This window comes from Pelodiscus sinensis, chromosome 8 (genome assembly GCF_049634645.1).
Source record: "Pelodiscus sinensis isolate JC-2024 chromosome 8, ASM4963464v1, whole genome shotgun sequence".
Taxonomy (NCBI): Eukaryota; Metazoa; Chordata; order Testudines; family Trionychidae; genus Pelodiscus; species Pelodiscus sinensis.
The window spans coordinates 39,627,974-39,749,970 of record NC_134718.1 but is presented as its reverse complement, the minus strand read 5'-3'; the positions used below and the strand labels follow the sequence as shown (position 1 = coordinate 39,749,970).

At 45.4% G+C, this 121,997-nt stretch overlaps 2 protein-coding genes across 13 annotated transcripts; one reads left to right on the top strand and one right to left on the bottom strand.

Moving 5' to 3' along the window:
* Positions 1-20,526: 20,526 nt before the first annotated feature.
* SLC16A12 (solute carrier family 16 member 12) lies at positions 20,527-88,681 on the top strand. Of its 12 annotated transcripts, none has more exons than XM_075935111.1 (8): positions 20,527-21,255; positions 43,945-44,049; positions 61,967-61,989; positions 68,820-68,923; positions 70,314-70,457; positions 75,077-75,668; positions 76,854-77,113; positions 83,285-88,681. In XM_075935111.1, exons 2-8 carry the CDS (start codon positions 43,999-44,001, stop codon positions 83,545-83,547), a joined length of 1,437 nt encoding a protein of 478 aa, XP_075791226.1. In that variant the 5' UTR covers positions 20,527-21,255; positions 43,945-43,998; the 3' UTR covers positions 83,548-88,681. The 12 variants fall into 12 exon arrangements, with proteins under 12 accessions (XP_075791226.1, XP_075791222.1, XP_075791228.1 ...); XM_075935107.1 differs by having other exon boundaries at positions 20,528-21,255; positions 61,967-62,188; XM_075935115.1 differs by having other exon boundaries at positions 20,529-21,255; positions 61,967-67,296.
* A 15,083-nt stretch (positions 88,682-103,764) lies between these two features.
* Positions 103,765-110,495, bottom strand: LOC102455962 (interferon-induced protein with tetratricopeptide repeats 5). The gene is made up of 2 exons (XM_025183839.2): positions 110,280-110,495; positions 103,765-106,427 (listed from the first exon to the last, which is right to left on the bottom strand). The coding sequence occupies exons 1-2, from the start codon at positions 110,282-110,284 to the stop codon at positions 104,993-104,995; spliced, it is 1,440 nt and encodes a 479-aa protein (XP_025039624.2). The 5' UTR covers positions 110,285-110,495; the 3' UTR covers positions 103,765-104,992.
* Between the last annotated feature and the right edge of the window lie 11,502 nt (positions 110,496-121,997).

Here is a 121,997-nt window from a genome sequence, read left to right as displayed (position 1 = left end):
CATGCCATATGCAATTTTGGCATAGATATCAGTGTTTCTTTTGCTGCTTTGGAGCTCTTCCTGCAGAGTCTCTCCCCAACAGGAATCAGATCCACTTTCTCCTGAATGCTCAGGCTGGAGACTTGTGACACAGGCGTGCATGCTCAGCTTTGCTGGTGAGCTTTCCATGTTGCTCCAATAGGAAATGAACATTCAAAAGTTCCTGGGGCTTTTCATGCTCTGCTGGCTGAAGAGTGCTAGAGTTCAAAGTGCTCACCAGAGCATTCACAACAGAGCACTCTTATAATGCACAGTGTGTACACTGCCCTTTAATTTGAGGCATGAATGTTGCCTCAGGCTTTATTCCATTCACGTGGAGTTCAAGGTTCGATTTTTTTTTTTTTAAAAGGGTAGTGTAAATAACTCATTATAAATTTGGCCTAAAGCTGAATACATTGACCTAAGTTTGTAGTATAAATCAGCCCAAAGTTGTTGAGGAAAATTGCAGAATCTTAGCTGTTGTGGGTATGTCTACACTTCAAGAGCTACTATAACACAGCTGCAGCTTTCACTCAGCACTGTAGTATAGACACTTATACATCAATGGAAGGTGTTTTTCCATCACTGTCGCAATTCCACCCCTTAAAGAATTCCATTGACCAACTGTGTCTATAGGTGGGTTAGATTGACCTAACTACATTGCTCAGTATGTGGAATTTTTCATAGCCCTCAGCAACGTAGCTTCATTGATTAGGTCTTTAGATTGGCTATTGCAAACATTGCATGCTTCCTGAGTTTTAAAAGGGAAGCAATTTGAATGGACATATAAGTTTACTTAACATGTTGCAGTGCAAAGAATGTTCATAGGATAAATTGGCACATGCAAAATCACACGTGCAGTTCTTTTGGTATTTCAACAAATATCAGAAAATGTTGGGAGCTGTGGACATGTAAGCTGTGCTCAGGAGGGTACAATTGGTACAATTACTTCTTTCTGAGTCACTTTTGCCTTAAAGGATGGAGCCAACACAATGTGCTTGGACTTCTAACCTTCTATGGAGAAACCAGACAAGGAGAAGAAATGAGGAGAGAACTCAGAGTTCAGGTGAGCAACCAGTCCCCAACATGTCATCCAAACTGTTGGTTCAATTTGGTAGCAGCATCCAGCAGTAAAATAGACTCTTCTAGCTGGGGAAGTGAGATCACTTCTCCGGATCTGGAACATTCACTCACTGTCCTATGAGTTCTCCAGATGATTTAAGTGCTATCCACCTGCTCCTGTTCTTCTACATCCAACTTTCTCTGGCCATCCTGTATCCTGTGCACTCTTCTTGCATAGAACCTGTTGGTTGAGCTGCATTTCTTTCTGGGTTCCTGCATATCTTAAACTGGTGAGCAGAAGGAACAGGTTTGTAGGAACAAGGGGTTTGTAGCTATTACTTAAATTCTGTGGGGACGAGGACCAAAGAGGTATTTCTAGGCTTGCTGATGCATATAATACTATAGCCCGTTAGAATTAATATTGACCTTGACTTTAATGTCAGAAATCACTTGTCAGCTATTTTTAATTAGCTCTGTTTAATTAGCTCAGTAATTTATCAGCACTTATAAATGACATGCAGCATTCTAGTGTATTTTAGTTGTCTTCCTTCTCAAATTGTCATACAGAAACATTGCAAACTGTATCTTTCAACATAGTACAGACTAAGTCGGCTACCCTCTGAAGCTTCTGAGCTCAAATATGTTAGGACTTTGCAATTGCTATAGTAAACAGTAGAGAGATGCATGCTATTAGCAATGCAAATTCTCATAGTCTCTGGCTGTGCTTTGCTTACCAAAGGCATTACACGTTTTGTTTAGATTGTTGCAGACAAAAACCTGATCTGTCCTCTTTTCTCTGCCTTTTCCTACTGGGTGACTGTCACATGAGACCATCAATAACTTTGCTTAATGTGAACTTTACTTACTATATTGTATTTTCATGTTTCTCATAATTGGGTGCAAGTAGAATACAAATTTAAAAAAAATGTAAATTTGAAAATGTATAAAAAAGGAAAAATAACTGCCTGGTTCACAAATAAAACAAGGAAAGAGAATGCATGCTTCAATAGACCATGCAACATGCCAGGAAAGTCAACAAATTCAGGTTGTGTTAGTGCAAGAAGGGAAGCAAACTTCAGAGCTGGAGATCCTCTCTGAAAATAGCCCAATCCCAGCCATTATATAGAATCTATCTGTCTTCTAGGTGTAGGTTTTTCTGCTGGTATCAACTGTTTGGCTACATCTAGACTGCAAGCTTCTTTCAGAATAAGCTTTTCTGAAAGAGATCTTCTGGAAAAGTTTATTTCGAAATAGTACATCTACACACAAAGCACAGTGAAATAGCGATGTGCTATTTCGAAAGAGAGCATCCATGTTGATTGGACAATCTCACATTTAAGGCCACCCGGAACCAATCCAGGCAGGGCATTAGGCCAGTTGCTTCTGGGTGCTGTTGCCTAAGGCTATCTGCAGCACGTGCTTAAAGGGATCCCACCTGGACAGTCATTTCTCAGCTTCTGCTGCTTGCTTGCCTACCTCTCCCAAGTACAGCAAAGCATTTGCAGTGCGTGCTCTGGTTGCCCAGCTTTTGGACACGACAGCACATCCCTAGCCATGGAGTCAGAGCTGCCTCTGAGAATGCAATGGCCCCACACTGCCATGCTGCAGTTTCCACAGCACTTTGCGCAGGCTGCCTTCATGGCCCTGCAGGAGCTCGCCTCAAAACTCATCATTGAGCTCCTCTGCCTGTGTGCGGGAGCAATGCCCTTGCAACTGCACCACATGGTAAACAGAAGTTTCTGGAGGCTGGACACCAGTTCCGACTAGTGGGACTGGCTGGTGATGGAGCGGTCGGACGACAAGCAGTGGTGCCACAACTTCCAAATGAGGAAGGCAACCTTCATGGAGTTGTGTGCCTGGCTCGCCCTTGCCCTCCAGCGATGGGACACCTGGACGTGACCTGCCATCCCCCTGGAGAAGTGGGTTGCCGTCGCCGTCTAGAAACTCGCCACTTCAGACAGTTACCAGGCTGTGGGCAACCAGTTTGGCATGGGAAAGTCCACCATTGGGGCACTCCATGGAGGTAAGGCCCTCTCAGGCTGCAGTCCCTGAAGGGGGTGGGAGTACTGGAAAGGGGAACCCTGGGAAAAGAGGGAGGTTGAAGGTTGCAGGGGGTTGGCTCGCAGTGGGGGGGAAGCCTCGTCCTCTGGGGGTTCTGCAGTCCTGTCCACCCACAGCCCTGTGGGGGGGGGAGGAGGAGCAGGTTGGCCTCAAAGGGTATGGCTCCTGGGATGTTTTTGCGGGGTGGAAGGAGGGAGCTCAGGGACCTCCCAAGGGCTCAGGCACCCCCTTTGATTCTCTGTTTTGTGTCTGTCTCCTGCAGGTGGTGAGGGCCATAAACTCAGTCCTCCTCTGCAGGGTCATCCGCCTGGGAGACCTGGACCCCATCGTGGCCAGATTTGCTGCTCTGGGCTTCCCCAACTGCAGGAGGCCCATAGATGGAACCCACATCTCCATCCAGGCCCCAGAACATCGAGCCACCCAGTACATCAACAGGAAGGGATATTTCTCGATGGTCCTGCAGGCTGGCCTTGGTCGACTACCGTGGCCAGTTCACAGACGTTTTCGTTGGGTAGCTGGGGAGGGCACACGACACCTGTGCATTCCGATACTCCAGCCTCTACCAGAAACTGGAGGTTGGCACATTCTTCTCCCAGTGTGACTTCAAGGTTGGGGATGTGGAGCTGCCACTGTGCATCAAAGGGGACACTGTCTTATTCTGATTTTTAATGTCTTAACAAAGTATAATTAATCCTCTGGCCCACAGATTGCAATATTTCATGGGAAAATATTTAGCTATTGTGTTATTGTAGCCCTGTTGGTCCTTGGATTTTAGAGAAACAAAGGGCGGGTAACATAATATCTTTTATTGGACCAACTTCGGCTGGTGAGAGAATAGAAGTTGGTCCAATGAAAAATATTCTTGCCTACCTTTTCTCTCCAAAACATTTATGCGGTGTTCACTAGTAGGAGAGCATCACCAACAGATCTGGATCTCTTAAAAGAAACCTATGTATGTAATTTAAGTTTTCCCACCTATGCTCTAAAGTCATAATTCATAGGTAAAATGAACAACACGGGCAAGTCCTTAGTTTTACACCAGTATTTTGTTTCTTCTAATCCCACCCTCACTTTCCCTGCTCTAGAGAAATACCAAGCAATGTGAGCCCCACTTTATAATGGCTACTTTTATTAAAAAAAAAAAAGTGAGGGGTGGGATGTTTGCTGTTTCTCTTCTGATTAATGGCCATTTTAAGGAAGGTCAAGTCCATGCCTCATTACTTCCTAGGGTGAGCGATAATCCTAAGTGCAGTTTTAATAATAACCATAAAGAGTCTGGTGGCGCTTTAAAGACTAACAAATGTATTAGAGCATAAGCTTTCGTGAGAAACACCTCACTTTCTCATATGCTGAAGAGAAAAAGAGAGAGGGGAAAAAAAGGATAGAGAGATGGGAATGTGACATCAGTGCTAATCAGAATGGATGTGAGTCATCTCCAACAGTGATGAGATGAGAATATCTGAATGGGAAATTACCTTTTGTGCGAGAACCACTCCATGGCTATGCCTAGACTTGCAGCTTCTTGTACGAGTAATATGCAAATGAGGCTAAGCGTGGAATATTGCCAAGCCTCATTTGCATACCTAATGAGCCACCATTTTTTTCAGAAGAGGCTCTTGCTCAAGAAGGAGTGTCTACACTGCCTCTTCTTGCGCAAGAAAAATCCTCTTGCGCAATGCCATTACACCTATTACTTTTCAGGAAGAGCAAATGTGGTTGTGTCTTAGGACTTGTCTGTAGACAGTGGATCATAGGATGTGTTCTGGACGAAAGCTTGAGGCATGTAAGTATAGTGGTCAGTAGGTTTCCAATACAGAGTGGTACTTGTGTGACCACCAGTTATTTGTACTGTAGTGTTCAGGAAGTGGATTATCTGTATGGACTGGTGATTTGGAGATGATTTATACCTTCAAATCAGAGGCACTGCCATGGGTGCCCAGATGGCTCCACAGTACACCAACATTTTTATGGCTGACTTAGAACAACACTTCCTCAGCTCCCATCCACAAGTGCCTCTCCTCTACTTTTGCTTCCTCACAACATCTTCATTATCTGAACTGATGGGAAAAAGTTCCCTGAAGAATTCCTCCAGGATTTCAACAGGTTTCACCCCACCATCAATCTCAACCTGGACCTCACCTTCTCACCATTGTTGGAGATGAGTCACATCCATTCTGATTTAATTATCACTATTGAAACACTCCCATCTCTGTACCCTTTTTTTCTTTTTGTCTTTTCGGCTTCAGCGTCTGAGGAAGTGTAGCTCACAAAAGCTTATGCCCTAATATCCTAATAAATGTGTTGGTCTTTAAAGTGCCAATAGACTCCTTGTTGTTTTTGCTGAAACAGACTAACATGGCTATCCCTCTGAAACCTAGTTTCAATAATAAAGAGCTCTGATTACAATATTGGATAGAAGTTATTATTGACTTCAAAGAATGGCAAGGGAAAGGAGAAGTACTAAGCCTAAGTCTTAACTGCTTCTTATGAGAAGGATATATAGGGTTCCATTCTAATGGCAGTACATGTCTATGATTTCTTGTAGGACAGTAATACGTGTTTGATGCTTCAGTTTTGGTAAGGCTGCCCCAGCTGTTCTTAGCATTCATGTTCCTTTGAGATGATCATTGGGATAGTCTCAAGTGATTTTTGGCAGGTCATAGTTGCATTTTAGGAGAGGAAAACCATATAGAGTTGAGCTGGTGACAGAATAAACAGCTATTTCCCTACTTCAGATTTGTTAGTCCCTCATTGAGGGGCTGTCATTTAAATATGCAAAGAGCCTTTATATCCAGAGGAAAAACAAGGTAATATGAACTGTAGAAACTGTGTACCCGACACTTTCTCCTGCCTCCATAGTACTAGATGAGAGCTAGAGAAGCCATATATTTAAAGATGTCACATGTCATCAACTAATTTCTACTATTAGCTGGTTGGAACAAGCTGGGGGTGCATGAGAGAGGTGCCCTGGCACTGGGTGCTGTAAGCAGAGCCTGTGATCGGGAAATTTCTGTTAGTTGTCTGAAGAAAGCCTCGTCTTCCTGTCTGGTGGTCTATAGCAGATGCCCACTGTCACACCACTCTTGTTCTCATCTTAACCCAAAGACTCTGAACAGACTTTTCTCCAGTTTTGAACTGGAGCATTGGGCAATCACACTCCTCTCTCTCATACAGTGCAGCTCCTCTACCTGTTCTCCCCCAACTGTCCTTCCTGAACAGTTAACACCTTTCCATGACAGAGCAGCCCCTTTCATAGGATGTTTGGAGTAGCTGCCTTGGTCCCTGTGCTTTGAGAGGGCCCTGCAGTGGCCATCCCAACCATCCTATGGATGGGATGGTGCCCCACAATGATGGGAGCCTGTGGAGCCCAAGATGGCCTGGATGTGGGCAGCAGCAGGGATTGACCTCCCCTCTGCACTCACTGCAGTGGCAGGTGCTTGGGAAGCAGAGTGATGTATAGAGTTGAACCGGTGACAGAATAAACAGCGATGTTCCTACTTCAGATTTCAGACGCAACAGTCCACGCCACTCCTGCCCTCTACCAGCTGGGTTGCTCCACTTCACCGGAGTGGCGGGAAGTAGAGCACCCCAGCCCGCTGCACTCTGCTTCCCCGAGCGATGCAGGGCTCGGGAGAGTACAGCAGGCTGGGGCCAGGCCGCAGCACTCCGCTTCCCACTGCTGCGGTGAAGAGGAGCGCAGCGGACTGGAAAATGGGCAGTGCAGGCGTGGAGGAGGGGAGAGTAGAACAGCTCCTGGGTCACTCCAGCTCCTGCTGCTGTGGTGAGTGCCCCTGCTGTTGCCCCACACCAGGCCACCGAGGTAATGCCCCAGCTCATGTTGCTTTCTGGAGGGGGCTTCTGGAGGAAGGGCGGTTGAGCAGGAGCTGGCAGAGGTGGGGGTGGAGCCAGGGCAGAGGTTAGGAGAAGGGTTAGAGTAGAGGTAGGGTGTGGGGGAGAAGTGGGGCAGGAAGAGGAATGACCTGGGAAAAGGGGGTTGCCCTGGGTCCCACACCTGGCATGAGGAGAGGTGATTGCCCTGGCACTGCACCCCCCTAGGGACAGCCCTGCTGACAGTGCTCCAGTCATGTGAGTTACCCTACCAAGTCTCTGTTGTTCCAGTTTTATCAGAGTTCCTTGACTGCATCATGACTTCCAAATCTTCCTGTTTGTTTCCCAGGTTTCTTGTGTTTGTGTACAAGCACCTGACAGGTGCTCATTTTCATCCCTCATTTTCAGATAGGCAAGGGCTGCTGGCCCTCTGTAGTTTCCTGTGGTGTTCTACCATGATTTTCCTCCATTGTCAGAGCTGGAACTATGAAAAGTTGCCATTTTTCTAAGGAATGGATCCTTGTGGGTGACTTGGACTTAGGTCTGAATGAAGAAGCAAAAGTGTAAGTTGACTTTCTTTCAGGGAGCCTTAATCAGCTTTCTCCAGGCAGAGTTTTGGAATCTCAAATGCTATTTATTTAACACCTCTCTCTATTACTAGGTGCATAGGCACAAGAAGTAGGAATGCAATGGCATGCAGCATGACCCCACACTCCGGGGCATTGCTGCCATCCGGGGTCCTGGTGGCTGGCACCTTGCCTGGGGTTCCAACTGCTGGCCTTAGGGTCCAGAACGCCCACCCCACTGCCACTGCCTGGGAGCCCAGCCACTGGCCCCAGGGGCTCTGCCACAGCCTTAGGCTCTTGGCCACCAGTCATTTGGTTCCATTCCTGGCCTACGACCGGAGCTTGGCAACCACCCCCAGCTGTGGCCCCACTTGGTGCAGTGAGGGCATGGACAGCTGTAATGGGGGGTGCAGCTTAACACCCCCATCCTAAAAATTGTTACAGCCCCACTGACTAGGTGGCTGAGAAGAAATCTTTCTAACAAAAGTTTGTGACAAAGCAAATAACTGAAGACATTGTAGTTTCCTGGAGAAATCTAAACAGTAATATCAATTAAACCTCAGTGTTGGTGACATTTTTAAGATGTTTATTCTATTTACACCCCACATGCCTTTTCCCTGCAGTCTAGCAAGCTCACATCTGTAATTATTCGATCCTTTACTAAGTTGGGGCAAGAAGGATGCCTCCTGACATCAGTGTATGTGGTGATAGGGGAATAATTGAGTGAGAACGTTGTATAATGAGCAGCTTCATAAGTTGTGAAGTTAGTAAACACTGGGTCTTTTCCTCTTGGAAAAGAAATGACCAAGGTTATGATAGAGATCTGTAACATTGTGATCGGTGTGAAGAAAGTGAAGAAGGAATTATTTTTTACCTCTTCTTTACAACAAGAACCAGGAGTCACCCAATGAAATTAATAGGCAGAAGGTTTAAAACAAGCATATATATGGAAGAGCTTCTTTAGACAACACACAACTTGTGGAGCTGAATGCCAAGCAATGTTGTGAAAGCCAAAACTATGATGGGGTTCAAAAAGAATTAGATCAGTTCATGGAGGACACTTCCATTAGTCAGGATAGCCAGGAGTGGAGCGTGGAGTACCAGAAGCTTGGGAAAGACTGGGGATAGATCACTTGACAATTGCTTATTCCTGGAAGCGGCCGCTGGTGGGAGACAGAATAGTGGTCTAGAAGGTCTGACAAGTATGATAGTTTTTATGTTATTGTTGGAGACAGATCCAGAGGCTGAAACCCCTTTATCCATAAAACAACTAGGGAGGAGCAACCTCCCCCCTCACTACCTGTTTGCTTTAGCCTGCCTTTTGGAGGAAAGAGAATAGTTTAGTTTCTGTTACTATTCCAACCTTGACTTTTCCGTTTTGCTTGCCATGAAGATTGCCAGGTGTGGTAGTTTAGTGACATGGATAATTGCCCCTAGGAAATGGACTGGGGTCTACTCACTTTTTTTTTTATAAAGAACAGTAAACAACCACCCCAGTGAAGTGCTCCTCAGTCCATAACAGCCTATTCAGGCTTGATTTACCTATCAAGGGAAGGAAAATTTCAGATCCATCCACTCCCTGCATGCAGTGTGAGCTTACGGCATCTAGAGGCTATATAGTTCACGTACCAGCAAGAGATAGGATGGGATACCAAAGAGATATGGTTTAGTGTTACAACTATGAATATTTTTCAGCAAGGGAAGGCTTTAGGTTTCAGGTGTATAATGGTGACTGGTATATGTCACCCAAGTATTGTGTAAAATGCCTTGCTCATTCCCAGGTGGGAGCAATGCAAATCCTCTTTCACCAAGTGCTCAGAGAAGGGAGGGATCCTCTTCAGCATAAAATTAACATCTCATGCAAAATTGCAAAGGTGGGTCTGTGTACAGCAGGGAAAAGATGGAATCTTTCTCTGATGTGATTGTGTAGTGGAAAAACTGGGTGAAAAGTTGTTGCTACAAATGGAAACACTGATTCATGCTCACTGCCAGCTCTCGGGTCTTGTATCATTTTTTCTGTGGATGGAACTATGACACCTAAACCCTCTTCTTTCTCCTCCTCCTCACATAAATACCATGGTGATATGGCTGTTCAGCTATGTCAGTCTTCCACTTTTACCAGTAGATGGCACCAGCACTCCGGGTTTTAGTTCTTCATGCTGGTTAAATGCTGAGACCAGAGAAGGGTGAATCTGACATGCGCTTCCCCATCCCTCTCTGCTCTCCCAGAGCAGAGTGAAAGGTTGTTTAGGGACCAGCATGACATTTCTTTTGCCAGTGCATTTTGTATGATGTGATGTATTTCAGTCACTTGAAATGCTAATCTTTTAGTAATGAGTGGCAGTCTGGTAGCTAGTCCCAGAATATTCATTGCAAGATTGTCTTTCAGGCACACTTCCTCCCTTACGGATGTATCCTTTGTATGCACATGTATCCATTTGTATCCTTGATTCCCTACGTATGCTATCTCTCCTCAGTATCCTTGTATCCCTATGTGTACTATGTGTCCCATTCATCCTGTCTATCCTATCCATCCTTTGTATCCCCAGGTATGCTATGTATCCAATCTGTCCTATTGATCCCTATGTAAACTGTCTATCCCTGTGTATCCCAATAGATCCTATTTATACCTCTTTATCCTGTCTACCCCAATGTATCCCAATACAGCCGCTCCCCGAGTTGCGAACAGCTGAGTTATGACCGTTCACACTTATGACCAAAGCTCCCATGGAGCGGTTCTAAAGGCGGTCCTCGAGTTACAAACGCGACCCGCGCTTATGAACAGCGCGGTCGCGTGTAACTCAATGAGGTCCGAGTTATGAACGGATCAAGTTACGGCCAAGTGTTTGGTCCGTAACTCGTTCATAACTCGGAGAGAGACTGCATATGCCTATCTCTATGAACCCTGTCATCCCCTAGCTATGTAGCTAGCTATCTGTATGTATAGCTATATATCCCTGTGTATCTATCCATACCTATGTAGCCTAATTATCCCTTTGTGTTCTTTTGTATCCTTGTGTCCCAATTTATTCCTAGGAATCCCTATGTGACTGTTTCCCTGTGTACCCCTATGTCAGGCCTGCTAATGGGGAGGTGCAATTGCCCCAGGGTCTGGAGATATAAAAGGGCCCAGAGCTCCTGGCTGTTGCTAGTGCAGCAGCAGTGGCACCTGGAGCCCCAGGTCCTTGAATTGCTGCTGGGGCACCACACAGAGTGCTCTGGGCAGCACGGAGGGCTGTCTAGGGCAGGTGTGGTGCTCTCCGTGGATGTAGATACCAGCTGATATAAAGGGGATGTCTGCAAATTTGTGAAGTTCTAGATACAAACTTTGTACCCATATCTGTATCTGCAAAACTGAGCCGTGGATCTCCATGGGTTTGCAGGGTTCTACCTATGTATCCTCTCCATCCTCTGTGTCCTTATGTATCCCTTTGTACAGCGTGGTAGCTTTGCCCTGTGCAGAGGCAGAGGGCCAGTTGATGGGTACTTCTCAGAGGAAGGTTGCTAATTAGCATTATCAACATTTTACAGACCGAAAACCAGAGACCTAGGAAGAATCTCTGTTTATCCATCTATGAACTAAGATTAACATTGAACTTTACTATGGCACCAACTGTGTAAACTGGTGTGGAGCATGGAGAGGGCCATGGCTGCACCTCCATCTCCCCTCCCATTGCGTACTGCACACCCACTAGGGAACAGGGAAGGAGTAGGTCTTTCTTTGTCCTCAGCAGTGGAACTATGATTTTGCCTCATGTTTATAAAGTCCAGGTGAAGGGAGAGAGGTCCTTGCTGCTGTCAGTCAGATGTTCCCAATGGATTCCTGACAGGTCTTCTGTTCTGTTGATGATAAACTTTCAGCTGCGTGTGTGTGTGTGTGTGTGTGTGTGTGTGTTCCTCTGTCTACATGTTAACCATGCACAATTAGTCAGCACGACAGACTCTGACAGAGCTCCCAGAGAGCACAAATCAGGTAAGGAATGAAAGCACCCAGACAGGTTTATTGCCAAGTGAAGTACCGTAATAGTTCTCAGTGAACAGTCTCACTGTTAAGTCACTATGCATATGTACCCATGACAACAGACTAGCTTAGTCAATATTATGGATTCGGCATTGTTCCCTTGGCTAGACAAAGATAACTCTTTGGGGAATGCTTTTATATGTGGGTACAAACGAGTTACACATCACTCTTGAACCTGGGTCAGTATGTTCTTGTTATATGTATACATGTGGGGGTGTTGGTACCGAGATGTTTCTTAACAAGGTGTTCCATTATGACCCCTCTGGAATGTACTTCCAGCCTGTGCCTAGTGCCTCTTACGTATGGTGTTTCTGTAATATCAGTCCTGTTCTTGTCAATTTCTGTGAGCAGGGCCTACCTCTTGCTCACAGTTTGACTGTGCTTTATATTAGCAAAGTCTTGACCATTGCTGTCTAGGCCTCAGGCTTCATACCCAGCCTGTGATACGTGGGCTTATGTTTCAGGCCTTCATCTTTATATACCTATATTCTGTAACAACCAAGCAAAATCTTGCCTTTGTACCTGTAGTGTCATGTTATTTCTTATGCAGGGTAAAGGGGTGGGTGGGTGGGTGGGTGGGTGTGTGTGTGTGTGTGTGTGCGCGCGTGCCCCCCCAAGGACGAGCAAAAGGCAGCGGCAGTGCCCTTGCTGCCAACCTTAAATAGTACAAAGCAGGGATGTGAGTATTTAACTGGAGCACCCGCCTCCCATTAGTTAACTGGTTAAACATATTATTTAACCAATTAAAATGATTTTACACCCCTAGTACAAAGTAAAACCTAGCTAGCCTTTAATCTGGAGTTAACTGATTGGAAACCCATGGCCTGGGATTGTTCTTTACGGGGCAGTCTTGAAATGTGATGAGCAGCTCTTGATCCTACATCCTGGGAGGTGCTCAGTACCTGATATGATAAGGTCCTAACCAAGGAATGAGCAACAGTATCATTAGGGGGAACATAGTTCTCCTCAAATCTGTGTTTTGTGATTTGGAACTGATGCCTACTTGTCCTTTTTGACATGAGGAATGCTGCATCTAACTTGGGAAAACTTTTCATGTTAGAAAATGTTTTAGCTGATGTGTTATACATTGAAGGTTGTTAATGGTGACTTAGCCCCCCAGGCAGACATGAACAAATCATATTTACAGACATGTTAATCAGGCCATCAATGCAGGGGGAGAGAAAAGGGGGCAACTACCCTGGAGCCTGGTGATTTAAAAGGGCCTAGGGCTCCTAGCTCCTGCTTTGGGTGGCTCTGAGGGCTGGCTACTTCCAACTCTGTCCTGTCTGCCTGCAGCCCCATCCCCTCTGGGAATAAGGAGAAGCACCACCTCTCACACACCTTGTCCAAGGGCTGGGCAGGTCTGTGGGTCCCCTGTAGATAGTCATGTGATCATGGTTAATTTTAGGGGAGGAGTTCATTCAGGGGATTTTAGTGGGAGAGCACAGTGTGGACCCAGCATTGACAACAAACATCTAACTCATGTCTAAGCATGATTGTCCTTGTCCACAATAAGGGCAAACATCATGTTAGTGAACAGTTTTTAACAAGACGCATTTTCCTAGTGCAGACAATACCTTAAAGGGTTTCCCTTTCAGGATTTTTGGTATTCATGCTAATACAGAGTAAGTAAGAGATCACTTCTGTACTTTCTCATGTGTGATTTTAAAGTGTGGAAGCTGGTACCAATTACTGAAAGAAAACAGATCTTTTTGTTAAACTAATATTAAAAATGGATCTAGCTATATAATGGATCTAAAAGGCTCTAATACTTAACTCTTTCAGCGGTGCAGGAAAGTGGTGCTGAGATGTATATAAAATACACCTCTAACCCTGAAGAGAGATGCAGTGATTTCTAATCCCTCATCATGGGAAGGTACATATTAAATTTTGTTAATTTCTCATATTTTTTCCCTTTAATCAAGATTTCAGCTACCACAAATTGTCATCTTAATTCTATACTAGGGACATCTCTCCCCTAAACTTTATTTTTCCAAGTTTTGCATACAAAACAAACATTTTATCTAAATGTAGCTAATGGAGCTGGAGATGTAACTTATGCATGAATGTATTTTTGAGGAGCCAGCATGTTCTGGTGTTGGATTTACACTATCATCTGATCTCCTACAACGTCCCATGAATAGCTGAGCGAAACTACAGAATTTGGTCATAAGAACTTTTCCTTATTGGTCTTAAATTTAATTCATAGCTCCTTACATGTTCCAAGGAGCATGGGTTTTACATGCAGCGGGAACTTTGTTTATGGATGTCTAGCCTGAGACTTTGGCCCTAACTTTCAGAGATGTTGTGGACCCTCAACTACGGTTGTAATTGTGTAGTTGATTAACTGATTAACCAATAAACAAAAGCGTATAGGTTAATGCTATAGACTACATGCATTTCCCTTTTTCCCCCCACCCCCCAGCCAGTAAATTTTTCTGCAGGCTAGCCAGCAGCCTGGCTCAGTCCTGCCTTGCAATGGGTCTGGGACTGACCCCTGCTGCGGCTCTGCATTTAAAGTGTATTAGGAGCCAGGCGGGTAGGCAGCTTGATTCAGTTTCAGCTCATGCTGGGTCCAGGAGCTCAGCCCGCCCCCCCAGACATGGGCTGCTGCAACCCTGAGCTAATGCTTCGTTATCAGAGGCAGCAACACAAGGTAATAGGCAGCCATTCCATGAAGGGAGCTGGCTCCCCTTGTGGACCAGCTCCCACCTGGCACCTTGTGCTGCTGCCTCTGCTGCAGAGGCAACAGCGGGGAGTGACAGAGGGCTCCTTGGGAGTGGGGCTGGAGCACACTGGCTGCTGGCCCTATCCCCAGGGACTATAGAATAGTTGAGTCATCAATAAGAATTCATGAGGTTACTCGACTATTCAAGTAACTGATATTTAACATCACTACCCACAACACCCATTGACTTCAAATGGAATTGTGGTGCTCAGCATCTGTGAAAACTAGTCTCAAAGCTGGGCATCCGAAAATGGAGGTACCTGAAATCAGTGGCCACTTATTAAAATGCTGGCCTAAATGCACCATTAAAATAGCTCCCTTAATCCTGGCCTGATTTTATGAGATTTTTGCGGCTAGAAGAGAGTGATGATGCTGCACTACTTTGAGTTTACCAAAAATTAATTGTTGTAGGTGAAACATTAGCATTCACTGTATGAGACAGCTAGTAATATTACATACTACAACAAGGAGGGGCAAATACCAGCTTGTGGGCTGGATCTGGTTCCCCAGAGTTAGCTCCTGGTGGGTTGCCACTATTATATTTGTTTGTGCCTCTGCAGGTACAGGTGCTTGCACCTCCCATTGAGCACTGATTGCCATTCCTGACCCATGGAGCTGTGGGAAGCGGTGTCCTGGGCCACACTGCTTCCTGCTACTCCCATTAGCTGAGCACAGTGATTTGCGGTCAAGGGTTGCTGCAAGCACCCATACCTGCAGAGACCCACCAGGGGTTAATCCTGGTGAACAGCTCCCATTTTACTGTCCACTAAAAATGGTGTGAAATCATTCACGTCCTGCATCTGGCAATTTCTAGTATCATGACTTCTGTTCATTAGGTGTTGCATCATGCTGCTTTAAACGTGAAAGTTTCATGGTCTATCTATCACCTGTGGACACAAACCTAAACAAGAGCCAAAAAATGACATGCCAGGAAATGCATTTAGTCTTCACAGCCAAGTAGTCTAGGTAAAGGAATGTTTCTTTGACAGAAAAAAATATTAAAAGTTAATTAGATCACACAAAGAGCCCTGGAGCAGCGAAGGGATCCAAGTGAATTACATTTCCGTTTTTGCATGTCAGACTGCTTCATAACATCCCAATCCACCACTTCTCGCATATAGCAACAAGCAAAATGCACAGGCACAAAATGACCATGTATAACAAAGGGAAGCCTGTCCGACATGAATGTGGGACAAGACCCTTCAACATTTTTATTAGCACAGAGAATTCTTCCAGTTCCAAATGACTCAATGAAGTCATTTATATTAGTATAGCCAATCATAACTCAGCCCTTACTATTACTGGCCACTATATATACACAAAAATTAAGCATGATGTTAACAAGTTACATGATTTGTTAAATAGTCATGTTCCAGTACAGCAGAATGTAGCTGCATTACAAAATGTCTGTATTCCCAATCCCTGCAGTGTTGTTTTATTTATTCAGTTATGAATATATTTATGTACTAGAAGATTTTCTGGGTGCTGCTCAGATCTTTAACTCAAATTTTGTTTTTCTTCATTGAAATAATTGTTCTGGGGTGGGGCTAGAGATAAAGGGTTTAGTATGCAGGCTACTCTGGGGAGAGAGGACAACCCCAGCCTTCCCTCACTGCAGCAGCTTGGGGCCAGGTGAGAAGTGCCTATCCATGGCCATTGCAGCTCTCACTTGGGAGACAGATATAAAGAGACAAACTCTCTGAAATGTGTAGTGAATAGCTGTCCCTTTCTCCACCCCTGCCGGCCCAATGTGGTTATAGCTGTCTTGGGTCACAGGCTTGGCCCCTTACTGCCCCCTGTGGTCATTCTGCAGTATAGCTCCCTCCTGCCAGATCCCTCCCTTTTCATTTGATGAGAAACAATCAAATTCCAGGCACATCCTATTATCTTGGCACAACTAAACTCTTACCTTGATTTAAGTTTTGATAAGAGGAAGATGCATACCAAATTTGCTGGTTCTAGCTCTTACTGTTTAGGAGGAATTCTTGAACAAACGGACTCACAGACAGACATGCACATTTCTAAAATATATAGTAAGATACGTTTTTCTATGGCACTTACCACTTCATATCTAACAGTAATCTTACAACACGCTGGAGAGGTACGAAAACATTATTATCCCTGTTGTATGAGGTTGAGGACTGTGTCTTGTATACACAAATAAAATGCCAGCTGCTGTTCTGCATCACCACCATTGCTGTTGCCATAAAGCAGTGTTTCTTGAAGTAGTCTGTGAAACCACTTTGAGAAACCAGCTAACTGGCCATACCGGTGTGTTTACTTACCAGCGCTGTGGCCACAGAGCCTCATGGCTCCCATTGGCTCTGGTTTGCCGTTTGAAGCCAAGGGGAGCCGCAGGAAGTGGTGGCCCAGCTCATGCCACTTCCCACGGCTCCCCTTGGTTGCAAATGGCAAATTGGAGCCAATGGGAGCCCCGAGGCTCTGTGGCCATGGCACTGACAAGTAAACACGGGGGCGACCAGTTAGCAGGGCGACCAGAAACACTGCCCCAGAGGACAAAGGGCTGTTAAGGCACTGTCTAAATGATTTCCTGAAAGAAACAAAGGAAGCTGTAGTAAAACGGGGATAGAATTCCTAACTCTTGAGCTGCAGACCAATCTAAGAAGAGCATCTCCAACTGTAATCAAGCATTCCTCACGTTCCAGTATTAAAAAGCTGGAAACCCGCTAGAAGAGTGCTCTCACATTATATTAGCTCTGCTACTAAATTGTGATTTCCTTATGTGGAAAGTCCTTTTATCACTAAGAAAACATTACCAGGTTTTTGCTTAAGATCAGTAACCAGAATAATCTGAACGTCACCAAGAATGTAACCGTTGTATTTACACGTTTTTAAAATTACTCCCTATCAGCTCTGTGCTTGAGACAAATCTAGCCTCAGCCTGGCACTTCATGGCAGCAGAATTGGGGTGATTCCTCAGTTCAAGGGAAGAGGTAGGCAGGCAGCACCTCCTCACCTGCCGTGCAATGCAGAGCCCCACTCCAGAGGAGTACCCTGTATGTCCTGACATAGAGTTCACTGTTAGGTGAAGGCAGGACATATTGTTAAGGCTGGAAGACAAATAAGCTGCCCTCCTCTTCAGAGTAGATCTATGATTTGGGGAGAAGAATCTTTCCTGCTACACTCCTGCCCAGCACCTACCACAGTTACTTGGGCTGGATATAGGGATCTGGATTTGGCCTTTACTCTGAAGAAGCAGTGTAATTAATACATAACATCACTCAATTCCTAAGTCCTGCTTCTGCACCACTGAAGTCAATGGGAGATTTGCACTTGCTTTTTGCAAACTACATACAGCACTGCCGGCAGGGGGGCCAGGTGCGGGATGAAAGACAGATATCCCACAGCACTCAGCACACAGAGCAGCATCCTAGGAAGGAAAGTTAGTTCTACTTTGCCCTATTCCAACAGTAAGGGCCATGGGATTTTTAATGCCTATGTAGGGCAGAGAGGGCCCAAATTATGTTTGAAAAATCTGTATGCAGGATTCAGCTTGCAGCTGTTTATCTTCTTTAGAACAACAAAAAGGCTGCTTGCATTTGAACATGTTGTTCCAAGTGCTTGAATCTTGGGCCCATCACATTGACGGGAGTCTTTCCATTGGGTTTAGTGGTTTCAGAGCGGGGGAGTGGAGAGGTTGGGAGGACTGTCCCCTCTAAGAGTTTCCTTCCATGAGCACAATACATTTTGTGTTGTGCACCAGTACTGAGTTCATGCTGCTTGTTTGGATGTGCCACTATGGCACCCAAGTTATTAATACGTATCTTATAAACCTCTACCCTTTCCCTCTGCTGCCATGTCTCCTCCCCTTGCTCCATCAGCTCCCCTGGTGCCTGCTGCACCCCAACCACTCACCCTCCTCTGCTGTCCTCAGCCTTCCTGAGGCCTGCCCCCCCTCCACCAGCCCTTCTCTCCCCCCCTGTGCCCACTCCTCCAGTAGCTCCACTCTGATCATGTGAGCTACCCCTCCTCATCTCCTCTCCTAACACCTCCCACTACACACCTGCCCTGCCTCTCTCCTCTGGTGCTGGTCCCTCCCTTGCAGGTGTCTACCCTTCTGCTTCACCCCCAGAATCCCCTGGCACCTGCACCTTCCCTTACCCCTGCACCCTCCTGGTGCCTTCCCCTTCCATCACTGCCATTGCCCCCTTTGCCCTCTTTTTCCCTGATGCCTACTCCCTCATCACCTTCTGCCCCCATTCTCCTCATTCCCCTTTGCCCTCACACATGCCTTGCTCCATCCCTGCCTTCCTCATGCCCACCCCTTCTTTCAAGTCTTCTCCCGGCACCTCCCCTTCTCCCCTCTAGCCTCCCAAAGCCCTTCCCCTCTCCTCTCCTAGCATCATCCTGTCCCCCCTCTCACTGACACTTTCCCTCCTGCCCTTTTCCTCATTGTCTGCACTTGGCCCCCTGGCATTTGTCTCTCTCCTCCTCTCTGTCCCTTGGTGCCTTCTCCTTTCTTCTCCTGACCTGCCACCCTCCTCTCGGTACAAGCCCCTTCCTCTCTGACCCTTTCTCCCTATTTTTCCCTCCTCCTCCAGCAGCCGCCAGCTGGTCTGTAACAGAGTTCTAGGGTCACCCTGCCTGTCACCCTTCTGGTGCTCCCCCTACTCTGTCTATTAGGTTTCTCAGCCCCCTTTTGGGCCACAAACCCCCACACCACAGTCTCTGGTTCCCAAAGTTCCAGCAGACTTCCCATCACTTGGTACCTGCACCAGGTCCGACTCGTAGGGTTGCCATGTGTCCGGTTTTCTACCAGACAGTCCTGTTTTTGGGCCCTCTGTCCGGTAAAAAAAAAATCCAGAAAATATATGCAATGTCTGGTATTTCCTGGTTTTCTGGCTGGGTGCCAGACTGAAGCCTGGTGGTGGCGGCGGGAATAACTGGAAGGTGGGGTGCAATCCGCACTGGGAGCCTCTAGTGGGTGGGGTGGGGGCTGGCCAGGAAGAAGGAAGGGCGGGAAGCAGAGCTGGCGGGGGAGTCAGGGGTCACAGGGCTGGCCGGGAGGAAGGAGGTGCAGGAAGCAGAGCTGGGGGAGGGAGGGGGTTGAGGAACATGGGGTTGGCAGGGAGAAAGAGGGGGCTGGGAGGCAGCTCTGGGGGGGCAGGGGCCAGCCGTGCTGTCCCCAACCCCCCCTTCTCAGACCAGGTGCTCTGCCCCCTCCCCTACCTTCCCCAGGCCAGCCTCATTGCCCTGGGCTAGCCGCCCTGCCCCCGACCCCGAGCCCAGCTGCCCTGCCCCCAACCCCAGGCCCCTCCACCCTGAGCCCCTCCGCCCTGAGCCCAACCACGCTGCCCCTGACCCCAGGCCCCCTCACCCTGACTCCCGCCGCGCTGCTCCCCCCACCCAGCAGTGCTGATCCCGAGCCAACCCCCGGTCTAGCCTCACTGCTTCCCTCCCCTGCCCAGGGGTAGGCACACCACCTGCCTTCCCGCCCAGAGTTTAAATTGACCTCTCTTGATCCTGCTCCCTGCCGCCTGTTTCCGTGGGGTCCTAAGATCCGCCGGTTTTAGCCACGCATGCGTAGCAAACCCTGCACAGCGTCTGTTCCCCAGTGCACCTGGGCAACCCTTTGAAACATTAGGGTGTGCCTGGGCACACCAGGCACACCCCGTGCACACGCCTATGATTTTATCATGTGTTATCCAGTGTACAGGAATCCCTGCCCTTTGCACACTTCTTTTTCTTAGTGTGGATGTATCTTTTACAGTATTTAGAGCTGGTTGGTAGGCTTCAGTGTGACCAGTTCAAATGACGCTGTCTGCATAGGTGTTATCAAGTCACGGCTTAATCATGGCTTAATCAAGTCAAGCTAGCTCAGATGAGGAAATAGGATCGAAAAACACTTTTTTGCCTCCAGAAGATAGGATTTCATTGTGCTGAATACAGGCCTTGTTTAGACTAGATTCAACATACGATGTTGGCATGTACAATACATTTTTTGAAGTTTATTGTAATCAAAGCACCCTGCTTTAACTGGCACTAAAATGGCTTCAGATAAAAGGGTTAACATCACACCATAAATCTTAGTCCAGACACGGCCTGAACAGCCCAGGCATAATTCACTTCCCTGTATTAATCCCAACTACCTGTTTGCTTTCACTCCCACCTGTCTCTAGCACTTCCCCTTCACTGGCCAACAGGTCATGTCAGGACAATGGCTTGGAATAATTCTGAGTGAAGTTCAGTTTTGGGGGTTCATTCTACAGTTTCCAATGTGGCAGAGATTTACCTGTAGAATTCCCAGAATTCTTTGTCAGACGTTAAATTCTAGTAATCAGCACCTTGCATTTCAGCTCTTCCCTGAATTAGTGAAGCTGACCTGACAGATGTTGTAAAGTGACAATCACTGTTGTGACTACAGATATGTGTAGACGAACCAGCTCATCTGGACAGATTCTGGATGTTAAAATCCACAGGAATTTCTCTGATACTTTACAAGCTTCCTAAAGTGGCACCCAAGGTACAGGAAGGACGCCCGTTTTCCCAACATTTGCTGGCTTTGTAGGTTAATTCTTCAAGATCCGAGTATTTAATTGAATCGAGGAGAAGCATTACTTGAATCCTGCCGGAAGCACAAACTAACACACTAGCCTCTCATTCCAGAAAGCTCCTTTACCCTGGGAGACAATCCAGATCAGATTTAGCTCTTTTCAGCCCAGCTTGTGTTTAAGGTGTCCAAAAGCAAGCAGAGGGCAGGGAGTTTGTGTAATCCGATTCCAGAGATCTAGGGGCCAGGATTTCGCTGTAACTTTGCCGCGGGTGCTGCGGCTTCCCTTGCACACCACGGAGCTGCACCAGCAGAAGCTGAACGCCTCGGGCAGCCCCGATCCGGAGGCTGCATGTGCCCGTGACCCGCTCTTCCCCGGAGCCAGGGCGTCTCGGATCAGGCGGGGCTGTTCAGCGCTGCGGCAGCCCAGTCGCCCTGCGGCGGCGGCAGTCCCCGCGAGGTAAGTGCCCCTCCCCGGTGCCCGGTGGGCTAGGGGCTCGCAGCGCTGGGCGGGCGGCGAGCGAGCGAAGGGCCAGGTGAGTGCGCGCGCCTGCCGGGGCGCAGTGGAGGAGCAAGGGGCGCGGGGCTTTGGGGCGCATGGGGCTGCGATAGGAGATGAGAAGGGACCTGGGAGGCGGGGAGGAGACGGGTATGGAGGGTGGGGGGCTGGCATGATGTGTGCTGCAGCGCCCACCAGCCCTGCTGGCGACCGGGCTGTGTTGCTGAGGGGTGTGATGGGGGAAAAGGTGTGTGTGTGTGTGTGTGTGTGTTGGAGGTCTGCAGGCTAGCGGGGTGTGTGTTGAGGGGTGTGATGGGGGAAAAGGGGTGTGTGTGTGTGTGTGTGTTGGAGGTCTGCAGGCTAGCGGGGTGTGTGTTGAGGGGTGTGATGGGAGAAAAGGGGTGTGTGGGGGGGTCAGGTCTAGCGGGGTGTGTGTTGAGGGGTGTGATGGAAAAAAGGGGTGTGTGTGTTGGGGGTCGGGTCTAGAGGGGTGTGTGCTGAGGGGTGTTATGAGAGAAAAGGTGTGTATGTGTGTGGGGGGGTTGGGGATCTGGGGGCTAGCGGGGTGTGATGGGAGAAAAGGGGTGTGTGTGTGTTGGGGATCTAGCGGGGTGTGTGCTGAGGGGTGCGATGTGGGAAAAGAGGTTCTGTTGGTGAGGGATGGAAGAAGAACAGGAAAGGAATTTAATTGAGTTGTTGCTTGTATAATGGCAAGAGAAAAAACAACAAGGAATCCAGTGACACCTTAAAAACAAACACATGTTAGCGCATAAGCTTTGGGGAGACAGTTGGCTTCCTCGGATGATTGAACTTATGTCCTAATAACTGTGTTGGCCTTTAAGGAGCTGCCGAACTCCTTGTTGTTTTTGCTGACACCGACTAGACTCCCTCTGTGAAAAATGACAAGCGAGTTTTTCTCTTGTCTTTCCGCCCTGGTCATGTTGTTAGGCGGCCAGTCCCTTAGCCGGAGGAGACATCCAAGGTGCAAAGGCGGTTTCCAAATGCCGCGCTTTAGATTAGCTAGGAAACTTCCAGGGAAAGTGGTTTTTTCTTGGTTGTAAGTAACAGTCTCGGGAAGAAGGACGGGTTGTTACCTGGGCGAGGCGGACCGGAGCCCCCAGAGGGGGCTGTTAGAGCAAAGGGCAGGAATCAAAGCAACCCAGTGAGCATTACTGTGAGGCAAAGGGATGGCAGCAAGTAGAGCTAGGAATTTAAACTTTACCTGCTAAGAAGAGTTTCAAGTGGCTGGGAAAGGGTTTGCAAAACTGCTACAGTGGGACTCCAGCTTTCTCCCCTGGCAGTCAAAGGCAAAACACCCGGTGAATTTAGTGGGAACAGGGCTGCTGCTTTAGGGTCAGGCTGTGTTACTCATCCCAAGTAGAGTTGTCCTCCACAGGAGCACAAACTCCCTACGAGAGTAACAAAGGCCCTACAAGTTGGCATCCTTTGCCTGTCTGTCAGACATCACCTAATAAACCATCTTGTTAAGTCTTTAAAGTGCTACATAGTTCTAAAACAAAATACAGGACTATGTAGCACTTTAAAGACTAACAAGATGGTTTATTAGATGATGAGCTTTCGTGGGCCAGACCCACTTTCTCAGATCAAATAGTGGAAGAAAATAGTCACAACCATATATACCAAATGATACAATTTTTAAAAAAGTGAACACATATGAAAAGGACAAATCACATTTCAGAACAGAAGTGGGATGGGGGGGGATATGGCTGTGACTATTTTCTTCCACTATTTGATCTGAGGAAGTGGGTCTGGCCCAGGAAAGCTCATCATCTAATAAACCATCTTGTTAGTCTTTAAAGTGCTACATAGTCCTGTATTTTGTTTTAGCTACACCAGACTAACACGGCTGCATCTCTATCACTATCCTTCTATAACGAATGGTATGGCTGAGACTTTAGAGACAGTGTGTTGTGAGAGACCTGCATCTATGGAAATAGTTTGATGCAGTGTGGTATAGAATTATAAACGTGATTATTTTAGAGATGGTTAAAATCTTTGGAACTGTGGAAAAATGTTATACTAAAATTGGCATATTTCGTAAAAATGGTGTGAAAATCATTCCATTTTCTAGTGCACTCTCAAGCTTGTAGGAACATTTCAAAACTCAAACCATTTCAACCGAAAAAGTGCAATGAAACTTTCACACACAAAAATTGAGTCCATTTTTTTGTCCAGCTCGACCATGTTTACATTTTTGTTGCTGACTAAAACATAGTAAGACAAACTTACAGAAAAGTTGTCATGTGGTCCAGTATTTGTATCACACAAGTATCTTAACCAAGTGAATTATCTTCATATTCCCTCTACTTTGCCAACCACAAAAGCTATGACTGATCCGATTTCAAAAACATATTTTTTTTTCAGTTTTTTACTTTATACTGCATCAGTATGATTAACTATGAGTGACAATCAAAAAATGATTAAACTGTCCAAATTCCCAGATGGCATCACAGAATGTAATTTTCTGATTCCTTGTGATTCCTGTGTGAAAATATTCTTCTGAATTTTTTTGGAAATAATTTTTTCAAATATAAAAATAAACATTAGAGCATTTGCAGCATGAGTTATGCCTGTGTACTGTGTGCAGAGGATTAATTGTCTTTCTGTCCGTCCACTACCTAAAGACTTGATCATGCAAAACCTTAGTGATGCACTTGGTCTTTATTAATGGAAGTAATTGTGTGATGATGATTGCTAGATGTGACCCATAATCCTTGATAGAGAATGGAGTCTCTAGCCTCTGTTTCTCTGGAGGTGGGTGATAGTGGAGGGATCATGTGAGGATTACCTGTTGTGTCTCCTCCCTCTAGGACATCTGGTATTGCCCACTGTCGGTAGACAGGATATTGGGTGGTTGGACCATTGCTCTGACCCAGTCTGGTGATTCTTATGTTCTTATATTAAAAACATAAAAATAAAAATAGTGACTTGGGGCCCAGTCCTGTTGTGAGGTCTTCAGTGCTATGGGTGGTTAAGCATCATACAGGACTGAGCAAATGCAGAAGTATGAAGCAATATACATGTGCAAATATTTTCAAATGTACCTACACTATAAAATAAAGTAGAAGCCTGCATGGATGAAAAATTGGTATCTGCATCTACATCAACAATAAATGGCTCTTACACTAAAGCTTTTAAATAATTATTTACTTGTATTTATATATCAATAATACACTTGCTAATTCAACTAAAAACAAACAAGTAAAATAAGAATACCTATAATGAGTGTTGGCTGAACTAGTATTTTTTATTAATTTGCCATTAGTTTACTTTAAACTTGTTTGATTTCCAGAATATAGACTCTTAATGAAACATTTGTTATGAATTCAAGTATGTTTGCATGATAACTTTGACTGCATTGATTTTATCAAATTAACAAGCTAGTTGGAGCAACCACTTTGTATTTGTTGTTGTATAATAGGTGTGTGCAGCATATTTCATTAGGGTGTGCACCCAAAGATTTTTTTTAAATGTACTTTGACCCCCATTAGCCACACCCCTGACCCCTGTTAACCACGCTCCTGATCCCCATTGGCCACTCCTCCTAACTCCCATTGGCCACACCTCTGGAGGTAACATTCTGGGGGCAAGATGGGCACATAATCAGAAGTAAAAGGTGTCATGTGACACCCTCTAAGGACTTTTCCCACCATCCTCCTACCAACAGAGATTAATTTGGCCCCCACAAACTCCCCCATGCAACTATCCTGCAACTGCATTAACCCAATGTGTGTGACATTAACTTGGGGGTGGAGAGGCTGGGGGAAGTGTTCCTTCAGTTTCTTCCCATGAGCAGAATGAATTTTGTGTTGTGCATCAGTACTGAGTTCATGTGGCTTGTTTGGATGTGCCACTGTGGCACCCGAGTTATTAATAAATATCTCATAAACCTTTACCTTTTCCCTCTGCTGCCATTTCTCCTCCCCTTGCTCCATCAGCTCCCCTGGTGCCTGCTGCCCCCCAGCCCCTCATCCTCCTCTGCTGTCCTGACTCCTGCCCTTCTCACTGCCCTCAGCCTTCCTGAGACCTGCCCCCCCCTCCACCAGCCCTTCTCTACCCCCCTGTGCCCACTCCTCCAGTAGCCCCACTCTGATCATGTGAGCTACCCCTCTTCATCCCCTCTCCTAACATCTCCCTCGCCTCTCTCCTCTGGTGCTGGTTCCTCCTCTGCAGTTGTCTGCCCTTCTGCTTCACCCTCTGAATACCCTGGCACCTGCACCTTCCCTTAGCTCTGCAATCTCCTGGTGCTTCCCCTTTCCCTCACTGCCCCTGCCCCCTTTTTCCCTGGTGCCCACCCCCTCACCACCCTCTGCCCCCATTCCCCTCATGCCCGTGCCCTCACACATGCCTTGTTCCATCCCCACCTTCCTCATGCCCACCCCTTCTTTCAAGCCTTCTCCCAGCACCTCTCCCTTCCCCCTCTAACTCCGAATGCCTTTACCCTCTCCTCTCCCAGCATCACCCTGTCCCCCCTCCTACTGATACCTCCCCTCCTGCCCTTTTCCTCATTGTCTGCACTTGGCACCCCAGCATCTGTCTCTCCTGCATCCCTGTCCCTTGGTGCCTTCCCCTTTCTTCTCCTGACCTGCCCCCTCCCCTCAACACAAGCCCCTTCCTCTGCCACTCCTTCCTCTTTTTTCCCCCTTCCCCTCCCATCCCCTCCCTTACCTTACCTTCGGCTTCTGCCTTCCTATTTGCGGGGCTGGAGTCAGAGCCAATCCAAGCTACAGGCCAGCCGGGCCCTAGCCTGGGGCACCTCAGGGGCACTGCGCAGTGCTGCCGGGCTGGGTGGAGGTGCTCCCGGGTGCCTCAGGGTCACCGCACCATACTGCCAGGCCAGGCGGGGGCACTCCCGGGCACCTCAAGGGCACTGCACCGTGCTGCCGGGCCAGATGGGGGCTCCCCCAGATGCCTCAGGGGTGCTGCATGGGGCTGCCATGCTGGGCAGGGGTGCTCCCGGGAGCCTCAAGGGCACCATGCCGTGCTGCCGTGCTGGGCAGGGGTGCTCCCGGGCACCTCAGGAGCACTGCGCCGTGCTGCCGTGCTGGGTGGGGGCATTCCCGGATGCCTCAGGGCTGCTGCGCTGTGCTGCCAGGCCGCGTGGTGCTGCCGGGCCGGGTGGAGCCCAGGGCTAAAAAATGGCTCAGGCTAGCCGGCCCGAGACATTACGGTGTGCCTGGGCAAACCCAAGACACCCTGTGTGCACACCTATGTATTGTATGTCTGTTCCTGGAAAGTCAGTGAAATAACATTTCCTTTAATGCTTAATGAATTGTAGCAGGATTACATTTTGCTCCCAATAGGTCTGTTATGCCTTCATTGTAAGTCATTTTGTTGGTATTAATGTAACATAATCATTACAATGCTACTTTTCACAAAAATAGTGTGTAATGTTATCAATTCATTACCTTTTCTTCACTATTTTATTTCAGACATTACTGTTCCTTTATATTATCTACTATATATTTGAGAGAGTGTGTCTGTCTGCCTGTTCAAGTATTCCTAAACAGTAAGAGCTAGGACCACCAAATTCGGTATGTAGCTTCCTTTATCATAATTGAAAGTAAGGTGAGGCTTTTGTTGTGCCAGGAAAATGGGATGTACTTGGAATGGGATTGCTCATCATAAAATAGTGAATGCCAGTGGAAATGGGGTAAGGTTTAGAAGTTAAAATAAAAAAAAAAAGTTAAAAATGACTTAGAAAAGTTAGATGTCTTCAAGTCCCAAGGCCTAATGACATGCAACCTAGAATACTCAAGGAGCTCATAGAGGAGATATGTGAGCCTTTAACTATCATCTTTGAAAAGTCATGGAAGTTGGGAGAGATTCCAGAAGACTGGAAAAGGGCAAATATAGTGCCCATCTATGAAAAGGGAAATAAGAACAACCCAGGAAACTACAGACCAGTCAGTTTAACTTCTGTGCCAGGGAACAGGGGCGGATATAGGGCAGGGTGAACGGGGCAGCCGCCCCGGGCCCCGCGCTTCAAAAAGTCCTGCGCATGCGCCGTGGTGCCACGGCGCATGCGCATGGCGTCACTGAGCATGCGCCATGGCAAACGGGGGGTGCTGGTTGCTGGTTGCCCTTTGGTCACTTAGGAAGGAACAATCAGTTTCACACATACAGAATGGGAAGTGACTGTCTAGGAAGTAGTACTGTAGAAAGGGGTCATAGTGGACCACAAGCTAAATATGAGTCAACACTGTGATGCTGTTGCAAAAAAAGCAAACATCATTCTGGGATGCATTAACAGGAGTGTAGTGAGCAAGACACAAGAAGTCATTCTTATCATAGAATCATTGAATCATAGAATAATAGCCCTGGTTCCCATGGAGGACTTTAATCACCCTGACATCTGATATGAGACCAATACAACAATACACAGGCAATCCAGGAAGTTTTTGGAGAATGTTGGGGATAACTACCTGGTACAAGTGTTGAAGGAACCAACCAAGGGCCGATTTTTCTCCCTCCTCCTTGTAACACCCTTATAGATACTTGAATGTGGTCCCAAATGTGCTGGTGGGAGCAAGGGACAGAGTGAAAGTGGGTGCTGGGGCTGAGGAGGAGGAGAGGGTGCTGCTGGGTGAAGGATGCTGGCTCGGGTGGCAGGGTGCTGGGGCAGGCACGTGGCGGGGTGCTGGGGTCAGGGACATGGTCCTGCTGGTCACTAGGGTGACTGGCAGGGTGCTGGGACAAGGAACAGGGTGCTGCTGGGTGCTAGCGTGGATGGCAGGGTGCTGGGGCCGGGGCCGGGGCCAGGGTCAGGGTCAGGGTCAGGGCCAGGGTGGTGCTGAGTCCTGGGGTGTGAGGCAGGGTGTCGGGGCCAGGGACAGGGTGGTGCTAGGTGCTAGGGTGGATGGCAGGGCTGCCAAGGAGCAGGATAGGGATGGGGTGCAGGATCTGAGAGGGAGGTGGGGGGGCGGAAGGAGGCAAGGTCTGGGTGGGAGGTAGGGTGCAGAAGCAGTCTGGATGTAGGGCAGTGGTCCCCAACGTTTTGGGGCTGCCGGGCGCATGGGGGTGGGGCCGCTCACGCGCTGGGCATAAGGAGGCAGGGCCAAGAATGCGCTGCACACCCGGGGCCGGCACCAGCATGTGCTGCGACCCCGGGCAGGGGCTGCATGCCCGGGGCCGGCACCAGCATGTGCGGTGCACCCAGGGCCAGAGCCCGCACCACGCACCCGGGGCTGGCACCGGCCTGTGTGGCGCGCCCGGGGCAGGCACCTGCCGCACGCCCGGGGCGGGGCTAGCCCAGATTGCTCCGCAGGCGCACATAAATGGCCCGGTGGGCGCCATGGCGCCCGTGGGCACTGTGTTGGGGACCACTGATGTAGGGTGTCTGGCCAGGGGGAGGGAACAGGAGCAGATTGGGGTAGGGTGTCTGGCTACGACGGAGGGTGCAAGGAGGGGACTTGGGTAGGAGTTGGATCTCTTCGAACTGGTACCCTCTGGACCTGACTGGTCCCAGATGAGGGATTTTTGGACCAGGGGAGGTCATTTCAGGGCTCCTGGTTTCTGCCCCCCCTCCTCCCCACTAGGCTTCTTACACCTCTATTCCCCTGCAACCCAAATGAGCTGCCCACCCCTGCTGGTTCCCTGCACCTCCCCCAAAACCATCCCCCACAATCCAAAGGAGCACAGCACCAGTTCCTTGCAGCCCCCACAGCCCAGCTGAGCTGCCCATCTGTTCCATATGCCCTTCCCCATCCACCTCAGCCCAGCTGAGCCCTGCACTGGTTCCCTGCATGCCTCCCCCACAGGACTGCTGAGCCCCGTTTCCCTGCACCTCCCCCAAGCCCTGCAAAACTGCTGAACCAAGAGCCGATTCCCTGCCCCTCCCTCCCCGTGAGTCTAGCTCCGGTTCCCGGCACCTCCCTCCTCCTGCAGCGAAACTGAGCTCTGAGCTCCACACACACGCACACACCCGTCAGCCCAGCCCAGCTCCCCGGACCTCCCCACTCTGCAACCCAGCTGAGCTCAATTTCCCTGCACCTTCCCCCAAACCATGCAGACATGCTGAGCCAGCGCTGATTCCCTGCCCCTGCCTCCCTCCCTCCCTCCCTGCCCTTGGCGGTGTCTACACTGGCATGATCTTGCGCCAAAGCTGCCGCTCTTGCGCAAAAACTTGCTTCCTGTCTACACTGGCCGTGTGTTCTTGCGCAAGTACACTGACGTTCTCATGTATGAAATAAGGGCTTCTTGCTCAAGAACTATGATGCTCCTGCTCAGGAATAAGCTCTTTTGTGCAACTGTTCTTGCCTAAGTGGCCAGTGTAGACAGGCAACATGAATTTCTTGCACAAGAAAGCCCTATGGCTAAAATGGCCATCGGCACGTTCTCAGGCAAGAGAGCATCCACATTGCCATAGATGCTCTTGTGCAAAAGCACAGCTCACACATGGCAGTGTGGACGTGTTCTTGCACAAGAAACCACCAGTGTAGACATAGCCTAAGAGTTTCCTCACATGAGCAAAATGAATTTTGTGTTGTGCACCAGTACTGAGTTCATGTGGCTTGTTTGGATGTGCCACTGTGGCACCCAAGTTATTAATAAATATTTTTAAACCTTTACCTTTTCTGTCCGCTGCCATGTCTCCTCCCCTTGTTCCATCAGCTCCCCTGGTGCCTGCTGCCTCCCAACTCCTCACCCTCCTCTGCTGTCCTGACTCCTGCCCTTCTCACTGTCCTCAGCCCTCCTGCAACCTGCCTCCCTCCACCAGCCCTTCTCTCCTCCCTGTGCCCACTCCTCCAGTAGCCCCACTCTGATCATGTGAGCCACCCCTCCTCATTCCCTCTTCTAACACCTCCTCTGCCTCTCTCCTCTGATGGTGGTCCCTCCCTGCAGGTGTCTGACCTTCTGCTTCACCCCCAGACTCTCCTGGCACTTGCACCTTCTCTTACTCCTGCACCCTCCTGTTGCCTCCCCCTTCCCTCACTGCTCCTACCTCCTTTCCCCTCTTTCCCTGATGCTCAACCCCTCACCACTCTCTTCCCCCATTCCCCTCATGCCCCTCATGCCCTCTGTACCCTCACACATGACTTGCTCCATCCCTGCCTTCCTCATGCCCACCCCTTCTTTCAAGCCTTCTCCCAGCACCTCTCCATCCCCCCTCTAGTCCCCAATGCCCTTACCCTCTCCCCTCCCAGCATCACCCTGTCCCCCCTCCCACTGACACCTCCCCTCCTGCCTTTTTCCTCATTGTCTGCACTTGGCCCCTTGGCATTTGTCTCTCTTCTACCCTGTCCCTTTGGTGCCTTCCCCTCTCTTCCCCCTCTCCCTTCCCCCTCCGCACAAACCCCTTCCTCTCCCAGCCCTTCCCCTTCCCCTACCTTCTGCCTTCCACTTTGTGGGGCTGGATTCTGCACTCCATCCCTGGACTCTGAACCCGCAACTCAGCCATACGGTGCAACGCAACACCCAGCAGTTTTAAAATCCTGGGCAGTGACGTTACATCACACCCGGGCATCTCTCCGTCTACTGGTTTTAGCGCGCCGTGCAGGGCAGCAGCAGCCAGCAAGGGGGAGCTCAGTGTAGGTTGCGCACGGCGGGGATGGGGACAGGGGAGAGACAGTCTGGGACCAGGGTGGGAGATGCATGGGGAGACCGGGGCCCGCTCCAGTTCCAAATATTGGTGGAGCATGGGTACCATGAGCCCATACAACTTGCTGCCCATGCCTCTGCTGGTTAGCTATCTCCCTCTCTTTCAGCGGAGGTGGGGGAGTGCCGGCTCCTCGCGGAACCCCTAGTTTTGCGTTGCGGAACCCCAGGGTTCCCCAGAGCACCAGTTGGGAAACACTGCTCTAAGCATAGTTAAAAGCAGGCTCAGTTACCTTGCGACAATATGTATCGCTAACATATGTGAATGTTATGCTGTGTGCCCTGAGTGGTCTGTGGACACGCTGTTTAATTTTTACATACTCGTTATGCAACTAGCCAGGTTTTAATTTAGCAGCCTGCTCTGTTTATATAAGGGAGATTGAAAAGTTAGTGAGACACAGCAGCTTACAGTTTCCAGCTGGAATAAAAGTGTGTTGCTTTTAAGTCAGTATTTTAAAATCCCTATTCCCACCCTGGCCTGATACATATATTGTTTCTGCATAATAATCCTACTGTAGCATCTTACAAAACAGTAACATCAGAGGTGGTTTCTGTGGTGTTCTGAGTGGGTATCAATGAAAAACACCGCTTACATTTCATTGTTCTCAAGATTGGGAGTTATACTGTATTTAGGGGCAATTTACAGGGATTGTAGAACTGTGGCACTTCTTACTATTTCATTTAAGTTCAAGAGACATCTTGTCATCCCTGCTGTACTTTTCTAACAGGTAGTGAATTTGATACTTAGGAGGGAGATTATAATTATAGTTATTTGATATAATAAAATATTACAGTGTTAGGGTTATTCTTCCTTTTGGAGTAACAAGACACATCCACACTTTTTGTTTCACTAAGAAGGGGTCGATACTATATAGAACAAATGGTGCGCACATTTACTTCCCATACTAGTCCGTAACTTTAAAAACGAGTGGTCCCGTGGCACCTTAGAGACTAACCAAAATATATAGAATCATGAGCTTTTGTGGGCAAAACCTGCTTTATCAGATGAATTGGACTAGATAGGTATCTAGATAACTGTGAATGATACCTGAGATCAGATAACTCAGGCTGCATGTTACAGTGCCCTGCAAAATCCAAATATACCAAAGAAGTATCTTTAATACTCTCTCCTTCAATAGTCGAAGCCAAATCCCTCACTCATTACCTGTAGACTTAGGAGTTGTGCAAACTTCAGAGGCAGTAAATCTTAGCTCAGCAGCAAGATAACTTAGCCAAAATAAATGCCTGCTGTTGGAGTCTCAAAAGCCTCTGCTACCTGCCAGACCTGTGCTGCAGCTGAGAGTTGTAGAACTGCTTTGGAAAATGAAATCACAAGGTGTGTATGATTTTATTAAAATCAGTTTGCTTATCCCCCTTAAACCTGATTAGTTGCCTGTCATGCAGTAAATGATGCCATTTAAGAGTTTATTTCAGCTGCAAAGCCTGTGCACTGAACTGTCTTGCTTGCAAGGTTCTCTCTAAAGTGGTGTACTCTGCTCTTCTGCTCCATAGCACTTGAAACAAACCAAACAATGCTTTCATTTCTCTCCTTTTATGTGTCATGATTATTTACCTGTGCCTCCCTTCTTTAGATTCACACATCAAACTGTTTGATGCTGTTAGAAGGTGGAATAATGTATGTGGAGGATGGTAGCTGAAGAGTTTGTTAGTGTCTTTTTGAGGCAATGATGTTACCTGCCTTTTACTATTGGGCTGCATCTAGACTGGCATGATTTTGTGCAAAAGCAACTGCTTTTGCACAAAATCTTGCTGCCTGTCTACACTAGCCGTGAGTATTTGTGCAAGAACACTGACTTTGTAATGTACAAAATCAGTGGTTCTTGTGCAAATACTCCGACGCTCCCGCTCAGGGATAAGCCCTCTTGCACAAGTATTCTTGCACAAGTATTCTTGCACAAGAGGGCCAGTGTAGACAACCACGTTAATTTCTTGCCCAAGAAAGCCCGATGGCTAAAATGGCCATCGGAGCTTTCTTGCGCAAGAGAGCATCTACACTGGCACGGATGCTTTTGCGCCAAAGCAAATCTTGTCTGCAAAGGCACATGCCAGTATAGATGCTTTTTTGCGCAAATACTTTTAACGGAAAAACTTTTCCATTAAAAGTATTTGCACAAAATCATGCCAGTCTAGACGCAGCCTTGTAGTATGCCCCTTTTCTTTTCTACTTTTTCTTTTGTTTTATTATAAGGTAGTTTTTATTGATTTTTATTATGAACTCCATCTTATTAAGTTATAGAAATGAAAGAAAGAAACAGAAATGTACATAAGAAACTGTGTTTTACTTTTTCTTATTAATCTCTCCATGGGGAAACAAATTTAGTATATTTAGATGAATTAAGAGACTGAAAGAAGTTATATTTTTATGGGGGAAAATAGGTGAATATTTTCACCTATGATAAAACTGTATGATAAAACTGTTTTTCAGGTTGATGGAAAGTGTAGTTTTGGAGCCCAATTCTACTTGAACTTGTATTGGTATAAACAAGAAAGTCAAGGAGAGTAAAATGGTGTAAACCCACCATCACTGAAAGATCTCAAATAGCCCTAAGGTATTTTAAATTTGGTTTCTGCTGTGCTAATAAGCATTGGAGTTTGCAGAGGCATGTGCTATACTGCCTCTAGATTTTTAATACAGATTTTTAATTTTTAATGTATAATTAAGTGCTACGGAAAGATCATCCTGAGAAAATGCAGAAATACTGTGAAAGTGCAACTTAGAGTATTTTCCATAATTTAAATCTTGTTGTTCCAAGTCAGCCTGTATCCATCTTGGGGAAGGGGAAGCTGGGCCAGGTCTGATGCATGAAGTCATGATGTTGGAAGGGTGGCCAGTCCATGCCTGCATGTATAGCATTGCAACTTGGCATACAAGGTCGCAACACCACTCCATTTTGGCTGAGCCACACCTCTGTCCTGATGGGACAAAAGCCAAATTTGCCAGGCCAAGTTTCCAGCTCTGGTCAGGGGACCAAGTAGTGGTCAGGGCTGGCTTTAGGAAGTGCGGGGCCCAATTTGAACTGTTTTGGCGGGGCTCCCTCCCCAGGATTTTTTGTTGAGCAAAACACACACACACACACACACACACACACACAACAAACCACAACCACACACAAATATTACATCAGAAGTAGATCTGATCAAAATGTATATCAATATAGTTGAACATTTTCAAAAAAAATGCCATCCTTTATTATGCAAAATTTTACACAAAATTAAATCGGTTGCCTTAAGTGTAGGTCAAATATTTTCAATTGCAAACTATCCAATTTTTTCAATAAAGTTTAAAGTTTGATTTTTAAAAAGTTACCGGAGAGCGTTGCAGTTTTCTGTTACATTGATTTACTTTTTAAATAGCAAAAACGGAGTCTTTGTTAAGGAAGTGTCAGTTCTGTGGTCAAATTCCAGTCCTTAGTGATTTCAGCACCAATGATTTCACTAGGTAATATGGTACCTCACCATCATTGCCTCCTTTGCACTCTCCTTCAACACATTGCCTGCATGTTGAGTCCAAGGTTAGTCTATACAAGATTTTATCAATGATTTTTGCTCAAGCGATCACTGAGAAGACAAGGACTCTCAATTGATTCTAGTCAGCTCTGCCTTTAAACACTGGGGCTGTGTCTACATTGGCACCCTTTTCCGGAAAAGGGATGCTAATGAGACACTTCGGAATTGCAAATGCAGCGGGGGATTTAAATATCCTCCGCGGCATTTGCATGAACATGGCTGCCAACACTCCAGCTCAGCCTGATTGACAGGTTGGACAGGCCAGTGAGGACAGTGAGAGGCCAGGCCCCGTCCTCCCTGTGAGCAGGGGTTGTTCTGGGTCTCTCTGAACAAGGAGAGAGCTGGGAGAGCAGTGCAAGCTGTGTGCAGAAGAAGTCCTGTAAAAGGAACAGAGAGCTGAGAGACTGCTAAGAGGAGTGCAAGCTGTGCTGAGGGGCAGTTTTTACAGCAGCAGAGCCAGGCATACACAGCTCAAGGAATGCAGACCCTGTGTTGAGCAGCAGACTGGCAGCGCTCAGAGAGCCAAAAGGAACAGAGAAGCAGCACAAGGAGCTGGAACTGGCCAAGCAGCACAGCCTGCAGCTGGATGTGGTGAGCACCTGGGACCAGCAAAGTGTGGGGAAAGGCTCTGGACTGGGAGAGGGGTCTGGCCACATTGAGCTTGAGACTGTGTGGTCACTACCAGAGCTAGCGTGTCCAGCCTGTAGCCCCCCTGCAGCATATCCAGGGCCTCTAAGAAAGAGACTGTGGACTGTCCTTACACTCTGCAGACTGCTGTTTTGATGTCCCTGTGCTACAGAGCAGGGCTGTGTTCTCATTTAACCATTCTCATTTTTTCTTATTCTTTTCTCTTTAATCAGTTGTTGTTTAATAAATTATATTTGCTTTGAACCTTATGAAGTGATCACTGGGCCAAGAAGGCCTGCAGTGTAAAGAGAGCACCTCAGAGTGGGGACACCCTAACTCCTGCCCCTAGTGACTACAAGGTCAGGGATTAAGCCCCAGGAAACCTGGGCCCAGCCTTGTTGGGGTTTCAAGGGCTCTGTTACTCAGGAGAGTGGAGGGGGAGCCCTCAGGAACAGGGAGCCGTGGGGTAAAGGAAGTGGGAGCGGGGACTCAGATCCTTTCGCTGGTTCATTTCACCGGGGTGGTATAGAAGCCAGGAAAGTTCCCCACAATAGCGGGATCATTCCCCTGCTTACATAGAGAACATGAGACATGAGGCAAGGCTGAATAAATTGGCCTTGTTTACCTTGGAAAAGAGAAGACCAAAAAGGGACATGAGAGCAGCTTTCAAGTATCTAAAAGAGTATCATAAGGAGGAGGAAGAAAAATTGTTCTGCTTGGCCTCTGAGGTTAGGATGAGAAGCAATGGGCTTAAATTGCAGATATTTAAAACCAGGTTAGACAGACACCTGTCAGGGATGAGCTAGGGCGACTCAACTTTGAAAGCCCCAGGGGCCACACTGATACTTACAGAACATGCTGAGGGCCTCAACTTAAGTGTGGTTGCATGTGCAAGCAAATATATACAAATAGCTTCTCTCACACTGACAGGCATGAATACAAAGATTAAGACAAAACTACACAACACACAGGCCCCATTTAAGTCAGTTCTGCTGATATTTTGATAAAATGCAATATTTACCCAATTTCTACCCATGTGACAGCATTTTTCATGAGCAATGACAGTCCAAGAATTTAACTACTAAAACGCATATCAACAGAAGATCATTACACTGACTACTTTTTTGTTTTGGCTCTCACTCGCCAGCCACGTGTTGATCCCCACATAAACCCAAACTGCACCGCAGGGCGCAAACAAACTGGCCGTGGGCAGCATACCAAGTTATTAATACATATTTTATGAACCTTTCCCTTTTCTCTCTGCTGCCATGTCTCCTCTCCTTGCTCCATCATCTCCCCTGGTGCCTGCTGCCCCCAAACTCCTTACCATCCTCTGCTGTCCTGACTCCTGCCCTTCTCACTGCCCTCAGGTCTTCTACGACCTGCTCCCCTCCACCAGTCCTTCTCTCCCCCCTGTGCCCACTCTTCCAGTAGCCCCACTCTGATCACGTGAGCTACCCCTCTTCTAACACCTCCCTCTATACACCTGCCCTGCCTCTCTCCTCTGGTGCTGGTCCCTTCTCTGCAGGTGTCTGCCCTTCTGCTTCACCCCCAGAATCCCCTGGCACCTTCCCTTAGCCCTGCACCCTCCTGGTGCCTCCCTTCCCTCACTGACCCTGCCTCCTTTTTCCCTGATGCCCATCCCCTCACCACTCTCTGCTCCCGTTCCCCTCATGACCCTGTGCCCTCACACATGCCTTGCTCCATCCCCACCTTCCTCATGCCCACCTCTCCTTTCAAGCCTTCTCCCAGCACCTCCCCCTCCATCCTCCAAAGCCCTTCCCCTGTCCTCTCCTCTCCTCTCTCAGCATCACCCTGTCCCCCCTTGCACTGACACCTCCCCTCCTGCCCTTTCCCTCATTGTCTGTACTTGGCCCCCTGGCATTTGTCTCTCCTCCAGCCTGTCCCTTGGTGCCTTCCCCTTTCTTCCCCCTCCCCCCAAGCCTCTTCCTCTCCCACACCTCCTCCTAGTTTCCCCCTCCCCTACCATCTGCCTTCTGCGGGGCCGGACTCTAAACCGCGTGCGCTGCTGCTTTTTCATTACTGGCAGCATGCGCAGGTAAGGGCGGGGAACCCAGCTGGCCGAGCTGAGGGAGCTGACCTCCGGGTGCAGAGTGCAGGGCCCCCTTAGGTGCGGGGCCTGAATCAGCTGAAGCGGCTTAAGGCTGGCCCTGGTAATGGTTGCTCCCCACTCTCTTGGCCTGCAACTGTCCGAACACCTCCTGGCTATGTCTACACTAGCAGGTTCTTGTGGAAGAACATCTTGTGCAAGGGTTCTTGTGCAAGAACTCTTGCGCAAGAACATGTCCACACTGCCATGTGCTTTTGCACAAGAGCATCCATGGCAATGTGGACGCTCTCTTGAGCAAGAAAGCTCTGATGGCCATTTTAGCCAAAGGACTTTCTTGCGCAAGAAACTCCTGCCACATGTCCACATTGCCTTCTTGTGCAAGAGCTCCTGCGCAAGAGAGCTTATACTTGTTAGAAAAGAGCGTAGCTCTTGCGCAAGAAGCCCTCTCTTACGATGCTTTACTGTAAATCTTCTTGCGCAAGAGTGGACGGGCAGTGTGGACGCTCTGCGGAAGAATAGCCATTCTTGTGCAAGAACCCGCCAGTGTAGACATAGCCCCTGTGTGCTGCACTGGCATTCCCTGGAATGCTCTTCCCCCAGCATACATTGGAACTCTGGGTGCTTTGTGCTTGTGTATCTCCTTGAAGTCTCTCATTCAACATGCTTCTTCCTATAGGCCTGTGCCTTAGCCTGCCCCTCAAGGAATCAGTAACCAAGCAGGTGAAAGGAAACTTTAATTACTAAGAACATTAGAAAAAAATCCCAACACTAAAATGTCACTACCCAATCAGTTACTGGCTATTGATCACTTCCCTCACATGATTGACCAGCAACCTTTCCAGGCCAGGACCGTATATTGCGTCTTGTCTCTGAAAGGCCTAGTGCACTGTGGGTACTAAATAAATGATTACAAGTTTGTGAAAGGCATTAACAATGCTGAGTTTAATGAGGCCAAAGGGCTACTTTTCAGTCACCAGGAATAACTTTTCATTTTGCAGTGTGATGGCTTTTATTAAAGCTCAGGGAACAGATTCCCAACTGTGCTGATTTTTCTGTTTCTCTTCACTAATTGCTCTCATTTGTGGAGACCAGAGCTGTTTGTATTAGCACATTCGGTTTTTCCAGAAGACAGGATATTTTCATTTTTCACAAAGCCAGTCTTTCTACTTTCATCATTGTGTCATCTTCCATCCTGCATCAAATGCCTGGAGAACTTCTTCGATTAGCTGGCCAACTTGCCCTCATAGAAACCATTTCTTAAAATAGCTTTCTTCCATAAACCCTTTAAAGTGAATCCACCAAAGAAAGGTAGAACTGCCTGTTCTACTCAGTCAATCCAGTGTGCTCTTTGGAGAAAAGCTTGTCTTTACTTTAATCTTCCAGACACTCTCCCCTCTGCGTCAGCCAACAGAGTTCCTCATTTCAGTGCAGGCCATGTTTTGTCATTTTGTGATGCTTTTGTTTAATTAGAATAGCGGTCTCTTTTAGCTAAGAAGCCTGGGGTGCACCATGTTCAGCTATGGCACAATGCAAATAAAAACAAATCACATCAGTACATTGACAGATGACAGACAAGAGTACATCTATGTTTTTAACTGGCAATAGAGGTTTAAAATAATTCCTCTAGGAAGACACATGAAATGAAAACCAGCTGAGGAAGTGTCTAATTCCACTCTGCAAGGGCCTGATTCATACTAAATTAAGCAACTTCTGCACATCAGAGACTGATACGAGGTTCCCAGAAGCCCCACTTGTTTGGTGTAAAAGAAGAGATTACTGTTGAACTGGGGCTTAAATTTGCTAATTCCTCTGTCTACCATTTCAGTCGCTTTCCATCTGTTTCTTTATGCCTGGGTCACATTCATATCTGAAAGCAGCAGGGGAACCAGAGACTCTCTAGGATTTGATGAGAGTAAGGAATCTGCCCAAGTGAAGAGTGTACTGTTTGCAGCATTGCAGCATGGAAAAAAAAGCACCTTTAAAGAGCAAAAATGTGCCTGGTGTGTCATTGCACTACATAGACACTGTCTTCTACCTTAAAAATGTGAAAATGCTCAGCATTCAAAACAGGATGTAATTGGAGAACAATTACATTGTCTCAGTTTGGTTTTGGTTTTTGCATGGCTCAGATATAAATTGGCAGGGCAACACTGCATAACAGAGACATGACTGTGCACACCAACAAGAGCCTATTTCCTGTAGAAACAAGCACGGTGCCCTTGGATGACATTCTTTCATCCAGTAGTGCACAATTCAAACTCCTAGGTTTGAAATATTGTATCCACATTTCAGGTTGGATAAGGATCCAGATGTGGAAACTCTACAGTGACTGTTTGATGCAGGGGCAAGAGAGAATCTCAAATGCAGTGTTATTGTTGGTTGCTGGTCCACCACTACCCCACTCTCTCTGCTATTTGGAGTCACTCTCTGTCAAGAGTGGCCTGAGGGGGTCTGTGGCAGCTGGCACCCCAGGCGGAACGTGCAATCGATGCCCCCACCTGCACAGCCGTCAATGGAGTGACATCATCATCGGACACCTCGGGCGCCCCGTGACACCATCGGGCACCCCGGGCGCCCCGTGATACCATCGGGCACCCCGGGTGCCCTGTTGAAGGTGGCACCTTAGGCGATGGTCGAGTCGGCCTATGGTCATGGGCCACCCCTGCTCTCTCTCCTTTTACCTGTGGTTGGATTTTATCCTGTTTGTTTTAATTTCAGTTATCCTGCTGCAGTAGCAAGTTAAAATGAACTAACGGAGTTATACAACACAGCTTGTTGGGTGATGGAGAAATTAACGAATGGATAGTCATTGAGAGTTGATATAAAACCACATCGCTTTTGTTTGTGCTGCACTTTGGGCAGAGATAGCAGGTTTGCAGACATTTTGGTGGTGAGGGGCCCACAATCCCCAGAGTCCACATCCCGCCCCTACTCAAACTCCCTTCCTCAGCCTTGCCTAAGGCTCTGAGAGGGAGTTTGGGTGCAGGGTCTGAACTGAGGTGGAGGATTGGGGTGCAGGGTGCAAGCTCTGGAAGGGAACTTGGGAGCAGGAAGAGTGAGGGATCGGGCTCTGGGCTGGAGGCTGGGTGTAGGCACTGGCCGGAGCAGGGGATGGGGTACAGGAGGGAGTGAAGGGTGCAGGCTCTGGGCGGGAGTTTGGGAGCTGGTGGGAGACTGGGGTGCATTTTAAATTGCCTGTGGGGTGACACTGGGGGAGTGTATGACAGTGGCAAGCAGGGCTGGGAAAGAGATCCTGCCCTGAACTTTGATGGAGCAGGGTCCACAGGCCAGGAATATTCCTTGTGCCTGGGCACAACTTACTGATTACTGCTTTGTTGAGAGAGTAAATCCCAGGAAGCACTTCAGATAACCTGGAATATAGGGTTGCCATTTAGTTAGCCAGCTGAAGGAGTAATCCCTTTTGCAATGATTTATAGAATACAGTGAGTATATGAAGCACTTTACCAATACATCAAAGAGTGGTTCCTTGAAATCTGTTCTAAGACATTATTTAAAACCGAAGTATATATGGGTATGTCTACACTACCCCGCTAGTTCGAACTAGCAGGGTAATGTAGGCATACCGCACTTGCAAATGAAGCCCGGGATTTGAATTTCCCGGGCTTCATTTGCATAAGCGGGGAGCCGCCATTTTTAAAACCCCGCTGGTTCGAACCCCGTGCAGTGCGGCTACACGGGGCTCGAACTAGGTAGTTCGGACTAGGATTCCTATTCCGAACTACCGGTACACCTCGTTCCACCGGTAGTTCGGAATAGGAATCCTAGTCCGAACTACCTAGTTTGAGCCCTGTGTAGCCGCGCTGCACGGGGTTCGAACCAGCGGGGTTTTAAAAATGGCGGCTCCCCGCTTATGCAAATGAAGCCTGGGAAATTCAAATCCCGGGCTTCATTTGCAAGTGCGGTATGCCTACATTACCCCGCTAGTTCGAACTAGCGAGGTAGTGTAGACATACCCTCAGGGTGCAGACATTCTGTCAAGGAGAATAACATCAGAAGGCTTTGTGAGATAGTGTCAAACATCAGGAGTGTATTTGAAGGATTGATTGTAAGGATGAAAAAGGGAGGCTACTTGCTTCAGAAGCAGAGGAAGGCAGTTCCTTTACAGATCAATGTGGCAGTTTACATCTAGTGAAGGATATAAGTTTAAATCTCACAAAACATGCAGTCCTTGCCTCAAGGAGCTGGCTGTCCAAAGACACACATACATACTGTATGTAGCATACTTACACAAGACAAGGAGCATTGATAGCTGTCTAGTTCTCATGGCATTCTATATATTACCACATTTGGGTCAAAAGTCTAAGACGCCCTGAAGCATAGCCTCTTGGGAATGACTCTTCAATTTGTAATTAAACTGTTCAGAAATAATCCATATCTCCACAAACAGCATGCAGGTAGGTAGGTGGAGGTCATAGTTCATGCATAAATAAGAGCAGAAAATCGCCCACTGGCTTTTAAAACATGCCTAAATTGTGATGCATAATTCATTTGCTGGTGAACTTTTTAATAATAAATCAGTTAAGGCTTTCAACCTAATAAGAACTCGGTTCAAAGAGAATGTTCATAGCTAGAGATGTCTACAATATTTTCCCACATTGCAAACAAGAAAGGCAGTTAGAAATTGTTGGGACTTATGGGGAAAGGGAGAAAGAAACTGAAGCTGCACTTAATTGGACAAGAAATAAGATCAGAGCTGGATGAGGTATTTATTGTAAACAATATATTTATTGGCTCTGTGTTTGTTTTATGTTCACGAATTGTCCATAAACAGATTGGGATTTGTATTAACTTGTTTGTTCATAATATTTTTCCAAACAGTGTTCATGAACATACAATATATGTGCCCCTGGTTTATATGAAAACTGTCTTAAGTTTTTTCAGATATTCAGTATTGAGAATTTAGTCATGCGATTGCTCATATAAATTACATAGTACTACAGGTAGTTCTCTTCTCTGATGGGATGAATTTAGTTGTATGAACAGGAGTGTTTCCTGAAGCAGTCACTGGGGTATTGTGTATTCAGGGGAAGAATTTAACTGAATTGGACACAATCAATTTTTAGGAATATTATCTTTTATGTTTTTTCCAGCTAAACTTTTTTCTGCTAGAATCTCTGTCTTCTGCATCATTCATGTCTTATGTATTAAAATAGTTCAGATTAAAGAGATTAACTTAATAATGGTTATTGGTAATGGAAACTAGCTAACTAGACTGAGTAGAATAATAGGATAAGGGATTGAGTCCCTTAGGAGTTTGATGCTTCTTATTCTCTATTGTTTCTGTGCTCCTGAGTTCACAGGCTGACAAATGACGAGGCTAACCATCCGGTTAACATTAGCTGTAGGAGTCTCATAGACTTGAAAGCCAGAAGGAACATCATGATCATCTTGTGTGACCTCCAGCAGATTGCAGGCAACAGAACCCACTCCTAACCTCTGGCTGAGTTACTGACATCCTCAAGTCATTATTTAAAGAATTCAAATTATTAGAGAACCCACCATTTGCTCTAGTTCAAAACAGCAAGTGACATTCCTAAAAATCAATTTGGCAAAATATTATGAACAAACAAGTTAATACAAATCCCAATCTGTTTGTGGACAATTCATGAACAGAAAACAAGGACAGAGCCAATAAATATATTGTTCACAATGAACAATTCATCCGGCTCTGCTCCTATTTCTTGTCCAATTAAGTGCAGCTTCAGATTCTTTCTTTCTCTCCCTTTAATCCCCAACAATTTCTAATTGCCTACATTGTTCTGAAGGTGAAAGCTGCCCAGAGATCCTGCCACTGTGACTTAGGAGGAAATTCCTTCCCAATCCCAAGTATAGTGATTGGTTAGACCCTGATCATGTGGGTGAGACCCTGACACCAGATAGACACCAAGAAAGAATTCTCTGCAATAACTCAGAGCCCTTCCCATCTACTGTCCCATCTCTAGCTATTAGAGATCTTTGCTACTAGCAGTTGTGGATGAGCCATATAATGCTCATTCTGTGGGGGAGGGCTAATTCAGTGGTTTGGGCCTGCTAAACCCAGGGTTGTGAGGCCAATTCTTGAGGCGGCCAAAGCCCTGGCTGGGTTGATTTAGTTGGGATTGGCCCGGCCTAGAGCAGGGGGCTGGACTTGATGACCTCCTGAGGTCTCTTCCAGCTCTATGGTTCTATGATTCATTTAGGGATCTGGGGCAAATGGGTCAGGGATGGTACTTGGTCTTGTCGTGAGGGCAGGGGACTAGACTCAATGATCTCTCAAGATACCTTCCAGTTCTATGAGATAGGTATATCTCCATATATATTATGTTCTACAATCCTCCATACATTTATCAAGTTTAGTCTTGAAATAAGTTATATTTGTTGTATATAAGTCATTTTTTGAGGAGTAATGTTAGTTCGAACCAAGGGCTTTGGTTTGCACTAATGCATCCTGGTGCGCACTTCCTGGTTTGAATCAGCTGTGATTCAAACTAGCGCGCTGGCGAGATCATGCTACTGGAGCGCGGGATATTTAAATCCTGGCTTCATTAGCTACTTTGCTCATTTGCATTTGCATCCCTAGTCCGAACTAGGGAGCAAATGTAGACGTATCCATAGATAGTTGCTGTCTCTTTCTCCCTTTGTCTTTTCACACCTTTTAAATTTGACAATTCACAGGCACTGTTATATCATTACTCCCTTATCTTCTTAAAAGATGAATCTCTAATCTCTAAGACTTTGTCTACACTATGTGGTGGATTGAAGCTACTATGATCAATCTACTAGCCATCTATTTATTGCATGTTTAGATACAATAAATTGATCTCCAAGCACACGCTCATCGATGCTGGTACTCCACCAAGATGAGAAGAGTAGTCAACAGGAGAGCAGTTCACCACATGCAAGACGCCACAGTGAGTATGTTGATTTCAGCTGTGCTATTTGTGTAGCTGAAGTAGTAGATCGATCATGTTGGTAAGTGTAGACAAGGTCTAAGACTGCTGCCTCATAGTTTATTGACTCACTATCTCTTCTTTGTCTCGCTCAGCTGTGCTTGTATGGCTCTCTTTCCTGTTTCAGTGTAGCTTATAATGCTAAATAAAAAACGTGATGCAATCTTTCTCTCTGTTTCTGGTCTCCTGAGTGCTGACGTAATTCAATCTCTTTTTATATAAAATCACAGGTTTCCATTTGCACATATCAGTTTTAGCATCACGGATGCAGTTCTTTGTTCTAGTTCTTTAGTTCTGTGCATCTAACCTAGCTATTATCTGGGCTAGTGTTTTTTGTATGTTGGGCTAACCCTCCCTTTTCATGTGCGGTTATTTCTTCAAGCATTCCCATTTGTTACAGATTTATAAATTCCCTTGATGTGAAACACTGCTGTGGGACTTCCTGTCAGCCAGTCCCCAATGAAAGCCAGATGTCCCTCCCTCATCAGAAGTAGCGTTCTGTTAGCAGCTGAGTTTGATAGCTTACAAGCCGAAGTGCTCTTTGGGCACACTGTAGGACGGGTTGGCAATGTATGGCACACGTGCCATAAGTGGCATGTGAGCCAATTTTGAGTGGCACATGGTCTGGCTGGTGGGGCTGCGTGGCCAGTGGCTGCTCCATATGCTGCGGCTGGAACCGGGTCATGGTGAGGCTGTCCCTGCTGGAGCAGCCTCACCAAGGGCCCGGTTCCTGCTCTGAGGTAGCCATGCGGCCTGACCTGTGGGGCTGCATGGCCAGTAGCTGCTTCATGGCTGGGGCTGCTCCAGGGGCCAGAGCTGCTCCAGGGGAAGGCTGGAGCTGGGCTGAGGCATGGTGATGAGGGGAGTTCTGTCTGGCACGTGAGTAAGTGCTGGGGCATGAGTGAGGGTGATGGCTGCAGCTATGGGGCTGGGCGGTGGCAGCTGAGGGGAGAGGAAAACGTGTGTGTGGGGGGGGGAGGGTCCCTCTACCCCAAAGCCACATTGGCCCCTGGGTGCCTGGGTTCCTGGCAGAAAGGTGAGGGCACCGTCGACCCCACCCCCATCAGGGCTGCAGTCCCCGGGGTCACTCACCCACCTACTCTCGCCTCGCCCATTTCCCTGAACCTCGCCCCACAGCCACCCTGACCCCAGCCCATGCTGGCAATCCAGCATCAGGCCCCCGCAAGATTGGAGCCAGCGCCAGCTTCTTGCGGAGGGTGGGGAAGCCCCAAAGCCCCGGACTGCATCTGGTCTCTGGGGAAGCGTGCGCACACTGCTTAATGAGAAACTAGTTTCAATATGAATTAAGACAAAGCAGGACATTGAGCCTGGGAATGTGCCTATTTATTCCAGGCTTGTCTGTTGTTCTTTAACTTGTGGTATATAATTTCTTTAAGAGATTAAACTATCACTTGTGAACTGATTAAAGTTTTTACTAGTTTCACATTGTGCTTAGAGACTAATAGGTTCTTCCTCTTCAGAGGCTGTTTTCTAAGGAAAACAAAGAGCCTTTTCTTTTGATCTCCACCTGTTTCCTTCTCTTCCATTTTAGTGTGTGACATTTCCTTCCCGCATTGATACTGTTATTTCCACATTTCTTTTTCCCTGAGTTTTCCAATATCTATTAAAAGAAATACAAGGAGCCACAAATAATGTATTGCAGTTTGATTCTTTAGACAGATATGATTCTAATTAAGTCCAGACTGATCGAGAACTTGGAATTTTCAGGTACTCTACCAAAAGAATGAACAGCTATCGGGAACCACATGGCTTAGGAATCATTTCACCTACACTGACATACAGCTGCCTGCAGTGTGGAAGTCTGTAACTTTACAACGGCAGAGAGTGACACTTGTGCACTACTACAGGGGAAAAATACTTTAACAACTGAAATAATGGAGATTTTTATGTAAGCAGAATCTGAGTTCCTCAGCTGCAAGTGGCCAGGTTACCAAGGAGAATGCTCTATTGTGAAAAAATTTTAATGACACAAGGGGTCAATAATTGAATATCACATCCAAAATATGACATCTCTGTGCAGCCACACTGTGCACTCATCTTACTAGGGCACTGATTCAGCACTGCCTTTTAGAAGGTAGAGTTCAGTCTATTGAATCTTCAACCCTGCTTCCTGTAGCATGTGTTTCCTGTGGTCTCCCATATATTTACTAGCTAGGTTTAACCTGTCTTTGTTTACGAGATCAGAGAAGATCACAGCCTGATGTGCTGCAGGCACTAAAGGAGCTTTTTGAATTATAACATTATCACAAGATGGAAAGTAACAATTAGATTATTTCCCTCCCTGTATAGGATTGTTTCAGGCAGTCTCCATGGTTTTGTCCAATCTAGTACTCAAGTATGCCAGAGATGCGGCTTCTAGCACTTTCCTTATAAAATGGGATGATTGAAATGAAACATATTTTACACTCAGAAAACCTGCTGTACCTCCATTTATGTCACAAAATTTAACATTTTAAATAATGTTCAAATGAACTTATTGTTAATTAAGTTCATTCTAGAAAATCTTCCTGTTATTGCTCATGTTGCTGGAATGACTAATTTACAAAGCACCTAAATTTACACCAGAGATTTTTGGATCTGTGGGATTAACACCAACCTCAGAGAACATCTTCAAAATGTACATTGTAAAAGTTTAAAAAAATGGAGAAGTGGGTTATTTGAAGAAGCCCAACTTACTTAAGACAAGAAAATGAAACTTTCCTGAAAACAGAAGGAATGTCTTTTATGGAAAGTCGAATCAAAAAAGATTCTGTATGTTCTCTAGCTAGGACTGAGATTTTCTAAGAGTATTCTGACAAAGTAATACATTTGAATTATATGTGTATTAGGGAAATATTTCGAGTATATAGAAAGACATTACTGACCAACTCAGACTTTCATAATTTGATAAAAACAACTCCACATACAGAAGGGATGAAAAAGTATCAGATGGAAAATGAGAGGAACTCAAAATACAAGTACATTTTCTAAAATACACAAATTAGGTTTCTAGGTGAGGCCATCTTAACTTCTTGCAGCCTTGATTAGTGCTTACTTGGCACCTCCCATATTTATGATTATTTCAGATATGAGAAACAAAGCTCCCATAAACCTGCAGAATTGTTGGCTTCATCTCCCAAAGCTCTGATCCTACAATGGGGTCACAGTTGAAAGTGTCCAGCTGTGTTGCTCTCACTTCAGAATTGGGGCTTGAAAATTGGCAGTATTGCTGTTTTTTCAAGGCACATATCTTTTTAGCTACATAACGTCATACTCTCCACATAGCTAGGGCTGAATAGGCATTGAAAAAACTTCCTTGACTGAATGGTGAGATGAGCTTCTTGGCTACAGTTCTTATCCTTACTAGACCATCCCCAACTAACACAAAGGAAGAACAACGTTTGGATCATTTTAGGGCTCTCAGTGACAAAATTGGTTTGCATCAATGGACGGAAATAATTTAGTCATATTAAACCACCAAATGCCTTGACAAAAACATCATATTTCTATGTGTCCCATTGCAATAGTACAGCAGAATTCTCTCTCATGTTTCGGCAAGATGGAAGAGTGTAATGCTAGAAAAGTGTCCACTGAAATCCCCACTGGAGCAAAAAGCTTTTTATGTGTGTGCAAGCAATTAAACTGAAAAGTTCACATCTGCTTAAAGGCATAAGGGGAAGTTGATGAAAGCCCAATCCAAAGGAGTGAATTTGATTTCCGGAACAATTAGGGAAATTAAGAAAATTAAAAACTGAAGTACCACCACCAACACAGCTCATAGCTACTGTGGGTCCCAGGCTAAGGTGTAGGTGGCTTTGCACTCCCAGAAGGGGCAGGACTTCAGGTGGAAGGGGCGGGGCCGCCATCAGTCAGTCCTTGGCATAGCCCAGATTGTGGTGCGTGGCTCTTGCAGCCCTTAGAGCCATGCAGAGTGGCGCTCTGGTGGCAATTCAAAGGGTCCACTTTGAATCTCCAGGCCCAGGATAATTGTCCCCTTTGCCCACCCTGTCAGTGGGCCTGATCGCCACGTATTTAGATGATCAATTGTAAAAGAGAAGTGTTTTGTTTGATGTCTAAAATATAACAGTATTAAACAAAGGCAAATTTCAGACATAATCCCCAAATAAAGTACAATTGTGGAATCAATATATAAGTTGGTAGTTTTAAGAAATATTCCACATTCAAAAATAAAAAGTTAATTCAGATGGTATATTAAACATAAATATCAAGAAATAATAGTTAGCAGTGGAGAAGGCATATGACCCCTGTGATGACTGCTGTACCCCTGAGCCAGCATCTTCCTGAATACTAAATGTGTAGTTCACCACTGATTTATTAAAATTAAAAAAAACCCCACCCACGCCAGAATTCTAAGGGTCTCACTGCTGAACTACATTTATCATACAATATAGTGAGTAGGACAGCCCTAAAGTCAGTGCAAACTATAGACATGAACTCTAGAGTAGGATTTAGCCTAAGATGACTTTCTTCATTAGTTTTATATTTGTATTAATAAATCAGGATTGAGGTCACAATACAATAAAAGCTTTGAATCTCCTGGTGGGCAGTTCCTCAAATTTTAATTAGATTTTTATTGACTGTAGAAATGTAATGGGCTATTAGAATGAAATGAGCATAGGGCCAAATTCTGTCCTCAATTCCAGTGGAGTAATTTGCAATAAATCCATTAAAGACACTTGGGATTGACATCAGTGTACATGAGAATTTGTGTCAGAGTTCCTAAACCTTTTTCTTTCACACAGATATTGGAACCAAATAACTTCAATTGTCAAAACTCAATAGTATTCCAGAAAGATGTTTATTAGTAATAGGAATTGCTTTGTTCTAGATCCACTGTAGAAATCTACAAAAATCTATTGTTAAAATGCTCACCCTTTTAAAAGTCCATTATGTGCTGGCTTCCAATTAGACTTAGGCTATATCTAAACTATGTCCCTCTTTCAAAAGAGGGATGTAAACTAGGCAGTTTTTAAGTGAAAATGAAGCGGGGATTTAAGTATCCCGTGCTTCATTTGCATAATCGCATCACAGTGTTCTTTCGAAAAAGAGTATTTCAAAAGTGAAACCGCTGTCTAGACGTTCTTTTGAGGAAAAAACACTTTTTTGGAGGAGTACAGGAACTTTCAAAAAAGGTTTTTTTTTTTTAAAGAACGCTGTGATGCGATTATGCTAATGAAGCATGGGATATTTAAATCCCCGCTTCATTTACAATCTACCTAATTTACATCCCTCTTTTGAAAGAGAGATGTAGTTTAGATATGCCCTTAGAAGAGTTCTCTTTCCAGTCAGTAAGCATGATGTAACGTGCATGATCATAGAATAATCTTACTGTGAGAATGCATTCTGAAGATCCAAATTCTCCTCTCTTTTAAATCAATGTATTTAAGTGGAGCATTTAGCCTTATATACTGTCATTACAGTGGTACATAACATAGATTTAAAATTCAGACAGGATTTCAATCAGAAATCTGTACTTCCAGGTGAGTTTAGTATAATTTGGCTATAACTACTACTTCCAGGCTGGAACTTGCACTAAGGAGTCACAGACTAGTTTAATTTTCTTCTGAATTCTCCTTATTGCTTGTTGTATTCTATCATATAAATGTGTAGTGAAACCTGAACACCACGAGGATGACCTTAGCCAGTATTTTATCGGAGGAAACCACATTAAATGACCACAAGGATGATAATTTTGTTTGATCTTTCACCATAAACCACCACTGTCAGACTGCTGGTTTTGCAAGACCCTTAGATGATTTCTAAAGTTGACTAATTTTTAATTTGCATCCTATGGACTCAGCAGACTATACCGATTCCTTCTGTTATGGCCTGTAGTCATATACTAAGTGTCTGATCTCATAAGATGTCACAACCTAAGTTCTGCAAAGGGACCAATGCGAGTGAACCCTTATGCTCTTACAAGTCCCATTCAAATCAATGGCTATAAGGGTTCTCCCATTCTTGTCCCCATACAGGATCGGTCCATAGCAGTATTCAAGTTACACTATACATTTTAGTTTACAATTTTTATTTTCTTGCATTTTGAGTCTAGACCTTTGCTCTCCTTGTTGATTGGTCGCTTTTCCAACTCCATCCCACTCACAACCTCTGTCTCTGCTGTAAATTTACTCTCTCTGCCCTCTACCTTCTCCTCTTGCTTTTTCTTCCTTTCCATATTGCCAGTTCTTCTCCTGTTTCGTGCTTCTAATACCTCATGCCTACCCTCTTCTCCTGCTCACACCATCTTTCACAACATATAAGTGGACAGCTAACCAATGGAAGAACATGTTTGTGACCCATCATCCTGTTTGCTCTGTTGATATGCTGCATCCTTCCTCCTCCCTATCTTATCTGTCTTTTTCTATTAAGACAGAAGCTCTTTAGAGCAGGGACTGTTTTTATTGTATGTTTGTACAATGCCTGACTCAGGGAGGCCCCCTGATCTGGGGCTTTCTGGAACTACTAGGATATACTTTTTAAAATATTTTCTTTTGTGTAGAAGTCCATCATTACAGGCCAGCAAGCAGATTAAAGATTTACAGAGTCTCAGATTTAAAATTGTCTGAATATGTTTTTGTTGATAAAGTGAAACAAATATCAAAGACTTATTGCAACCTTGAGTGGAGGGTAAATGTGCTTTCAAATGCATGTACCAAGGCTATCTATAGTAAGAATTCAGCATGCATGGCAACAGTGGGGGGTAGTATGCATGCAAAGCAAGTGTTGTCGTCTTTTAAAATGCAGTTTTTTATTCAAATAGCTGCTATGGCTATTGTTGAACCATATCTTCGTCAGAATAGGGTGGAATGGCTGCGCTGAATGGAGAATGAGGCCCATAATCTGAGACCCCAGATATAAGTAAGGTATGTCTCAAACTCAGGCTGTATCAGTGTAGCCTGCACATATCCCAAAACAATGTGTTTGGGTACATCTATACAGCAGCTTTATTTTGGAATAACTCATGTTATTCCAAAGTAACATAGTCTGCGTCTACACACAAGCAGTTATTTCAACATAACGTCACACTGTCCAGCCAGAGGACTTCTTACTCTGACTCCTGTAACCCTTATTTTACAAGGATAAAGGGAAGTAGGAGGAAGAGTGCTCTTTTTCAGACTTACTGCTGCGTATATAGCGCCAAAAGCTGAAATAAGCTATTTCGACTTAAGCTACACAGTTGACGTAGCTCAAGTTGTATAGCTTAGTTTGGACTTAGTCCTGCTGTGTAGACGTACCCTTTGATTGAGAAAAATAGGTGACTGAATTCACTCTTAACACTTCTTAATAGCAGTATAAGCTTGTCTAGTGCACCACTCATTTCAGCTTAAATCTTTTCTACCAATCTGATGGATACTACCTAGTTAGAAACTTAGTAATGCATAGTGTGGATGAATATCTGATAAAAATGAGGTGATGTAGGGCTAAATATTTCCCAAAGGTACCATGAGATAAGGAATGTGAGCTGGACAAGCGCAGTTATTAGTATGTCACATTTCAGTGCTGTTGTGGTGACTAGTAATCTAGCCAAGATTTTGTTTTTGACAAAAATCACTAGAGAAATTATTATTTGCAATGACCTTTTGTAACACCTTCATTGCTTCCCTTGTGGTATCTTAGAAGTTGGAGGAACAACCTTGTGCCTTAGTGTAATCCTCAGAATTACTGGTGCCTGTGGGGATGTTAATTGAGCAACCTGTGTGAGGATGTGTAAACTCCACATGTTATCTCAGAAGAGCATCAACAACTGGATAGTCTAAAGATTAGACAGACATAGTTCTATGTGGAGAAGAAATCTGAGACATTTGGGCAGTGGCACAAAGATTTTCAGTTGTTTTAAACAAGGCAAATAATAAACTAAAAATTATTGATTCCCTCAGAGGCTACTTATCAAAACTAGCTGTTCTTATTGGGTTAAATAGTTAAGCAAGGTTGCAAAATGGAATGTCTCATTTCTTAATTGGAGAAAATATATTAGAATAAAAATACCTTTAAATCTCAGAACTAAAGGGTATTTGTTTCCCATGCATTAAAGGACAAGTTAGAATCTAGCTGACTGCCAAACCTCTAATTTTAATAACATTAGAGATGAGCAATTGTCATTTTAAAAAAAAAGAAAAGAGAGGCCAGAATTGGTGCTATTTCACAATAATTCATTTGACTATGCGCTTGTGTTCTCCAATGTTTTCTCCTCTTTTACTACTTAAAAACAACTCTTAAAAAGACAGAGTAGCCATGTTAGTCTCTAAATAAATTAAAAAAAAATAATGGTCCTGTAGCACCTCAGAGATGAACAAAAATATATAAATAGTATCATGACCTTCCATGAGCACAGCCCATTTCTTCAGATGACAAATACAGATCAAGGGACCATGGCTGTTTTTAAAATGGTCTTAGAGACAGTTTGCAGATTATCATGTACACTAGCATCTATAACTAAGAACCTAAAAATGGCCATACTGGGTGGGACCTAAGGTCCATCTAGCCCAGTGTCCTGTTCTCCATAAGTAGCCAATGCCAGCTGTCCTGGAGGGAATGAATAGAACAGGTCATCATCAAGTGATCTTTCCCCAGTCACCCAGTCTTAGCATCTGTCAAAGAGAAGTGAGGGAAACCATTTCTACCCATCCTGGTCTACACTAGGGAGTTATTTTGAAATACTCTCTCTCATTTCAAAATACTAAGCGGAGTATCCATGCTACCAAGCCCATTATTTCAAAACAGGCTGGTTGTTTCAAAATCTGTACTCCTGCTTTCCTCAGCAAATAAGCTTATTACAAAATAGTATTTTGCGAATTATTATTTCAAAATAATTTTCTAGTGTACACATGCCCCTGGCTAATAGCCATTGAAGAACATCTCCTCCATGAATTTATCTAGATCTTTTTTGAACCCTTTTATAGTCTTGGCCTTCACAGCATCATTTGACTATACATTGTGTGAAGACATATTTCCTTTTCTTTGTTTTAAACCTCATGACTGTTAATTTCATTTGGTGACCCCTAGTTCTTGTTATAGGAAGGAATAAAATAACACTTCCTTACTTACATTCTCCATACCAATCATGATTTTATAGACCTCTCTCATATCCCCCCTTAGTCATCTCTTTTTCAAGATCAGTCTTATAGCTGTATGGACCTTGAGTCTGACCCAATATGGCCATTTTTATTATCTTAATTAAAGAAGCTAGTGTGCATGATCATCTGCAAACTGTCTTTTCAGGAGTTATTTTTTAGTAAAGTCTTCTCTAGAGAGGTCAATATGTAGACAACTACGTGATTAACCAAAAAGCGCAGGCTTATCGGTTAATCTTGTCGACTAAATGCATTCCTGATAGAGAAGCAGCAGTGCAGAGGGGGAGGGGGGCAGACACAACCTGATACACATGGGGAGACGGCTCTCCACATGTGCCAGCTCCACGGACCTGCCTGCCCCCCGGCTGTCTCCTACAGAGCCAGGAGCCAGTGTCTCTCCCTCTTCTGCTTCTGCCTCTATTAGAGGTAGTAGCATGGGGTTGGAGGGGGCAGACAGGTGGGCCCAACAGGCCCAGGCTCACTGTGGAGAGAGGATGCTCCGCGGCAGCAGCTCATGTCCATGGGGGATCTGAGCTCACTGTGGACAGAGGCTGCTCTGGAACCCCATGGAGCAGCCTCCATCCACGGGAAGTCTGGGCCCACCATGGACAGAGGCTGGTCCATGGCAGCAGTCCCTGTGCATGGAGGGGGTTCAAGCTCCCCATGGACAGGGGCTGCTGCCACCCCACACTGTATCAGAGGCAGCAGCGCGGAGCAGCAGGTGGGAGCCGGTATGCGGGGGAAGCTGGTTTTTAAACTGGCTCCATTCGTGGATTCTCTTGCCTGTCACCGTATGCTGCTGCCTCTGATAGGGTGTCAGGGGGCTTCCCCAGGAGTAGAACCAGGAGTGCTCTGCTGGTCCCTACTCTGAGTAGTTGTGAGTAACCACTAAAATTTGATGCAGTTACATGACTATTCAGTTGTGCATTCTCACACTTCTAATCTCCTCATATGGAAGCCATTCCACACCCCTAATCAGTATGCAAGATGTGGGCATACCATGGATGTATACAGAGGCAATATGACATTTTTCTGTCTTATTATCTATCCCTTTCTTAGTGATCCCCAATTATCCTTCTAAAGAACCAAAAATGATACTAGACATTTAAGGATACAAAGGAAGGGAGATTCTTGATATCATGTGAAATATTTACCAATTTGGATAATCTGATCCCAACAAAATAACATGCTATTTTATCTCCTGTGGCAAGGTCCTCACTCAGGCCCCTCGCCCTGGGACACCTTCTTTGCCACAAACAGCCAGAGACAGGGTACGGTAGCTGGTCCGCTACGCCTACCTGCCTCCACTGGATTCTGCCCCTCACTTCCAGCGGCACCTGGGCTACTAGATAGGACCTCTAGCATCACCTGTGCACCAGGGACCATCCAGTGTGGCCTCACTAGCCCCTTCTGCACTAGTGAGTGGGCTGACGTGGAATCTGTTAACTCTCTCTGAGCCTTTCTCCCCACCTGTATCGGGACAGTGGGCAGACTCTGCCTCTTACCAGGTCCTCCCGCCTGAGTCAACCCATAGAACCCCGCGTACCCACAGTCCATACTGTCTGGGCACTCCTGCTTCCTATGCCCAGCCCTTCTGCATTGCCAGCAAGACATTGTGCCAGCCCCCATAGGTGTTCCTTGGGGTGCCTCCTTCCTCTCTGGGCCTTTCCCAGAAAGGGGCTCTTCCAGCTTCCTCTCTGATTCCTTGTCCCAGTAGGGTCGGCCTCCTCTCTGGGGAACCACCACCTTGGTATATTGCTCCTCCAGCATGACCGCTGCATCCACTGTGTCAGGCTGGTGGCACCTGACCCACACGTGGATATTTTCTGACAGGGCTTGCAGCAACTGCTCGAGTATGAGTGAGTCCATTATTTCTTGCACTGTCCGTGCCCCCAGTCTCAGCCAGTGGGTTGATCAGTCTATTAACTTTTGGGCAAACGCCCGAGGCCTCACTGCTGCTGTCCATCCAGCTGACCGAAACTTCTGCTGGTATTTTTTCATGGACAGACCCACCTGGTCCAAAATGGCCACTCTCACTGCCTCATAGTTGCAGGCTTGATCATCTCCCAAGGCCACGTAGGCCGCTTGTGCCTCTCCTGCCAGGTAGGGAGCCAGATGCAGGGCCCAGGTAGCCCTCTCCCATGCAGCACCCATGGCTATCTGCTCAAACATCCCCAAAAAAGAATCTGGGTCATCTGCTGGCCCCATTTTATAGAGTCCCAGACCTGGTGGTCAGGTGCCATCCCCCCACTTGTTGAAGGAGTTGTTGCTGTACCTTTCTCTTCTCCTTAATAAAGTCCTGCAGGCTTTGCTGCTGCTGCCCTGCCTGCCAGGTTAGCAAGGCCTGTCTCTCCGCCTGGTGGGACTGCTGGAAACTTTGCAGGGCCTGTTGCATTTGTTCTTGCTGCTTGACGAGTCACCGCAGGGTATCCTCCATCCCTGGGCTGCCAACCACGTTCGTTAGTGCTGAATCCCACCTCTGACACCATGTGTGGCAAGGTCCTCGCTCAGGTCTCTTGCCCAGGGACACCTTCTTTGTTCATGAATCAGCCAGAGACCCTTTCTGGTGCCTTTTATTGTCAGGTTCCCATCACCGTCTATTTACAGAGTTTTGGATTACAGCAAACTCAGGAGCCTCTCCTTCTGCCTGGGGCAATACTCAGCCACCTCCTGGCTCCTCCCATTGCTCTTTTCTCTTCCCTTCCCCCGCTGGATGCCTTATATAGCCCTCTGGCTTATGAGGCCCAGGGCTGCTTCCATTAACCCTTCAGGCCTGGGCTTGCTCTGTCTTTTCAGCCAGGCTGTAGTGGCAGAGCTCTGGCTTAGCCAGCAGTCTGTCTCACTACCTTCAATTTGGTGCGCAGTTTATATGCAACCATATGCATCAGTAAAAATCCTTTTAGAGCAAACAACTGTTTCAAGGGACATGCAGGAATCATATGTAAGCTTAAGTTGTATATAAGTCCCATGAGTTAGCCCTGATAGCCCTTATCACATATTTTCTTTTTTCTTTTCCATATTCTTTCTGCCACCCATTCCACCCCGGCTTTTCATCCATATTTTACTCTTTTTTCGCCATCTACCCTTTCCCTTTCTTCAACTATTGACAAAATATGGAATATCTGGAGAAGAGAGAACAAAGGCCAAAGAGGATCCAAGTAAGAGGTTAATGCATTAATATAACACATGCATGCCAAAAATTTATACTAGATCTCATAGTCTGAATTGAAAATTGTATGTAAAAATGGAAAAAGTAGTTGCTTAGAAAGATAATATTCCTGTTAGAACTGGTTGAATATTACACACATAAAAGCTGTGATCACTCTAATTTTGCATTAGCTTTGCTTTTATAGTTTGCATTCACATTTCTATGAACATTCATTCCCAGAAATTGAATTTCAAAGTTATCTACATTACCATTCACAGGAAACAAATTTTAAATTCACACATGCAAATTCATTCATTCTAGGAGAATTGTGCTCTAGCTATTCAGGGCTCAGAGGCAGTCATATGTACTATCTGACCAATTACAGTGAATCACCACAGTTAAAATAGTGCAGTGACTATCAACTACTGAATATACAAACTCAATGTTTTCTCAGAATTTTTCTCCTGACAAAACACTGTCTGAATCCCTTTACCACTCAGTCTGTGTCTCATGGAAATTGCCTTTCCTTCTGTATTATTTAACATATGTAGAAATTATGGGCCAGATTCTTACTGGTTGCCATTATATTCAGTAACACAACGGCCCTTTTACACTGCTCTTGCAGTGGAAAGGTGCCTTACTTTATTTTCATTTTAAGGCCCCTTCTACTCTTCCAAGGGGGCCTAGTATAAATGAACCTAAGGCCATGAGTACATTACAAGATCAGGTCAAAGTTGACTTTTTAGAATGCGATTTTGTTATGTCGAAGGTGCATTTCCCCACTTTGTGCAAGAAATTTGACATAGTTCGAAGTAGCACGTCCACATTAGGGTAGCTGTCATCAATTTTGAGAACAATGCATTGTGGGTAGCTGTCCCACACTGCCTGAGTGCCTTTGCATGCCAGGTTATGCTCCCAGGGCACACTGGGACCAAAACTGTGCAGCACGTGGCTCTTGGTACATGCTGTCACTGTCCCATAATGCACTCATTTCCCTCCCCTCTGCTTAAGACCAATGGCAAACAGTCTTTTTGCACCCTTTTTTCCCTTGGTTGTCTGTGCAGATGCCATAGCAGCATAATCATGAATCCATTGCAAATCCTGTTGAGCACCAAGCATTATGATTTGCCTAATGCTGGAGTATGTCCAGAGTGTATCCAGGATCTGCCAGAATGAGAATGAATCTTGAGAGGCCATAATTATTTTGTGAAGCACCTGAGTCGAGCAACTGGTAAATGTCGCTGGCATTTGATCTTCTGGACACAGTCATATGCCGGTCTGGTGCCATGAGACAAGCATAGACTGTTGGGACTGCATTGTCATGCAACTATGAGATGATCAGCAGTGGCTGCAAAACTTCTGTATGCATATGGTCACTTTATGGAAGTTTGTGAATGGCTTTCTGCCACCCTTAAGCACAAGAATACCAGAATGACACCCACTATGACAGCGAAGAAGCATGCGGCAATTGCTCTATGGAAGCCTGCAATGCCAGATAGCTGGGAATCAATTCAGAGTAGGGAAATCTACAGTGGTTGATAAGGATAATTGACTTTAATAGAGTTATTCTAGCTTTATCCTGGTAGAGAGCAAAATCCAGTCCCATGTCTGTTTCTCCATCACAGATCAAATATCCCTCTAGGAGCCCTAGACTCATTGAAAATCTGCAGTGGGAGAGGTAGCTATTTTCTGAAGTACTATTAATCAGAAATTCTGCACTGGTGTTGAAGAGGTGATCTGGAAAAGAAAAAAAAGGGACTCTCTAATTTCCACTCATATCTTCTGAAACACAAAAGCGATTTGCAATATCATGGTGTCACTGAATTGTAGTGTTTACAAAACGAAATCTTTCCTGTGGAAGGACAGATGGATGGAAAGATGCAGTGAGTGCTTCATTGGCTATGTGCCATTTTGCAAAAGGTTGTGGGCTCATGTTATGTGTGAAGGCCAGTTGCTAGGTTGCAGTGGATTTTGTTGCCTTCTTATCATGTAGCAGAGGGATCTCCTGATGAGGGGAGACACTGAGGCAGTGTCCTTTGAGCAAACTTGTCTTTTTCTTTCTCTGGCGGGGAAGATATAGCGAGGAAAATGCTGTTACTAACTGCTGCTTTCTATCCAGAGATAGTGAAGACACCTGTAACATAACTGACAGGCAATTTATTTTGCTAGATTAGAGCCTAATGTATTAATTTGAGAATCAGCTCACTGAGCAGTGACTCCTCTTCTGGACAAACAGAGTAGCTGAGAATTTTCTTACACATCAGCAGAATTTCTGCTACCTTTTCCCCTGGAGCCTCCTGTGAACTCATTAGAAGGCCAACTCATTTTCATGCCTGAATGAAAATTACTCAAGAAATGTTCTAAAGTGCAAAACTCTCTAGTGAGCTTTTCCCTTTGCCCTTCCTGAGAGCAGTTTCCCTTCCTCCCTTTGCCCATGCCTGAGAGTAGTTTCACTGTGTCTGCATTATTTGTATTACCACAACAATAAGTTGGACCGGTTGGCATTATGGTGATATCATGCTAGATGCTGTACAAACACAAAGAAGACACTTACTGCACCAAAAAGTATAGTGTCTAGAGTAAGCTAAAATGCAATAGATCAGAGCATGAACAGAGGTAGGAGTGGTGGAAAGGAGCACAGGGTCACACACAGCTGCCTGCCTCATTAGTGTATTTCAAAACAGCATGCAGAGTCCACCACCCAAGGAAATTCAGTTGCATGGCATAATTAGAAAAATAACCTTGGATTTGTTTATCAACAGATAGTTTTCTAACTGAAGAATCAAATTGACATTATGCCAAAATAAATATGTATTGGACAGAGGAAGCAATATTTAAGTTACTTACTAGTTCACTGAATATATTCTAAAACCATATGAAGAACATGCTGGGAAGAAGCTGAGGCTATGTCTAGACTGCAGAGCTTTTCCGGGATACCGAAGGTATCCCGGAAAAGCTCTACCACGTCCAAGAAATGCATCTGCTTTTTCAGAACAGTTTCCGAAAAAGCGGACATGTTATTTCAGCATCCCTGTATTCCTTTCGGTGAGAGGAAGAAGGGATGTTCTGAAAGAGGACTTATTTCCACAATTTGGCCCCATGTTGATGGTTCACAATTTGTGTATCTTTTTCCGACTTTTCCTTGCAGTGTAGACATAGCTTAAGTCAATGAGAGGAATTTAGCATTTTCTTCTGAATGTGATTCTATTCTGTGATAAGTGGGGCTGGTATCACTGCCTATCGCAGTGGCTTTTCCAACACTTCCAATTATAAGATTCTGTTTCCAGTTGCTCATAACTTTACAAAACTTAAGTTATTTTTGCTAAATTTTTCCATGCCAATTGTCAGTCTGAGGCTGAATTTTCTTTGAAACTTTCAGCCAAAATCCCTCGGTCGGTGAGGAAGAAGCTAGGGAAATACACAATGTTTAAACCAGATTAAAAAATTGAGACTGTTCCTGAAATGCCCTAGCAGCTTGTTGCTTTGGAGCAGGGAGTTGACATTTGTCAGGGGGAATGCCTTTATGTCAAGGATGTGACTATTGTCTTCCCCAGGAAAATCCTCCCAAATCTGATCAAGTTATAAGCCTTGCAGGTTGCACATGGTCTGTGCAAATATCAATATTAACAGCTAAAATCTACACAGATTCTATCCTCATTAAGCAGGTCCATTCCCTCATTGCGTCTAATGCTGACCAGACTGTACATACACCCACAGAGTGACTGAGCATGTTCCAGCCCGGGGTTATGAGGACTCAGAGGGACTTTGTTGGCAATTGCTCCTCCTAGTTGTTCCAGACACAAGAGAGTGTGACCAACAGTCCGAGGGAGGAGGGTGTAATAGTATGCAAACAGGCATTTCCATAGTATAATAATGGGTATAACTTGATGGCTCTGAATTATTTAGAAATATTTAAATAGAAAAATAATCCATCAACATCAGGAATTGCGGCAGACATCTTTTAGGGACGTGGTTTAATTTGTGCTCTTGCATGGTAGTGACATGCAGATTTAGCCTCTCTGTGGATTATTTTATTGCTTAATATTGGTTTTCTAATACACATTTGCATTAAATAACAGCCTGAAACTGCAGATGATCACACATTTCCATATTACAATTCAAAATCTGGAAGAACTAATGTTAAGCATGTACTTTGGCACTTTGCTGGATTGTGGCCATTGTGCTCTGGGCATCAAACCTCTGTGCAGTGTTTGACTGAGGAACTGTGTGAATTGAGATTTAATTGCTCATCAGAGATTTAATCATAGTGATAGCTGCTTATCACTCTGTACCTTGAAAGAGCCCCAAAGTCTTCTTCCAAATTTTATCAGCTAACATTTCCTGGGACTGCCTGTGATTCTTGTCAGCGTGAATGTTGTATGTTCAGCATCTTCAATATGACAGTATAGCCGTGCTATTTTAGGGTTCTCTCCAAGCAAAATTGAAACACATACCAGACAGTTTTGCTTGCTTGTTTGAAGTCTTACTTCATTCAGGAAAAAAATCCAAAATCCTTGCAACAAAGCAACTCACTTTTACCAATAATCATCCACTCTATGTGGTCATCTTGCCCGGATCTGGGGATGGGGAACAGCCCAGACAGCCAGGCTGCATGCGCAGGAAACTGAACATAAGTGGGGCTTAGCCTCAGAATGTGGAGCCCTCCCTGCCTTATATTGTAGTTGTTGGTGAAAACCATAGTAGCTAGTCACTATGGGTCCAATCTTGAAAGCATGTGTTGCATGAGCAACTAGCTGTCAAGAAAGCTACTCTCATGACTTAAGTTACATATTCAAGTTTGTTGTAGGGCTGAGCCCTTTGGGTTGAATTTAGTCTAGAGTAGAGTTCCAGCCCTGCTAGAGTTGCCTTTAAACCCTGTTTTGAATCTTAATTGGGATTTAAGTGGTGAACAGAAATTGTGTTGACTATTTTCATGGGAATGGATAAGAATTCCTCCCCATAAGCTTCTTCTTACGCAGAAAAATCATAACTCAAATTAATGGATTTTTCAGAGGAGGGAGGATGGAGAGAATTCTACTTATCTATAGCTCAAGAAAGTTCAGCCATCCAGGGATATTCACCTTAATATGTAGGTGGAAATTTTCTGCCCAGAAGGTGGAGTTTTCAGAAAATTTAATGTGAGCGAAAACAGGTGATTATAAGGGAAGCAATTTTAAAATTTAATTGAAATGATATCAGAGTTTTTCAGTTAGTGTAAGCAGAGTTGTTCTAAGTTAAAAGAGTTACAGAGATTTAAAACAGTTGAGGATTTTTCCTGTATATGTTATCACTGGATTTTGTGATATTATGTGCTATCTGTAATTTCAGAAACAAATACTAAAGATAGAAATTCTCTCAGACATAGAACCACATTCCGCTCTTGATTATATAATGTAAATTGAAATCAGTGGAGTTCCTCCTGATTTATAGCTGAGCAAATAAGAACAGAATGTGACCCAAAGTCATTTGCTTCTCACAATGCACAGAATGTATGTTACACAATCACAGTGGTTAGAAATAAATCATCACATTCTGCAATAAAACAGTAGCTATATTCTGCCCTTTAATAATGCAGTTTAGAGTGATTGGGTGAAGGATAATTTAGTCTTATTCTCTTCCTGCTGTGTTTCTGTTTCAGATGGCAAATAACCCTTGTACCAGGTAACATTCCATGCATGCTCTGCATGTCAGCTGGAGTCGGTCTCTTACAGTGAATCTGGAAAGAAGAACAAAGAAACCCTATCAAAGCTATGGCAGCACCAAAGAAAGTGCTGCTATCCTCCCCTCCCGATGGAGGCTGGGGATGGATGATTGTTGTTGGCTGCTTCCTCGTTACTATCTGCACTAGGGCTGTAACAAGGTAAAATAGCTTCTTATCAGGCTGTTCTTTCTTTTCTTTCTTTCTCCTAAATATAAAGAAAGAAAGATCCTTTGTAATGGCCAATAGTTGAAGCTTAAGGAATCAACTCTGTGCTTTTTACTGTGCTTCTAACCTGCTTTGTTTTCAAAGGCCTACTGAAATCTGAATGGGGGATGGGACAGCTAAGAGAGTAAGGTCCCTCCAATTTTCATCCTGCCTAGTCCCTGACAGCTGTTATTTTCCATCCAAGAACTCCTATCACCACCCTTGCTATTCTGTACCATCAGAGGACACGTCTACACAGCAGGGGAAAAGTCAAATTAAGCTACATGACTTGAGCTATGTCAATTGTGGAGCTAAAGTAAAAAATAGCTTAACTTGGCTTTTGGTGCTGCCTACACAGCAGGAAGTCGAAGGAAGAACATTCTTTCTTCAAATTCCCTTATTCCTCTTGAAATGAGGGTTACAGGAGTCAGAGTAAGAAGTCCTCCAGCTTGACATTATTTCAAAATAATGGCTTGCTGTGTAGACACGCTCTTTCTTATTTTGGAATAACTCTGCTGTGTAGGCATAGTCAGTTACTTCATGCTGGAGTTGTTCAGTTGAGACCAGTAGAGGGAGGTAGTCACGGTCTTTCCAGGCCTTGTGTCCCTCTCTGACCTTCCTGTGATATGTTTTGTTTTGGACAGTTTCTGTGGGTTTGTTTGACTCTTGGGCCCAGTTGACCTGTCATGTAATTCCTTTGCTCTCCACAAGCATTTCAAGAGCCATCCTGCGTGAGAACTATGACCTAAAGAAACCCTTCACTATATGTGCTTCCAGCATCCAAAATATGCAGGGAATATTTGTTGCTATTTTCCTCAAAAATAGGAGAGAGAAAAGAGGCTAACATACTCTGAAACCCTCTTCTACATTTTTGGGGACAAGAAGGTTCCTACTGCTGGTGTTTACTACACATGGGAGGACAAGCTGTTGATATGAACATGTAGACTGTTATGAGGGACATAAAAGACAGGCAGCACACTGTGAGAGAGACATTGGAGACATGGATCTCCTTTGAACTGGCAATATGATACAATTGCAACTCTTCTTACCTATTTTAATGTATTTCTTTTTGAATAAAGCTGCCAGACTTGAGGAAAGGATTGTGTGGTAAGTTTCATAAACACTTGTTTATAGCCATGTCAGTGTTGGTTCAATACAGCTACATGAACAATATAACAGCAGAAGTTTTTTCTAAAGGCTGCTTTGTCCCTATAATGTTTGCTTTTTTGCATGTGAAATACCTGACTTGCATTCTAGAACTGATCTTAATTGATGCTACATTTCCTAGAATGTATCAGAAAAACGGCTTTGAACTGAGAGCCAGTCGATTGGGGATAGAGCAGGGATTCCACCTAACAACACTTTGTTTATTTAATCAACTTGAAATATTCCATCAGATATGGGAAGTGTGTGGATGTTTTATTTTGACGTATCACAAAACACCACTAGCTAGTGGTATGATGCCACATGAGCAGTAATGACGACTTTGGAATTCCATGGTGAATCTGAGATTGGACATGGGTACAGCCAGAAGAACTCATGAAAGGGGCTATGTTATAAGACCACATTGGAATTGACACTGCGTCTCTGTATCCTTCCTGATGCTTTCGTTCAAACAACACTCTTATTGTTTTTCCTTAGCAGTATGCTCCTAGTAATACATAAACACATTTTATCTTCGAGGTCAACTTTGTCCTTTCATGTGATATGGAAAGATGGCAGACACACCCTATGCTTTGAAGCTACAGATTCAGGAAAGAAGAAACATGTCTGTGTATATTCTGCTGCAGCTTGGGCTGCTGAAATCAGTGGGGCTTTGGCTCTGTCCACACTGAGCTCATTGTGGGCTCAGAGCCGTAGGCCCAATCCTCCAGACAGTTATGCACACACTTAATTCTATGCACATGAGTCTTATTGATGCTAGCTTCAAAAGCTTGTATTGTTTGATATGCAGTAGGAGTTATCTAGATAAATGATACTATCAAGTCTAACAGTAATTGGATCACTATAGAGAAGGAGTGTAGCTGTGGGAAAATTTGTTTACTATTTGTACTTAAACAGTCTACCTTCTTGGCCAGATTTTAAACCAATGGCTTCTTGTCTCTGTGTTCACAATGCATCCACAAGTATTTGCAGCCCCTAAAAGGGAGATATGGTCTCAGAATCAGTTTCTGTAGATAAAGAACCGTTCATCACCTATACTGCTTAATCAGCCAGCATTTTGGGTCCTTTGTTCAGTTCCAGTGAGCATGTCTATAAATCTATACGTCTCTGTAAGCATGAATTTGTGCCACCAGCAGTCACTTAGGGCTGAAAGACTCTGCCATCCTTGTCTATCAAGTTGTTTGCTGGACTGGCTATCTTCACAAGAATGGGTTGTTGGCCTATTGCTCAATCCCTCCTTCCCTCCCTCCTTTCCTCTTCTCCCCTGAAGGACCAGTAGCCGACAGCCACCACAGTCCCTGGGGCAAGGTATGTGGGCGGGTGTCTGGCTCCATGCCCCAAGAAGGGGTGTGGCTGAGAGCAGAAGGGGTGGGGACAAGCGCAGTCAACCCTTAGCCTTCCTGGACCACGGCATTCTCCCCTCCCCCCCAGTCCTCGGAGCCATAGTCCTTCACTCAGGCAACAATTCAAAGGGACTTGGAGCTCTGGCTGCTGCAACTGCCCCCTTTGTGCAACCCCATTTCCCATTAGCAGGCCTGACCAATAAATTACTTTTCATCTGGTCCCTTTGATCTGTTTGGGTGGTCCTGCCAGGAGTTAAAACTCTCTGGCATAGCTCTAAGGATCATACGCAAACATTCCACTGCATCCAGGTGAGTCCCTAGGGAAGGAGATGTAGTGGGAAGCAATGGGAAGACCAGTGTGATCCAGTGGCGGAGAGCTATGCTGGCAGCATTTTTTACTTCTGGCAGGAGCACCCAAACTGAACAGGTCAAAGGGAGGGGACAGACAAAGAGTGGTCCTCCAGGTGGCCAGGGAGAATGACAGGCCAACATCCTACTCTTGAGAAATGCTTTGGTGCCAACTCAGGGGACAAGAGGTGCGTAGAGTTTTATATGGATTGCCAGGTCAAATATGTGTCTAATAATAATTCACTAAAGGTTGGCATATGGTGCCTTTTCTGAGAGCCAGTAGCCAACTGAGCCATCAGAATCACTGCAAAAAGTAGATACAAGTAGTCCTGTGGCACCTTAGAGTCTAACAAATATATATATAATCATGAGCTTTCGTGGGCACAATCCACTTCTTCAGATGAGATGATCTTGAGTCTTGAGATATTATATACAGGGCTCGACAAATAATGCAAACTACTCGCCTGTGGCGATTAGATTGCAACCCAGAAGAGCCGGGTTCAGGCGATTTGTGCATGCGCAGATCGCCGGACAGCGCAGCTGGCGAGCAGGGCTCGCCATGGTTCAATGAGCCCTGATTATATACATATATTTGTTAGTCTCTAAGGTGCCCCAGGACTCCTCATTGTTTTTTAAAGTTACAGACTAACATGGCTAGCCCTCTGAGACTTTTAAACATGCAAAAAGTATACACAGATAATATTTAAGGGGCTATATCCTTAGACTGAAAATTAGATTCCTAAGGCAGATAACCAGGATGTGGCATGTCTTGGATGGCTTCCTTTCAGGAAGGGTGTTCAGGGGGAAGAGACAATTATCTCCCTGCTTAGTTGTTGTGTATAGTGTGTGTCTCAGGAGAGACCTATTTGCATCCTGAGACAGATGCTGATTAAGAAATTTCAAAATCTACAATAACAAAGTAAACAGACATAAACAAACAGGATGCTACCTGCTGGTGAAATATGAACAATGAATTGTTCTGATCTATGTGGGGATGCAAACAGACACCCTGGATATTTTTTCCTGAGGAGGCAAGCTGCCAGCATGACTTGTCTCATCAATGGACGATCACAGGCAAGTATTTTGGATAAAAATTGCTCTAAGATATGAAAATAGATCTAAGTTCTAGAATGCATATTATGGTTTTAACTTGTGAGTAACCATTTGTTTCCAATACTTCTGCTTTCTGTCACTTGGACCTCTACACTTTATTTAATAAACTTTTCCTGTTTTCATCATAAACATGCCTCTGTTGGGATCTCCTTAGGGTAAATTTCCCATAAGTTACATGCTGCTCAGGTTCCCATTAAGCTCATGCAAGGGCTCACAGCTGCTGTGGGGAGAGAGATCTCTCCCTAAGTCCTGAAGCTGCTGGGGACAGCAGGGAAGGGAACCTTTTCCCAACAGCCCTAGCACAGAGCTGCAGTGGCCAGGGGAAAGGGCCCCTTCTTGCTGTCCCCAGCAGGCAGCCATGCAGGTAAGCCCAAACCTCAACCCTCTGCCCCACTTTGAACCCTCACAGCACTGAACACCCTCTTGCTCTCATTCCTGACCTGATTCCAAAGCCCACACCCTGAACCCAGAGCCTGTAGCCTCTCTTGCAGTCCTGAGCCCCTCCCCACATTAGCAGCTCCTCACCTTCACCCCCCAGCCAGTGCACTTGCACCCCAATCTTCTGCCCCAGCTCTGAGCCCCCTCCCACACTCAGGACCTCTTGGGATCACTCCTACCCCATGAATTTTGTTATGGGCACCAATACGAAAGTGATGCATCGCGCATCACCTCCATGTCACACGTCACCTCCATATTGGTGCCCATAATGAAAATTCATTCCACTCAGGGGTGGGAGAAATTAGAGGGAACACTGCCCCTGGGGTGCAGCCTGGGGCTGTGAGAAAACTGTACCACCTTAACTCTCTCCAGCCTGGGCTGTCTCTTACAGAGCCTTGCTAGCAGTCATCAGCAAACCCTCTCGTCGACGTTATCACTCAGCACAACCGCATGTGGAGCCCAACACTCATCCAGCTTGCCTGAATGCTCCCAGAGCACCTGAGCCAAATCCCTCTAGCACCTAGCACTGTACTTCAGGATTATGCCATCTAATTTATTAATGGGTTCACCACTTCCTCAGCAGAAAGTGGACATATAGCAGCGGTTGTAAAACATGAGCAGATTTGCCGCGCTTTTCATACCAACTCACTGGTAAAGGTAAACAATAAAAGAAGTTTATTAATTACAAAGATAGAATTTAAGTGGCTATAAATGTTAGGCAAAATGTCAGAGTAGTTACCAAAAGAAAATATAAACACGCAGTCGAAACGCTAAAACCTATTAGACTGGGCAACATCTGGATAAAGCAGTTTCTCTCACCCCACTGGATATTGCAGTCCATAGTAGGTGGCTTTCTCCTTGGAAAGCTAAGCCACTTCTTATTGAAATCTTCAGAATGTGCTTGCTGCTTGCAGCATGGAGGGGCAGGAGAAGGGCAAAGCATGGGCCCCTGTGCTTGGTTTTTATGCCCTCAGTTCCATGTGCTGGGTGATCGATCACATGTCCAGGCACGTCTGGGGCATTGCTGAGGCTTTCTCTACACTTCCAAAATTAAAGAGCAGCCTTGGCAGGGCTTCAAAATGAAAGTGTGGCCAGGCAGAAGTGTGGGGGAGCTCTCCTAGTGTTCTGTGTCAATCAGCTCCACAAGGGAAGTAGTAATGAGTTGCACTGGGAGGGGGGATGTTTTTTCACACCCCAGAGGCAGAAAGTTGCAGTGCAGAAAAGTACTGGCGCAGATTTAGTCTGAGTCTCAGGGAAAACTGAGTAGTTCCCCTGGTAGGGACTCATGCAGGTAAGTCATTGCATTATGCTCTCTTGCTGGACAATGGCTGTTGATAGATGTTTGCTACCTCGCCTCAAGGGCAACATATGAGGATGGCAAGGAGGTACGTGACCCCCCTCCAAAAGCATGGGCATGAGGGGTAGGGGTCCAGGAGCCCACAGCAAGGATTCAGACCTCCCCTGCACTCACTGGCAGCAGTGGGGGAAGGGAGGAGGGGAAGCAGAGCAAAGCAGCCTCTCCTGCCACCTCACTCAGGACAGGGGTGACACCACTGCCCTGTGCTCATCAGTGGGAAGCAGAGCAATGAGGCTGGCAGCCGGGGAGTGGAGCTGCATTGCTTCGCTTCCCCCCATCTCTGCTGGTGAGTGCAGGGAGGCCGCCGTGAGGCCAGCGTGCCCTGCGCTCTCTGACCCTGCGGGCCCTCCGCTTTGGGGCTGAGAGTGTAGGAACAGGAAAACCATTTATGGGAGGTTAGAATAAAAGAGGGCAAGAGAATTGTTTGTCTTTTTAAGGATTGTCTGTCCTTGTGAAAAGAAATGTCTTCCTTGTCCTTGAGGGATTAACCTGATCTGACTAATCCCACTGTGACTATTGCAATCGTACTTGGTGACCATTCTGTAACTCCTCTGTCCTTGTCTCATTTGGTCTTCTCTGGTTCAGCTAGACAGATGTGAGCCAGCCACATGAACTATCCATCCCATGTGCCACATTTTCATTTGTCATTATTTCCTGTGCATCCAGATAGTTTCCATTTTTCAGATGTTTAATGACCCAGTGCATTTCTCTTGGAAGTCAATGGGAATCTTTGCGCAGACTTTCATAGGATTTGGAACAGGCCCGAGCCAGGTACCGTTTAGCCTTGAATTTAACAGATCGGTATTTGTGTTTTCTTTCCTAGATGCATCTCAATTTTCTTTGTGGAGTTCCAGACATACTTTGCTCAGGATTACGCCCGAACAGCTTGGATCCATTCCATTGCCGACTGTGCCACAATGCTGTGTGGTGGGTATTGTCCTCTCTGAATAATAAACTGGTTTGTTCTTTAGTCCTAGGGGACACCTGATATCAGTGTATTCACAAGTCATCAGAGCCAATGTGGAAAATTCCTGGCTTTTCAGGCTGGCTTTTGTTCCACACATTTGGTTTTGTAGCCAAATGAGCATAGTATGTCCAAGCTGTATCCTGCTGTAAAGTTCAGCAAGGAGGGGGTTTCTTCCTACCGTTTTGTCTGATACTGAAAAGAAACAGACTATTTTATTGGGAAGTGATGTGTGTTTTAAGAACTGTTTTGTGGAAAGATCTAATGGGAAAGATCATGGTTTAAGAGATTTCCCACTAGGACTTATTTTGCCTAGTATTTTGTAGTTACAATTCAGATATGACTCTGTGTTTCCTAGTTCCTTTGGTTCAAATCACAACCACTGCCTCCCTTCACTGAACTTCTCTGTGAGCGAATGTCATTTGTGTTTTCTTCTGAAACATTCCTCTGGACCCTCATTCAGTTCTGGACTTACTGCTAACTTCTTGGATATCATTTAAAGATCTGCAACATACTATGCAAAGTTAGGTTCTGATCCTCTACCCCCCATATTGCAGGGAAAGTGGTCTGCCTGTATTTATTGCATTCCTGGATCGGGGCCTAAAAGGCTGCCAGACACCTCTGTACCACGTACACCACATCTGACAGGCAAAGATGTGAGGACAAAGTTTTCTACTTGAAATTCTAAGGGAATTGTAAGTAGGTAGGGAGAAGAGCACAAAGGTTTCTAGGATTTGTACTTCCAATGGGTGAAGCTGGACTTTGACACTCCACACTGCTCTTCGTGTGTGAAGGGATTTTAACTTTAATATTTCTAGGTCATCCTATTCCTATGATATATATATATATATATATATATATATATATATATATATATATATATATATATAATTTGTACAACTTACATGTTCTAAGTCCTTCAATGATGAGGCAAAAGGGACATCTTTCTATTGAGTAGCAGTACACATTCCAGAGTTAGCAGGTTTATTGCAGCCATAACAACATGTTAATGAACAAAATGCTCCTAACCTAGTTATTGGCTTTGCCTCCTTTGCCCCTATTACTTGAAAAAACAGCTTTGTCTCATAATAGTATTGACTGATTTTAAATAGCTATTGGCCTGATTTAATGGAAAAGGGAAACATTTGAAAGGGCTCTTGAGGAGGTCACCACCACCACAATGTGAGGTAGGTGAATCTGAAATGTCATTCCAATTAGCTGCAGCAGCAGATCAATGTTTTTCTCTTGTCTGTCTGGTTTTGTTGCTGTCTGGTGCGCCCAAGCCTGGACCCTGCGGTGGTGAAGTGCAGAGGCGTGCACGCTGCTCACTAACTGCCTTCCTTGTTTTTGAAGCCCCACTGGGAAGTTTTATCAGTAACCATGTATCGTGTCAAGTGGGCATCATGCTTGGAGGACTTCTTGCATCTGCCGGACTGATCCTGAGCTCATTTGCCACAAGCCTGGGACACCTCTACTTTTCATTAGGCGTGCTTACAGGTAGGAGGGATTCATAATGTTTGCCTCAGCCATGATCTTAACACCTGGGGGATCACCACTGTCCCACTGTCACTGCCCCAGCGCCAGTCAGCAGAGGCTCTCAAGCCAGAGCCCACTTGTTATAAAAGAGTGGCAAGCTTGTTGGGAATTCTCTGGGAGGGCTCCAGGCCTCTAGTACTTCCTCCTGATCTGAAATAGACCCAGCTATAGTGACCTTCCTAGCAGCAAATGTTAAACTTCCCAGGGGATAGGAGTGTGAGAGAGAAAATTGTTCGCTTGTTTGTGTTGGTAAGTTACTGTTCCTTTTGGTTTGAGGTTTTTGGGGATTTGTTGCAATATAAATGATAGGTCAAGACAGACAGAGCTTTGCACTGGTTATTGCATGTTATTTAAATCAAGATAATGATTAATAAATGAGGGTTTCTTAAGTCACCATTGCACAGCTTATTTCTGCCAGCTCTACATTCAGGTTAGAAGCACAAATCCTCCGTTGAATGCATTATGCTAATGCATCCTCCCTTTCAGTTCAGCCAGTGTTAAAAGAATGCCCTCAGTCTGTCCTGCTTCTCTGTAGTTGGTACACAAAAGAAAGGTTTGCAATAGTTATACTGAGATTCCTGCCTCATTAAAACTGCCACGGTAGCCACGGTGATATAAGCCTTGTACTTGGTCCCCTGCCGTTGAGTTGGTAGAATGACTATACTCTGTGCTGCCAACAGCTTATTTGCTAAGAAAAAAAATGTCCTTGTTACAGTGTGTGTTGCTTCTGCATTACAATGTTAATCTTTGTCCAATGTGTTTGTAACAAATAAAAAGGTCCCTTGTAACCCACAGCACCACGTCACATACTCTCCTACTGCCTCTGAGGCTTCCTTGTCGAGAGCTGTTATCAGTACTGCAATGAAGAAGTGTACGCTAAGTTGTAGACAGTCCATTTCACAAGCAGCAAATTTAGTCTGCAAGGAGTAAGCAGGGAAGAAATGGATTAATAATAGGGCTGGTAGTACTGATGGTGTAGCTCACCCAAAACCTAGAGGCCAGACAGCAACACTTACTTTGTAGTGTCAAAATTCACTGCCCTTTCTGGGGTTTGGCCTTATTTGCAAAGAAATAATAAGAGAACATAAAGTTCAGTTCACCTTCCCGTCCCCCACAAAAAAACCACAGGTCCTGCCTCCAGACACCCTAGTACTCTTCCTCTCTCTTATGTCTGGGTGATGTAACAAGCTGCTGGTCTCAGTGCATTCCTTTAATCTATTTAGCCCTCTCCCAGCACCCTCAGCACCCGCTAACAGGGTGTAATGTTTCAGGCCAGCATGTAGCCTGCTACACTTACAGCTGAGAATCTCCCAAAGGCAATGGAGAGGTACTTGTGTAACTTAGGGTGCAATTTATTTCAAAATGCCTAGAGTACGTTTCTGTGCCTGATTCAGAAATGTCTGCAAAAACATTGGCACTGATGCCAACATCTGATTCTTGTGCATCTGTCCTTAGAAGCTTTGTAGCAAAATTCATGACTGTTCGCTACTCAGCTGAATCTAATTAATCTGCTAAATAGGAATGGCATCTTATTCTGAACCTTATTAATCTTGGTTCTGAAAGTGGATATATCACCTTGAATAAGGGTTTTTTCCCAGGGACTTAAAACTGCTCCCAGCTCCAGCCAGATGAAATGCAAAATTTCTTCTTGTCAAAGAAAGTTTTGTGCAGAATATTTTGGAGTAGACAGATTGTCCCTCCACCATCCTTCAGAGATCTACGAATGCTCAGATCTGTCCTGAAAATCAATGTTTAGGTTTGTTGCTGAGCATAACACTGAGGAATGACTGTGGGACAAATGTGCCTGATGGAATGACCCCACAATATAAGCGGGAATCATCCTCTGGCACTCAGTGAGGCCTGGGTATGGGGCCAGGCACTAATAACTGGCCGACAGTGTTATGCTCCTGTCTAGCCTGGGGACATGTTCGTACACAAAACTTATCAGTCCTCACTGAGCCTCTGCATTGGTACAGATTAGTGAGTTTCAATTCTAGGTATTTGTTTGACTCAGCATTTCTGGGTTTGTTTTTTCATGTTTTTATCCCATACTCACAGAACTGCAAAATGTGATCATTAGGGCCCTACCCAAGTCACAGCTAACTCTGATCAATTTCATGGCCACAGGGTATTAAAATTGGTCAGTTTCAGTATTTCAGATTTTTACATCTGAGATGTCATGGTGTTGTAGCTGTGGGGGTTCTGATCCAAAAGGAGATTGTGGGGGCAGGGGAGGCCCTAAAGCTGTTGTAGAGGGGTTGCAAAATTGCCGTACTGACTTCTGTGTTGCCTACAGAGTCTAGCTCCAAAGGCAGCAATTGTGGAGTTTCCTGTAGCTGGAAGGGAGCTCAGAGGTGGAGGTGGGTCTGATCTCCCCAGTATGGCTAGGAGCACCCCACCTGCTAATTAGGGCCAGTGGTGCATTAGCACAGCAGCCCTTCAGTCCTGTGTCCAGGGCAGGCTTACTGATAGGAGACATTGAGGCAAAGGGGGCAATTGCCCATGTGGAGGGGCAATTTAGAAGAGCCCTAGCACCAGCTACCACTGCTGCCAGCACAGAACGACTAAGGCAGTTTTACTCCATGCTGTTCCCAGAAGCAACGAGCCAGCACCATTCCTGTGGCACCTGGGTTGGAGTCTCTGTGTACTACCCCTGCCCTGAGTGCCAGCTCTGCATCTCCCATTGGTCAGCAACTGCAGCCAATGGGAGCTGTGGGGGCAGTATCCATTGGCAGCCACATGTGGACATCTCTTAGCTCCACCTGCCTATGAGCTACTGCCAGAGTGATGTGATAGTTGCATTTGGGGAATTGCCCTAGGAAAGCACCTCCACTTTGACCTCTCTAGCACCCCAAACCTGTCCTGGCCCAGGACCTGTACTCTGCTTCCAAACTTCCTCCCTGAAACCAGCCCCTCACCCCATCCCACATTCAAATTCCCCCTCAGAGCCATTACTGCCCAAATATCAGGTGGATCACGTCCGTGTGGGCATGGCTGTGTATGCATGGGGGCCCATTGACCAGGCATCAGGTTTGCAGAATGTTTGGTGGTACCATCCCCCTCACACCTGCCTTGTAAGGGTCAGATGGGGGTGAGTTTTTGTCTCTGGGGTGTGGCTGCAGCAAAGAGATTCAGGGTATGGGAAGGGCTTACAGGTGGGACAAAGAGTTGGGGTTGGGGGAGTGAGTGCTCTAGTGAGGGGTGTGGGCTCTGGGGTGAGGCCAGGTATGAGGAACTCAAACTTTTGGGTTCAGCAGACAAGATACCCTGGGGTTGGGGGGAGCTGCCTTTTGCCTCTTCCCCTCCTTCCTCAGCAGACCCAGCAGTCAGCCAGCTGCTGGGCCCAACCCCTTACAGACAGTCTGCAATGTCAGCAGCTGGTGAGGGAGTGCAGGGGGCCTGGGAGCAGGTAAGATAGGGCAGCCAGAGGAGATGTCTGCGGGGCTGGCAGGTGGGGCCAGGGGACACTCTGGGAGAGGTGTGCAGAGGTGGCAGACAGGGCCGGGGAGAGACCCAGCCCCAACGTTGGTAGAGCTGGGCCCCGGGGGCCCGACATGGGTGGTGTCTGGCACCATGGGCCCATACAACTCACTTCCCCTGTCATTGACTGTTCTGCCCAGGCCCTGGAACTGCTGCCAGCAGGACCTGGACACTTTGAAGAAATGTTAACAGGCAGAAGCAAAGGGATGGAAGCCCTAAGCCCCAGCAGGAGCCAGAAGGGGGCAGAAGCCCCAAGCCTGGGCAGCCCAGAGACTGGCAGGAGCTGTTGGGGATTATAGCCTGAGCCTGGGCAGCCCAAGCCCCAGCTGGAGCCACAGGGAGGCCTCCACAAGGCAGGCAGGAGCTGCAGGAGGTGGCAGTCCCAAGCTCAGGTCCCAGATCCCCAACACTAGCCTAGGTGGCCTGCAGTCTTGTCAGGAGCCTTAGGGGTGGGGAGGGAGCAGCAGAAGCTGGGGAGAGAGGAAGTGGGAGCCCCAAAGCTTGGACAGCCGAAGCCCGAATTAGAGCCATAGTGGGAGGAGCAGCACTGAACTGGGTGGAAGCTGCAGGTTGGCACCCCCAGCCAAGCTCTGTAAGACTAGGCAGGTGCCATGGGAGGTAGAAGCCCCAAGCCCCAGTTGGTGCCTGACCAGCCCCATCTGGAGCTGCAGGGGTGGGGAGGGAGCAGCAGCCTGGGAAGGAGCCAGGGGGAAGAAGGAGCTTGGGTGCCCTGAGCCCCAACCAGAGCTATGAGGGAGGCAGTCTGGACCCCAGCTCTGGGGCTGCTGCAGTGCAGAAGAGAGGGTGTACCAGTCTGCCTACGGAGGTGAGTCTGATCTCTCCCCATAACAATCACACAGGAGAAGGACAAGACCAATCCCTCCCCAGCCTGGCTGATTTTGGGGAGGTCACATTTCAAGGGGCACAGCTGATTTCACGGTCCATGACATGTTTTTCGCAGCCATGAAATTGATAGTGATAATCTGCAACGTGCATCTTGATGAGTAGTGCTGATGGGAGTGAGTAACTTGGTTGACTGTGATATATCCTATTACCTGTATTCGGTATTAAACAGCCTTCATTCCACTTTTTTCCCCTAGGAGTTGGATTTGCACTTTGTTATTCTCCGGCCATAGCAATGGTGGGCAAATATTTCAACAAAAGAAAAGCCCTGGCATATGGGATAGCCATGTCAGGGAGCGGAATCGGCACCTTCATTCTGGCCCCTGTGGTCCAACTCTTGATTGAACAGTTTTCCTGGCGTGGAGCTTTACTCATCCTGGGCGGTTTTGTTTTAAATCTCTGTGTCTGTGGTGCCCTGATGAGGCCTATTGCTCTTCAGGAGGACCATAAAAACCCTCCTGAGTTTCTTGAACAGGAATATGTCTCAGAAGCACAGAAGCAAGACTTAAAGCAATTTTCCATCTGTTCACCTTTAATCAGAGCATGGTCCCATGAACGTCTGTGTCGTTGTTCCTGGCAAGAATACAACTTCTTACTGATGCCAAACTTCCTGGTGCTAGCAGTGTCTGTTTTATTTATGGCATATGGCTGTAGCCCTCTTTTTGTCTACCTAGTGCCTTATGCTTTGAGTGTGGGGGTGAGTCATCAGCAGGCTGCCTTCCTTATGTCCATACTTGGTGTCATCGATATTATTGGTAATATCACCTTTGGATGGTTGACAGACAGAAGGTAATGATAGATAGCATACTACTTATAAGCTTTGTGTGTGGGATAGTGGGTGTAAAGCTTGCTAACATACATTTTGAGGGTATTACAAATGGCTTGTATTATTTTTCCAATAGATGAGCTCAATTTATGGTATTTATATAGTGTTAAGAAATGCTCATTTTTTCATCTTTGAGTTAACTTACATTTTTAATTTGAATTTTTAGAAATGATTAAAGTTGCCATTGTCTACATTGTAAATGTCACTCATTGTTCAGTGCATAGTAAGTATTACCTCTGAGCCCGCTCTGTAGAGGCTGTGAGTCTACTACTTCTGCCTTTCTGTTTCATTTATGCTGCTGTAGTGGCATAAAAGGGATGGAGGATCTGACCCGGTATTGTAATGCTGAAGCACAGTAGGGCAGAGTTAAGGTTGTATGTGAATACTAACTTCTGCATTTCCTGATGTTTTAGTGCTTACCTACATTTTGTTACCTTTACTTTATCTTGACATTTTGTTGTATGTAATTTCATTAATACCGGTGGTGAAGATCAGGTGAGTGGGGCAGTAGAGACATTTCAGTCATCATACATTTTCAGTACATTGAATATTTGAATCAATGCAAATTGTGGATTTGATCCTCCTCTCACTTTCACCACTTTTAACATTAGGATTATTGTATCAGTCCTTATTAACACCAGTAAAAGTGAGCAGGGGGAGGAAGGCCATGTATTTTATTTCTGCAAAATATTGGGAACTGTCTTAGTGAGATTAAATATAAATACAGAAGAATTTATGTTAAAGATAATGTTTTAAAGCAGAGACCAAGAGTTGAATTGGCCCATAGGTAGAACTACTTTCACTCCACCAAGGGTAGTCGTGAGGAAAACTGAGGCACATGCATAGTGGAGGAAAACGTGCACTGCTGTCTCTAGAGTATGTTTGGTGGATAGATGGAGAATGTCATTATCCAGAATTGTCAATCCAGCACAGTATTTACACCCTTAAAACTGGCTAGGTTTTGCACCCAGAAAACTCTATGTGCTAAGCTGGACTTTAAAACTGTGCAGCACAGAAAAGACAGGGAGCACATTAACACAGAAAATATCCCAGGACACAGCAAATGGTGAATTAATAGATCTGGAAGTGAACAAAAGCAAAGAAGAAGTACATAACTGATGTATCCTTCCTGTTTTTAAACCCCACAGGTGTCTGAAGAAGTACCGCCATGTTTGCTACCTCTTTGCTGTGGGAATGGATGGCCTCTGTTGTCTCTTCCTTCCCGTTCTCCAAAGTTTCCCTTTGCTTGTGCCATTCTCATTTACTTTTGGGTATTTTGATGGAGCCTATGTTACACTGATCCCCGTCGTGACAGCAGATGTAGTGGGAACTGCTTCCTTATCATCAGCTCTAGGTGTAGTGTATTTTCTTCATGCAGTCCCTTACCTAGTGAGTCCACCTATTGCAGGTCAGTTCACAGATGACTCTGTTGTACTGTTCATATTGTACCACTCAGATTTTCTTTCTGACAAAAGCAGAGCTGTTTATTAGTGATCTAGAATTGGTCAAACATGGGAGGTAATTTTGTGTGGAAATTTTTTCCCATATGTTTCATAGACACTTCAAACACAGCTGAAAAATGTCATTAAAAAATCAAGTTCTAGAAAATGTTGCCTATCACTAAAGTACAGCTGTCAAAATTATCCACTTTTGTGGAAAAACGCATTAAAGGCTGTAAATACATATCCTAAAATCATAGAAATGTAGCATTGGAAGGGACCTGAGGTCAGTTCGTCTAGCCCCCTGTGCTGAGGCAGGACCATATACACCCAGAGCATCCCTGACAGGTGTTTGAACAACCTGTTGTTAAAAACCTCCAGTGATGGGGGTTCCACAACCTGCCTTGGAAGCCTATTCCAGTGCATACCCATATCGTGAGAAATTTTTTTCTGCTCTCTACCAAAAATCTCCCTTGCTGCAAATTAAGCCCATTACTTTTGGTCCTAGCCTCAGTGGACACGGAGAACAATTGATCACCATCATTGTCATAAAGGCCTTTTAACATATTTGGGGACTGGTACCAGGACCCCGTTAGTCTTTTTCCCCCTCCTCACAGGTCTGGTTTTCTAAACCTTTGATAATTTTTGTTGCTCATCTCTCCAAGCATGGCACCCAGCTGGAGGTAGGGCCCCAGCTAAGGGCTTACCAGCACTGAACAGTGGGACAATTAACCTCTCATGTTTTACACATATCACTTCTGTTAATACAGCCCAAAATCATAATAGCCTTTTTTCCCCATTGCAAAACATTGTTGACTCTTATTCAGCTTGTCATCCACTATAACTCTCAAATTCTTTCCAGCAGTATTAGTGCCTAGCCAGTTATTCCCTATTTCATAACTGAGCCTTTGTTTTTTCCTTCGCCAGTAGAATACCTTGCACATCTCTTGTTGAAATCAGATCGATTTGCCAAATTTGTTTCAAATTCTATTCCTGTTCTCCAAAGTGCTTGCAATTCCAGCTTGGTGTCATCTGCAAATTTTCTAAGCACACTCTCCACTCCATTATCCATGTCATTAATGAAAATATTTAATAGTATTGGACACAGAATAAGAACCCCACAAGTTTGACAAAAAACATTTATAACTTCTCTTTGATTAACATCTTTCAATTAGTTTTGCACCCATTTTATAGTAATTTAATCTTGAGCACACATCTCCTAGCTGGCTTATGAAAATGTCACGTGAGGCTATGTCAAAAACCTTGCTAAAACCAACACATATCACATCTACAACTTCTCTCCCGCTTCCCACAAGGTCATTAGTCTTGTCAAAGAAGAAAATAAGGTTGATTTGGCAAGATATGTTCTTGACACATTCATGTTAGCTATTCCTTATAATCCTGTTATCTAGGTACTTACAAATCGACTGTTTCATATTTTGCTCTAGTGTCTAACCACAATTCTCCAGGTCCTCTTTCTTCTCCTTTTTATAGATCGCTGTTGTGTTAGCCCTTCCCCAGTCTTCTGTGACTTCACTCATCCTCCATGAGTTCTTAAAGATAATTGCTAATGGTCCTGAGATTGCACAGATAGTTCCTCAATACTCTTGCATTAATTTTGTCAGGCCCTGCTGACTTGAATGTATCTAATTTATCTAGATTTATAGATTCCAAGGCCAGAAGCAGCCATTATAATTGTCTAGTCTAGTCTCCTATATCACACAAACCATAGAACTTCCCCAAAATAATTCCTAGACCATATAGTTTAGAAAACAAGACCTCCCAATCTTGATTTAAAAATTAGGGAAGAATCTACCACAACACTTAGTAAATTATTCCAGTGGTTAATTACCCTCACTATTAAAAAAGTACTTCTATCTGAATATGTCTAATGTCAACCAAGTTACCCCTTAACCTTCTCTTTGTTAAGCTAAATAGATAGAGCTTCTTGAATCTGTCTTTATAAAACAGTTTTCTAATCTGTTAATCATTCTCATGGCTCTTCTCTCATCCCTCTCCTATTTATCAGTATCTTTCTTGACTTGTGGACACCAAAACTGGACATAATATTCCAGCTGTGGTCAAACAATGTCAAATACTGAGGTAAAATAACCTTTCTACTACTACTTGAGATTCCTCTGTTTCTGTATCACATTAGCCATTTTTTTTAATTGGGTATAGTGGCACTCAGGGAATTCATGTTCAGCTGATTATCTAACATGATTCCCAAGTATGGCTTACATTCTTTGTTCCTTGATGTATTCATTTGCATTTAGCCAAATCTAAATATAAACCTTCTTTAACCTAATCTTTTCCTATTTTGCTTTGTGTTCTTTCCACCTGTTTGTTAATATTTATTATGTCAAGTATCTGGTCAAAGTTTGCCTTTTAGTGAAGACTGAAGCAAAATAGGCATTAAATATATCAGCCTTCTTGAAGTCCTCTATTGTTAGCACACTAGTCCCATTAAATAGAGAACCTACTCTGTCCTTCATCTTTCTCCTGTTAGATAGATAGATAGATAGATAGATAGATAGATAGATAGATAGATAGATAGATAGATAGATAGATAGATAGAATCTCTTTCTATTGCAATAAGTGGCTCACAGGCCAGACACGCGTCTCAGGGGTTAGGCCCTGGTGAACTGCCAGATTCTTTGTTTCCCTGAGCATCTCCAGGTACAGCTGCTCACAGCTCCCGTTGGCTGCGGTTTTCCATTCCTAGCCAATGAGAGCTACTGGAAGCGATGGCCTGGCCTGTACCACTCCGTACAATCCCCATGGTGGTGAACAGCAATTCTCAGCCAATGGGAGCTGCCCATGGCCATGCCTGTGAACAGTGTCTGGCTGCTTGCCAGGGGCTAACCTTGGTGAACTGTGTTAGCCCGCAGGCCACTTTTTGCCCACCCCTGCCATGTGCTTGTGCTATTATTTTGTATCCCTCCTTAGCAAGGTGCCTGCTTCCACTTTTAGCAGGATTCTGTTTGATGTTCAGGTCACTGATGGCTCCTCATGGAGCCATATTGGCCCCTTTCTGCACATCGGGGTAGTTAGATCTTGTCCCTTTAATATTACTCTTCCTGAAACTTCCAGCACTCCAGAACTCCTTTTCCCCTGAGATTTTCTTCCCATGGAACCTTACCTATCAGTTCTCTGAGCATGGTAAAGTCTACTTTTTTGAAGTCAGTTGTCCCTATTCCACTGCTCTGACTCCTTCCTTTCCTTAGAATCATGCAACCTCTCCTTTTGTGATCACATTCACCCAAATGACATGAAGAGCCACAGACAATCCTGATATGACTCTAGTGAAGGTCAGGACGTCCATGTAGATTCATCCCCATAGGCCTAACAACATGGCCCTCGCAGGGTATGTCTCCGCTGCAATTAAAAACCCACAGCTGGCCCATCCCAGTTAACCTGGGCTTGTGGGGTTTAGGCTAAGGGACTGTTTAATTGCTGTGTAGATGTTTGGACTCAGGCTGCCATTCTGGACTTTGGGACCAGGATTGGATTAACCTCTTGTGGGCCCTGTGCCAAACATATTTGTGAGTCCTTATGGGGGACAATGGAGCATAGCATGGGAGGTTTGGTCCCCATACTGAGGGGCTGGCCAGGGGCATGGCATGACAGGGATGGCCCTGCTCCACTCAGCCCAGTGCAAGGGTGCTATTTACAAACTAGCAGTTGCTAGATGCACAAAGGCTGGGAGTGCCCTGTGCTGTCAACATACCCCATGCTGTGCCACACATCTCCCCCAGCCCGCCTGACACCAAAGACCTGCCTCCGGATCTGTTATGCCCAGCACCTTCCCCAGTCTCTGCCACAATTGCACAGTGCCCTGCATATCACCACCCTGCCCAAGACAGCCCTCCTACAATTGCCCAGCATCCCTCACAGAACCTCAGTCCCTAATGCTCCACACACAGATCTTCCCTGCTCTCTCGCAGCCCAGCACTTGCACTCAAGCACTCCAGAAACCCATTCCCCGATGCACTGCCCTGGCTGCACTTACTGGCCTCTGGGACATGTCTGCTGGGCTGAGCCACCAGTGCTGCTAGAGGTAGGAATGACATGCCCCCTTGGAGATGGTGTGATCAGCCAGGCCAGGCCTGCCCTGGCCAGGCTCCCTCTTGTGTGGAGGAGTTGAACAAAGCCCCTCACACTGCCCACCTCCCAAATTGGCAAAGACTTGCCAGGCTTCTGTACCAGTCCCACATGGCTGAGCTCCAGGGAGACATATGGTGGGAAGTGGAGATTGGCCGGAGCCAAAGGTGCATGGGGGTCCAGTCAGAAGGCAGAGAGAAGCCAGTGGATGAGGAGAGAAGCTGTTAGCCTGCCAGGGGCCAGGCTGAGAGGAGTAGGTGATGGACAGTGCGGGGAGGAGCCAGCCAACGGCAGCAGTTTCAGAGCAGGCCAGGGTCCCTTCTGAACTTGGTCCCAGTTCCATGGTGCCACTGGCAGCATCATTGTACATCCAGCACTGGGACCCTCCCACCACAAAGGCATCCATGACAAATTTTGGTAAGAAAAGAAAACAGTTGAAGCAGAGGAGAGCATCTGGCTCCTATTAGAAACAACAGTCCTCCTCCAATCTTGGAAAGGGGGTAACAAAGCTGGGTGAGAACAAGGAAGATTAGTAGTTAACGGGCAGTGAGTGAACCACGGGTATGGGGACCTTAGCCCTTGGCCTGCAACATCCTTCTGCCTAAGGCCCTGCTCCCCATTCCCTCTCCCCCACTGAAGCCCTCCAGCCCCAAAGCACCAGATGAATGGAATCTGGGCAGGGTGATGCGGGGCTGGCCCCACCGTATAATATTTGCAGCCCACGGTAATTAAGTGCACATCCTTTAGTGTGGCTTTGCTCCTTAGTTTGTGTGTTTCTATAACATTTTCAAATATTATTCACAGTCTCAATGTACTCTTCCTTTGTGACTGATCAAAGTAACCTCTTTCTGATGTTTTCATTGTGTTGGTGAGGAAAAGATCCCTGTGGCTTAGCTGTTTTCTAAATTCAATGTAAAATTCACGTGGGCCTTAGCAGTAAATAATGGAAAAGAGAAAGGAAAATAAACAAACAGCATTTGAGTACACTTGAGCCCTGAGCAGAGGGCATGGCCTACGCACCACTTGGGTCCCACTTAAGCCCTGTTTTGACGGAGTGAATTCTGCATGCTAAAAACAAACAGAAATTAAGGGACATGCAATGAAATAATGCAGCACATTGTTATTGAATTGTTTCATTTAGTTAAGCAATATAAAAAGCACCAAAATGTTTCTTTTGCTGTAAAATTAAATAACCCTTGAGTTTTAATCATAGGAGAGTCTTCTGCAGACATTAGGGTCCAGAGAGCTTTTTCCATCTGGAAATGAGGCTTGGATTAGGCAGTGGGGTTTATTGTTGAATTTCTTTAGCATGACTGGGCAATAGTCTGTTAAATTGTGTTCTGAAGTAACCCTGATCATCACCATATCTGAACACTATATCTCCTGTCAGTTTAGCTGGCTTCAAATATGAAGTAGGAACTAGGACAATGATGTCCTGGTCATTCCACAGAAAGGATTTATATCAGGTTTGAGTGATGGTGATGTGGGAAGATCAACCATTCACATTACCTTGCTTGAATAGCCATAGTACAATATACGTATGTCTTTCATTTTGTATTTGCTGTACATTCCAGATTCAAATTCACCTCTGCTTTTGATGCTTTTTAATTGGATTTGTCACTGGGGGAAAAAAAAAAGAATTTTTCAAGTGCTACACAAGCCCAGGCTATGTTTCTGTTTGGGGACCTCATTCATAGAATAGCATTTACTGCCATTGCTGTGAGCACATTTTCAAACTGTCAGCTAAATCAGTGCTTTCAGAGGATGTATTTAGAGGATTAGAGGGAAAAATAGTGTCCTTTTGTGATGGGGTTATGTTCTGAACAAAAGCCTCTAAAAACTTGAGCTAAGCGAGATGAGATCATTATGTAAGATATTTGTTTCTTTCCCTAGAGGCAAAATGTATTTTAACTGATGTGTCAGCTGTATATGCCTATTGCTTAATTACCAATGTATGTGATAAAACTGCAGTACGAATGTTATACAACAGGTTTGTAAACTGTTCAATGCCTTAAAAATTATTTGTTTTCCAATAGGTTGGCTGGTAGATACAACTGGCAGCTACACGGCATCTTTCATTCTGTGTGGATTTTCTATGATATTCAGTTCAACATTACTGTGCTTTGCCAGGATAGCAAAGAAAATCAAAAAGACACATTTGAGGTCACTTACCAGAAATACTGACACAAAACAGCAGATTTGGACAAATGGAGCAATAGCTTATTCTGTGTCTGGAGAATTAGACCATCAGGATGTAGAAATATTGCCCACTGAGGCAAATAGCTACAGCAACAGATGACAAGTGCCACCCTGCTTTGGTCTACAGCACAGCCATGCCTAACAGAGATGTGACTGCACATGCTACACTCGTGAAGATATATTTTCCCAGTGCAAAGAAAAAAACAAGGCATCTTTCAACTAGATTTTTCTCTATTTTTGTAGGTTAAAAACCAGTTGATACAACTATAAAGCAAAGTTAGATACAAATGAGGAGAGTTCTGTTAAGATGTATGCAGAATGTTTTCTGAGTCAGTAATGCTGGCTCCTGAGATAATAGGATGAATGTACTGAGGTAATTGATCATGACCAGAAGTAATTTACATGACTGTCAAAGTACAACTGAACAACAGAACTTAGACTGAAACTGTTTTAAAAACAGGGCTCATGCAGTGCTGCATTCTGTTTTGTTTATCAGTGGACTGACCAGCAAAAAGAAGTTCTAAGCATATTGGTCTTTGCCAAATGTTTGACAATTGTTGTTACAGATGCCAATGTAATTGTTAGGGAATTCTGCTGGACAGTTGTGTTTTAGACCATCTAGAACATTATTTTAAAGTATCTCGGAAGCAACTTTAATTTTAGAGCGTGGCTAAATTTTGCACATAACTAGGGTTGCCAGATGGCTTAACCAAAAATGCCAAACAGGCCTTCTCCCCTACCCCCGCCCCCCCCCCCAAAAAAAAAACCAACCCACCGGGGGAAAAATTCTATTGAGGAAAAAAAAGGGAGGAGACCAAAGTTGTTGAGCAAAAAAACCCAGCATGGCCCCTTTAAGAACAGGCTGGGTGGCCATCTTGTCTCCCTACTCCAGGTAAGCAGAGGATGGGGGAGGAGAAGCTGGGCCCAGTTGCTGAGTGTGTGTAGGGTTTCCAGGTGTCCTGTATTGACCCGGAGAGTCTGGTATTTTCGACTCCTGGCTGGGAAAAAATCAGAAAATACCTGCTACAGGATGTTTGCCCTCTCCCACTTTAAAGGTCCCCAGAGACTGTATTTCTTGGGGTAGTACTGCAATTGAGATATTATCCCCTATTGTTGATCACTTTGTGAGAAGATGGGAAGAAAATCTGCAATTGCCATCTCAGCTGGGCTTTGGAGCCCAGTGTGTTTGGTTTGTCCTTTCAGGGTTTTAACGCAACCCAAACCAGACCCAAACCTAGGGAGGTCTATCTCCTCTAAATGGACGTGAATCAGCTATTCACACCAAGTGAGGATCTGGCCCTAGTTATTTTTGACTTGTTTGGGCAAGAAGACAATAGCTGATATTTGCTGCTAACTTACGCTCATAGTGTTGGAAAAATACAATACAATGGAATGCTTCAGAAAAGCCATAGATTAAATGTAGCATGTGGGATACATTACTGATACATTCATCTATTAAATAATGTGCATTTCTAGGTTTCTGAAATGTAACAGGGGGATGACATCTACACTCTGAAATGAAGGTCACACTTATGTCTCTGTTTTGATACTGTATATTGTTATGGTAGGGGTTTTTTTTTTCTTAAATTGATTAGAGTCCAAAGAACACTACATTAGTATTTTTTCAGTAGTTAGTCCATGATTTCCTGGTCCTCTGTAAATGTGAGAAGGGAAATGATCATAGTTTATAAACCTGATATAGATAACCAGGAGCTGAGAGTACATACCTTAGGGATATAACACCATATTTTTTATTATTTTTATAAATAGAACATGAATTGACTAGATGTATTTGTCATGCATATTTCAGTCTAAAATATTGAGATGTAATTTGACCTTACTGTTAGCACTCTGACAAGGTATTTATTATGGGTACTGTGTTACATAAAGATAAATAGCTTGATTACGCCGTTGAATTTAGCTGCACACAGCTTAGATAGGGGATTGTATGCACAGATAATCTTTGCACTTACTTATACTACAGCAGTTTGGTGCCCCTATGTACAGGCTACAAAGGGCCCAGGGAATGAAGACAGGACCAGACATCTGCATATAGCAGAGAGATGTCCAAGCCATGTCTTCTTTCTCCTTGCTGCTCTGCCAGAAGAGGGGGAGGATGGGGTTTGCTGGCTCCATGTCACTGAAGGATCACTCTTTTGGAGGTGACCCTGTGTAGGCCCTTTATGCAGTAGTGCAATGCAAAGTGGTCATCTGGCCCTTTAACTTAATCCTTTTTTCTTTAGAAGCTTGTAATTTTGTACTTTTTCTTTTCTTTACAGTTTATTCAATAGTGCATTACAATTGCTGCAGAGGAACTATAAAGGTCGCTACAAGTGTAAAAAGAAAACAAAAATGAGTATTAAGTGGAGAAAGTCACACCTTGAAATCTGGTTTCAAATGTCTGGAGTCTTGCCAAACAATACATTTCAGGCAGGATTCAGGTTTTAATCTGTATGATACAGCAGGCATCTCTTAAGCAAAAAGAGCCATTTTTAAAAGTAAGAATGACCACACTGGGCCAACTAAAGGTCCATCCAGCTCAGTATCTTGTCTTCTGACTGTGGCCACTGCCAGATATTTTGGGGCAGAGATGGGAAACATACGGCCCACAGGCAATGCAATGGGGCTTGGGGCTTCTCTTTTCCCCTGCAGTGGGGCAGGTGGTGCTAATGCTCCAGCCCTGCTGTAGTCTTCCTATCTCAGCCCCCTACCACCCTTCCATGAGGCCACAGCACTAACGCGGGCTCTGCAGACTGCAGGGGGAGGGAGGGACTCAGAGCCTCACTGCCGGCTGGATGCAAGGGAGCCCCAGCACCTTGAGTGTGTCTTTGGTTGTGGTTCTTTGTTTTTCAGGAGCCATGGCAGTGAGGGAGGGTGGTTGGTTTCTTTTGGGCCAGGCCACTGAGGGTTTTGAGAATGTTAGGTTTGTTTTGTTTTGTTTTTGCTTATCACTGCTGTGTGGCCCCATAATGATTCTTCTTTGGGTCAGTGGCCCCTGATTTTAAAAAAACGGTTCCCCATCCCCACTCTGGAGGGAATGAACAGAATAGGGCATTATTACTGAATGATCCATCCCCTGTTGACCAGTCCCAATTTCTGGCAGTTTAGACATCTGCAGCATGGGGTTGCATCCCATCCTGACTATCTTGGGTAATAGCCATTTCTCAACCTACCCTCCATGAATGTATCTAATTATTTTAACCTAGTTATAGTTTTCATCTTCATGACATCCTCTGGCAACAAATTTCACAGAGTATTGTGCACTGTGTGAAGTACTTCTTTGTTTTGTTTTAAACCTGATGCCTATTAATTTCGTCAGGTGATGCCCAGTTTTTACGTTATGTCAAAGGGTAAATAACTCTCTCAGATTCTCTGTCTCCATACCTTTCATAATTTTATAGACCTCTATCATATCACCCTTTAGTCATCTTTTTTTCTAAGATGAATAGTCCCAGGGCATGTCTACACTACTAAATTAGGCTGATTTTATTTAATTCGACTTTGCCTTTCAGATTTAACAAATGATTTTGCACATCCCCGCTAGGTGGCTGTGGTCAGTGGAGCACATCCTCCCTGCAAGGGTTTGCGTCAACGCAAGGCGTAATGCACTGTGGGCATCTATCCCACAGTCCCTGCAGCACATTGGAATTCTGGGCTAGGGTCCCAGTGCTTCACAGGGTGAAAACATTGTTGCAAGTGGTTATGGGTTCATGTCATCAGCCTCCCATGTCTGTGACTCAGAACCAGTCTTATCCTGTGGTATGCATGTATAAGCTTCTCTGAATTCATGCAGCATTGTTGTGTGTCCCTGGTATAGCCAGCTCATATCCACCATGCCATATGTGATTTTGACATAGATATCAGCGTTTCTTTTGCTGGTTCACAGCTCTGCTTGCACAGAGCTTCTCTCTCTTCCCTCCCTGACCCCACCCCAGCAATAAGATCCACTATCTCCTGAATGCACCATGCTGGAGGTGTTTGCAATCCTGGGCATCCATGCTCAGCTGTGCTATTGAACTCTCCATGCTGCTCCAATGGGAAATGAACATTCAAAAGTTCCTGGGGCTTTTTCTGCTTAGCTGGCTAAAGAACATTGGGATTCAAATTGCTCACCAGAGTGTTCACATGCTAGATCACCACCAGGAGGCCAGTAACTTATGAATTACAATACACAGTGTTTATACTGCCCTTAATTAGAGGCATGAATGTCCCTTCAGGCTTTACACCTCTGGTCAGGTGGAATACAGGGGTCGATTTTAAAAGTCTTTTAGGTCAACTGGAAGACCAGACAGTGTGGACGTACTTGTTATAAATTTGACCTAACACTGAACATGTCAACCTAAGCTTGTAGTGTAAACCGGCCCCAGTCTTTATAATCTGTCTTTGTATGGAAGCTGTTCCATACCCCTAATCATTTTTGTTGCCCTTCTCTGTACATTTTCCAAAACTAATATTATTTTTGAGACAGGACAACAGAACTGCACATAGTAGTCAAAGTATGGGCATATAGGCTATCCTTGCTGTAAGTCCAAGATACATTCCAAAAAACTTGGACTTACAGCAAAACAACTTAAAGGGGAGATTTTTTTTTCCAGTGGCTGACTTTCATTTGCGCACATTGTTTTTTTTGTTTTATTTTGAAATTAAGAGTTCGGAATGGAAGGATTTATAACGCATCAGTTCCTACAAGTGTCAGCAACTTTAGTACAGAATGGATGTATAACAGGGCAACTTGTATACTGGGATGCCTGGTACCATGGATTTATATAATGGCATTATAATATTTTCTTATTATTTATTCTTTTCATCATGGTTCCTTACATTCTGTCAGTTTTTGAACTACTGTGGCACATTGACGGGCTGTTTTCAGAGAACTATCATATAATTTAAAACACCTACATATCAAAGAGTTTGGAAACTTTCAGGTAAGAATATAACACTTTTCTTAACTCTGTCCCTTTTCATTTGCCCATCTTCTGCTTACAGGAGAGATTCCCACAAGCTGTCATAAAAAACATTAACATGTTTTGTATGAAAATTGAGCTAGGAAAATATGTTTGTTGCTGGGTGATTTAATCCCCAGTCCTTCTTTCAGATTATGTTGGGTTACTCTTTTTGGCAGTACAAATAGGACTACTCACATGAGTAAGAACTAGTTGCCTGAATAAGGCTTTGCAAGATCAAGCTCCATTTTTAGTATTTTAAGGAAAAAATAAAATGTTTTCTCCATCAGACTTGTTGATTTGTTTTGTTTGTATGTTTGGGGGATGTAAATAGGGAAGTACAAATTGGGGAAATGCATTGATAGGAATAAATAAGAGTATTTTTTGTATGATAGATCTTCAGTGTTTTATAACAGTAAGTGGAACTTTTCAAAGACACTGACTCTGGAAAAGAGTACAGTCACGATTACTAATGTGAGTAATTCCATTATCTTCAAGGAAGCCTCTTATATAAGTAAAAAGTATGCAGGAATAATCACTAACTTTGAACATTTAAATTAAAATTAAGCTTGCTTTTACAATCACCATTGTGTGTGTGTTGTTTACCAGCATCGTGGCAGATACTGGATGTAGTAGCATGCCTTGGCACTGTTATGCCAGAGACAAAATAAAAACACATACTGCTCACAAGAAATCAGCTTTCATTCAACATATCTTCTGTCTGATTCTGCTCCTGCATAAGCCAATGGGGTAAAATCCCAGTGATCAGAATGATATTTAAATAGCACTGTGCCAACACATAGCAGGAACACTCCCCTTCCTGAAGAGTTTGTGGAAGCACAGAGAAGTAAAATGACTGTTACTATCAGAGGCAGGAATAGAACCCTGGTCTTTTAGGTCCCTCTCCAGATTCTATCCCAAAACTGGGGAATGATGTTATCCTTGAACAACCCACATTTCTTCTGTTCTGGAGAAGCTTGACATCTCTTGGGTCATGTCTACATTAGGAAACTATTTCAAAATCACTAAATTCAACTTAACTCCCAATTTTACAATATCAAAATAGCATGTCTCCATTACAGGGAAGCTTCAAAATTAGTCCAAGGCAGACACTACCTCAGCTTAGAGCAAACACCGGGAGAGTAATTCATTCGAATTACTCTGGGGAGTAATATTTCGAAATAGTAGCACTGTTATTTTGAAATAACTATTTTGAAATTAGTGAAATTAGAGGCCCCTTATTTCAAAATAACAGGCTTGGTAGTGTGGAGGCTCTGCTTATAAATTCGGACTAAGGGGGGTTATTTCAAAATAAAGTCCTAGTATAGACCAGGGCTTGATTACTATACATACAAGTGTTTGTAAATGGCAGATAATATGTACTTATTTAGTGAGGTAATAATAAATGGAACTGCTCACCAAATAAGGTACTACTCAATGTGAGTAAGAAAGCAGAATCTGGTGCTTTATCAGTTGAAAGATGTTGCTATATTTCATGTGTTAATTTTTTATTTTCTTTTGTCTTGTCCTTTTTCAATGGTGTAGGAAAAAAAAGTGTGTATGCGTATGTGGCAATTTTATAGCATGTTGATTGGCACTGGCACCTTACACATGTCCGGAGAGTGCAATGTAAATCTTGATGGAATAATAGTTTGATGGACTGAACTCTAAGAACACAGCTTTTTAGGAGACTAGTACATGAGATTAGCTTGCAAAACTAAATGTGTGCTAAGGAACATTTTCTGTGTTCAGTAAAGAAGTATTTAATAAAATTAATGGTATAGTCCAGTACACTCTTGTTCACATTAGGGATCCTTACTAATGTGAGTAATTCCATTATCTTCAAGGAAGCCTCTTATATAAGTAAAAAGTATGCAGGAATAATCACTAACTTTGAACATTTAAATTAAAATTAAGCTTGCTTTTACAATCACCATTGTGTGTGTGTGTTGTTAATTCACAATATGTAGAAGACTGGTTCTTTCTCACGTGGAGATAAATAGCAATTGTCTAGTGTAGGTATGAAATGGAGGAGATATAAAATATGCCAAATCAGAATGGCTACATTGCTATCATCCGGCCCCAAATGCAACTTCTCTCCACCGCTGGCCTTTCAGCCATATCCCTACCCATGTGACTTGTTCCCTCTACTCATAGTTCAAGCAATCCTCCCAGTCTTTCTTTACATGTCTTCTGAAAATATGCCTCCTAGTCTTTCATTGATCTTTTCAAAGTAATTCTCCCTGAAGACATCCCATCAAACTTTAGGCATGTTCTAACAGACTTCAAGCTCCATGGGCAGTGGATGAATGGCTAGCTTGGGAAGGCTAGACCCTCAGCCCTGCCCCTTCTGTGCCCACTGAAGCTTATCCAGCCCCCATTGTAGCTGCTGGCTTCTGTCCCATCTCCTGCCCCTCCAATGTTGCCACTAGTTTGTCCTTGCCCATGGCTAGTGTGTTCCCCACCCCAGAGCGTTGGGTTGCCAGGTAGCATAGCCACAATCCACTGAGTGGTCATGCATCCCCAGCCTTACTAGCCTCCAAGTGGGGGAGAGCTGGGAAGCTTGGGCTGTGCTGCCGGACCTCCCACTGGCCATCCCCACTCCAGTGACCATGCTAGGCCAAGAGCAGTCAGGTAGGAGGGAGCCTAACGTGGGGGATGAGGCCACCCATGTCTGTTTGTGTAGGCAGTGCCTTCCCTTACCTTCATTGCCTACTGCCCGTGGCATGTTCCTTGAAAAGTGACCCATAAGAAGACCCTCAGCTGGTACAAATCAGCATAGTTCCATTGACTTCAATGCCACACCCCAGCGGAGATCTGGATGCTTGATTGTTCATAAAAGACCACACTGATAATGCTTTATAAAAATAATATTTCAGCTGATTGAAATATGGTGGGGGGAGGAAGGAACAATAGCCAAAACTACCAAAGTTGTTTCCATTCAGTGGGGTTTGAATTTGACCCATTTTTACTTTTTCAGTTTTTATCACAATTACTTTAATCAATTTGTTTATCAAACTTGAAATAAACTGGATGAAAATGTCATGAAAAGCTGAGTGAAAAACATACATTTAAAAAAGTAATTTTGTTGTTATGAAAACAGATAATTTTCAAGAAAATGCCACTTTCTCAATGAAAAAAACCCTTTGTGTTTGGAAAAAAAAGTTGCCATCTCTATTAATAATTAATTAATAATCACTCTGCCTGCCCATAGCCTAGTATAGATACAAACAAAATGATCTGGTGAATATACTCTATAGTGGCTTTCTGGCATGTAAACCCATGGAATTTAGTTTGCCAAACTTAAAAAATCTTCTAAGAAAACCATTCTATTAATGAGGCATCCTGACCAACCTGATGCCTTATGTGTTCACTCTAGGCTAAATAAAAAGTAAAATACTCTTAACAGTCCTGTGGCATCTTAAATTTGTGAGGTGCAACTAGGTTCCAATCCATAAAAGCTTATGCCCATATAAATTTAAAGTGCCATGGGATGCCTTGTTATTTTTTGATGAAACTAAAGCTGGCTACTTTTCTTGTATTTTAGTTCATTAAAATTAATTTCTACAACTTTTTGTTTTGCTCATATTTTCATCCACTTAACAGAGTTACCACTTTATGTTCTGTATATGCTCATTCCTCTAAACAACTGAATGTACAGGTGAATGCCCAGAAACTGTTTAAAATCATAGAATCATAGGGTTGGAAGAGACCTCAAGAGGTTGAGTCCAGTCCCCTCCCCAAAGCAGGACCAATCCCAACTAAATAATCCCAGCCAGGGCTTTGTCAAGACAGGACGTAAAAACCTCTAGGGATGGAGATTCTGCCACCTCCCTAAGTAACCCATTCCAGTGCTTCACCACCATCCTAGTGAAATAGTTTTTCCTCACATCCAACATAGAACTCCCCCACTGCAATTTGAGACCATTGTTCCTCTGAGAAAATTTGTTCCTCTTGGTTTCTGAGGACAGGACAAGGGGTAATGGGCTTAAAGTGCAGCAGGGGAGGTTTAGATTGGACATTAGGAAAAAATTCCTAACTGTCAGGGGGGGTCAAATATTGGAATAAATTGCCAAGGGAGGTGGTGGAATCTCCCTCTCTGGAGATATTTAAGAACAGGTTAGATAGACATCTGTCAGGGATGGTGTAGACGGAGGTTGGTCCTGCCTTGAGGGCCGGGGGCTGGACTCGATAACCTCTCGAGGTCCCTTCCAGTCCTATGATTCTATGATTCTTGTGACACGCTTTTAGATACTTGGAAACTGCTACCATGTCCCCTCTCAGTCTTCTCTTTTCTAAACTACACAAGCCTAATTCATTCAGTCTTCCCTCATAGGTCATGTTTTCTAGACATTTTATCATTTTTGTTGCTCTAGATCTTCTCTAGATCTGCTGGCAATGCTCCTCCTAATGCACCCTAATAAGCCATTAGCCTTCTTGGCTACAAGGGCACACTATTGACTCATATCCAGCTTCTTATCCATTGTAATCCCCCAGTCCTTTTATGCCAACCTGCTGCTTAGCCATTCGGCCCCCAGCCTGGAACAGTGCTGGCTACACTGCACGTATCCTTATTGAACCTCATCAGATTTCTTTTGGCCCAATCCTCCAATTTGCCTCGGTCACTCTGGACCCTATCCCCGCCTTCCAACATTTCTACCTCTCCCCATAGTTTAGTGACGTCTGTGAACTTGCTGAGGGTTCAATCCATCTCCTCATCCAGGTCATTAATAAAGCTGTTGAACAAAACTGGCCCTAAAACCAACCCTTGGGCAGACTTTGAGCCTTTGATCACTGCTCATTGAGCCCGACATTCCATACTTCCTTAACCTGCTGACCAGAATGCTGTGGGAGACTGTATCAAAAGCTTTGCCAAAGCTAACGAATATCCTGGTCCACCATCTTCCCCATGTCTACAGAGCAAGTTACCTCGTCACAGAAGGCAATCAGCTGGGTTGGACATGACTTGCCCTTCGTAAATCCATGTTGACTGTTCCTGATCGCTTTCTTCTCTTCAAATGCTTCAAAATGGATTCCCTGAGGATTCGTGATTTTCCTGGGGACTGATGTGAGGCTTGATTGGTCTGTAGTTCCCAGGATTGCCCTTCTTCCCCTTTTTAAAGACGGGCACTACATTTGCCTTTTCCCAGTCATCCAGGACCTCCCTCAATTGCCATGAGTTTTCAAAGACAATGGCCAATGGCTCTGCAATCACATTAGCCACCCTGGGATGCATTAGACCCCTCTCCATGGATCTGTGCATGTCCACCTTCCCCATGTCTCATAATCAGTATCCACTGGCAAAACCATGTTACCAGCAATGGTGTTGAAACCCCACCCCTAACCTGTTCTAGGCTCAGTGGAGTTCAGTAGTGGGGGCACAGGCAAAAAAAGCACAAATTCAGGTTAGGATTGTAAGCTTGTGTTTTTAAATTTTCACTTGGAGAACGAATACCCAAGAAGTATCTGAGTAACAGGAAATGAGGCAGATTCTCAGCTAGTAAATCACTACTGACTTAAAGGGAGGCCCATTGTCCTTATAAAAAAAAGGCAAAATGCCTGAGGCTCCATTCATACAAATTCTAGGTCTGGATGGAAAAAAAGCATATTTTGGTTTTCCCAGCTTTTCTAAGTTACTGTACTATAGCTACATAGTACAGTTACATCAAGATTGCCCTACTGAGAAGAAGCAGTAGGATGTGAAATAAAAAATGCAATTTTTTATGTTTTTTTCTGGGATTTTCTATTTGTTTAAAGATATAAATCTAACAAACATGCTCTGTTCAGGTATCAGACCCAACATCTGCACAGAGCAGCTTTCACTTTTTCCAGTTATATTTCAGTCACTCAGCCTGACAGCAAAAAACTAAGCAACAGAACCACCTAGTGGGCAAGAAAATCAGTCACAGAGCCACAGCTTCTTAAATTGATGCAGATTTGTTGAAATATGCACCATATTCCAGTACTTAAACAAGTTAATACACAAGTTATAACCTTTCTTATGCAAGGCCTGTGTTTTGTTTTTTCTTCTTCTACCAACCTTAGTGGTCCTTCATTTAAATTATATAATGATAGAAATATATGTAGTCTAGTGCCTGCACTAAGAAATAGAAATAGAAATAGAAATAATACATGGCTCAGATTCTGAAATTTTTTGGAAAGATGTAAAATTTTAAACTATTTTGCATTGATGACTAGCTGTACATAAAATGTATGGCTGTCTAATGTATTCAACAATGACAGTGTGGCAACTTGTGTGTGTCAGGTCAGCTTAGGATACACAACAAAATGTGTAGCTGGAGCTGGCTTACCCTAACCTGAGCTGTGGCAGCATCCACACAGTGGGAGGCCAACGGGTGCACATGCTCCCGTGAGCTTTCCTTACTCCTCATAGAAGGAGTAGTACTGGGCAGTGGTGGGGACTGCCATCAGCATTCGATGTAGGGGGTCTATACTAGACCCACTAAATCGAACTCTAGAAGATCGACTTTCAGAGCGTCAATCTTCTCATAAGTATAGACATGCCCTTATAGTTTTATAGTCCTACCTGTGAAGAGTGAGGTCACAAACAAGCTCACAGAGGAATATGTAGACTACTGCTGAAGACTTGGCATGATGTGTGGCCACTTTTTCAATTAGTTTTTTGTATCTGTCTTTCTGAAAGTGTTTAGAACCTTTACTGATCACTGATCTCCACTTGGGTGCTTCCTGCGCTGTGCCTAAGTTATCTATATTTATGATTTATGCTTTGAGGTTCTGCTTAAGAGTGTCTCTGAAGTATTATACTTTGATAAGATAACGAGCCTTGTGGATAAGGGAGAAGCGGTGGATGTCATATACCTAGACTTTAGTAAGGCATTTGATACGGTCTCGCATGATATTCTTATTGATAAACTAGGCAAAAATAACTTAGATAGGGCCACGATAAGGTGGGTGCATAATTGGCTGGATAACCGTAGTCAGAGAGTTGTTGTTAACGGTTCTAAATCCTGCTGGAAAGGGATAACAAGTGGAGTTCCTCAAGGGTCTGTTTTGGGACCCGTACTGTTCAATATCTTCATCAATGATGTAGATATTGGGATAGAGAGTACCCTTATTAAGTTTGCAGACGATACCAAACTGGGTGGGGTTGCGACTTCTTTGGAGGATAGGGACATAATTCAAAATGACCTTAGCAAGTTAGAGAAATGGTCAGAGGTAAACAGGATGAGGTTTAATAAAGAGAAATGCAAAGTGCTCCACTTAGGAAGGAACAATCAGTTCCATACATACAAGATGGGAAGCGACTGTCTAGGAAGGAGCATGGCGGAAAGGGATCTAGGGGTCATAGTGGACCACAAGTTGAATATGAGCCAACAGTGTGATGCTGTTGCAAAAAAAGCAAATATGATTCTAGGTTGTATCAACAGGTGTGTTGTAAGCAAAACTCGTGAAGTCATTCTGCCGCTCTACTCTGCACTAGTTAGGCCTCAGCTGGAGTACTGTGTCCAGTTCTGGGCACCACATTTCAAGAAAGATGTGGAGAAATTGGAAAGGGTACAGAGAAGAGCGACAAGAATGATTAAAGGTTTAGAGAACATGACCTATGAAGCCAGGCTTCATGAACTGGGCTTGTTTAGTTTGGAAAAAAGAAGATTAAGGGGGGACATGATAGCGGTTTTCAAATATCTAAAAGGGTGTCACAAGGAGGAAGGAGAAAATTTGTTCCTCTTGGTTTCTGAGGACAGGACAAGGAGTAATGGGCTTAAAGTGCAGCAGGGGAGGTTTAGATTGGACATTAGGAAAAAATTCCTAACTGTCAGGGTGGTCAAATATTGGAATAAATTGCCAAGGGAGGTGGTGGAATCTCCCTCTCTGGAGATATTTAAGAACAGGTTAGATAGACATCTGTCAGGGATGGTGTAGACAGAGCTTGATCCTGCCTTGAGGGCGGGGGGCTGGACTCGATGACCTCTCGAGGTCCCTTCCAGTCCTATTATTCTATGATTCTATGATTTACATTTACTGCCTTTTCTGAGGTTCATGTTATAATAGAAGGCTTTTTCAGGAGCCTAGCTTTACCAATTCTGATAACAAGATCTGTCCATTTAAGCTGAGCTTTGGTAAACATTGCCTCAATGCTGGTTACTTTTTCCTCTTTCAAGAATGTTAATATTGACCTATAATATATCTATGAATGTGAAGATTATATACTTTAAAATTAGATATACATTTGAGGTTTGTACAGCTTCCATTCATAGATTCGTGGAATTAAAGGCCAGAAGTGATCATTTTATCATCTCTTAGGCTGACCTCTGGTATATCATTTAACCCAACTAGCCCAGTACTGAGCCCAATAACTTCCCTGTTCTCCAATGGTAAATCACCCACATTCTTATAAAAATGTGTGTCATATTGCTAATTTGTAATGATCTAGCACAGGGCTACTCAACTTTGGAAGCCCCGAGGGCCACAATGATACTCACAGCACTGCTGAGGGCTGCATTTTAAATGTCGTTGTATATGTATGCAAATAGCTTCTTTCACACTGATGGGCATGAGTACAAAGATTAAGAGAAGACTACACAACACACAGGCCCCATTTAAGTCAGTTCTGCTGATATTACACAAATGCAATATTTACCCAATTTCCATCCATCTGACAGCACTTTTAATGACCAATGACAGTCCAGGACTTTAACTACTAAAACGCATATCAACAGAAGACCATTATATTGATTACTTTTTTGGTTTTGGCTCCCACCCGCAGGCCACAGACAAATGGCCTGCGGGCCATGTGTTGAGTAGCTCTGATCTAGCACCAGCTTCTAGCATGTGATTCTTGTTACGTCTTTCTCTGCTAGATTTAAGAGGCACTTGGTGCCTTGTATTTTCTTCCAGTAGAAATTTCTGCCCAAGATCTTTCTCCACAAACAGCTGCATTCCTACTTCTTCTTTCCTCCAGGCTCATCTTGAGAAGTTTCCTGAAAACTGACTCCTCCCATAGCAGGAATTTGGGGAGCTGCAAAAAGGAACACAATCTTCCTGAACCAACAGCCCTAGGAACTATAGCCAATGGAGCCTCCAAGTGTAAAAAGGCAGCCTGATGGAGGACTGGTCATTCAATACTACTCTGCTGTCTCCTTCATCCTCATACCCCAGCAGGATGGCTCAGGTGGAAGCCATGCCACCATTGTTGCACAGTAAAAAAGCTGCACAAAAGATTTAACAGAAGACATTGTTACTAGTATGAAATATCTCAGGGTACGTCTACACTACAGCGCTAGTTCGAACTAACTTAGTTCGAATTAGTTAATTCGAACTAAGCTAGTTCGAACTAACGCATCTAGAACTAAAAACTAGTTCGAACTAGCGTTTTGCTAGTTCGAACTAGTAAGTCCACATTGAGTGGACTCTGAACAGGGCTTAATGATGGCCGGAAGCAGTGCCGGCAGGGCATAAAAGGAGGATTTAGAGCATGGAGATACTGTCTCAGGCTAGCCGAGGGCTGCGCTTAAAGGGTCCCGACCCCCACCCCGGACACACAGTTCTAAGGGGTGCCCCGCTTGCAAAGAAGTTCTGGCTTGGAGTGCCCTGAGTGCCCACACTGGGCACATCACACCACTCGGCCATCAGCCCGGCTGCACTTGCCGCAGGCTGCCATCTGGGGAGAGGGAGTAATTGGGGGGCTGCAGGAGAGCTTCCACCCCCAGAAGCCCGCAGAGCCAGCCCAGTCCTCCCCATCGGGGGCTCGTACCCCATTCCTCCCTCACCTCCTTCCACTTGCCCTTCCCTAGCCCCCCTTCTTCTTGATGTACAAAATAAAGATAACGTTTCTTCCAACATTGACTCTGTCTTTATTGAAAAAAACTGGGGGAGACTGGGAAAAGGAGGTGGGAGAGGGGAAGAGAAAGGCTGGGAGAGGGGAGGGCAACTAACATGATCAGGGGTTGGGAACAGGTCCCAGATGAAGAGAGGCTACAGAGACTGGGACTGTTCAGCTTAGAAAAGAGGAGACGGAGGGGGGACAGGATAGAGGTCTGTAAAAGCAGGGGTTGGGTGGAGAGGGTGCATTCAGAAAAGTTCTTCCTGAGTTCCCATAAAGAAGGACTAGAGGACACCAAAGGAAAGGAATGGGTAGCAGGCTTGAAACTAGTAAGAGAAAGTTGGTGTTCTTGACAAAGCAAATAGTTAACCTGTGGAACTCCTTGCTGCAGGAGGCTGTGAAGGCTACAACTAGAACAGAGTTTAAAGGGAAGTGAGATCAAGTCATGGAGGTTGGGTCCATGGAGTCCTATTAGCCAGAGGGTAGGAGTGGTGTCCCTGCCCAAAGTTTGTGGAAGGCTGGAGAGGGATGGCACGAGACAAATGGCTTGGTCACTGTCTTCGGTCCATCCCCTCCAGGGTCCCTAGGGTTGGCCGCTGTGGGCAGACAGGCTACTGGGCTAGATGGACCTTTGGTCTGACCCAGGACGGCCATTGTAAGCTCAGGGCTCAGTGTCGGGGGTCTCAGTGGACCCCCTTGATTTTCATTCACACCTGGTCCTGGGTGGCCAGGCTGGCAGCTCTCCTGCCCTAGACGGCCACTTTCCTGTGCCTAGTGCGGAGATCGTGGACGAGGTCCACGATGTCCGCACTAGCCCAGGAAGGTGCCCGCCTCTTGCGGTCCAGGGCAAGCTCCCGGGAGCCGCCAGCCTGGTCCCGGCAAGAGGGGGTGGGCTGGGGGGCATCGGGTGGGTGGCTCTGTGCCGTGCCAGGTGCAGGGTCTGCTAGCTGGGTGCTGGCAGGCTTGCACCTGGCACGGGCACCGTAGCCAGCCCGTGCCCCTTTAAGGGGTCCGGGGCCGGGAGGGGGGCATAGAGTTTCCCTGGTGTTGGCCAGAGTGGCCACCAGGGAAACCTGGGGAGGGCTAGCCTCCCACTAGTTCGAACTAAAGGGCTACACAGCCCTTAGTTCGAACTAGCTAGTTCGAACTAGGCGTTAGTCCTCGTAAAATGAGGTTTACCTAGTTCGAACTAAGCGCTCCGCTAGTTCGATTCAAATTCGAACTAGCGGAGCGCTAGTGTAGCGCATAGGAAAGTTAGTTCGAACTAACGTCCGTTAGTTCGAACTAACTTTCTAGTGTAGACATACCCTCATTCTCTTATCTGTGAAACAAGATAGGGATCATGCTCAAGAGAATCAGTGGTTCCTGGCTTCATCTGCTTTTGTTCCCAGCAGTTTTCAAACTGGGAGAGGGAAAGAAGTGGTGGAGGGATAGACTATTTTGTGGATGTGAATGTGACGCACTTTCCCTCTCTTCCCCCTCCCCACCTTCTTTTCTCCACAAGGAGTCCCTTCCCTATCTCTGTCACCTGTTTTGAGTCACCTTTGTTTATAGAAATGGAGGAAACCTTAGTTATAAAAAGCAAGAAAAGCCTCCTCCCTCTCGCTTTTCAGTGAGAAGCTGTGGAAGTGTAGTATGTCTCTTATTCCTTTATGCCCGTGTGGGTGTGGGACGGAGAACATCAATTTTGTGAGTTTCAGAGGGGTAGCCGTGTTTGTCTCTAATAGAAAAAACATATAAAACAATGAATAGTCCTGCAGCACCTTCGAGACTAACAAAAAATATAGATGGTATCATGAGCCCATGAAAGCTCGTATCGTCTACATTTTTTTGTTAGTCTCTAAAGTGCTACAGGACTATTCATTGTGCTTTTAAGGTTTTTTCAATTTTGTGAGAGATTCTTTGAGAAAGGGAGTTTTCATGTCCCAGAATCACACTGTAAATTCCCTTTGGCTTCATTTGGGTTTCCCAGAGATCAGCCGCACCGCCAATACATAGTGCAGCGAGTGAGAATTCTCTGTGTGCCTCTGAAACCAGAGTTTTTCATACTTAATAAGTAATATTTATGCCTCAATAACTATGTGAAGCACTGTTTAATGATATGAGTGATTTGGGAACTTAATTATGTGGCTATTTGGTGGTATGACTAGGAGGCTGACTGCATTTTCTGTTGCCTGCGATCTAAGAGAAATATTATAAATTGAAGATAATAAAATAGCTTTTGCTTCTTTCACTACATGCTCTTGAAGGGGTTTGCTTTGGAAATGTAGTATGTTATTGTGACGGAGCAGGTCGGCCCCCCCCGGGGAGGCGAGCCTGCCCCGCACTAAACCAGCGGTCGCCCTGACCTTCTTCGGGGCGACTCGAGACCCGGGGGTGACATGCGGTGTGTGCTCAGCCGCCGCGCCCAGGGATCCTGTTGACTGGGAGCTGGCAAAGGGTGAGGGAGGAGGAGCCTGCGTACGTGGTGTGGGATGTCATCACTTCCGCACGCCGTCGTGGGCATTTCAAAAAGCTGGCTGACTCCGGTGGGAGGGAGGAAGGTGGAGAGCAGGAGGAGGAAGGTGGAGAGCAGTGGGGGGGGAGCGAAGCGGGGTGAGCAGCGGAGGGTTCGGACGCCCAGAGACGAGCCGGAGGCTGGGAGAGACGGAGCGGGGACACCAGGATTAGGGCAGGGTGACCCCTGGGAGGAGATAGGAAGTAGCCCAGGGCAGGGCAAGGAGCCAGCGTGCTGGAGAGTTGCGGGCCAGCACCCCCCCCAGCAGGGCAGGACGAACTGATCCTGACCCTAGGGCCCTGGGCTGGGGTCCGGGAGAGAGGGAGGGCCCGGACCCCCCTATTCCAGCCCCCCGGCTATGGGGGATTGAAATCGCAGCTGTGTCAGCGCTGCAGAGGCAGCAGGGAACACTGAGGGACGAACGGAGGTGGCGGGGCGCCACCCCGTTACAGTTATCTATATGGATAGAGCCCTACAAATCCATGGATATCCACTTTATATTTGTAGGTACCTGTATTTGTGGCTGCAGATATCCGTAGCTAATTTTTGTAGATGTGGACACAAATTTTGTATCTGTGCAGGGCTCTATATATGGAGCATCACATGTCATCCCATTGGCCAAGACACAGTAGTGGAATGTATAAGTGTCACACTGTACAAGCTTTGCCCCTTGGCCATCAGACTTAAAACAATTAGGTTCTTTTTTGCAATCACAAGATGAAATACATTCCACATCTTCATTTTTTTAGCAACCTGTCTTCTGTCACTCCCGTCTCTTTAGAGCAGTGGTCTCCAACCCTTTTACACCCAAGATCACCTTTTCAATGTCAGGACAAGCGAAGATCTACCCCATCCCTTCCCAAAACCCCACCCCTTCCTCGAGGCCCCGCCCTCTCTGTTCCCCTTCTCTCCATCACTTGCTATCTCTGGCCCTTATACACTCTCAGGGTATGGTTACCCTGCTGCTTTTTTTTTTTGATCCTTCTGTTGGAAGAAATTTTCCAACATTTAGCCCGTCTAGCCTGGGCCAAATGTTGGGAAAAAAACCCTTCTTTTGGAAGCCCCCTCATTCCTTGTGGAACAAGGAATACGGGGGCTGCCAAAAGAGCATGTTTGCCAGAAAAACTCCTGCAGTCTAGCCTCACTGGGTTGAGACAGGATGTGTGGGCTCTGGGGTAGGAATGAGGGATTTAGGTGTGGGAAAGGGTGAGAGGTGCAAGCTCTGGGAGGGAATTTGGATGCAGGAGGATGTGGAGAAGGGGATGCTGGCTCAGGGAGGGGGCTCCAGGCTGGGGAGTGTTGGGTTCAGGTCAAGGGTTGGGGTGCTGAGCAAGCCACAGGGTTGTGGCTGTGAGGGTGCAGGAGTTTGGGTTGGGGTGTGTGAGGGACTCAGGGCAGGGAGGTTGGGAGTATGATGGGCTCAGGACACAGATCTGCAGTGTGTGAATAGTGCAGGAGTGTTGTGGCAGAAGACTGAGGAAGTGGGGATACAGGAGTTTGGGAATGTGAGAGACTCAGGACAGGGGGTTTCAGTGAATGATAGACTCAGATTTGGGGTCAGGGTGGGGGGTACAGGAGTGTTATGATGCTGTGGCCAGATGAGGGCTTGGCCCCAATTGGGGACTTGTTGGCCAGGCTTCATTTTGAAATAAAATATTATGTCAAACACAAAAGTTTTCAGCATTGTCTTTATTAATGAGAGGGGTGGGGAACCTGTTTTGAATTGGAGTCACTGACCCACAGACAAGTCAGTTGGGGCCACACAAGTGAGATACAAAAACACAACCCCTCCAAGCCCCTCAAGCCTCACTAATGTGGCCCCAACTGTGCTGGTAGGGACAGGGTGCTTGTAGATTCCAGGGCAGGGGACTGGGGCAGGGGATAGAGTGCCAGTAGTTCCTGGGGCAGAGGGCAGGGTGCCAGGGCAGGGGGCAGGGTGCCAGGGCAGGGGACTGGGTGCCAGGGCAGTGGCCTGGGGCAGAGGACAGGGTGCCAGTGGGTGCTGGGGCTGGGGCAGGGGTCGGAGTGTTGGGACAGGGTGCTGGTGGGTGCTGGGGCAGGGAACTTGTGGGGGTCTGGGCAGGGGGAGGGGACAGGGACCGGTACCTGGGGATCCTGCAGTTGTGCTCCAAGGCCCAGAAAGTGCATGGGCTGCTCCCCCGTCCCCCAAAGAGCAGCGCGGTACCTGAAATGCTGGTCTGTTGTATGCCTGATGCCTTCCTGCAGGGGGAGGTGCGGGGGAAAGGGGAATCTCGGACCACACCAGCCCCAATTGCTCCTCTGCTCCCCAAGGCAGTGTGTGCTGCCCAAGCACCTGGAGCTGGCATGCTGGGGACTTTGTTCCCCTGCTGCCTCCCTGCGTGTGGGAGCGGAGGAGGAGTCCCAGACCATGCCATCTCCAATTGCTCAGGCGGCACATGCCTTGCTCCTCCACTCCCCACAGCAGCGCACACTGCCCGAGCAGGCGCAATCCCGGACCACCACCCCCTCTCCCACGCGCAGGAAGGCAGCAGGGGAACAAAGTCCCCAGTGCATGATGGACCAGTGTTTTAGGTACTGCGCCGGCTGTTGTGGGGGGAGGAAGAGTGGCTTGCACGCTTCCGGGACCTGGCGCGCAGCTGAAGAACTCCCCCCCACCCCACAGGAAGCCCACGCTACCTCCATTGTCCCTGGAGGTAGCATCAGTGCGGTATTCATCTTGGGGGTGGAGGGCAGTGAGGAAGGGCCCCCGAAAGCCTCGAGATCGACTGGTTGGGCCCCCAAGATTGACCGGTCGATCGCGATCAATGGGTTGGTGACCATAGCTCTAGAGCATGTCCCGTGTTTGGTCACTGCCCTTCTCATGCATCCGTGCCATGTGCTGTCAGCCCGTCCCCATTTGCATGGGCCCTGTGCTCTGTCACCCCCTCCTCCGTGCATGACTCTCAACCTTCTATCCATGTGCACATGCCCAAGATTGTAGGATGTAGTGGAACTAGAAAGACGCTCTCTATGCACAGTTCAGTAGTTTAGTAAAACTACTAAAACTAGCTATTAGTTACTAGGCAATCAGGTACGAGCTTCTCCTTTAACTCCTTTATATCAAGATTTAATTGATGCAATGCAGTTTAATAATTTACAAAAATGCAGCAAAGTGAAAGTAGTACATGGTTTATCAGAGTCTAATTGGAAAAAGATATAAGCAGGACTCTTCTTTCTTCACAGTTAAACAATTACCACAAACACAGTCAATTAAGCAAGTTTATAGCCTCCCCAAACTCACAAAAAATCCACAACCTTTACTGAGTTCTGAATATAGCTCCAAAGTATGCATTTTAATAACAATATAAATTCACTTTGTCCAAAACTATAAAACCCATTGGTAATATCCAGTGCATATCATTATTATTTCCTGCCCTTATAGGCTGGAATTATCCGATGTCTTGAAACAGTGTGAACTCACAACTCACATACACTTGATAAATTGTAACCCTCCTGTTTTTCCCCAGTGTGCTACATGTTCTGAGGAGTCAGGCTGAAGCTATGTATCTAAGAGCATAAATGAAAACAAAAACAGACCTCTACAGAAATCTTAAATTGAACCAAAAGACAGATTTACTATTATATGTTTTCTTCAATCATAAGTTGGCCTCCGTCGGTCAGTTGACCATGGATGACGTATCCTAGTTCTCGTCTTGGTTCGTGTCGAATTGTCTGGGACAGCGTCAGGGACAGCGTCGTTGGTGGCTGAAAAGGCCAATCCGGGACAGGCATTCTTTGCCGCAGAAGTTGCAGCTATAGGTGGTTCCCTGGCTGTTGTTGTTGCGTAACTTCCTGCGGGCTCGCTTTTCTTCTGATGCACGCATCATGTTCGTTTCGCCTGACTTGAGCTGTGTGGTCAGGGTGCTCCTCCACTTTGGGCGGTCTGCTGCGAGGTCTTCCCAGGACTGCGTGTTTATGTCGATGGCTTTCTTCAATCATAATACTTGGCGATATGCAAGTTAGAAAACATCATTTTCCAGGTTTTACATGATCACTAGCAAGTGATGCTACCAACTTTCACCTCATGCACTGCAGGATACTTCTTGGTTATCAGCATAAATATAGCTCACAGGTGTGAGAGAGGATGTAAAGTAGGATTACAAATTCTTCCCAACATGATAGCAAGTAATGTCCAAACAATAGGCCTAGTCCCAATGCAAGTATTGTATAAGTGAGGAATTCAGGCTACCATAAAAATAATGCAGGAAGTTATACAGAATTTTTAAAATACAAATATTGGGTAGCTACAGAGATGGATTCTCTGCTGGCTGTTAAAGTTTTAGATGGAAAGTCGTATCTCACAGAGAGCGCTCAAGTATTCTTCATTATCAGGATCCAATGCCAGGGCTTTCTCATAACACTCAATTGCTTGAGGCTTCTCCCCATTCAGCTGGTGAATGAATCCAAGAATACCAAAATTCTGAGCATCTGCGCAGCCTTTCTGAATTCTCCGTTCTATTAATTTTTTCAAAACATATTTACATAGGCTTCTTTCATGAGAGTCTCTCTCAATTTTCAGTCCTTTTGTATATTGTTTAATGGCCTCAGAGTCAGATTTTTTGTAAAATTCTTGGAAGCGTCCATAGCGGTAGTGGAGTTGTTGCTTCTCTTCACAAGTAAGTTTCTCCATCTTAAATACTTTCTGAAAGATGTCTTCCGCTTCTTGATACTCATTTCTTTCTGCATACATCATTGCAAGGTCAATATGGGCATACATAAACTTAGATTTTTGTTCCACTACCATTTTAAAATGAAAAATGCATAATCGAATCAATTGCTCCATCTGTTCTTTAGGTGGATATTTTGTAGCCTTTTTCATTTGGTACAATTGTGTTCTGTAGCAAAGACCTATCTGATGATGTAGGAAACCAGAGGTTGGTGTAAATTCCAATGCCTTTTTCAAATACTCCAGAGATTTATCCACTAGTCCCTTTCTTCTGTAAAACTTTGCAGCATATCGCAATAAATAGGGAAGATTTGGGGTTTTTTGCAATGCCTCTTTGATATACTTTTCCCCTTCTTCAACTTGGTCTATGTCCTGAAGTTTCAGTGCAAGCAGTGCCATAACAAAAGTGTCATTTGGATTCAGACTTACTGCACGTCTTAAAGGTTCCAATGAGGAGTCCTCACCAGAAGAGCCTTTTGCAAAAAAATCTTCCAGGCGATACACAGCAATTGCATATCCACAATTAAATTCTGGATGGTTGGGTTCTTCTTCCAGTGCCTTCTCAAAGCATTTCTTTGCTCTTTCATAATACTTTCCTCCAAACTTTAATAGTGCCCACCCTTGTTCACAGTAGATCTCAGGGAGCTGAATCTTATAACGAGATGCACTTGACAACTTTTTGCAGCTGCTTTCTACTTTGTCTATGTAGGATTGAGCTTCTTGAAATTGGTTCATATGGTAATAGACCCATGCATAGTTCCCCCAGGTAACAAGACTTTTCCTGTCAACCTCATCTCCATAAGTTGTTTGAACTTCTTCTTCAGCTTTTTGTAGACTTTCCAGGGCTTCCTTGCTGTTGCCTTTCATGTGTTTCACATAAGAGAGGAGATTATAATTTGTGATTTTGGATTTTGTGATTAGAAACTCAATCTGAGCACAAATTGTTTCCTCTAAATCATCAAGATCAACATCATCCTTCAGCAAAGTCCACGTAAAATGACATTCAAGTTGCAGCAAGACAGTTTTTAGAGAATTCTTGGAAATATTGCTAGAGGGGAAAAAATAGAAGCATGTTTAAATCTTTGAGAAGAAGAGATTCAAATAAAAACTATGTGTACGCCAAGGACAATTTATCTATTTTCTGTTCTGCTTTTCTGCAGCTCTGTTTTTAATTTGCAATATTGCCAATCTTAACTAGAGAGGAAGCAATCATGACAACACTACCGGTGCTTCAGAGAATGGATGCATCACAAGTGGCACTAACCAGAGAGCAATACTTTGAGAAGTCAAAGGTCTGGAGCTCACTGGTCTGAAGATTTGAACACCATTGGTTATGCATATTAACTCCATTACTGTTAATCCATGTCAAGTATTAAAGATGTAGGGAGTTCATGAAAGTGTCAGATTACACAAAAAAGCCAACATAATATTGGGGCTTGTAAACAAATGCCAGTGTTTGCCTAAAAAAGACAATCAAACAAAAATGTCAAAAAATTACAGAGAGTTCAGGTACCTTACATGTGAATTTCCGTATTTTAACATATTTGGATTTCTTCCGTAAGGAACTCTGAATTTCCTGGGTTTGCCATACTTCTTTGGGGAATGATTATATTGCTTTATAATGTTCTTTCCATTGTATCTCCAGTTTCACATCACTTTTATCTGACAGTATAATAATATTAATTTCATGTTTCCAGTGTTGATATTCTGTTTTACATTGTTTCTCCTTTATGGCTTTTTCTTGTCCATATTGGATTGTTTTTACTCTCTGGCTACGTCTAGACTGGCCCCTATTATGGAATAGGGATGCAAAGCAGGCAAGTCAGAATAGGGAAATCTGCGGGGGATTTAAATATCCCCTGCGGGATTTAAATAAACATGGCCGCCGCTTTTTTTCCGGCTTGGGGAAAAGCCGGAATAAGAGATCCTTCAGAAAAGGGCTTTATTCCAGAGGATCGCGCCAGTCTAGATGCTCTTTTCCGGCTTTTCCCCAAGCCGGAAAAAAAGCGGTGGCCATGTTTATTTAAATCCCGCAGGGGATATTTAAATCCCCCGTGGATTTCCCTGTTCTGACTTACCTGCTTTGCATGACTTTTCCGGAATTAGGGGCCAGTCTAGATGTAGCCCCCATGTACAGTTTTAAACATAAGCTGAAGTTACAGCTTGAATGTGTTTTCCAGACAAGTTTGGGGAGTGGATAAACCATTTGCCAGAGGTGATCCTAGCAATTATTGGCTGGTAAGCTTACTTTCAGTACTGGGCAAATTGGTTGAAATTATAAAGAACAGAGCTATCTGACACATAGTTAAACATGATTTATTGGGGAACAATCAACATGGGTTTTGTAAAGGAATATAATTCCTCACTAATCTATTAGAATTCTTTGAGAAAATCAGCAAGCATGTGGGTAAGGGTGATGCAGTAGATATAATATATTTAGCTAAGAACATAAGAACGACCATACTGGGTTAGGCCAAAGGCCTATATAGTCCAGTATCCTGCCTTCCAACAGTGGCCAATGCCAAATGTCCCAGAGGAAGTAAACAGAACATGTAATCATCATGCGAATCCCTCTTCTGTCATCCATTTCTAGCCTCTGACAAACGGAGGCTAGGGACACCATTCCTACCCATCCTGGCTAATAGCCATCGAAGGACCCAACCTCCATGAATTTATCTAGCTCTCTTTTGAACCCTGTTAAATTCCTAGTCTTCACATCCTCCTCTGGCAAGATCTCCAGAAATTCTTTAACAAGGCCCCTTACTAGAGGCTATTAAGTAAAATAAGACGTCATGGAATAAGAGGGGAGGTCCTCTCCTGGATCAGTAATTGGTTTAAAATAGAGAACAAAGGGAAGGAATAAATGGTCAGTTTTCAGAATGGAGAAAGGTAAACAGTGGTGTCCCTGAGGGATCTGTTCTAGGACAAGTGCTGTTCAATATATTCATAAATGATCTGGGAAAAGGGATAAACATTGAAGAATACTCTGGAGATTATACCAAACTACTTTGCCTGAGCCTCTAGTTTCTACTACATGACACTCTGCTCAGATCTTCCTTTTTCTGGGGATAAGGGAAAGGGGGCCATCCAAGGTAGGAGAATACTGGGAGTGGATAGAGGGTAATGATTTATGAAAGAACTGGAAGTTGGGACCAATATTTTTAAAAATAGGTGCCAAAATGTACGCTCCTAAATCCATATATAGACAAGGAAATAGATTGTCAAAAGTATTAACAACCAGCAACAACAATGGATAAATGTGAAAAAGAGGATACATTTCTATGAATGATCTTTCTTTTCCATTCCTTATCTTTATTTCATAAGTAGTAGATGTGGGAAGATCACTTGAAAAAGAACAAATTGGTTTACTCTCAACAAGTTGGCACTAGTCAGTACTCCTGCCTGATAATTTATCCTGGCACACACAGTGCCTTGTTTCTGCTCCTCACTATTTGCTTTCTCATATTGCACCTATCTGTCCCTGGATCCTTTCTCTGAGCATTAAACGTTACTTTCAGATTCATTGCAAGTCTGGAGTTTGGTCTTTAAAAATATTAATGGAAAAAAAAAGCTCTGAAATTCCCTTAAGCCTTTAAATACCCAGAAGTTGGTTGAAGGGGCTGCAGGAGCAGGTGGGAGTTCAAGGTCTGGGTGATGGGGAGGCACTTTCCTGGCACAGCTCCCCAGGAATGCACATGGCTCCATATCCCCCATTGCTCCCAGGCACCACCCCTGGCTGTTCCTATTGGCAATGATTACAGACAATCAGGAGGCAGAGGAAATGCCTCCTGGTGGTGATTTCCTACACTGCTGTATCCCCAGCTTGGGAGGAATGGGGGGGGGGGGGGGGGGAGGGAGTAGAAGCATATGGAGCTGCTTCCTTCCCCCCACCAAGTGGAGCCTGTGGGTCAGATTCAGCCCTGGCGTACCTGACTCTGGTCTGCAAGGCTCAGAGCTCCCCCTCTCCTTGCAATTGGGAGCCAGTGCTGGCATTCCATGGGGGGAGGGGGGAGGGGGGAGGGGGAGGGGAAGGGGCAGGCCACAGGGCTGGATCGCCAGTGCCAGCTCCCGGATGCTGGGTAGGGCAGCCTCAGGTGCTGGATCTGGCCCCCAGGCTGCTGGTTCTCCACCCCTGCCCTAAAGTACTTGTAGCAACAGTGAACACTGTAGGCACAAGTTTTGGGGATGTAAATTCCACCCATGAAAATGTAGAGGGCCTGAGGCTTGACCATCTGGAAATAACAGAATTAAATTTACAACAATTCTCTCACTTTAATCTAGACCTCATTTGAATTAACATGTAAAACAATTAAGTGCATTTGGTACCATACCTGCTTAGTTACTTAAACTCAAATTCTAGTTTAGAATTTTCATATGAAGGAAAAACACAAATCCTCAGCCCAGGCAGATGGACTAGAAGAGTGGGTCTCAGGGTTTACAGATTACTGTACCCCATTCAGGAGTCTGATTTGTCTTGTTTACCCCAAGTTACACATCACTTAACAACTACTTACTTACAGAATCAAACATAAGAATTAGAAATTACTGAAAAAAACCTGCTTACTTCTCTTTTTACCATTTAAATATAAAATAGATCAATTGGAATATAAATATTGTTCTTACATTTCAGCATATAGATAAAACAGTATAAACAACTCATTGTCTGTACGAAGTTTTGTTTATATTAATTCACTAGTGCTTTTTTATGGATCCTGCTGCAATATGAGGGAAATAGCTAAATAAATTGACATACCTCCACACCACTGTGTACCCACAGGAGTATGCATATTCCTAATTGAGAACTCCTAGATGATTGGATGACCTTAATGTTCTTTCTATCTCTACATTTCTATGATTGCAATGAAATAGATGCAGTTCAGAGTTGCTGTTGTTTACTTACCTCATGGCCTTGCTTCGCTGGTCAGCTGTTATAATGTAGCCTGGTCTTTTTTTCTTACTAGCCTGGGATGCTGATGGTGGCTGTTGTTTCTTTCCTTTTTATATGCATTCTAGCATCATGTGATCAGGGCTGTTCCTCAGCAGTTTAGTGAAGTAAATGGAAACTAGAAAATGAAACCTATGCTCTGTTCTCTGAACAATATAAACAAGTAAAGCTGAACTAATCGCTGCCAGGGAAACTGAAACTTAAGGAACTTGGATCTGTTTCTACTGTTCGCATTTGTTTTCATGCCATTGATTTAACTGCTACAGACTAAGGCAGTAATAGCTCAGAGTGTTCTGGTTGCCCTTCCTAATATAAAAGAATTTAAGTTTCCCCTTTGTTTAAAATATAACCATTAGTGCACAGATGGAGGAAAAATGTGCAGCTAGTGGATCAAACAGACACAAGGCTCAGTGGGAGGGACTGGGAGTCAGTTTCTATTCCTAGGGCTTTGTGTCACTTTCGACAAGTCACTTAGGTTCATATTTTGAAAGAATGTATGAGTTGCTTTGCTCAATGTTGGAAGTCCTGAGTGACTTGGGCAATTAAGTTATATTTTCACAAGTGACTGAAGAACTTAGGGTAGGATTCATAAAGGTATTTAAGAACTTAACTCCTTTTGATTTCAATGGGAGCTTGACACTTACATAAATGTGTGAATCCCAACCATTAGGAGCCTAAAGGTATGATTACACAGCAAAATTAATTAGGAATAACAGCTGTTATTTCAAAATAGCATTATTTCGAAATTATTTTGAAATAACGGATGGCTTATTTTGGCATTGGTAAACCTCATTCTATGCCTCTTTCGAAACAGCTTTTTCAAAATAGGGGAAGTGTAGATAGGGCAGCAGCAGTTATTTTGAAATAAGGGGCCTCCAGCCCTCTCCAAGGTGCCCTCCTGGCTGCTCTCTTTACACTCAGCCAAATGCTGTAGTTCCCTCTCCCCCTGGAGCCCTTAAAGCTGCAGCCTCAGGGGAAAGGGTTTGTGGCACACAGGAAGCCCTGACAGCCCTGAGCCGCACAGCAGCTGCCACTGCCTGGATTTTGACAAAATCTGAGCTGGTCTGCCGATCCCCACCATCCCTCCAATGCTCCCAGGAGCCTGGCGGGGCCCAAAAGAGGCGTGCACCTTCCTGGTCTGGTGCAGAGATCCTGGACCTCATTGAGGTCTGGGGCGAGGAGGCAAACCAGACACAGGAATGCAGATATCTATGGCCGGATGGTTGAGAGCCTGGCTGGCTGCAGATGAAAGTGAAGGAGCTCCACCAGGCATATACCTGGACCTGAGAGCACAGCTCCTGCTCTGGGGCAGAACCCCACACCTGCCCCTATTACACGGACTTGGACTGCATCCTGGGGGGCAGGGCAGTCCCTCTCCTCCCCCCTGGAAGTGGACTGGGGGCTTGAGACTCCCATCATCGCCCTCCCGGGGAACAGGGCTGGCCCGAGCCCTTTTGGCGCCCTGGGCCCGGGGTGTGTGGCATTGCCTCCGGGCGCAGGGTGCATGCGCAGGCCCACCTGTGGAGTGCTGGCCTGCCCCCGGGGGTGCACGGCGCATGCACCCACCGGCCACGGCTGCTGGCGCACATCCCCGGGCCTGCCCCCGGGGCTCATGGCACATGCGCTGCCCAGCCTGTCCTGGTCAGTGCTGCTGGTGCGCGCGTCGGGCCATGAAGGGCCCCACAGCCGTGGGGGGAAGGGCGCTGCTGGCCGGCGCCGTGGGGATGCGGGCGGGCTGGTGCTGAGGGAGCCGGGTGCGAGGCTCCCGATGGCAGCTGTAAGGGATGCTGCGCACCCCTTACAGCTGCCATCAGGCGCGCCTCATCGGTTGGCGCCCTGGCTTACCCATGACTCCATCCGGCCCTGCCGGGAAACAGAGATGAGGAGGAGGAAGAGGAAGAGGAAGAGGAAGAGCCAGACAAGAGGAAGAGCCACCCTGTGCTCTGGATGTGTCCCAGGCATCATCTGATGCTGGGGAATCCACATCAGGTGAGTGCCATCATGTTCCATATGCACGCAGGGAGCGGGAGGCGAAGGGCTGGGTGCAGTCCTTGCTCAACCTTTGCAGTCTGGGGATTGCACAGAAGCCTGTGCATGTGGAATGACAGTCCAGGGGGGACGGCCCCAACAAGCTGCACCAGAGGACCCTTGTGCTATTGGCCACAGGGTGTCTGGAGAGGCCTGCCATACTCATGACACTGGGGTGGGACACCCTCCCTCCACAAGCCACCACTAGAAGGAGGCTGGGGACATGGACACACAGACACACTCACACCGTCAGCAGTGTCATACATGGGCATTCCTGCCCTCTTGGGGCAGCATCCATTCCTGGAGACATTATGGCAAGGCACAGGAGCATCTGCCACTCACCCCCACCCCCTATCCCTGTCTTCCCCCATGGGAAGGGATACAAGTGTTATTTTGTTGCATTTTTTGCGTCTGCATGCTCTCTTTCAAAATAAGCTTTTCTTCCAGAAAAGCTTATTCCTAAAGAAGCTTGCAGTCCAGACATAGCCTTAGAGAGTTTGCTAGGCTGTTTGTTTGCATTTTGTTTCTGTTTCACTTCTGTGGCAGGTGATTTGTTACTTATGCCAGTTGGGATTGTGGGACTGTAAGTGTCTGATCTTCTATTCCATTGATTATTTTTGATCAGCCTCAGGATTAGCCTCCCTGTGTGGCTAACAAGGGTTAAGCCTAATCTAGGTGAGCAGGCTTTAAAAGTCAGATGCAGAGTGACCAGGGAAGCGAAGTGGACAGGGGGCTGTAGACGGGGGAGTCTGAAAGGGAGTTTGACAGAGGGAGTCCCAATATGGTTAAGGAAGACCTGCCACACCTGTGCCAGCACTGCTTCTGTTGCCTCTGCCTGTAGCCAGACAGACCACCTGACTATGGATGCCTCTACACCAGTGGTCCCCAACCTTTTCAGGTTGTCGGGCGCCAGGGGGCGTGGCCGTTCGCCCGCTGGGCACCAAGGGGCAGGGACATGTGTGCGCCCGGTGGCGGGGCCCCCACCCTCAAGCGCCGCGCGCCCGGGGCCGGCACCCCCCCTGCCGAGCGCCTGGCGCTCCCCCCCTCAGAGCGCCACACGCGCGGGGCTGGTGCTCCCCCCGTAAGCGCCGCGCGCCCGCCCCCCACAAGCGCCCGTGCGCCATGTGCCCGGGGCCAGGCCAGCCCCGAGCACCTGGCGGGCACATTCAAATGCCCCCGCGGGCGCCATGGCGCCCGCGGGCACCGTGTTGGGGACCACGGCTCTACACAGATCCTGGTGTGGTTTTGCAGGGACTGTGGCTTGCAATTAGCACTTATGGAAATCCAGGATGGGGAGACCATCTGATGTGAAAGGTGCCTGCTGGTGGAACCTCTCAGGAAGCAGGTGGAGAGCTACGAGAGGCGGTAGCTAGGCTGAGGAACATCCGAATCCATGAGGAATTCCTTGAGAGTATTCATGTGGACACAGCTGTGGATGATGAAGCTGTCTCTTCACAAAACACTGCTGACACACCACTAATGGAGGAGGAGATGGCTTGGTCACAGGTGGAACACTAGCAGCTGGTCACTTCTGGCAGCAGGCAGTGCTCCACCCCTGCTCCCAACCCTCCCACCGTGGTACTGTCGAACTGTTATGCTGTTCTGGATACGGGAGATAAGGAATCACCCACCAAAGCAGAAGAGGAGAAGCCTTGTATTCCCAAGGCTGGGAGGTCTGCAGCCACCGCTACATGGATGACACGTATAGTAGTAGTAGTTGAAGACTCTCTTCTGAGGGGGATGGAGGCACCCATCTATTGCCCTGACATGACATCTTGGGAGATATGCTGCCTGCCAGGAGCCCATAACTGAGATGTTAAAGGCATTGTCAAGGATTATCTAGTCCTCTGTCTCCTACCCCATGCTACTCATCCATGTGGGCACAAATGATATGACCTTGAGCGGATCAAGAGTGACTACAAGGCTTTGGGGGTACGGGTAAAGTCATTTGGAGTGCAGGTGGTGTTCTCTTCAGTCTTTCCTATCCAAGGTAGGGACCCAGGAAGAGACAGGTGCATTCTGGAGATGAATACCTGGCTGCAACGATGGTGTCACCAGAAGGGCTTTGGCTTCCTCGACCACGGGATGCTGTTCCAAGAAGGGCTGCTAAGCAGGGATGGGGTTCACCTTCCGAGAAAGGTGAAGAGAGTATTTGGATTCAGACTCACTAACCTAGTGAGGAGGGCTTTAACCTAGGTTTGACAGGGACAGGTGACCAAAGCCCACAGGTAAGTGAAAAACATGGAGACCTGGGAGATGGGTCAGAATGGGAGGGAGCATGGGCAATAATAGCAGACATAGAGAAGGGACAAGGCAGAACAGGGTGGCAAAATCAAATGAGTATACAGGCATACAAATGCAAGAAGTATGGGGAATAAGCAGGAAGAACTTGAAGAGTTAATAAAGCAACCCAACTTTGACATAGTTGGTATCACAGAGACTTGGTAGGATAATACGCACGATTGAAATATTGGTATAGAACGGTACAGCTTGCTCAAGAATAGGTGGGGAAAACAGGAAGCAGGTGTTGCCTTATATATTAAAAATGAATGCAATTGGATGAGGTGGAGATGGACATAGAAGACAAACTTGTCAAGAGTCTCTGGGTTAAGTTAAAAGGGGTAAAAAACAAGGGTGAAGTCATGCTAGGGATCTACTACAGACCACCTACCCACGCACAAGAGGTGGATGAGGCTTTTTTAAAACAACAAAATCATCCAAAATACAGGATTTGGTGGTGATGGGGGACTTAGAATCATAGAATACTAGGACTGGAAGTGACCTCAAGAGATCATTGAGTCCAGTCCCCTGCCCTCATGGCAGGACCAAATACTGTCTAGACCATCCCTGATAGACATTTATCTAACCTACTCTTAAATATCTCCAGAGATAGAGATTCCACAACCTCCCTGGGCAATTTATTCCAGTGTTTGACTACCCTGACAGTTAGGAACTTTTTCCTAATGTCCAACCTAAACCTCACTTGCTGCAGTTTAAGCCCATTGCTTCTTGTTCTATCCTCAGAGGCTAAGATGAACTAGTTTTCTCTCTCCTCCTTATGACACCCTTTTAGATATCTGAAAACTGCTATCATGTCCCTCTTCAATCTTCTCTTTTCTAAACTAAACAAACCCAGTTCCTTCAGTCTTCCCTCATAGATCATGTTCTCTAGACCTTTAATCATACTCATTGCACTTCTCTGGACCCTCTCCAATTTCTCCACATCTTTCTTGAAATGCGGTGCCCAGAACTGAACACAATACTCCTATTGAGGCCTAATCAGCGCAAAGTAGAGCGGAAGAATGACTTTTCATGGCTTGCTCACAACACACCTGTTAATGCATCCCAGAATCATGTTTGCTTTCTTTGCAACAGCATCACACTGCTGACTCATATTCAACTTGTGGTCCACTATAACCACTAGATCCCTTTCTGCTGTACTCTTTCCCAGACAGTCGCTTCCCATTCTGTATGTATGAAACTGATTGTTCCTTCCTAAGTGGAGCACTTTGCATTTGTCTTTATTAAACTTCATCCTATTTACCTTAGACCATTTCTCCAATTTGTCCAGGTCATTTTGAATTATGACCCTATCCTTCAGATTAGTCACAACCCCTCCCAGCTTGGTATCATCTGCAAACTTAATAAGCATACTTTCTATACCAATATCTAAATCGTTGATGAAGATATTGAACAGAGCCGGTCCCAAAACAGACCCCTGCGGAACCCCACTTGTTATTCCCTTCCAGCAGGATTGTGAAGCATTAATAACTACTCTCTGACGTCAACTATCCAGACATCTGTTGAAAAACTAACACCACGGGGCACAGATTATCCAATAAGTTCTTGGACTGCATTGGAGACAATTTTTTATTTCAGAAGGTTGAGAGCTTTTGGGGGGAAGCTGTTCTTGATTTGATTTTAAAAAATAGGGAGGAACTCGTTGAAAATTTGAAAGTGGAAGGCATCTTGGGTGAAAGTGACCATGAAATCATAGAGTTCATGATTCCAAGGAATGGTAGAAGGGAGAATAGCAAAATAGAGACAGTGGATTTCAGGAAGGCAGATTTTAGTAAATTCAGGGTATGTCTACATTGCATTCCTCTTCCGAGAGAGGAATGCAAATACAGACAGGCGAAATAGCAAATGAAACGTGAATTTGAATTTCCCGTGCTTCATTTGCGTAATCGCATCCAGCTGCTATTTCGAAATACCCTATTTCGAAATAAAAATCACTGTGTAGACGCTGTTATTTTTAAAGAAATCCCTTCTTTAGAAATAACTGTTAAGCCTCATTTTTGAGGAGTAAAGGAAAACAACTGAAGAGAGCTGGTAGGTAAGGTCCCATGGGAAGCAAGACTAAAAGGAAAAACAACTGAAGAGAGTTGGCAGTTTATTTAAAGAGGCATTATTAAGGGCCCAAAAGCAAACTATTCCACTATGTAGGAAAGATAGAAAGTATGGCAGGAGACCACCTTGTATCAACTGTGTGATCTTCTATGATCTAAAAATCAAAAAGGAGTCATATAAAAAATTGAAACTAGGTCAAATTACAAAGAATGAATATAAGCAAAAAACGCAAACATGCATGGGCAAGATTGGAAAGACAAAGGCACAAAGCTAGCTAAATTTAGCTAGAGGCATAAAGAGTAAGAAGAAGATGTTCTACAAGTATATTGTATATTAGGACCAAGAGGGAGACCAAGGACAGGGTAGGTCCATTGCTCTGTGAAGAGGAAGAAACAATAACAGAAAACTTAGAAATGGCAGCGGTGCTTAATGACTTCTTTGTTTTGGTTTTCACCAAGAAGATGGATGGTGACAGGATGCCTAACATAGTGAATGCCAGTGGAAATGGGGTAGGTTTAGAAGTTAAAATAAAAGAACAAGTTAAAAATGACTTAGAAAAGTTAAATGTCTACAAGTCACCAGGGCCTGATGAAATGCATCCTAGAATACTCAAGGAGCTGATAGAGGAGGTCTCTGAGCCTTTAGCTATCATATTTGAAAAATCTTGGAAGTCATGATTGATTCCAGAAGACTGGAAAAAGGCAAATATAGTGCCCATCTATAAAAAGAGAAATAAGAATAACTCAGGAAGCTACAGACTACTCAGTTTAACTTCTGTGCTGGGGAAGATAATGGAAGTTAAGGAATCCATCTGCAAACTTCTGGAAGATAATAAGGTGATAGGTAACAGCCAGCATGGATTTGTAAAAAACAAATCATGTCAACCAATATAATAGCTTTCTTTGATAGGATAACAAGTCTCGTGGATAAGGGAGAAGCAATATGGGCGTGGCATACTTGTACTTCAGTAAAGCATTTGATATGGTCTTGCATGACCTTCTTATCAATAAACTAGGAAAATACAACCTAGATGGGCTAGGGCTACTATAAGGTGGGTGCATAATTGGCTGGATAATCATTTTCAGAGAGTAGTTAACAGTTCACAATCATGTGGGAAGGGCATAACAAATGGAGTTCCACCGGGGTCTATTTTGGGTCGGGTTTTGTTCAATATCTTCATCAATGTTTTAGATGATGCAAGTGCTTTGGAGGATAGGATCATAATTCAAAATGATCTGGACAAACTCGAGAAATAGTCTGAGGTAAATAGGATGAAGTTTAATAAGGACAAATGCAAAGTACTCCACTTAGGAAGGAACAATCAGTTTCACACAAAGGCTTTGTCTGCACTGCAGGGTTTCTGTGCAAGAAGACTTTTGTGGAAGAGGTCTTGCGCAAAAACCTCTTGCACAAAAGCACGTCCAGACTTCAAAGTGCATTGCAAAAACGATATGCTTTTGTACAAGAGAGCGTCCACACTGCATGGACATTCTTGTGCAAGAAAGCTCTGATGGCCATTCAGAGAATGGCCATCAGAGCACCTGTGCTTTTGCCGATAGGGGTTTCTTGTGCAAAAACCCCTCCAGAGCGTCCACTCCTGCCTCTTTGTGCAAGAGCTTTAGTGCAAAAAGGAGTTATTCCTCATGGGGAGAGGAATAACTCTACCAGCAAAAGCCCTCAGTTCTGTTGATTTACTTGTACAAAAACACACTTGTGGTGTGGACGCTCCATTGTTTTTTGCACAAAAATGGTGGGTTTTGCACAAAAACTTTGTAGTGTAGACATAGCCATATAGAATAGGAAGTGATTGTTTACGAAGGAGTATTGCTGAAAGAGATCTTGGGATCATAATGGACAAGTTAAACACGAGTCCACAGTATGACACTTGCAAAAAAAGCAAACATGATTTTAGGATGCGCTAACAGGAGTGTTATGAGCAAGACACGAGAAGTCATTCTTCTGCTCTACTCTGCACAGACTATGCCTCAATTGGAATATTGTGTCAGGTTCTGGGCACCACATTTCAAGAAAGATGTGGAGAAATTGGAGACGGTCCAGAGAAGAGCAACAAAAATGATTAAAGGTCTAGAAAACATGACCTATGAGGGCAGACTGAAAGAACTAGGCTTGTTTAGTTTAGAAAAGAGAAGACTGAGAGAGGACATGATAGCGGTTTTCAAGTACCTAAAAGGGTGTTTGTTACAAGGAGGAGTGAGAAAAATTGTTCTCCTTGGCATCTGAGGACAGAACAAGAAGCAATGGGCTTAAACTGCAACAAGGGAGATTTAGGTTGGACGTTAGGAAAAACTTCCAGTCAGGCTGGTTAAACACTGGAATAAATTGCCTAGGGGAGTTGTGGAATCTCCATCACTGGAGATATTTAAGAGCAGGTTAGACAGACCCTGTCAGGGATGATCTAGACAGTTCCTGGTCCTGCTGTGAAGTCAGGGGACAGGACTCGATAACTTCGAGGTCCCTTCCAGTTCTGTGATTCTAAGGTATTTTGGAATATTTCTTCCAAAATTGCTTATTCCGAAATAAATGTGCAGTGTAGATGTAACCTAAGTGTGAAAGTCAGCAGGACTTAGGCAATGTCTACATTTGCACTTGATTGACACAACTTTTGTTGTTCATGGGTTTTTAACCCTCCTCTCCCCCAGGAATGACAAAGATGTGCCGAGGCAAGTACAGAATTGAACACTGCTTTTTTTGTCAGCAGGAGCACTCACGTTGGGGGTAGAAATATTTTGTCAGAAAATGTGCCGACAAACAGCATTCACACGCGCTTGAAGTGATAAGGCTGTATTGACACAGCTTTGTCACTAAAAACTTTGTAATGTAGACATAGCCACTTAGAAGTCCAAGGTTATGTCATGTTTGGAAAGGGGACTTAGCTGTCTATATCATTCTGCTCCTTGCAATGCTGAGCAGAGCAATGCCTAAATACCTTCAGAAAGCTGGGCCTTCCTGGTGCCTCAGTGAACTCCTCAAAGAAATTATCCCTACTGATATTGCAAACTACATTGGGTGCTGTGAGATTTGTAGTATTTAAAACACAAGGGGCCAGACTACTCCACCTATCCAAATAACCAGTATAGGTGGCACAGGAAATGTGATTTTTGTGTTCCCTCTATGCCTTTCCTAATGATTCACAATATCGGGATGCTGCAGAACTGCTTCCCTCCCACCCGATCTCTATTTCCAGAACCTAAGGCAGTGGTTCTCAAAATTTTTGGTCCATGGCCCATCTGGCTCAACACAACCTTTCCACAGACCACCAGCTGCTAATGGAAACTTGCTATTACTTATATAATTATGCCCGAGCCATTTTGCTAGTGCTGTAGCTGAAAGGTTTAATTTAACTACTAAGAAAGGAAATATTAATTGAAATTATTAAACAGATTAAGCACTTTAACTTTCTCATGTTAGTTTACCAAACTTCATTTTAAATAAAGTAAAATATTACTTTATGTCCAACATAAAATGTTTCAAAGTTTTCTTTACTTATGGCAGGGGTGGGGAGCCTTTTTTGGGTCAGGAGCTACTGACCCACAGAAAACTCAATCAGGGACCACACAAGTGAGAAGCAAAAAACCAACAAAAACCCTCCAACCCCCCCTCAAACCCTCACTGATGTGGCCCCCGAGACACTTCAGTCCCCTGGTGCTCCAGCCCCATGTGCAGGGGGACAGGGAGGACTGAGATCAGGGCTTCTCATACACCAGATTAACTCCTCTGGGGTTCCTGGGTTAGTGGATTTTGTAGACACCCCCTGGGCTCTGGGGTGAGGCCAAAATGAGGGGTTCAGTGTCTGGGACAGGGATGCCAGTGGGTGGGACGAGGGTGCAGGATCTGGGTGGGAGGTAGGGTACAGAAGCAGGCTGAGGGGTAGGGACTCTGGCTGGGGGAGGGGGAAGGCAGAAACAGGCTGGGTGTAGGGTCTCTGGCTGGGGAGAAGGGGCAGGAGCGGGATGGGCGTGCAGGGTCTCTGTAGGTGTGCATGTAAGGGAAGTAGAGTGCAGGGCCTAGGCATGAGGGCAAGAGGAGACACTTACCTGCCTTCGTGCCCTGTGCTGCTTCCAGCCACCATGTAACATGGCCTTCCACTGCTCCCATTGGCCAGAATCTGGCCAAAGGGAGCAGCAGGAAAAACCTCCAGGCAGCCATCCGTGCACTGCTGTTCCCCAGCCGGGGGAGGGGAGCAACAGTGCATGGAGCCATTTCTTCCCTCCAGCCAGATTACATAGCGAGGCTCAGGGCTTTCTCTCCCACTCCTCCAGCAGGAAACCCACGCTGCTGCTCCAATCTTACCAGAGGGAGACATGAGGCTGGAACACTAGTGTGGGCTTGAGCTTGAGCCGTGGACCACCTGCAAGGTATTCATGGACCACTAGTGATCTGTAGACCCCACTTTGAGAACCACTGACCTATGGCTTTGGACTTAACTATTTTTGAGTAATTTTGTATTGTTTGCAAATTTTTTTCATTATTTACCCTTTTCCAGATTTATATATGTAAACGTTTACAGCCTTTGTGCATCTATCTGTGAGTTCACCTGTGAGTCTGTTTGTTCAAGAATTCCTCCTAAATTGTAAGAACTAGGGCCACCAAATTTAGTAAGCAGCTTCCTTTTATCCTTAACATGGCCAGGGTTTAGCTGTGCCAGGAAAATGGGCTGTGCTGGGAATTTGATTGTTTTCCATAACATGGACAAGGAGAGGGCTGATAGGAGGGAGAATTCTGCTCTGTAATGACCACGGGGGCAGCGAGCATTGGGGACAGTTACACTGCAGAACCATGGGGGGCAAGGGGAAGATACCTGCTGGCCAGCACCCTGCTGTTCTCCAAGTAAGGCGCCACTGGGCATCTGAGTCCCCCCTCGCAAAGAGCCACCCGTCTGCTACTGGCCTGCTTGACAGGTAGGGTTACCAGGTAGGTTTAAAAAAATACTGGACACACTTGATGGGGGTGAGGGGAAACCAGCTGGGAGGGGGGCAGGGGCAGCGTGGCTGGCCGCGGGAGATGTGGGGGACTGGGGGCGCCGCGGCTGGCTGGAGGAGATGGATGGCAGGGGTCAGGGCAGTGCGGCTGGCTGGGCGAGATGGGGGGGGGCAGCGTGGCTGGCCTGGGGAGATGGGGGAGAGGAGGGGCAGCACAGCTGGCCCGGGGAGATGCGGGAGGGGCCGGGGACAGTGTGGCTGGCCTGAGGAGATCAGGGAGACGAACAGAGGGCAGGAAGCAGGGGTGGCTGGGGGCATTGGAGCTGGTTGGGAGAAGTAGAAGGGGCGCGGCTGC

Coding starts and splice junctions, on each gene's coding strand:
- SLC16A12 (XM_075935106.1), top strand. CDS start 62,079: ATGGCAGCACCAAAGAAAGTGCTGCTATCCTCCCCTCCCGATGGAGGC. Junction 62,189..68,819: donor TGCACTAGGGCTGTAACAAG/GTAAAATAGCTT, acceptor TTTCTTTCCTAG/ATGCATCTCAATTTTCTTTG. Junction 70,458..75,076: donor TTCATTAGGCGTGCTTACAG/GTAGGAGGGATT, acceptor TTTTTCCCCTAG/GAGTTGGATTTGCACTTTGT.